At 38.7% G+C, this 144,179-nt stretch overlaps 4 protein-coding genes and 2 long non-coding RNA genes across 9 annotated transcripts in view; 2 read left to right on the top strand and 4 right to left on the bottom strand.

Moving 5' to 3' along the window:
- The window catches only part of LOC122697175, a 5,396-nt gene extending 934 nt beyond the window's left edge, over positions 1–4,462 (bottom strand). The window contains exons 1-3 of the long non-coding RNA XR_006342007.1: positions 4,411–4,462; positions 1,778–1,943; positions 1–650 (exon numbers count right to left, since the gene is read on the bottom strand). The exon at positions 1–650 is cut by the window's left edge and continues 934 nt beyond it. This is a non-coding gene — a long non-coding RNA (uncharacterized LOC122697175). The remainder of the gene's footprint in view (positions 651–1,777; positions 1,944–4,410) is intronic.
- An 11,627-nt stretch (positions 4,463–16,089) lies between these two features.
- Positions 16,090–20,490, bottom strand: C7H6orf141 (chromosome 7 C6orf141 homolog). The gene is made up of 2 exons (XM_043907694.1): positions 19,531–20,490; positions 16,090–16,496 (listed from the first exon to the last, which is right to left on the bottom strand). Exon 1 carries the CDS (start codon positions 20,379–20,381, stop codon positions 19,815–19,817), a length of 567 nt encoding a protein of 188 aa, XP_043763629.1. The 5' UTR covers positions 20,382–20,490; the 3' UTR covers positions 16,090–16,496; positions 19,531–19,814.
- Positions 20,491–33,410: 12,920 nt separating this feature from the next.
- On the bottom strand, positions 33,411–58,926 carry GLYATL3 (glycine-N-acyltransferase like 3). The gene is made up of 6 exons (XM_043907691.1): positions 58,841–58,926; positions 52,686–52,798; positions 43,247–43,354; positions 42,661–42,787; positions 38,988–39,111; positions 33,411–34,831 (listed from the first exon to the last, which is right to left on the bottom strand). The coding sequence occupies exons 2-6, from the start codon at positions 52,761–52,763 to the stop codon at positions 34,405–34,407; spliced, it is 864 nt and encodes a 287-aa protein (XP_043763626.1). The 5' UTR covers positions 52,764–52,798; positions 58,841–58,926; the 3' UTR covers positions 33,411–34,404.
- A 7,133-nt stretch (positions 58,927–66,059) lies between these two features.
- On the bottom strand, positions 66,060–82,288 carry CENPQ (centromere protein Q). Its single transcript, XM_043907690.1, has 10 exons — positions 82,189–82,288; positions 81,816–81,915; positions 77,484–77,620; positions 76,653–76,707; positions 75,471–75,597; positions 74,825–74,893; positions 70,870–70,999; positions 67,857–67,976; positions 67,624–67,698; positions 66,060–66,574 (listed from the first exon to the last, which is right to left on the bottom strand). Exons 3-10 carry the CDS (start codon positions 77,580–77,582, stop codon positions 66,443–66,445), a joined length of 807 nt encoding a protein of 268 aa, XP_043763625.1. The 5' UTR covers positions 77,583–77,620; positions 81,816–81,915; positions 82,189–82,288; the 3' UTR covers positions 66,060–66,442.
- A 70-nt stretch (positions 82,289–82,358) lies between these two features.
- MMUT (methylmalonyl-CoA mutase) lies at positions 82,359–116,040 on the top strand. 4 transcript variants are annotated; one of them, XM_043907688.1, is made up of 13 exons: positions 82,359–82,561; positions 88,709–89,133; positions 89,970–90,337; positions 93,510–93,667; positions 94,145–94,316; positions 95,544–95,792; positions 100,776–100,887; positions 101,553–101,668; positions 103,592–103,707; positions 106,048–106,179; positions 107,556–107,703; positions 110,432–110,599; positions 115,571–116,040. In XM_043907688.1, exons 2-13 carry the CDS (start codon positions 88,749–88,751, stop codon positions 115,697–115,699), a joined length of 2,253 nt encoding a protein of 750 aa, XP_043763623.1. In that variant the 5' UTR covers positions 82,359–82,561; positions 88,709–88,748; the 3' UTR covers positions 115,700–116,040. The 4 variants fall into 4 exon arrangements, with proteins under 4 accessions (XP_043763623.1, XP_043763624.1, XP_043763621.1 ...); XM_043907689.1 differs by having other exon boundaries at positions 82,376–82,537; XM_043907686.1 differs by having other exon boundaries at positions 82,383–82,537; positions 88,655–89,133.
- Positions 116,041–132,549: 16,509 nt separating this feature from the next.
- Positions 132,550–144,179, top strand: part of LOC122697754 — an 18,230-nt gene continuing 6,600 nt past the window's right edge. The window contains exons 1-2 of the long non-coding RNA XR_006342169.1: positions 132,550–132,648; positions 143,177–143,182. This is a non-coding gene — a long non-coding RNA (uncharacterized LOC122697754). The remainder of the gene's footprint in view (positions 132,649–143,176; positions 143,183–144,179) is intronic.

Here is a 144,179-nt window from a genome sequence, read left to right as displayed (position 1 = left end):
TCTTTATTACAAGGAATTTTCTTCTCTCGTGGTGACACTTGGAAAGCTATAAGAAGATTCATCTTGACCACCTTACAGAACTTTAGAATGGGCAAGAAGGCTCTAGAAGACAAGTTATAGAGGAAAGGCAGCATCTCATAAGGAACTTTGAGCCTCACAAAGGTGTGTAGAATTAAAAAAACATATTTTATTTATTATGAGAAAGAAGTCAACAAAAGGTATACTTTTAATTATTTTGACACAATTTCAGATTTGTAAAAAAAAAAAATCCCAAGAATATACAAATAATTCCCAATATCTTTCTAGTCTTCTCCAAAATTCCCTAATGCCATCCTGTTACATTTGTTATTTTTTTCTCTCCCTCTTTTTCTGAATTGTTTGAGATATTCTGCAGAAATGCTGTCCCTTTATTCTTAAATATTTTCATGTATTTTCTCAAAATAAGCAGACATTCCCTTCTATTTCCAAAGTCCCATTTTCCAGAATCACAAAATTAACATCAACATGGAATCATTAACTAATCTGAAGAATTTATTCAGATTTTGTCACTAATGTAAACAAATCATGGCTCACACATGGCATTCAGTCATTGCGTCTTCTGCCGTCTTTAATCTGGAACAGTCTATCAGATACAGGTATGTTTCTGATCCCTTTAAACAATGTAGAGATAATTTCAGGTTACTTTTATCAATATGAGGGGATAAACAAACCAAAAACTCATTTTCATGTCGAGTTTTCTCATTTCCTTAAGAAATTGAGCTTATTCCTTATTCAAAATGAGTCCATTTGAATATTATCATCACTGTTGCCAAGTTGAATATGGAGAGAAATTATCAAAGGTAGATGACCCTTAGGTGAACGCAGAGAAGAAACAGAAGCCTCGGGGACCCAGGTGCTAAATTAGCAGCCCCTGTGCATTTAGCAGAAGCTCTTGGCAGTTCGGAGAAAGTACATTCAGAAAAACCACTATTTCTTTTCGAGTGCTAGGCTCCTAACAGACATTAATTTCTCAGGGCTATGTATACACAGCCGCCCATATGCCCTTCTGTTTGTATATGAAGAAGAAAACACATTCTCTATAAGGATTCCCCCTTCAGCTTTACATTTAAGGTAGCTGCTGATGTTAAAAGTGAATCTTAGCAACTAGAATGCACTTCACTTGAAAATAAATACACATCTGCTGATACATGTTTAATACTATGAACAGCTTTCAGTGATACTGACAAAAATAGAACCCAGTAGCAGAAGAGGCTAAAGCAAGGAATTGCTCTAGATGAAGTTCTTTAAAATATGATCATTTTAACCATCTAGATATCCTATTTTAAACTTTTAAAATTGAATGCAGCCTAGAAGGTCGAAATATTTCCCAATATAATCTGCATTAAAACTCTCCTACACACACATGCACACACACTGAAATGCCCCTCACCTGGCCCATTCTAACTTCTTTGAGTCAAATGCAGCTTTCCTTTGACATACATTTTTAGTTTTCCTTGTGGCAATCTTTTTTTTTTTTTTTTTTTGTGGCAATCTTTTAACCAAATTCTGGGTATTTTTCGAGGTCCAGTGTAGTCTCACCTCTCCTTGTAGGCCATGGTCACCAATAATCCCTTTTCTCTATGAAATCCTTCATCTGATAGTCTATCCCAATCAGTCTGGAATTGGTTTAATACTCTGTATGTGAATACAGTTTTCTCCTACCACCCAAAAGTAGACCGTTCCCACTAAGTCTTTCATAAGCCAGAATGGCATAAAAAAAAAAAAAAGAAGCAAATACCTTGAGATTCATCTTGATAAGGGATGCACAGAACATATAGAGATAAAGCACAGATGCTCATAGACACAGTTCAAAGCTATGGCGGCTTGATGCTGAGTGTAGTTCCTCGGGAAGACGCTTGGTGGCGCCACTCAATCCAAGTTCCAGCTGCCTTTTCAAGGGTTTGCTGCAAAAACCAAAATCAACAAAACAACAGGAACCCCACTTAAGGATTTTGCTTTTTTTTGGTAAAAGCAAAAACCATCTTCGGATTTCTTTTGGTTTACGAAACAAATACTAATGTAGATCTTTTGTGAAAGTGAAGTGGCGTAAAGCAAACTTTTGAGAATCGGCCACCTGTTTTCCAAATCCGATTAATGAGTTCTCTTGCAGGAAAGCCCCTTGAGGTCAAAACACTATGAACGCTTCTGTGGCTAACATCATTGTGTCCGTGTTGCTTGGAAAACAGTTTGACCACCAAGACACCCCATTCCTAAGACTCTTAACCTTGACAGATCCAGTGTGAAACTCATTGTCAGTCCTCCAACTGCCGTACCTGTGTCCTTATTCACTTTTACTTCCTCTAAGGTGCCCCTGACTGTTTTCAAGAGACCACGAAAAAGTACTTATTAGAGAATCACCATTTCAAAAATATACACTTTCTGAAACATTGAGTATTAACCTGCTTGGTTAAGAGATCTGATAAGTCTCGCATCACAGAATCCTGCATCAAGTATTCTATGTTGTAGGGATGGTGAATTACACCAGTAAACAGTTTATTATATGGTTTTAGCAGATTCTTACCATCTTGACCATCTTTGATCTGTCCTACTAGTTATGCATGGAATGTGCATAAGCCATTAATGAGCAAGGAGCACTCAGAGGAATCCACTCAGGAAAGTGAATTTTAACAGAAGAGGACTGTCAGTTATCACTAAATAAAACCTTAATATTTATTCTGAGCCATGTCAATGCACAATAGTTCTGCAATCCAATTTTTTACACTTACAGATTAAGTTGCTATCTTCTAGAATGTATGAAAAGAAGAGCTTTGTCAGTTAGTTCTCCTTTTCAATAATACCATGGACAATCAACCATATTATTTGACTTTGGAATTTATACTCTTAACATAAAAATGCAGCTTTGCTCTAAACACAAATGCTAGAGAACACTGGGTTGGACAACAATGAGGACTAATTTTAAGTATGACCTTTGTATCTCTGCTATTTATTAAGTCATTTGGCAGGGGTTGGGAATCCCTTTGTGAATCTGACCAAATATATAAAGCATGTCTCTCAGAAAATGAATACACTGATAAACACTAAATTTAACAAACAGTGAACTTTTTAAGGGTTAGGGAATACTGGACTTAGGTGATATTTCTCTGAGACCTGTGGACAGTCAGCCTGTTGCAAATTTTAAAAAGAATTATTCTGATCCTTCAAGGGAACGACAGTCATAAATGTGTTGTTGTTGTTCAATCACTAAGTCGTGTCCGACTCTTTGTGACCCCATGGACTGCAGCACACCAGGCTTCCCGGCCATTCTCTGTTCCAGAATTTGCTCAAACTCATGTCCATTGAGTCGGTGATGCCATCCAACCATCTCGTCCTCTGTTGTCCCCTTTTCCTCCTGCCTTCAATCTTTCCGAGCATCAGGGTCTTTTCCAATGAGTCAGCTCTTAGAACATCTGGTGGCCAAAGTATTGGAGCTTCCGCTTTAGCATCAGTCCTTCCAATGAATATTCAGGACTGATTTCCTTTAGGATTGACTGGTTTGATCTCCTTGCAATCCAAGAGACTCTCAAGAGTCTTTTCCAGCATAATTTGAAAGCATCAATTCTTTAGCACTCAGCCTTTTTTTATGGTCCAGTTCTCACATCTGTACATGACTACTGGAAAAGGCTTAGCTCTGACTAGACAGACCTTAGTATACTATATTGAACCAAAATAGTTTGACTTGGAATCATCTGGGATTTTGCAAGCAAAACACTTAGATTTATAACTCTGCCCATAAAGCCAATATCATTTTTATGTCTTACCTAAACTCTAAGTACATATATCTATGACCAGAGGTGCAACATGCTAAATACTTTGGATACACAGAATTTATTGTAAGTCATAGCAATATTTGTTATATGTTAACTAAATTCTGATAAATGAAATCCTGTTGTCTAGTCCAGTCTGCCACTGTTAATTGAGATAAAATCTAAGTCTATAGGAGATGCTATTTCTATAACACTTATAGAAATAATGGTGTCCTTCTCATTATCCCAAGCATTACATTTGTATATTTAATTTACTTTGTTGTTTTTTACTCTCTGAGCTTTTCAGTATGTTTCCTGTTTTGGGGTTCCTCCTAAAAACATATAAGACTATACTCAGGAATAAAGATGAATTATTTTCCTTTATAAGGATGACTTTCCTCCATCACCATCATAAACTTGACAAAAATGATTCAAGAAGCTTAACTGATGCCTTTTTGGTCAGACAGCAGGAGATAATGACATTTTCTTCAGGGGTCACTTTAGCATATTATTTATTATGTGATTTAGTTAATAGCATCTTGAGGAAAAATACTTCTTTCAGAGAAGAAAGATAACTGGACTCAAGTTAATGATGACAGATTTGTACACTACAAAAAACATTACTTACTACATTTTTGCATCCTCAAATATTTTCCACTTCTTTTCATATCACTCTCTGAAAAAAACAAGATATATGGAAGATCTCAGATATGCTTTCTGGTGGAATTAATATTCTTTTTTCTTTGCAGTCATGAAAAATATGTTTCAATTGACAAACTCGAGAGATCACTTAATCTTGTTTTAAAGAAACAGTGCCAGGAATATTCTAATCACTTAATTAAAAACTTATTCCCAATCTTCCTAAATGAGAAATAGACTTTCCCAGTTTTTAGAATTATTTTTTATTAGTATCTGAGATGTGCTTTATCCTAAAATTCTGCATAGCAGTCTCAAAAAATTTCCACTCAATTGAGGGAAGAATGCAAGGCTTTATTCTTTAAATTCACATGAGCTTGTGATGATTACCCAGATAAAATTATTTCATCATTAATTATTCCTTTTCCTCTTTCAGAAGAAAGTTACATCTACTGATTATTTCAATGATGATACTTTGGTGGTATTTGTTAATAATCTGTTTGCAACAGGTACAGAGAGCATGGTTTCCACCCTGTGCTGGAGGATTCTGTTTATGTCACAATATCCTGAGATCCAGAGTAAGCCTCCTAAGATTCAAGGCATTGCCTGAAGTAGAGGAAGCAGAAATCCGTTGGACTGGACAATGCAGAATTCTAGAGCCATACCTTTAACTGGTACCCTTGAGGAGAGTTTGTACCTTTAGTCTCCTTGTGATATAAGAAAGCAGATTTGCTCTCTAAACATCCTGAGATGATCTGAAGGGTCCCCAGAGGATACTAGGAATAGAGGGCTGGGGGTGGGAGCAATGTGGGGTAAAGATGATTCAGAACTCAGAGTACTTGGGTTTGACTTTCATATTTAAAGAAAGTGGAGAGACTGTTTCAACACCCGCTCCCACCACGGACTCTAACCATTCTCTCTTTTATCCAGAAAAGGTCCATGATGAGATTGCCAAAGTCACGCGGTCCACCCAGCCTCGAAGGGCACACGGAACTCAAATGCCATACACAGACGCTGTCATTCACGAAGTACAGAGATTTGCTGATATCCTGTCCGCACGAGGCTTCCCCCGAGCAACCACCACAAATACTATATTTAAAAACTACTATATTCCAAAGGTAAGGGTTTAAGAAGGGGGATGAGGGGAGAGAGAAAGAACATCAGAATGCTGTTGGAAATCACAGAAGTGCTGAGATGAACTGTCAGGCAATCTCTGCCCTCACTCTGGTCCCTCCATCCTTCCTTCTTCTTCCCTCCCTCCCAGCCTCCCCTCACCCCAGCCATTCAACCAGAGGCAACGGAATGTCTACGTACACAGTAGGTGATATTTGCTCGGTGTGAATTCATAATGTATTATTAATTTTTATGTCATAGCTGAGGAAGTTGGGGTGGCTTATTTTTGAGGATTTGTTTTGATGGGCTTGTTAAATTTAGTTTGTCCACTGACATAGTCCCTGGAGATAAAAGATCAAGCCTTCTGGAACCCCCAAGCCCACCAGGAAGGCTCACAGTCACCAAATGAGGATTTTTAAACTCCCATCACTTGAAGTTATCAAAAGTTAAATAACATGCTGTTGTCACACAGCAGATGGATGGCTAAGTCAGAATTTGTTCCTAGTTCTGAATCCAAGGTTTGTGTTTTTCAGCAGGTACCAGATGAAAATTTGTTTGAGTATATGACTACCCTGCACTCAATCTCAAGTGCCATCTCCCCCTTCTCTATTTCCTGTTCCTTCTAGACTACACTGCTTCTCTAAAATTGCCAACCGAGGCCACCTTTTTAGGAAGGAATTTCATCTCTGTCACTAATAACACTTTTATCTCTAGGGCACTGAGGTCATCTTTTTGCTGACCTCTGTACTTTGAGATCAAACACAGTGGGAAAACCCAGACACCTTTAACCCTGAGCATTTGCTTGACTCTACTGGGAAGTTTATCAAGACGGAAGCTTTCATACCCTTTTCAGTAGGTAAGGCATCTTACTTGACAAAGGTGATTCAAAAAATCTGAAGAGATTTGGCCCTGTCTCAAGGCCAGGGCTAAGGTTCTGTACTTTGCCATGTGGCACTAAACTTCAGAAAAATGGAAGAGTCCTCCCCTAGCTTTCAATGCGCTGTAGGACATTGGGCATTGGAATGACATTTTCTCAAGGAATCCTGGAAGATTCCTTGTGGCTGAGGCTAGGGCAGAGGCTTGGGAATGTGAACAGAAAGTTGAGCAGGGTAACTATGAACAAATCCACTTCGCTCCATCTATAAAAAGCCTTGCTTTAATTGTGCAAATACTAGTGTTTCTTTTAGAATTTCTTTTTTTTTTTTTTTCAGTATAGTTGATTTACAAAGTTGTGTTCGTTTTAAGTGTACAGAAGTATGATTCAGTTAAATATATACATATATCTATTCTTTTTCAGACACTTGTCCCTTATAGGTTATTACAACATTTGAGTATAGTTTGTTGTGCTATACTGCTATATGAACTTATTCCAGTTTTTAAACATCTTGACATTCCCCCAATAACTCATATTTTAAAAATAGTACTAGCCAAACTCTCTTCTTCAAGGGCTCCAGCATGATCTAGTCACACATGCAGCCTCAGCCTGAGACTCGTGACCCCGTGTCTGGAGTTCTAGTCAGAGTCCTGTTCCTTCCCACCCTCCAATGCGTCACCACAGCTGACTCATCTCCCCGTGTGCTGGCTCAGTTCTCTCCGTGTGTACCAGAATTTAGATACAAAGATCTCACACGAGGTGAGCCCTCCTTTAGCTCACTTTCCTATGCGGTCTCATCACATACTCGGTTTTACCTGTCATAACATGTTTCACATTGAAACCCTAAAATTGTCTCCCTCAGGGGCGCCCAGTTAATTTTCTATTTCCGATGTTTCAGCTAGGAGACAGAGCCTATAAAACTCACAAGGGGTTGACTGACTCACACATTCTGAAGGAGAAGAAATCACACACGGATGGTTTCCCTCTTTGTCCACACCAGTATTGCAGATTTCTGATCTGTCTTATAACCCTTCACTACCATCCACCTCTCTAGGTCCCCAGATGTGGGCTGGGGAGTCACTGGCCGAGATGGAACTTTTGCTTTTCTTCATGAGTCTCCTGCAGAAGTTCACCTTCCAGCCGCCCCTGGGGTCTCCCATCTGGACTTGGACCTAACCCGGGATACTGGTGTCATCATCCAACCAATGCCTCACAAGATGGGTGCTCTGCCCCGAGCCTAGGGTCTGCATGCCAGCTCCCATCCCAGTTCTGGGTGTTATCTTGTGGTCCTCCACACTGACTGCACTGTTCTGCGTCTTGATAGCCGTGTACTCTGCCAAGTCCTTCAGCATTGCTTCAGCAGGCAGTCACAGAATCCCAGAGGCCTCTAGTGTTAAGTCAGATTGGGTTCCTCTGTTAATCTCTGTAGCAAAAACCTCCTGACTGCCATTGCCCAAGACACTACACATCAACACAACATTTGACAAATAGAACCTTTACTTAGTGTCCTAACATTTTCCCCTTCAGTCCAAGAAACTGTCCTTTTCCTCCAAGGCATATGAGACATCTATGTATTACTAGCTCTAATTGCTTGGGGCAGGAGAGGGGGCTGCTGTATAATGCTTTGTTTAGAATGCTCATGAATATCTTAAAAACTGCAGCAAAGAAAATTCAACTCTTAAGCGAGGGTCTCATTAAACATAAGATATTGGCTTCATTCATTGGTTCAATCAATATAGGATGATTAATAACAGATAATTGCTTATGAGTATGACCAATTTGCTGAGGTCAGAAAATGAGGCTCCTGCTTCTGACATAACTGGAACTTGAAGACCACCCCCCTTCTCTATGTTCAGTGCTCTGAGTCCCAGTAAAGTCATACCCAAGGGACCTATGAGCAGAATAAAGAAATCATTGTTGGTTCCTGTGAGACACAAAGCATCTTTAGCCTTTACAAATCAAATGGATGTCCCTAATATCAACATAAACAATTCTCCCCTGCTCTCATCTGATTCCTGTCAAAGGTAAAATTGCACTGGGCAGGGTTAAACAGTAAAGGAAGGCTTTATTTAAGGCTATTGCAATAGGGGAGAGAGGCCAGAATTCAGTCTGAGCTCAATAAAACTGAAACAAGGGAAGGAAAGGTTTTTAAGTGCTAATGTGAGCTATTGGATTCAAGGGATTAGATCTGACAGACAGAATGCCTGAAGAACTATGGATGGAGGTTCTTAACATTGTACAGGAGGCAGTGATCAAAATCATCCCCAAGAAAAAGGAGTGCAAAAAGGCAAATGGTTGCCTGAGGAGGCCTTACAAGTAGCTGAGAAAAGAAGAGAAGCAAAAGGCAAAGGAGAAAAGGAAAGATATACCATCTGAATGCAGAGTTCCAAAGAATAGCAAGGAGAGATAAGAAAGCCTTCCTAAGTGATCAATGCAAAGAAATAGAGGAAAACAATAGAATGGGAAAGACCAGAGACTTCTTCAAGAAAATTAGAGACATCAAGGGAACATTTCATGCAAAGATGGGCACAATAAAGGAAAAAAACAGTATGGACCTAACAGAAGCAGATGATATTAAGAAGAGGTAGCAAGAATACACAGAACTATACAAAAAAAGATTTTAATGACCCAGATAACCACAATGGTGTGATCACTCACCTAGAGCCAATCTTCCTGGAGTGCAAAGTCAAGTGGGCCTTAGAAAGCATCACTATGAACAAAGCTAGTTGAGGTGATCGTATTCCAGCTGAGCTATTTCAAATACTAAAATATGATACCATTAAAGTGCTGCACTCAATATGCCAGCAAATTTGGAAAAAACTCAGCAGTGGCCACAGGACTGGAAGAGGTCAGTTTCCATTCCAATCCCAAAGAAAGGCAATGCCAAAGAATGTTCAAGCTACTGCACAATTGCACTCATCTCACACACTAGCCAAGTAATGCTCAAAAGTCTCCAAGCTAGGCTTCAACAGTATTTGAACATGAACTTCCAGATGTTCAAACTGGATTCAGAAAAGGCAGAGGAACCAGAAATCAAATTGTCAACATCTATTGGATCATCGAAAAAGCACAAGAATTCCAGAAAAACATCTACTTCTGCTTCATTGACTATGCTAAAGCCTTTGACTGTGTGAATCATAACAAACTGTGGAAAATTCTTCAAGAGATGGGAATACCAGACCACTTTACCTACCTCCTGAGAAGTCTATATGCAAGTCAAGAACCTACAGTTAGAACCGGACATGAACAACAGACTGGTTACAAATTGGAAAAGGAGTACGTCAAAGCTGTATACTGTCACCTTGCTTATTTAACTTATATGCAGAGTACATCATGTGAAATGCTGGGCTGGATGAAGCACAAGCTGGAATCAAGACTGCCGGGAGAAATATCAATAACTTCAGATATGCAGATGACACCACCCTTACAGCAGAATGCAAAGAGGAACTAAAGAACCTCCTGAAAGTGAAAGAGGAGAGTGAAAAAGTTGGCTTAAAATTCAACATTCAAAAAATTAAGACCATGGTATCCGGTCCCATCACTTCATGGCAAATAGATGGGGAAACAATGGAAACAGTGACAGACTTTATTTTCTTGGGCCCCAAAATCACTGCAGATGGTGACTGCAGCCATGAAATTAAAAGACGCTTGCTCCTTGCAAGAAAAGCTATGACCAAACTAGACAGCATATTAAAAAGCAGAGACATTACTTTGCTGACAAAGGTTCATCTATGGTTTCTCCAGGTAAAGCTATGGTTTCTCCAGTAGAGTTGGGCCATAAAGAAGGCTGACCACCAAAGAATTGATGCTTTTGAACTGTGGTGTTCTCTCAAGAGAAAACTCTTGAGAGTCTCTTGAACTGCAAGGAGATCAAACCAGTCAATTCTAAAGGAAATCAGTCCTGAATATTCATTGGAAGGACTGATGCTGAAGCTGAAACTCCAATACTTTGGCCACCTGATACAAAGAGCTGACTCATTGGAAAAGATCCTGATGCTAGAAGACTAAAGGCAGAAGGGGACGACAGAAGATGAGATGGTTGGATGGCATCACGGACTCAATGAATGTGAGTTTGAGCAAGATCCAGGGGTTGGTGATGGACAGGGAAGCCTGACATGCTGCAATCCATGGGGTCGCAAAGAATCAGACACAAATGAGTGACGGAACTAAACTGTGAGCTAGCGGAAACTGGAGTGTGGAGGGCGGTCAATGGGATGTGTCCTGCACACTGAATTATTCTTTCATTTGCAAATATTTTTCCTTGATTCTAGATCTGTGCTTGCTCATTTTTATCAACAGAAGTTAGGCTCCTACTCACCCTCAGAGCCTGGGAGGTAGGGACACTAAGTTCCTCAAAGGTTACATTTCCACGGGATGCCTCTCATGTTCTTGAGACATCCCTGTATTGTAAAACTAGCAAGAGATTTTCAAAAATATTTACATCTTAAAGGGGCAGAGAAATAATTTATAATTAAAAGTACTCTCAAGTAAATTCTCTAAGGAAAAGGGAGGTCAAGGTCTAGAGTCAGAAACTAGCCTGCTTAAGGTTAACCGTCCATGGGATTTTCTAGGCAAGAGTACCGGCGTGGACTGCCATTTCCTTCTCCAGGGGATCTTCCCGACCCAGGGATCAAACCCGGGTTTCCTGCATTGCAGACAGACGCTTTACCATCCGAGCCACTAGGGAAGCCCTAATCAAGCAGAGAAAAGTACTAAGGCCTTGGTCATCCCCAATCCAGCATTCTCCACAAGCCCTTTGTAGAATGAGTCAGATGGGGGACTTCCCTGGTGGTCCAGTGGTTAAGAATTCACCTGCCAATGCAGGGGACACGGGTTTGATCCCTGGTCTGGGAAGATCTCCCGTGCTGCAGGGCAACTAAGCCCATGTACCACAACTACTGGGCCCGTGTCCTAGAGCCTGAGCTCCAACACAAGAGAAGTCACCACAGTGAGCAGCCCACGCGCCACAACTAGACAGCAGCCTCCACCCGCCACAACTAGAGAAAGCCCGTGTGCAGCTACAAAGACCCAGAGCAGCCAAAAATAAAATAAATAATAATTTTAAAAGAAAGAATGAGTCAGACTGGGGAATATTCAGGTACCCTGGCTTCCCAGTGGAACTAAATGATTAAAAAAAAAAAAAATGGGGCTTGCTAATTTTAATTTGTTTAAGCATATTCAAGAGACAGCTGCATTTTCTGAATTGCCCATAATACATAATTGGTGTTCCATAATATACAGTTAATTCTAAATCTAAAGTCAAAATTAATTCATGGACTGCTTTCTTTTACACAGAGATCAACAGAAATAGCTGTGATTCAAAATCAGGAAATCTGAGTTCTAATTCCAATCCTTTCAGTTGTTGATTTTTATGACTTTATGACTAGATATAGGCAGTGGCATACTTAGTGAATGTGACACCAGAAGCAGATGATTTTTAACATTAATATGAGAAAATAATATTCAATAGTAATCATACAGTAAATAATTTTGATCCTTTGGTGAGTCTGATATAATTATTATATGTGAATAACTGTCAAGCAACTAATACACTTTAGTAAAACTGTCTAGTTTTTACATGGAGTAGAAATGTCTACAAAAGAAACAGAAACTACTAAATTATACCATTCATGGAATGTTTCCTTTTCTTGATTCACTCTTAAAGAAAATCAATAAATAATAAACTTCATATTAATTATCCAAATCCAATAAAACTGTTCATGAGTGAACTAAATTTGCACTCATTAAACAAAAAAATATTACATTTCACTGTTTCCCTATCTAGAATTTTATACATACGTCACAGATAATATCAGAACTGAAGTAACTTGAGTTCTCTTTCTTAATCACTACAACTCCTGTCTTACAAATTTATGCTGCATCTACTGTTGAAATACAGGAATATATAGGGGTTGGAGACAAAGTGTATTCCAAGTGAGTAAGATTCTGAAGTCTTAGGAACTTACTCTCTAAATGAATGCATGTTGCTGATTCTGTATGTGTATGAAAGAGACTGTGTGTGTGTGTGTGTGTGTGTGTCTGTGTGTTTCTGTGTGTGTGTGTGTGGTTGAGAGAGACAGAGAGGGAGAAAGAGATTAATTAGGGGGACAACACTGAGAGTTCTTATATTATCTTCCACACAGAAAAAAACAGTAAAGGAAAATAAAAATATGCTCACTGGAGGCTTACCTCTGAACTGTTACACTTCAAACAGAAATCACAGGAATTTTTTTACATTTTAGATTAGCAATAGTTTTCTTCAGAGACAAGTATTTTATCTTTTTATTTATTTTAAGCCCATAGTGATGATAAAAAAGCCGACAGGCTTTTAGTCCAGTGTTGGTCATTATTTTTAAATCTCTGAATCGGATGTACTGCTTACTATACTGCTTACAATGAGCAGGGGCAATCCCTGCTCATTGCCTGAAGAGAATCCGTCACTGAATACAGATCACAGAACCTCCTTTCTTCTACTCCTATATTTTAAGATTATTTCACTTGTTAGGTTTGTACATTTTCCCATCCAGTTGGGATGCTGGGATGGAAAGATTGTAAAGCCTGAGCCCACATAACCTCTGGAATCTTGGCCAATATTGAGGCTGGCTTGGGAAGTCCATAGACTGGCGCAGGGCTTCTCTCTGAAATATGGACATCAGTGGTCAGGGAATCCTTACACATGGTGGCTGCATTCACAAGGCCTCCCTTAAAGTCCTTTGATTTAAAAATTATCTGGTGCCCTGTATACCTCCTTGTCTCTCTCCCAAGTAAGCTGAATTCAGGGTATTCATTTGTACCTACTTTTTCATGGACCCAGCAGGCTTTCAAAATAAGCTCAAGGTCACAAAATATTTTAGAAGTGAGACATGTGCCTAAGGATTATCCAACAAGCATGCAAATCAGCTTTAACACTCAGGGTTCTGAGCCTGGGGCAGGTTTGTCCAACAATAAATCAGCCTTAGGATTAGGTTTGTGCACTTAACAGCCTCAGTGATCAATGGATTGTGCCCTCTGCCTACATGGACGCTGTGCAGTTCTTACTTTACTCTCAGTAAGATGGCAGTAACCCATTATACAGCATTTTGGGTGTCAACAGTCAGGGCTGCACTACGCCAAAGTATAGTTCACTCCATAAAGAAACTCCTTGCAATGCTGCATTCGAAGAATTATAATGTGATTTCCTCCAAAAAAAGAATTCTGTGACTGGACCTTCCAGAACTCTGTAACTGGATCTTCTAGTTTCTGTCTTCAAGATGAGTGATGAACAATATAAATGGGTAATAGTCAGATCACATGTGATAATAAATTAAAATTTTTTTAAAAAGACAGAAAAACAGTCTTAGTAAACACCACTGGTTTGAGAGACTGACCGCAAGTCCTCTGAAACAAAACGTGTGTTTTTAAGCAGAGGTTAGTTGGGCTCTGAAGTTATGAATCTGGGTCCTGACTCCCCTGCAGAAACTAAGAGTTGGGGCCCTCATCTTTCCTAGATTATATTTCAAAGGAATTGCTGCTGGTCCTTGAGACAAGACAGTCCAGTTCCTGGGTTGTAAAACTGGCAAGAGGTCAGGAGATTTACATCTCAAAGGGGCAGAGAAAGAAATTTACAATTGCGAGTTTTCTCAAGTAATGCTGAAACGCAGCAAGATCCTATGGTCTTCCTGCCAACAACCTCCACCTGCCTTTTGTCTGTGGAAAAACTTTAACCAAAGAACAGGTTTAATCAGAGAACTGAGAAAACACAGAAGCAAAGAAAAGCAGGACAAAACAATAATAGTTTCGCTATTAATACTAAGCAAAGTTAAGGACTTTTCAAGTCCTTGCTTTTCAAGGGTTATAGATAACATTCTGAGCCATATCCTGTGAGCGGTGTTGCAGATACTGAAATCCCCACCACGCAGAAGCTAACTACATGATGACCAGACTGTAGCCATGACTTAAGCTGCCACAGTTCCAAGTACTGGCCTCCAGGAAACAAACTGACTCTGGAACTGAAGATTAACTGTACTTAATCACGATGACACGAGTCAGACCACTGATGACCAATTTCAAGATGACTGTCAGAGCAGATGATGCTGTTTCTGCATGTCGCCACCACCCTCTGTCTGCAAAAGCTCTAGCCCGCTGGAGTTGTCAGTGGGCCAGCATCTAAAATAAGGCAAACTGTCCTTTCCACCAACCTTGCTTCAGAATGGGCGTTTGAGTGGCCAGCAGCTTGATCCCACTTTCAGTTACAATGATCTAAGGAAAAGGCGCTCAGAAGCTATAGTCAGGGAAAAAACTGAAGTATAGCTTGAGCTGAGAATAAAGTTAACATCATCTTGGTCACTATAAAAGTTTCCCTCTACCGTGCCTGCCTTCACTCCCCTGCCCAATACAGGTGATATTAGCCGACTCCCTTTCTATAACCAAGCTCTGAATGAACAGCCTCTGTTTGTCCTATTTTTCAAGGCTGCAGCCTTTGGAAAGTACTCACTGGATCTTAGAAATCTTAAGTTTGAATTTAAATTAATTCCTTGCTTTGAAACTAACCAAGTCTTTTTTGTTAACTATTAGCTACATTGTGCCTAATAACTGATTATAATTCCTTACTCTTTCCAAAGTAAACTGGATTGTTTCTTTCCTTATCTTCATCTACAGAAACAAAGTTATAAAGATTTCCCCTCCCTAATTAAAGAGCAAAGTACTGACCACAGTCATAAGAAGTCAGGGTGTTCAAGAGTAGCAGTCTTTGTTTTCTTATCTGAATCAGTTGATTCAAATTCAGGCTCCACCTTCCCCCCACCCCTTCCCAATTCATTACCAGTGGCTGGCAAGTCCTGACTCAGCCTGTAAGTGTGGTAATTGGGCTTTCTTTAAAGACTTCCTGCCCACTTCCCTTAGGGAGATTTTTAAGTATTGTTTCACATTATTAGACAATAAAAGAATCACATTTCTGAAATAGTTTGAGCTCCAATAACCAATCAGTCTTTCATTAGGAAAACCTTAGACTAATAAGGCTTAAAAAAAAAAGACGACAAAACTTTTTAGAGATCGCTTTGTCAATTCACACAGCAATACATATTTCACTCTTTTCTAATCTCTAGATGTTTTCATAATTCTCCAAAGTGTTATTTCCACAACATTGTTAACAATTACTGAGGAATATAGAAAAAATATTTTTTTTTTTCATTTTCGTAAGTGACAGAGTAGGATACAGCAGTAAATATAGTATCTATGTCAATACCTGTCAAGCTTTAATGTGAATCACCCAGGGATCTTGACAAAATGAGAAATCTGATTCAAGACTTAAGAGTGGGGCCTAGAATTCTGCATTTCTTAAAAACCCATTCTTCATGATGCCCAAGTTGCTGGTTCACAGACTACACCTTGAATAGCATCCTAGTATGCATTACTTTATATGAAGACATTACTCAGATTTTATATATTGTTAATGCTCAGAAAAGTTGTATGTATATATGCACATATATACATACAATTAAAAATCAAATAAATAAAACCAGACTGGAAACATGCCAAATATTAAAAGAGATCTGGGGTCACGGGTGAGTTTTTGTTTTATTTCATTTTTCCTTTTCCTCACAAACTAACATTTCCTTAAATTTTCTTGCAATGAATATAACTTTTTCTGTTGACGGAGAGCTTTTTCTCTTTATCCTTTCTCTGTTTTTTTTGTTTTTTTTTTTCAGCAAAAAGGCACATCAAGTGCTAGTGATGACCAACAAGAATAAGATCAGCAACTCTCAAAGTTGACGGAGGCTGTGGACAAAGGTTAAAAGAGGCTGACACTTGCCTGATCCACGGCAGTTATGTGGCTGTCATATGTGTCTTTGGCCACCTGAGTGGTCAGCTGGCTTCCAAAGTCGCTGCTGTGATTCATCCACATAAGACAGTTGTATATGACCACATATTTGGTGAGGTGGAGGTAAGACCAAAGATCCAAGAGCCAGTCATTCTCAGAGACCTGGCTTTAAATCAAGTTGGCATTGAGGATGCCCAAGCTTCCATTTGGGTTTACTCCCAGGACACTGTTAACCGAAAGATTCCTCAGCTTCCATCCATGACAGGGTTCTCTGCTCAGGGATCAGGAACACCTGTGAAGCAAACCCAACAGGACTTCAACTTATTACTTTCTACATCAGGGAGACAGCTTTTAAAAGAAAATCTATAAGCATATTGTAGGCAGTTGGCAGGGAGGTTGATAAGTGCTTTAAAAATAATCTTGACTTAAAGGATGTTGTGAAAGAACAGCATGTATACTATCTACGGTGAAACAGGTCACCAGCCCAGGTGGGATGCATGAGACAAGTGCTCGGGCCTGGTGCACTGGGAAGACCCAGAGGAATCGGGTGGAGAGGGAGGGGGGGAGGGGGGATCGGGATGGGGAATACGTGTAAATCTATTGCTGATTCATGTCAATGTATGACAAAACCCACTGAAAAAATAAATTAATTAAAAAATAATAATAATAATAATCTTGACTTAAAGGAAAGAAAATTAACCCAAACATTTGGATTAAAGGAATTTGACTGACTAGAATAAATACATTTTTGAAAGAAAGGAGATGAAATGAAAATTCTCTTATTCTGCTTTTCTGAGATGACAAGGGTGTCAGATTTCAAATCCCAGAGGGCAGCTAGACTAACCTGACAGGTCTTAAAGAAGGTACTCCAAGCTCATAGCTACCAGAGAATCAAGCAGTCTGTGAATCCTCTTCAAAGGCTGTCAAGCGCAGGGCCTCTTAGACTTAGGGTCAATCTTATCACAAGCTGGGGAGAAGGGGGGCTATTACTAAGGAATTTAAGGAATGTATTTACTGATCTATTAAATGTTGGGAAAAGCCAGAAATAAGCCTCTTCTTTCAAGAATGCAGAAAAAAGCCCATAAAACCCACTTGTTTAGGATCTATAAGTTTTTTTGTGTTGTGTGCCTTCTGACACTTTTTATTAAATAAAAGCCTAAAGTGAACTAAACAATAAGACAAACAATAATAAACATTAACCTTGAACATTTGCTATATGCCAAGCACTGTTCAAAATATTTTTCATCTAACTTAACCCTAGGAAAAAACCCTGTAAGGTTGATACTATTTATTATTCTTATTTAACAATTAAGGACCCGGAGGCACAGAGAGGTGAAGCACTTGCCCCAATGCACAGGGTTAGTTAGAGGTGGAGTGGTTTCAAACCCAAGTAGTTCAGCTCCTGAGTTTGCTTCATAGAGAAGGCAATGGAAAGATACTACTGTTTTGGGTCAACTTTAAAGAGGCTTTTCGAGAATTCCCTGGAGATCCAGTGGTTAGGACTCAGCATTTTCACTGCTGAGGGCGCAGGTTTGATCCCAGATTGGAGAACTAAGATCCTGCATGCCAAGCAGACAAAAAACAAAAAGCAACTTTTCTTGTCTATATTCAAAGCTCAACCATGTGGGGCACATGTTGACTCTCAACAACTTATTAAGTCAGATCTGAAATTTGTTTGCTATGTTAAACCTCACATTGGAGCCAGGCAGGGTTGTTAGGTAAAAAGATAATTCATTTCATGGAGTCTATATTACCTTTTTGACCTACCAAGCAATTTCAAGCACAGATGAGCTCTCAAGATACTTAATTCCACTCAAGTGAAGGTCACACTGGCCTGAGAACTGCTAGGGGTGAGTCTCCAGCCTACAGGCCTGGCCAGACTCAAGAACACCAAGGTGATCTTAACATTTCTCATAAACATGAGACAGAAAACCCAGGCTGCCCTCACTCATCTCTGACTCCCTAGAACTAAGTCCTAAAGGCCATCCCCAAACTTTTACAAGAGAGATGAGCAGATCATATTATCTACTTAGTAAGCATATGCAGTAACTAGCTGTGTGACCACTTGACCTCGAGGTCTAGGTTGGCTCATCTGTAAAATAGAGACGTATCTTACCTGTCTTGTCTGGCAAGAGGTGGGTCAGACCACATCTGAGGGTCTGTCAAGCTCTAAACTGAAAATAAGGGGCAAAGGAGGAGTCTGGGAGGGGGCCATGTTCAATAGTTCTACTCCTCAAGAGTCAGAGTCCCCATTTGTTTCATTAATTCCTGCAGTAACCGGATACTCCTTCAGTTCATCAGATCACCTCTAGAGAGGGTGCTTTGCTCCTCACACACCTTCAAACCAGGCCCCACTACTAGAGAGTTAATAAAGGTGGTGTTTAACAAAAAATTTTTAAAAATAATAATAATAAAAAATGAGTTGTTTCAATAGCAGCAAAAGAAATTTTTTTCCCCAACAGCATCAAGAGAGATGTATTTTTGATTCGGTCTCGACTACAAAATCTTAATAAGAAACTCTGAATAAGATACAGTCATTTTATGGCAAACTATACACTTCTATCTACCTTTATTTGCAGTATTTCAAACATTAAAATAACTAAAATTTTCACATTAATGGCATTTTTACTGAACTAAATTAGATACTTTGGGGTAAAGTCCTTTTAAATGGCATTTCACTTTCAAAGTTTTGCCTTCTGTTTTCCCCCCTTCTTTTCCTAGCGCCTGTTTACTTCTCAACCCTTGTGTTAGTCGCTCAGTCGTGGTGGACTCTTTGCGACCCCATGAACTGCCGCCCTCCTCTGTCCATCGAATTCTCCAGGCAAGAATACTAGAGTGGGTTGCCATTTCCTTCTCCAAGGGATCTTCCCGACCCAGGGACCGACCTCTGGTCTCCTGCATAGAGCAAGTCCTAACACTTAAATGTGAAAAAAAGAAAACAAGAAGAAAGATGTGCGAATCAGAAGAGTAACAAAAAGATTTTGTTTACTGACTGCTTTGTTTTACATTTTATTCTTTCATTTCTTTTTACTTTCTATTCCAGTTTTAAAACAAGCCTCTCTCCCCAGATATTCCCACCTCCACCCCTTGGCAGAGAGCCGACCTCAAACTTCCCTTCTGCTTTCAGGTCTCATAGAGAAATGGGGCGGAGGGAGAAAAGTGACCAAGTGAGAGGAATTGCAAAATAAGAATTAACAATAGAGTTTCTTATTTCAAAATTCCCGCGTTCTACAAATCTGAAAAAAAATATTTCTTTCCCTCTTCTAAGGTCGCCAGACCGTCACAGTATTTAAGCCACAGTATTTAAGGAGGTATTTGTTGCTTACAGTTCTTCAGTCTGCATTGGGTGCCCTGTGCCTTCCGGGAGAGCACGGCCAGACTCTGAAAATGTTCTTGCTGTTTTGTTAATCGCAGGTTGGGGCTTCCGGAAGCGCATTTTCTCGATAAGCGCTGTTCCACCGTCCCCGAACATTCCCCGGGCTCCTCTAGCCCACTGAATCTTCTCCGGGTATCCGGTCGGTGAAACGATCCTCTCTGCGTGGACACGGGTGTTCCTCTTTGTGCCGAGAGCGCGGGCTTCTCCAGGGATCCTGGCGCCCCGCAACGCGCCTCACTCCCTGTTGGTGCGGAAAGTGACCGCGGTCATGGAGCGCTCCTCTGTCCGCGTGGTCAGGCTGCCCTTCGCCCAAGCGACCTCCAGGACTTCTTGTGTCACCTCATAATCCAAGACGCGCACGAGCAGGGGTTTGGGAGCTCGAGAGGGAGCGTCTACACGGCTGCCAGAAATTCGAAGTTTCCGTGGAAAGAGAGGAGAAGAGCGGTTGGGTGCCTGGTCTTGTCCTTCCGCCTTGAAAAGGTCCTCCTCATCGGCCACCTCTTCCCGCGCGGCGTCCCCCTGAGTCCCCAACCACCTCTCCGGGTGCAAAAGAAAGAGCACTTTATCTCGGACCCAGGAATCACAGTCCGCGTTCTCCCCCTTCCCGCGGTCCTCGCGGGCGCCGCCCTGCCTGCGGCTCCATTCCGCCGCCGAGGGGTTCGGGGCGCCTGGGGCCGAGGGAGTCCCGCGCCCCTCCTCGCGCGCAAACAGCCGGGAGCGTTGCTCGCTGCGGAGCGAGTCTGCGAGATCTGGAGCCCCGCGGGGGCCCGGGGCCCCCATCCCAGTATGAGGGCCATTCATTCGGTGGTTCTTCCACGGAATTTTGCAGCGAACGCCAGCGGAGCTCGGGAAAGCGCGGGCCCGACGGCCGTGGGCGTGGCCTCGCGCGCCCCGCCTCCCGGGGCTCGGACTGGCCCCGGCCGCTACGGGGTTCCGCCCACGCTCTCCGGTATTCCGGCCCTTTAAAGGCGAAAAGCCTCCGCTCCCAAACACCGCCCCCAATCCCGCCCCTTCCACACCCCGCACAGCCTCCCCTCCCCCGCCTCGGATCGCACGTCTTCTTACCTGTGATCCTAGCCCTGCAGCAGTGGTCTCATTTCCGAGTCTCTCCGCTCTTTCTTCTCCGCTCTATACTAATTTCCAGCCCATCTCCAGATACGGTAGACACTTGGACTGCACACAGTTCCCCACTTCTTCTTCGAAATGCCAAGCATAAAGTATGCCTTCTTTTCAAGGACTCTCCTTGGAGTGAAGGAAGAAGGAAGTAAACAAAAAACAAAAAACACTAATTTAATCAGGTTCTTCTGATAAAAGTTTCCGTGACTCCGAACCCACCCCACCACGTTGCCAGGCTTATCCAATGTAGCTAGAAATGTGGAACCCTTTGAGAAATGGCTTTTGGCCATATTTGTTGTTCTTCCATTGGAATGCAGGAATCAGTAGGACAGTGGTTACACTGGTCTTCATTTTGGTTATGATCTTGCTTGTTCCAGGAAGGGGCGTTAGTGCCTTTGATCAAATGGAAATAAAACCAAACCGCTGAAAGAACTTCAGGATTTAAAATTTTGTGTTCATTTTTAAAGTTGCACATTTCACTACTCCTCTACCTTCTCCCCGCCCCCCCCGCCCCGCAACACACACACACTTCTCTTTAACCCCTAAAATTAAAATACATGTATATGAATCTCTGGGTAGACTTTCAGAATCTACCTATTACTGGGCCCTCTGAATTGTGATGCTAGAGAAGACTCTTGAGAGTCGCTTGAACAGCAAGGAGATCAAAACCAGACAATCCAAAAGGAAATCAAGTCTGAATATTCATTAGAAGGACTGATGCTGAAGCTTCAGTATTTGTCACCTGATGTGAAGAGTGGATTCATTGAAAAAGACCCTGATGCTGGGAAAGATTGAAGGCAGGAGGAGGAGGGGGGTGCAGAGAATGAGATGGTTAGATAGCATCACTGAATCAATGAACATGAATCTGAGCAAACTCTGAGAGATAATGAGGGACAGGGGAGCCTGGCTTGGTGCAATCCATGGGGACACAAAGAGTCTGACACGACTTAGCCACTGAACAGCCGTAACAAGGTCCTCTGACACGCTTAACTTTGCTAAGACTAATGGGGAAAGCTAGCTAACAGAAAACAAAACTTAGTTTCTGATTTCCAGTTCAAACTTTGTTTCCAAGTCCTTGCTTTATCCGAAAGTGCTCAGTTTTCCTGTCTGCTTTAGAAAAATGACTACAATGGTGGAAATACCTACCTGTATTTGAAGGACCAAGTAGTATGGTGAAAGAGATATTTTGGAAAGAGAGGACCTTCTGAGATCTGCCAAGTCATTAAAAAAAAAGAAAATGTACAAAGAAGTAAGAAAACCTGGGTCATACCTGGCTGATTTGATGCCTGACCTGGGGCCAGTTACTGCTAAATTGCAATTAACTAAAGTTTTTGAGTGTTTTAGGCACTCTATATATTTAAACTCATTTATTCTTCACAACAAACTAAGGAAGTCGCACTATTACCATAGTTTCCTTGAGAACTTTGAAGAACAGAGAGGTTAAAAATCAAGTACCAATAAACAGTGGAGTCAGGATTCTCACAAATTTAAAGGCTTGATCCCATTTTATTAATAAATTACTTTCCTGTTTTCAACCTGTGACTTCATGTTCTTTTCTGTTCATCTGCTTAATCAGCCATCACTGAACTTATACTAAATGTCAGACACTATTCTAGGTGACGGGGACATGGAGGAAACAATTGCTTGCCCTCTTGGAGTTTTTATTCTTTACATGAGTTACATACATTGAATCCTCTGTCCAAAAATAGGAGATACTTATTAAGTTAACTTTAATGTATGTGAAAATCAACTGCAGGTTAATGCCGTCCCTACTCTCAAGGATTCTATTTGGGGAAGGGCTTAGAATGTGGACTCTTACCAAAACCCTCAACAAGCCTCATGCTGGTGGTCCATGACAACATTATGAGAAACATTACCAAAGATAATACTCTAGACCAGAGATAAACTCTAGGACTTTTTTTACTTTTTTGCTTTCAGGTGGCAATAAGAACACTGTGTTTTCCTTCCTTGCAGGAGTATTGGGAGAATTCGAAGAAGATGTCTATATTCTGAGGGAAGTATAATGTAAACCACAAGATTTGTAGATTTCAAATTTTCTATAGCCGATGGGGATTGGATGAGGGATTACAGTGGGGATGGGGAACAGGGAAAATCTATTTGCTGAGGAGTGAAGCTGACTCACCCACCACGTAACACCTGAATTTCCAGATGTCAAGAAGTTGTGTATTAATGCATAAAAGAATATTAAGAAGAAATGTCAAATAAATTAAACCTCAGTGAGAGAATGTCTAAAAAGAATATAAAACAAAGAAATAGGCTGCTTGCCTTCAGGAGAATCGTGTCTGCTGTGCTTTAATATCTCAAAGTACATAAAAGCCTGATAAGGGGTGCTGGCAAACTGAACCCATTTACTTCCCTTCTGAATGGCCACCAGATGCAAAGAGCCAACTCATTCGAAAAGTCCCTGGTGCTGGGAAAGATTGAGGGCTGGGAGAGAAGGGGGCAACAGAGGATGAAATGGTCAGATGGCATCGCTGACCCTATGAACGTGAGATTGAGCAAACTCGTGGAGATAGTGAAGGACTGGGAAGCCTGGCGTGTCACGGTCCAAGGGGTCGCAAAGAGTCAGACGTGACTTAGCAACCAAACAACAAGAAACTCTAATTTAAGGGAAATAGACTATGTCCTAAAGATATTAGGAGCTGACAGATTTGTTGGGAAAGTGAGAATACCAGACTTTAAAATGGGTAGAGATCAAAATTGTTGCCGAGGGAATAGGGAGTTGGTACAATAGGAACAGATTTCTTTGCTGGACTGTATGAACTCCAACTCTCATCCCTGCCCCCATGGCACTTACTGAGGAGTCAGCTTCCCACTCAGAAATATCCACCTGGCTGAGTTTATGCAACCTGCCTATCCCATGGCAATGTGGGACCATAAAAGAAAAGATGCAGAGAAGCCCTGGGCTTCTGTAATGCAAAAGCAAACAACTGGATTTACCACATAACAAAACTATACCATGGAGATAGGTCAGCATTCCAGAAAAGAAGACAGGGTGTTGTTAAGAAGTTTATAAAAATTTTGCTAATTATAATTAGCTATTATAACTATATATTTTTATGTAATTATAACTATATAACATATAAATTATAACTATAATTTATATCTAACTGCTATAAACAGACTTTGGGTATGGGAATGACAGATAGGGAGGGTATTCTGAATAAAACATTATGAGCAATGGTGCGATGGTGAATATGGAGGCAAATGTAGAGAATAGTTTTGTCTTTGACATTTCTCTTCTCTCAAATCTAAAATACTTTCCATGATTTCATCCATTCCCATGGCTTCAGTTGCAACCTGTACTCTGATGATTTGCCAATTTATATCTCTATTATAGACCATGATGCTTATTTTCAGACTCGAAGTAGTAGATTGCATTATTGTCTAAAATTATTTACTTCCTCATCTTGGAAGAGAGTCATACCCGCCAGCTTGTGTACCATGTGACTTGCAATACTCCTTATGGGAATAGACTCCTCCACCCCGCCAATGTTGATGTTACTTTGGCCATGTGACTTGCTTCAGCTTAAACAGGTGTGACATTGGAGGCATCTGAGCAGAAAGGAAGAGTCGCTGCAAGATTGACCCAGGGCATTTCCCCATCATAGCTGCCATCTTGGCTGTGATCTGGGAATGAACAAAGTACACGGCACAGATCTGGGTAGTCTCAAACAGAACTGCAGCAGTTAATACATATTCTAAGCAAGAAACAAACTTTTGTTATGGTAAACCAATAAAATCTGAGGGTTGTTTCTTATCACAGCCTAACCTAGTGAAAAATTATTCTCTTCTATTTTTTATTTGACACTTCTTTTCATTGTCACTTGACAACTAAAATATTGCTTGCCATATCAGTAAACAAAGGATATTGCAGCCATCAAACCATCACTTTAGAGTCACCTGGATGGTAAGCCCAAAGGGCGTTCAGGATACATACAAAGGAGCTGCCCATCGCCAAGCTCATCTAGCAGCCAGCTGCTACAGCCACACCAGACTGTGCAGCCGAGAAAATTCAGGATGAGAAAATACAAGCTACTGGCCCTAGATAGCTGAGGAGCATATCAAAGGAATGACTGAAGTGAGCCCAGACTCTTACATCTTCTCAAACGTAGAAAAGCACTAAATTCCTTAACTTGAGATATTCAGGTATCTTTTATTAACAGTAATTTTTTGATGTTTCAACTACCTGGTTATGTTGCCAAAAACTCCTATATGTCCTGGCTTCCCCCTTCCTCTTCAGGGCAGTCTTTCAATGTATTTGAGATGATATCTCCCAGACTTGAAGTTCTGAGAATGTCCACTGATAAAACATGACTCTCATCTTTTAGGTTCTGTGTTGTTGTTGTTGTTGTTTTCAGCCAACTCACTCTAAACCCCAAATGTCTAAACTCAAACTCATCATTTATTCTCTTAAATCAGTCTCCTCTTTCAAGTGTTCCTTATCTCAAGGATTAATTTGACTGACAATTCTAATATCTTCCCTTTCCCTAAGAGGCTACACCCACTGCACATGTCTAATATTTAACCGAGTGTTGTTTTATGTGTATGTGTGGATGTGTCTGTCCTCCATCTCCAATCCTCACAGCTTCTAAAATAAAGTCAGACTCTTAGGCATGACATAAAACATCTTCATAATCCTACTCCAGCCTGTCACTGTTTACAGTTGAATAAATAAATAAAAGAAGAAACAAGACACCTAAATGAACACAGAGTAAGATTTGAGACCAACGTGAGGTTATTGTGTATAAATAAAACCCAGTCTGATTACAGATGGACCTTGAAAACTATGAGCCTTTTAGAGGAGAGTCCAACCATATTTCCTTTGACAACTAATATTCTCATGGCTTGGACAACTCAGACTGTGCAAAGAAAATCTGCTCTGGACTGTCAGGAGACTTTGATGGGCCATGTTATCTTGAGCAAGTCTCCCAATGTTGCCAAGCCTATGTTCTCATCTGCAAGATGTTAGTTATACCTGTCCTGTGTGCTTCCCAGGGTTGTCGTGGAGAACAGATGAGACCATTCTTCTAGGAGCACTTGGAAAACTATGAAACTTGCAAAATATTTTAAATTTATTTTTAAAAAGTAATTATTGACTTTTTTAGAACTGGGAACCCAAAGCATGCTTTTGTTTTCATTTGTTTGTTTATTTGCCTGTTTTGCTATTTTTGATCACCCTGTGTGACTTAACAGGATCTTATTTCCCTGACCAGGGGTTGAACCCAGGCCCTTGGCAGTGAAAGTGTTGAATACTAATCACTCCACCACCAGGGAACTCTTCAAACTGCTTTTTAATGAAGTCCTAAAGGAAAGATTCAGAAGTCTAAAGTCAGAGAATAATTACCAGACTTATAATTTTAGAATAAAAGAGATAATGTTACTAGCTGTAAACTGAAGGGGAAAAGAGGAAGAGAGGGAATATGGCAATTTTGGGGATATCAAGCAGCTTTGCCCAGAGGTGTGAAATAAAATGGAAACTGAAGGCAATTAAAAAAAAAAAAATCTTTTTTTTTTTTTTTTGTATTTTGTATTACCAAAAATTGTGTTCCTAGGAGAAAAGAGACTTAGTTTACCTAACATGTGGCCCTGAGACTAACTTGCTATATATGCATGATGTGTTTTGATTGAAACATTTAAGCACATTGTCTTTTCACTCCATAGAGAGGTGAAGGAAAGTGAAAGTCGCTCAATAGTTTCCAACTCTTTGCGACCCCGTAGACTATACAGTCCATGGAATTCTCCAGGCCAGGATACTGGAAGTGGGCCGTTCCCTTCTCCAGGGGATCTTCTCAACCCAGGGATCGAACCCAGGTCTCCCATACTGCAGGTGGAATCTTTACCAGCTGAGTTATCAGGGAAGCCCAATAGAGAGGTGGTGACCCTTAAAAGATGTCTGCCTGGCACTTTGCAAGGACAAAGAATGCTAGGTGTGCCAGTTAGCTGCAGGAGATGATGCATGTAGCATTCTGAGTAGTAGTTGCTTAAAGGGGATTTTTAAACTATAACTCATTGTCAGCTGCCTACATTATCCAAAGTTTTAAAGTATATTCATCATCGTCCTCTCCTGTCAGAGATTAGGATCTATGACCAGGCTCTATCATTGAGTGTGAACAAGCAACTTATTAAACAGGAAATTGTGTCATTAGTAATTGAATTGGCATTTTATGATGCTATTAAAGAACCAGTGTTCTATACCCTACATTCATCTTGAGGGTAAACAAAATTTGATCTGTTCAACAGGGCACGTATGCTCAGTTGCTAAGTTGTGTCTGACTCTGCGATCCCACAGACTGTAACCCACCAGACTCCTCTGTCCATGGGATTCTCCAGGCAAGAATACTGGAGTGGGTTGCCATTTCTTCCTCCAGGTGATTTTCCCGGCCCCAGGGATCTCTTGTGTCTCTGGCACTGGTAGGTGGATTCTTTACTACCAAGCCACCTATGGTAGCCGGTAGTATTATTCCAGAGATAATTCAATTTTGACTCAATATTGGGTGAATTAATATTTATGAAATATTCCAAATAAAATAATTACTTAGATTAGTAAAATAAAAGTCATGATTTAATGTATCCAATCATGATTCATTTATAATCGAACATTTTTAATGGGGCAAGGCAATTGTTATTTTATTAACCAATGTACATGTAATCAGGTAAGGGGTATAACAGTTGTAGAAATCCTCAGTGATATTTTACACCTGGAGAGATTTCATTCCCCAAATATCTGTCTGTTATAATGTGCTACGTTATATCAAGAATGGATAGAAAATAATGAGTCTTTCATTTACCAAGTCTGAAACGAGTTGACCTGGAATATCCAGGAACTCAAAGAAACTGTTAGTAATAATCCCTCATTATCTCTTATTCATACCTCGTAATTCACCCCTCCAGGGCAAGGCTTGGGTAGAATGGTATAATAAGTTGAGCTGATCAACTCAACTCAAATTCAATTTTTGACTCAATATGGGTGAATTAATGAGTTTCTTTTCTCTACTACCCCTTCTTTCTCAACTCTTTTATTAAGGACAACCATGTCATTTTCAATGCCATACATTCATTAAGAAAGGCATAGAATGTAGCCCTCCTTCAGTTTAAAACTTCTGATATGTACCCTTTCCTCCTTTCTTCTGATCACACTTGTTGTCTCTTTTATCTCTCCTCTGCCCTTTCTCCTCCTATTTTTTTTTTTTTTGTTTGTTTCTTTTTTTAAGCAGTTCCTTCCTTCCTTTCTATTGTGATATAGGGCAGAATTTGAGAGTGACTGATGGAGCTAAACTCCCTAGATATAATTCCTATACCTGCCATCTATTAGCTGAATAAATTAGTCTTGAGGATTTCATTTTTTCTTGCTCAAGGTATTCTTTCTTTTTCTCCTTTCCATTTTCCTGTTCTTCAGCTTTTTTCTCTAAGAGTTCTAGTCTCCTTGAAAGATATGTACAAAGATCTGACAATCAGGGGTGATCATTGAGTATGGTTACTTGTTGGCCTTTCAGTCAACAGAATCAAAAAAACGATTGTATCTTAGATCTCAGTTTTATGGGGGCTTCCCTGGTGACTCAGATGGTAAAGAATCTGCCTGCAATACAGGAGACGTGGGGTTCAATCCCTGCCTTGGGAAGATCTCTTGGAGAAGGGAATGACACCTCACTCCAGTATTCTTGCCTGGAGAATTCCACGGACAGAGGAACCTGGTGAGCTGCAGTGCATGGGTTGAAAAGAGTCAGATATGACTGTGCAACTAACGCACACACATACCCAGTTTCATACATTGTTCAAAAGTCAAAGCAATATGAAAGGGATATATTCCAGAAGTCATTCCCATCTTTAACTCCACTACATGTGTTCAGTCACGCAGTACTGTTTGACTCTGCAATGCCTTACTCCATTGTTTACAAGTCATTTAAAAATTAGTTTCTGATTTAATTTTCCTGTATTTTTGTTAGCAAAAGTAAGAAAAATTCACAGAAATCTATTAGATATACACTAATTTCCTCATTCTTTCTTATAGACTCTTGTACACGTAGTTTTCTTTTTCCATTTAAAAACATATCATGGAAATTACCTCAGGTTATATCACAAAGAACTTCCTTATGGTTATAAACACTTCATTGTGTAGATGTCTCATAATTCATTCAAATCGACTTTGAAGGATGGAAATTTAGGTTGTCTCTAAAAGCTTGTATTACAAAGAATAATATGGGAGTGAATAACCCAGTGCAAACATTGGCTTTAGATTTGTGGAGGGATCCTCAGTCTAAATTTCTGGAAGTTGAATTGTGGAAATGCACATGTGTTTTATTAGATGTTACTGAATTCCCCTCAGTGGAGTTATAGCTTTCCTACTCCTACTATCAAATTTGTGTTATCAATATTTTTTATTTTTGCCAATCTGAAAGGTAGGAAGAGATATCACATGATAGTTTAATTGCATTTTTCATTTATGTAAAGTTAAGCATCTTTTTCGTATAGTCAAGGCTATGGTTTTTCCAGTAGTTTTGTATGGATGTGAGAGCTGGACCATAAAGAAATCTGAGCACTGAAGAACTGATGCTTTTGAACTGTGGTGCTGGAGAAGACTCTTGAGAGTCCCTCGGACTGCAAGGAGATCAAACCAGTTAATCCTAAAGAAAATCAAGCCTGAATATTCATTGGAAGGACTGGTGCTAAAGCTGAAGCTCCATTCCTTTGGCTGCCTGATGCGAAGAGCCAACTCATTGGAAAAGACCCTGATACTGGGAAAGATTGGGGACATGAAGAGAAGGGAGCAACAGAGGATGAGATCATCGACTCAATGGCCATGAGTTTAAGCAAATTCTGGGAGACAGTGAAGGACAGGGAAGCCTGGTGTGCTGCAGTTCATGGAGTCACAAAGAGTCGGACATGACTGAGCAACTGAACAACAAAGCATTAGGACTGTTTTGTTTTTCTGTAAATTCATCCTGCCTTTTGCTCATTTTTCTGTTGGGTTTCAGTACATTTTCCTCTCACTGTTAAGGGCTCCTTATATTTTACTGAAAATAATTTTCTATTTGTAATATAAATTGCAATTAGTTTCTCCTAGTTTGTAATTTGTATTTTGACACTAGATTTAGTCTTTTGCCATTGAGGTATTACACACATGCACACATACATATGTATTTTATTTATCCAACTTAATAGTTTTATTACTTCTAAATTTGGAAAGATTTTTCTTGTATCTGAATGATAAAGGAAACAACCAATGTTTTCTTCTAGTATTTATATGACTTATTTATTTATTTGTATCTTGGATCAATTTAGAATTCATTCTTGTATAGATATGAAGAATGAGTACAATTTTATTTTACTTTTTTTCAGATTGCTATCCATTTGTCTCACTGCCACTTATTTAAAATTCCATCTTTATCCAAGTGACTTGAGATGTCACTTTGATCTTATTTTAAGCTTTCCTATGCATTTGTTATTTCTGGGCATTCCCGCTCCCACCCCAACACATTGTTGTGCATAATCATGTACCATTACTACACTTTACATGAGTTTTATAGTATGTTTTAATATTAGTGGGGTTAATCTCCCCTTTTAACCTATTTTTTTTTCAAAATCTGTATTGTTATTTTTGCATATTTATTTTCCATGTTCCTAGTCCCAGGAATCTGCTGGAAGGAAATAGTCCAAAATGTAAAAAAATTCTAATGAAACAGAAACAAGTGCTAGCTCTTTGAGAAATAATCTAGAACTAAAATCTGACATCTAGTGTTTCGTGCAGTAACTGCATGGTACTAACTAACGTCCGACAGTCCTATTGCATTATAAATAATGCCTTTTAACAGTTTTCAGTTGAGTATTGTATACTCAAGCAGCGTTGGAAATGCGTAGATCTGTTAGAGGGAGAGAAAGCTCCACCTCAATTAGTAAGAAGGGTAACTCAATGTAAGCTATTCTTGTTTGTAACTTTTAAAATCACAAGAGCCTGAATAAGGAGGGGGTGAGCAAAAGTTCATTCAAGAGGTGAACCAACTTAGAACAGGGCTGGGAACATACATGCTACCAGCACTGCTGAGGTTGGAGGGGCTAAAGAAAAAAAGGAGAAGCTGGGAGTGGCTTCTGTCTCCTTTTCCTCTCATTGCCAGTTACAGTAAGATCAGAAAAAGCAAAGTGCTGTCAGCAATTGGGTTTTATAGTTGGAGCCAATATTTCTACCAGAGATTGAAAAACATGGGTGATTAGAAACCTGGGGGAAAGGAAGCTAGCTAGCTAGACTGCATTTTTCTTTCTTTTTTTTTTTAGGACTGGCCGCTCAGTTGATAAAGAATCCTGCAATACAGGGGACCTGGTTTCGATCCCTGGGCTGGGGAAGGGAATGGCTACCCACTCCAGTATTCTGGCCTGGAGAATCCCCATGGACAGAGGAGCCTGGCAGGCTACAGTCCATGGGGTAGCGAAGAGTCAGACGAGACTAAGCATAGTACAGCACAAAATAATTCTAATGCTAACATCCCAGCTAGAAGGGAGAAATCACCTTTGAAGGTGGTGTGGTGTGATTCCATCAGTTGTGTTTTACTTTCAGTTTTAATTTTTCCCTGCTCCTAGTGAGACCAAACAAACTGACACGTGGGAGTTTGTAGGAGAAAGGCTTACTGCAGGGCTATGCAAGGTGGTTCACACCTTAAGAAGGTCCCAGCTCCTCAAAGTGTTTCAGCAAAGCACTTTGAAAAGTCAGGTGAAGTGGGGTGGGTTGCAGGGTCAGCTCCTGCACAGTTCTCCGATTGGCTGATGGCGAGGGAACAGGGTGGTGTCACATGGGTTAACATCAGTCCTTAGGCTCCAGGAGGCCTGGAGCTATGTGTTCACAGTTGTCCAGTAGTTAACATCTTCCATTTGGTGAGGGAGGGGGAGTGGTTTTGTATCTGCAAAACAACTCAGGAAATGTACAGCAAGTACTATTATCTAGGTACTTCAGAGAGGAGCTAAAGGCCTGTTCCCCTCCCCCCAAAGGTCCCATAGGGTCCTGCTTGGTTACATTACAGTTTACTGCAATTAGGGAAAACTAGGTATTATCACAGACAACTGAAAGACAGGTAATTTATAGCTCTTTCATGTTTTTGTCAAAATTTCAATCACCAAACAAAAATTCATGACAGAATTGCAAAGTGAGTAGAAACAAAGCTTGTGTTGTTGGATGGATTCTGTTCTAGAGGATGTGTAAATGTCCTCCAAACTGCCCTGTCTTATCCTGCTCCCAAACTTTGAGCAGACTGAATTCTCTGTTTCTCCTCTGTATTTCTTCTCAGTGGGTCTGGTGCAGAGAGAACTCTTACCCTCACTCAATGCAAAGACAATTGCAAAACCCAGTCAGCATCCACCTTGAGCAGACAAGCACACATCTCACGGTAGCTGAGGATGTTGTCTCTACTGAGTCCCCAAAGAGTTCCAAGCTGCTCGAGAGGCCAATAATAATTGAAAGTACAGGCCTCATGGGACTTCCCTGGTGGTCCAATGGTTAAGACTCCGTGCTTCCAAAGCAGGGGGCACAGGTTTAATCCCTGGTTGGAAAACTAGATCTCACATGCTGCTACTAAAACCTGTCATGGCCACAAAAAAAAAAAAAACAAAAATGTACAGGCTTCAGAATCTGACAAACCAGGCTCTGCTCATGACTTAAAATCTGCATAACTCTTGATGAGTCATTAAACCCCTGAGGCAGACTCCCCGTGATAAAATAAACACACACATATATTTATTACACATAAGTATATATAAAATTTGGCACAATTATCAGCATGCAGTTAAGTGCTAAGGAAACAGGAGGCACATTATCATTAGGAAGAAAGAAGGCACAAGGCTGTAATAATGAGACCATGTACCAGGTGGGAGTAACCCTCTGCTCATCAGTGCAATAGATACTGCATGTCCCTGGGGTGGAAATTAGACCACATTCTCCTGAGAGACCTACGGACTCCAGTTCCTTAGAACTCTTCCCTACGGCCCCAAGGATAAGTCTCTAGGTAACCACTGGCTCAGGATGACCTAAGCATATATTCACTCCTGAGGAATCGTTTTCATTATACCTGAAGCTCTCCTTCAGCCAGTTTACTTTTCTCAGAAAAAAAGTCAAAGTGAAGTCACTCAGTCGTGTCTGACTGTGATCCCATGGACGGTAGCCTACCAGGCTCCTTCGTCCGTGGGATTTTCCAGGCAAGAGTACTGGACTGGGCTGCCATTTCCTTCTCCATTACTTTTCTCAGAATAAACACCTAAAATTTAGATTTCCTCTTATCTTTGTAGTTGAGATTTTTGTGACCTCCACACAATAAGAAACCATATAAGCCATATATTTTCTATATGGCTGAGTCAACTTTATCCAGACTAGACAAATCCAACCATTGTTTGTGTCAGCTTTTATTGCAGATAGAAGAACACAGCTTGTGATGTTTATCTCTTCCTTTACTGTCCTTGAAAGATACACAGACAGAAGCAATTGGAACCCAAATTAAAAAAAAAAATACTGACAAGAATAAAAGATGAAGGAGATGTTGATTTTATTATTTAATCATTTAAATTTCTTTTACATTTCCTAAAAAGATACATGGTCTAATGAAAAGAAAACAGTTTGAAATCAACATAACACCATTCTGGCTCAACCTCTAGCACTGGTTATCTTTATAATCTTGAAGAAGTCATTTATTTTCTTTGGTACACAAATATTCATAATTAATGAGAATAAACTAGTTTACTATCTTACCACAATTCTCTGAGTATGTACGGATGCATACAGAAGTAAGAAAGAAGTGAAAATATATGTATATGTATGTTTATATTTGCATGTCAAATGCACACCTACATAAATAGGCCTCTTAGTTTTCCATGAGAAATCTGATTATGAACAAGTGGGCTGGAATAGGTGATAGGCAGTGTCCAGTTTCATGCTGAGAGCATCTGCTTCTAGTTTTTAAAATGCTCGTGTGTTCATTCCTCCATCCAAGGCAACTGAGAAATGGAAACTTGTTAGAATTACAAATTTTCAGGCCTGACCTCAGACCCATCCTCAAACACTGAATGAGGGGCTGTGGGGAGAGACTCAGCTATTTTTGTTGCAACCTGCCCTCCAGATGATTCTGAAGTGCACTAAAATGTGAGAACCACTACATTCAAACATTCCCAGGGAAGAACTATAGGCTAGAGAAGAGACAGGAATTAAAGGGGGGGAGGGGGGAAGGCAGGATAGTCTACAGAGAACCTGAGTCACAGGTGGTAGGAAGAGATTTGGGGAGACAGAACAGTGGCAGGCACAGGAGAGTGTTATTTATGGTTGTAGGATGCCGGTGTGGTTGTAGAAAAGCGGGCATAAGCCCAAGGGCAATAATAATGCAGTATCCAGGTAGGCCCACGTTAGTCATTTGTTCTCATGCAGTCATTTCTGCTCCTGTGCTAAGACTGCTGGCTTTAGAACCTTCTTCCTGCAGTGGATCCTAAAGGAAGATAGTTATCCTGTTTCTAGTCACAGCTGTTTCTGACGCCTATCGTCACTACCGTAGAAATCTGAGACAGGGAGAGTTAGGGCTTCCCAGCCTAAGCCTGTTTGTCTTCTGGTCTTTTTCAACAATTTAAAGTCCCCCTGATTCTAGTTTTAATTTTTCCCTCATTGGCAGCTAAGGAGTGTGTGTATATTCAGAAAAAGGAAGAGAACTCCTGGAATTCCAATGGGCTAGGGGTGAACTTGCCCAGAGAAAGATGGAGGTGTGAGAATCAGCCTATGGAACCGACAAGGCAAGAAGTCACCATGGATGCTCTTCGCGAGGTTAATGGATGTCGTGTTGTCATCCACGATGTTGCCTTGACAGGGGAATCCCCGGCTTTGCAACTTTCTGGCCAACGTGAGGATCACCAGCCGATTATAACCTTTCCTGCGATGCTCAGGCATGGTGTAGCCATGGCACATGGTGGCAAACTGGTCCATCATAGACCAAGACACGGGGTTCCCCTTGTCATCACGGACACACACACTGGGGAAGCAGGAGATGAGGTTGGTGATGTATCGGCGACACTGTTCATTGCCGCCCCGAGACCAAGTCTGGTTGAGTAAGTCAACATCAGCAACACTCAGGTAGGTTAGTCGTAGGGAAGAACTCATTCTTGAAGAAAATGAGACGGGAAGAAATATGAACTCGGGATCACATGACCACAAACAAGTATTTCTCCCTCTTTTATTCACTTCAAACCTTGGGGGATCCTGGTTCTCCCACCAGGGATCAAACCTGGCCCCAGCAGTGAAAGTACCCTGTCCCAACCACTGGACCTCCAGGGAATTCCCCAACTACCTCTCTTTTTACATTGATTCAAACTGAGAAAGCATCCTGGAGATAGTGCCTTGCAAATACTAGAATATTTTCAATAAATAAGAATCCATCACTTACCACTTACAAACATCTTTTAGGATTTCATTTCTAACAGGACGAAACACTCATTATATTGAGTCTAAGTCTTTCCTTCAAATTTTATGCCCACTTGTTATTGTCCTCAGAATAGTTGAAGGGAAGGGTTTCATTTTTCTGGAGAATAAACCTCAGACTTGTTCTTATTAAGTCCTGAGTCTGCTGACACCCTCTCTGAGGCCTTGAACAAGTCCAGATTCTTGGGCCCCTAACCTTTTTATTGGTAACAATAAATGTTTTAGGATAAGACTCCTATATTTATGCAACCATGTCCAGAAAAGAAATATAAACTGCTTAATGTTCTAGGCATTTGTAGATGCTTAAGAAATGCTAGCTCTTTCAGACCTTTCCCTAAACATTCTGGAAAAACGTTTCAAAATCCATGAGTGTTAAGATTAAAAAAAACAAAAAGGACAAAAATTGTTGCAGTTTCTAAGAACTGAGACAGGTTACTTAGTTGCAAGTCTCTGGGGGGCTGGTTGTGTTTTGAGTTTTCTTTCATGCTTGAAGTTATCAATATCCTAAGACCATCCCCAGTTAAGAGGTCACTGATATTACTCTCACTATGTCCTTTTTTAAAATGACTTAACTGCTCCAGGTCTTAGTTTCAGCATTTTGGATCTTTTAGTTGTAGCAGGTGAGATCTAGTTCCCTGAGCAGGGATTGAACCTGGGCTCCCTGAACTGGGAGTGTGAGGTCTTAGCCACTTGACCACCAGGGAGGTCCTGTACTAGGCCTTTCTTTATGAAGTACAAGTTTATGTTTTCTTTAATTAGTGGTTATGCACTGTTAGCTCATATTTCAGGTATTCTGTGAGACCTGGAACTGGGCCATTCGCCTAACCACTAAGCAGGGGGAAAGAATATAAATAAATGCAAGCAATAACTGGCTTAATAGGATTTTTTCATTTAATTCTTGAAAATAAACTTTAGAACAAAGTCAAAGAAGCTTCAGGTAGTTATGTCACTACAAATAAAAACACTAAACCATGTGTTTCAGGAGGGACATTCGAGACAATGACCTTGTATGTGAAGGGCGGGTATCCAAAATAAAGTGTACAGATTTGGGTAATGATTTAGGTTTTAAAGACAAATCGTCTAACTTCCTATGCAGAAAGGAGCAACTCAAGTGAAAATTTGATTTAAAAAAATCTGACGGGGGATTGAGGAAAATTTTAAATAACATTTCAGGGATATGACAGCAAACAGACTTCTTGTTCAGTAGCTCAGTCATGAGCAGCTCTTTGCAACCCCATGGACTGCAGCATGTCAGGCCTCCTTGTCCTTCACTATCTCCTGGAATTTGCTCAAATTCATGTCTATTGAATTGGACAGACTATGGGAAACTCTAAAGGACCAATAGCCTGATTTTTTTTCAACCAAAAGTAACATAAGAAATAAAAAGAGATGAAAGGGATACCTATCTGTCAAAAGAAACTTAAGAGAGATATTAACCAGTTGCATATAATAACCAGGTGCTTATTCAAAACAAATAAAGTGCTAAAAGTTTTATGATAATTGGGGAAATGTGACTACTAACAGGTCATTTTATATTTAGGAAATAGTGTTCACAAAATTTTAAGGAAAGAGCCAACAAAGCAGGCTTAAGGCCACTGTTTTTAGAGAACCTGCTTGCCAGGTTGGCCTTTGGCTAGGTGTCTGGTACTTTTGGATTACTGGAGGAGTCCTGCCATTCCCAGAACTGGTTAAGAGTGGTTAGCTTGGCCTGTTTGTACAGTCAATGTAATTTATGCTGAACACCTGTTTTCCTCCTGGGAGTCTAGGAAATCTGTGCATGCCTTGCAGAGGGCACCTCCAATAAAAAAATCTTATCTGTGTTGTCACAACTCATTGCTGGGAATCAAATGCATACTGTCTGACTCTGCTCAGGGAAGCCTCTGGGAAGCTTGTGCCTGGTTTCCTTTGGACTTTGCCAAAGCACCTTTTTCCCCTGTGCTGATTTTGCTTTGTATCTTTTCACTATAATAAGCTATAGCCGCAACTAAATATATTGAGTCCTGTGAGTCCTCTTAGCCAATCACTGAACTTGTAGGTGGTCTGGGGGACCCCTGACACAGAGGTGATGTTACTATAGCACTTTAATTAAAAAATTTCTTGGGAATTCCCTGAGTGAATTCAATGTGTTCACTTTTGGGGCCAGGGTTCGATGCCTGATGGGGGAGCTATTAATAAGATCCCACAAGCCATGCTATGCTATGCTTAGTCGCTCAGTCATGTCCAATTCTTTGTGACCCCATGGAGTGTAGCCCACCAGGCTCCTCTGTCGATGGGGATTCTCCAGGCAAGAATGCTGGAATGGGTTGCCATGCCCTCCTCCAGGGGATCTTCCCAACCCAGGGCTCGAACTGGGGTCTCCTGCATTGCAGGCAGATTCTTGACCATCTGAACCACCAGGGATTAATAAGATCCCACAAGCTGTGAGGCCTGGCCAAAAAAAAAAATAATAATAATTCTTTTGGAGATATAATATTTAAGTATAAAGGAATAATATCTAAGATATTTCCTTTAGAATAAATCAGGGGGTGGAAAAGACAGAGGTCTGGATAAAAGATTCCTAACATATAAATCTAGTACTTTTTGTATATTTTTAAAAATATACATGTATATTTAATGAGCACAAGCTTGGTTATATTTTTTTAATTCAATTAATAGGAAAATGTATTGTTGAAAAGGTTACAGTTGGAATTGAATGAAGAACAAACAAAATTGAGAACTGCATTATTTTGTGATTGAAAGAGGCAGATGTTTAAGGGTTTTTTTAAGTATATTGGTTTTGGAGGTTAATTACACTAGTTTCCCAACTCTTGTGTTTGAAAATTTTCATAACTGAAAAAGTAACAATAAAATCCAGTTGCTTTATGTGACTTAAAGTTTCCCTTCTTTTCTAGGTTTAGTCTTGTTTTGCTCAATAATTACTTCAACATACACCACAGAAGTGAAGAAAAGTAACATTCACTGAAGTGGGTACTTTTCAGGTATCAGGTTTCATTTGCTTACAAGAAACACGCCAAGAAGATATTATAGGTTCATTTTTACAAAGAACTGATTGAGGCTCAGAAAGATAACCTGGAGAAGAAACTGGCAACTCTCTCCACTGTTCTTGCCTGGAGAATCCTATGGACAGAGGAGCCTGGCAGCCTAGAGTCCATGGGGTCGCAAAGAATCAGACACACTGCCTGACTAACACACACACACACACATACACACACACACAGAAAGATAAGGCAAGATGGAAAGTAACTAGTGAATGACAGATCAGGGACCACGAAGTAAAAGAATGCAGATATAAACCAACACATGTTCTGAAGGGCTGGATTCTGAAATTAGATTTGATTGTTTCTGGCTCTACAGTTTGCGCCTGTGTGTTATTTCAATTCTGTTCAAAAAGGGAATAATAATGGTACTGCTTTATAGGGTTGTAGAAAGGATTCAAGAGACAACGTATTTAAAACTTTAGTGCCTGGCATAAAAGACACTTAAGCCAGTTAAACGCCTTCATCCCTGAAACAACAAAAAACAATTATAACCACCTTGGGTGCAGACAGCAGAAGTTATTTAGAATTATTTGGAGGAGGATGATGCCCAAGAAATGATTTTTTCTGTGTATTCTGTGAAAAAACTGTCCATAGTTAATTACTATGGACAGAGACACAGATTTGATTTTGCAGGAAATTATGAGCAAAAGGAAAAGAGTAAACACACACACACATTTAGATTCAGTCACCTAAATCCAACATTCCAGAATATTCCTAAATGGTATTAAGTACTCCGGGTACTGCAGTTTGTACATCCATAGCATAAGTGCTCCCCCAGAAGGAGAAACTTGGTTTACATACAAGGAACTGGTGTCTGCAGTTGAAACCGTAGATAAGCAAACGGCCTTGAAGGAAGCTAGCTTTACATCCACCTGCTTTGAGTCGGCAATAGCCTTGGAAACATCATATAATTCACTCTGCAGCCCTGTATGTGGAAACACAAAATGAAAAAAAAATGTGGACGCTTTATCTGAAAATGCCAAAAGGAAATTTGTTATAGTATTTCTATACTTGGTATAATCAATACCACCAGTTTCCCACCTTGTATTATCCTAACCACCTTGTATTCTTATATGTATTATCAGAGCTACTCCTTTGATTTTCAAGTCTTGTATGATATTTTCAAATATCCATGTTGATCATGATCTTCCATGGGAATTTCCAATGGGACTATCCCTTAAAATTTGCAGTGTCTTATGGGAACTTTTATTTTCCTGACTTCTAAGATTGCTCTTAAGTCCCTGAGGGTAAGGGATGTTTTCTAGCTCTAGAAGTATGAAAGAGCTTCAATTTATTTGGCAGGGCAATCTCACTTTAAAGACTGTCTTTCAGTCTCCTGCCTAAATGCCCATCATGGCAATGTCAATATATAAACTTGGACTGGTGAGGTTTATTCTGAACTTAACTTACCCAGAACTCACTCGTTTGTCATAGCTATACTGTATTCTCTATAAACCCTTATTCAGTTCTTGTTGTATGTAAAGCTGGGCACAGCTCCAGAGTGGTACACAAGAATGCCATTGTCTCTGTTCTGATGGTAATTACAGCATGGCACATGGGGCTTGTTTACTTAGAACTGACTGTCTGCTTCTCCAAATGCTGATCTGCTCTGTCCTTTCCATTCTGGCTGCTGATGGCTTGAATCCTCTGGAAACTGACTTTCCCACTTCCTTTCATATCTAATTGCTTGTTTCCTTCTCCTAGGAAATCACTTCATCTTGAAGAAAACATTAATGGCAGGTCCTGGTGAACACAGACTGTGCTCTGAGCCTTGGCTTCTCCATCAGGGAGTTAAGTCTAAGAAAAGATAAGCAAGTCTTCAAGTTAATGCTATTAAAATTATAGATGCTGTGGCTAGCACTCCATATTAAAACACTGAATTACATCTAAGTGGCAGTGAGCGGTGCTGACTCAAGGTGTGGATGTTAGTTCCAACAGAATTTATTTCTCCTAAGTTAGACTGAGTCAATTCTTTCTAAAAGTCATCCTAACATTAAAACATAACCTTTTAGACTTATAAGATGTAACAGGTAACAAAAACTGCATAAAAAGGATAGCTTAATTAGTAATAATTGCATACATTTTAACTACTTCTAAAGCCACAGATAGAATTTGACGAGCTCCCTTGTATGGTATCAGTCTCCCAATCTTTTAATCACAATTCCTTCTCTCTCCTCCAAAAATAATCATTATAATAATTTTTAAGATAACCATTTTCTTGTTTTCTTTACAGTTTTATTATCCAAGCCTGCATCCTTAAACACTGTAGTTTGATTTTGCCCACTTTTTGTCCTGTGAGTCTTTTCATCAACAGATCTTTCGATTCCCACTAAACTCCTCTCTCCCCCCTTTAAAAACTTCTTTTGTCAGCGAATCCTGCTGGTTAAGGCCTCTAATCACCAAACCACAGGATTTGTTGTTTAGATTTTGCCGATCATCTCTCCATGGTGCTGTGGATCACGTCCTTCTATCTGTTGACAGGGTATCATTTTTAACAAATGATTTTCTCCTTTCTCAAGAAAGAAGGAACCTCCGCTTCTCATCTGCTATTGTTCACTCCACCTCCTTAGAAGGGGAAGGGTTGCTAACCGAATAAGCCAGAACTTGAGGACATTTTTTTGGTTCATAGTTACCAGGGAGCAGGCCTTTGAAACTTTCAGGCTGGTCCTCCTGTAGACAAGCTGTCTCATCCATGCAGCTAGCAGTGAGCAGCGAGCAGGGTCTGTCTGGACAATTGTGCATATTTTTGTTTCTTGCCCTTGGATATGGCAATGGCAAGGAGTTTGGCTCCTCTGAGTCTGTTAGAGGATTAACCCTGATTTAACATTGTTTATGGATGGTTCTTAGATTAAAAATGACAAAGGCATTCCCATGCAGGGTGTGTTCTTGCTCTAAACACACAGTACTGAAGCAGCTTCACTGCCTAAATCCTGATCTATCCACCAGCCCAACTAGCAGGCTAGTTCTGACCTAGCCTGCACTGCGGCAGAAAGTAAAAGGCTGTTTATGTCTAGCTGATAGGCTTTAGGGAGGCTCATGATTTAGAGATGTTATAGAAATGCCACCTTTTCAGGTTCTCTGAATAAGAATAGTAAAGACCTTGATGACTTCTTAGAAGCTATTCAGTGTCCTAGAGAGATTATAGTTCTTACCACGGAAACCTACAGTTGAGACCACATCAGAAGTCAAGAGCCTGTACTACTCTACATGGTAAATGAGGGGGTTTACCATTCCAGCTATACTAGGTGCTATAATTCACATCTCTCCCCACCAAACCCTCAGGAAAGATGACTATCAGTTAAAATGTGTATAACTCACAACTAATAGCTCAGCTTCTGAAAAAAAGTATTGGCAATTAGAGGGATGGTCTCTCCATAATGATGAATTCAGAGGATTTGAGGATATTAACCAATAATACCAAAATCCATCCAGTTACTGCCATGACTTTTCACATTAAGGAGGAGATATACTCATTTCCACATTAAAGTAATCCTGGTGAGATTTTTCTGAATTGTTAGTTAGATAAGCAAGTGGTTGAATTATGCCTCACTTCTAACCAGCATACCAGGGGTAAATCTGTAAATGTGTGAGAGAGCTTAGAACTGCCTCTATAAAGTCTTTTTGAGCATTTGCAAGGGGATTTTTTTTAAAAATATATATAACATCCCAAGTTTTTAGGTTATGAATTTACATAAATCATTATAGGTGGACAGAAACTTTTCTTGTAGAGGGCTCCAGCTATTTCTGGCTGATAAAAATTACCAGAATTTACATATCTAACATGGGGGTTCCTACCTTCTTGTCAAATGATCAAGGAACTTATTTCACTGGAAGAGCTATACACAGTAACTTCATTGCCTATGTCAACTCCCAATCATTATAAAAAGTTGAGAGAGCAAGTGATACACTGAAGCCAAAGCTATCCATCCCAATAATCAAAAGTCATAATCTGTTTCTTGGCCTGAAGTTCTTCCAGAAGCATTGATGGCTATGTAGTTATCTCCTTGGAGCCCACATATACTCTTTCCTTATAAAATCATTTCAGTTTATCCTATGTAGACCAGATGATTATCTTTTTCAACAATCATTTGCTTTAGAAAGAACAAAGGCTTACCTATTGGCTTAGACTTAAATTAGATTTACTTTAAAGGATTATGATAGGAGAGGGTTAGGAGTAGTAAGGAGAAATATCCTGTGATATTTACTGATACCTTTTTTTGGAAAAAAAAAATCGCTTAAAAGCAGTCTCATTTAAATGCCTTCTGCCAACCGCAAAGGCCAAACCTCATTAGCAATAAAAAAAAGTATTGCTACAAGACTGTAATACATAAACTGTTAATATATAAAATGTATGTAAGTGTATTTGTACATATGTGTGCTTATATGTGTGAAAAGTGCATCATATTTATATATCTAATAGATATAATAAAAAGGAGAAAAAAAATGCCTGTCTCGTGTCTTGTACTTGACCCACCCTGTATTTGAAAAACTTGGTCCCAGTTGATAACACCATGTTCTTCCAACAGCTGTCGGTAAGCATTGACATCTTTATAGAACACAGCATAGGCATTAGTATAATGGTCCAGGTTGTCTGTCGCAGCCTAAGACAGAAGACATAATCACAAACACATAAAATACATCCTCTAGATACAGAACTCCAGTACCTTCCTAATGAGGTCAGGACACTACCTTTGATCAAGTGAGCCTCTCCTTTGTCTCAGAGGCATAATGGGGAGGAGGCTGTCTTTTTCAATCTTCTTTCATATTTATCCATATGACCAAAGTCAATGATCATAAGGAATCATCAACCCAGTGGGAAAACTAGTGTGTACAAGCATATGTGCTTTATGCTTCTAGGGATTGTCAAACACTAGAGAAAGCATCCTAGTGAACACATTTAGACTGGAGGTTTCCATATGTCTGATACGCCAAAGCCAGTCAAATTAGCAGCCAATGGTGAGGTGTATAGCTTGTTAAGCTATGATGGTTACAATTTCCCCTTTACTTCATCTTTTCATTCCAGTTGGCGCCAATTCTTTTTTTGCCTTTTAAAACTGTACCTCTTTCTGCCGCCGTGTGATGATGGCTTTGAAGTCAGGCCATGAATCCAATACCACTTCCTTTTGAAAGGGATTCCCACGATTTATGTTCATCACTGCTCCATAAACCTAAGGCAGAGAACCCAGAAGAATGGCTAGTCATATTATTAACCATTTCAGATGCTTATTACTCTTTTGATTTCTTGTACTACTGCAAACTTATGGCCATGAGGGGAAATGATAAATATATACACGTATATTCACAACCCACACACATACAGACTTCTCCCTTGTTATTTCATCAGTGCACATGAAAACCGTTAAAGCGTCTATGACAGTCTATGAAAATGCTCCCAAAACGTAGTGTTTTTTTAGCACAGTGGTGAGAGGTACCAAATCAATAGGCTTACCAGACAGGGACTTGGAACATAGGTCAGTAATACTTAATGAATCAGCGTCTGATATCTAGATTTAGAGCTCATATATCTTTTAAAAGTTCTATGGAGGCTTTCTGACTCTGCACCACTGCGTTGGTTGTGGCAGTGAGCCCTGACTCGAGTCAGCAATAAACTTCCCTTTTTTTGCGAGTTGCATTGTCTTGGAAGCCTTCTCTCTTCCTACTCGGGGATTTGGACATCGGGCATAACATTTGGGGACTCGTCCGGAATCCCTTGACCGGGGAAGCAGAACACTTTCAGGACAGAGGGGAAGGATAAATAATAGCACCGGTGCTCAGGCAGTTCAAGAAAGTCCAGTGTAAATCCGAGGCCCTGCTGAGAAGCAGGAAGGTATCTGGCGCAGGAGAAAGCTTTCTATAAAGGGGGAACGGATTGGACGTTCCAGCCGGCGAAAGACTGAGGCCAGCGAGCGCACTGGAAGGCAGCCGGCTCTGCGGGAGGGGGAGTTCCTCTCCTGATCCCGAGTCTGGTGAGCAGTGAACGCCATTCGGTAAGGTAAACCTTGTACCGGGGGGCAAGAAAATTCAGGGGGCCCAAAAACCCTGCGCTGTGTCGTCGGCCGACGTTTATCTGTCCGTGTGTTTGTCTTTGGCTCTCCGTGTTTGTGTGTGTGCTGGCATTGTCTCTGGTCTCCCTTTTCTGGAAGCCCAGGGAAAAGTCCTGTAACGCCTGGGTGTCTGTAGGTGGCAGGAGACATCTGTAAGTCCACCCCTTTTGCCCCCCTTTCCCGCCTCCTCCTCCTCCTTCTTTCAACCTGGCTTCCTTTCCTCCTTTTGAAATCTTTGAAGACATCTGAAGTTTTGTGTCTCTATAGAAGGTTTTCTGAGAGACTGTATTCTTGTATTTAAGGGAGTGTCTGATGAGGACTGCCAGGTTTATATGTGTGTGTTTTAACTCTGTTCTGTGTTGTGATTTGTGACGGCCATTTTGTTTTGTCTGGCCACCATTTAGACCTGCCGCCATTTTGTTAAAACTTGATTTTCTTTTCCTGTGCCATGAGACCACGGCTCTCAGGAACACTTATCTAGACCATCTCTAACTCCTGAGACTGAGAGAAAAAGGAAAAAAGCCTTTAAAAATGTTATTTATTTCAACTTTTTTTATAAACTAGTAAATTTTATATTGTAATATCTAATTCATAACCAAACTTAGAAAATGAAGCTAGATCTTGCACTGTGTCTGTCTAAATATGTTTTGGTATGTCTTTGTCTCTGGAAAATATTTTTTAGGTTAATTTGTAAATGAGCTCTATTTAATTGGCTTAAAAAAAAGGGGTAAGCACTTACAAATCAAATAATTCTAAATTAAACAATAAATTCCAGGTTTAGGTGAACTGGGAAATATTCAGTACTAAATACTTGATATTAATGTTTGTTTGTTGACCTATCTAATATAGACATGTCTTAGAGTAATTAACATCAAGTAGAATATTTTCGTTGTACCTAGGTTTAATATAAGTTAAATATTATACCTATTACAAGTTTGTCAACAAGGAAATTACCTCGAGTGAAAAAACTTCTAAAAAATGTAAATGAGGTATGAGTTTGCATATAAAGAATATTATATTAAGAATAATTATTAAGAATAATTATTATTAAGAATAACTATTAAGAATAATTATTCTTTAAGAATATCTGTCTACAATGGTCTCCCCAGATTGGCGTAACTTGAATTTCTAAGGGTTGTGCTAAACTAAGTATTGGAAGTCTATTAAATAATTAGGTCATTTCCAAATGAAATAAGATTTTGAAACATTTACTACTAAACACTGATTTCCTTTTACAGAAAAACTAAAGAGATTTGGGACTATAAATGAATAATGTTCGATGCCATCCTAAAATGTTTTAAGAAAGCAAGAGTTTTAGAAATTATCACTGGTATTTATGCTCACCAATCTATAAAATGCTAATATAAAAGTTAGCTCTTGATTGCTAAAGGAAAGCAGGAAGTGTGCTTTCAGTAAAGTATGAAAAAAATACTAAAAAGAGTTATGCATGATCAGGATTTTCTAAAATTGGATTACAATTAGTTAGATAAGTGAATTTTGTTAGGAATGACATGGTTGTAAGAAAACTGCTTAGAGCCAATTAGGTCCAAGATAGCTGAGCTGACTTTCACTAGACCTTGAGCCTTGGTATTTACGCCCATTGTGACATATCAACAAGCTAAATGATACACCCATCAACATTGACTAAATCTGACCAAATGTTCTAAAGCTTTTAATTGACCTTTTCGATAAAACTTCCTAAATCGAATTCTTTTGAAGTTCCTTTGACATCTAGCTAACTTTGGGGTGTTTCAGAGGGCCCCTGAAACATCCCAAAGAGGGATATTAAACTGTTTATTTGGTTGGTTATATTACATGAAAAAGATTATCAAATGAGTAATAAATCCACTCATGTTATAATGTATGAAAAATTACTAATACAGATATCCTAGAAAGTATATGGAGTTCTTAACATTTTGATACGTCTTGGTATTCTAATGAAAAACCTGATGACTTCACAAAAGTTAACAAAGGACTGAATGAACCAGCGAATATGCTTATAACTTATGGTTTCTATCTGAGAAATTACAGGTTTAAATCGTGTGTTTTCCGGGAATAGGAAAAACCTTCCTCTCAAACTAGTTATAAAAATAATTTGGTAAAATTACATGTTATAAACAAAACAATTATATTTTCTCTCTATCTGACTCCTCCAGAAATTTGAAACTCTTAGGTTTCCAGTAAGTTTATCAAATGAGCTAAGAAGGTTATCTCACTAACAGGTACAAAAATCTCAAGGAATTTTCGAGACCTTAAAAAGAAAAGAGTTCACCTAGATTTGTTAGGCAAAATCTGTGATAAGCCTTTGGTGTGAGTTTCCCAGTCCTGTTTTATATTAAAAGTTCAGTCTGAGATCCAATAAGTGTTTCAGCAAAATAAAAAGTCTATGATCAATTATGGTTATATAAATCATCAGACCAAAATTAGTGAAAAGAGACCTATTTTGCAAGCAAACTAGCCTTAATTTGGTTGTACTTGATAAAAATGAGGGTAACTTTAGGGAGAAAAAGATATTTCAAAAAAATGTTAAATCCCAGTTTGTTAATGGAGGTCTGCATGTAGTAAGACTCATTTCTCAGATAGTTCTTTGCTGTTATGTGATATTAATGTGAAAGTTTGTTTCTGAAGCTTATCTCAGTAATCTATGTTTGGATGAAGATCAGATGCCTCATGACCTGCAACCAGGACTGGAAAAAGACATAATTTAAGAGACTGTCTCCAACCTGAATGGAAGGACTTTTCATCAGGTACTCTTAACTAGCTCATGCACAATGAAACTGAAGAGAAATTAACTCTTAGATTAATTCCCACTTCCAAAGGCCCCTACACTGGATTGGTCTATAGAGAAGACAGCTGACCTGATCTCACCTTAAAATGATGCTCAAACAAGAGAAACTACACTACACCAGGATGAGAAGACAGCAACATCAGAGGTAGACAGCTTGCCCAAGATGCTGGATCTGCTTCGTATGATCATTTATAATGTTTTCTTGACTTCTTAGACCTTTGCATATAAATCAAATGCTTTTCTATCATAGGCCTGATTCTATGCCAGTTTTAGAAATCAATCCAATTGTTGGGTTTGTGGCCAATTACCTGTGTCTAGTTCTGGGTTACCTTGGTAAATTTCTCCACTACAAGACTCTAACTGGTTGGCCCTGAGGAAATTTACTTAAAAAAAAAAATTATAGTCATATTCAGGTCACTGTGATACTACCAGACGAGATCCCCTCACTGGGCCAATTAATAATGCCTACTCTGACTCTGGCCATAAATTTGAGCCTTTTTCTATTCCTCAAGCTCAATCAGAGCAACAAAGAAGTTTCAACAAAGGAAAAAGAAATCTTCCACAATTATAAGATGGATTTCTATAGATAACACCAGGCTATGGTAATTTAGGTTTAAAGTCTCCTCTGTGTTGAAAACAATTATATCATGCTAAGGATAATCAGTCTAGTAACACTAGAAAACTGGGCTATGTGCCTTATAGATGGTGGTGCCAATGTATAATTTCCCTGAAAGATAAAGATTTGTACAGAGTAGACTAAGTCAGATGACCTGGGATATACTGGGCTACATCTAATGGAAGCTCTTAAGTCTTACTTGTGACTTTACTAGTACTGCTGGCTATGTTCTTTGTATTTCACCTGTTTTACAAAATTGCTATTTCTTACAGTGCCAAATGTGTGACTGAGGCCTCTGATAAAATAATATATAGTTCCCTATGAGATCAATGATGATGGCAGTGTAACTCTAGATATGAGAAAAAGCAACAAGAGGGAATGTTTTCCTGGACCAAGAGGCTAGTAAGACAGGTGGTCCAGAGAATTTTGGATACTGTTTTATGGTCTAGTCCAGTAACAGCACATTGAGTGGCCTGTCAACAAAATCTTTGCCAAACCTGAGAATGGACATTCTCAGCACCTTGGGATAAAATGGTCATGAAATGCCCCCCTCAAAATCATGGTCAAGTTTATGAGCAAAAAGGGGCTCTGCCAACTGAAGATTGACACTTGCCATCTACATCTACAGAGATTATATCATGGCCACTGCAACTGCTGACTTTCAACGGCCCTGAAAGGAGTTCAGGGTGAAGATCAAGAATGAGGCGCTCCATGCTCTGGGAAAAACTGGCAGAACAGGCCTTCAGATAGTTAGATCTTTTCAGGAGATTTTATGAGTCCCAATTCTTGCATCTTCTCATACATAGAGAAACACTGACATCATTAATGGTGCCATCTGCTTTGGCTATTAAGGAAAAATTTTACAATTAAAAGTCAAAATAGAGTACTCAGCTGTGGTTCAGACATCCTGAGAAATAACCAGGTGTTACTATGGGTGTAATTTCAGATTAGACATTGTATTGCTAAACACCTGAGTTTTCTGAGTCATGTCAGGCTTAGATGCCACCATTCTCAAAACAATGTCTGCTGGAAGCTAGTAACTTCTACCTTACTTTTTATAAAACTAGGCAACTGGCCACCTGGCTACAAGTCTCCCTGAAGTGCCAGGTCCAGACTGGGTTTCAGGCCTATTCTTCTAAAAGAAAGAGATTTATTTTGTCTATTAAAACTCCAGTTATCCCTCCTCTAGCTACTACTAACTGGGTATGTTACAACAAAATGGCAGACCAAGGGATTGAGATTTTAATCATACAAGGCTCAAATCTAGGACTTGGAACTCAGGAATACTTCCAATTCAGTGTCTCTTCTCCAGGCTGAGGCAGTCCTATGCCCCATTTTGACAAGAGATTATCACAGTCATAGTTGCCCTGTTCCCTAAATTAAAGCTGAGCAGGACTCTGTGGGGTGGCGACTCTGGAGTACAGACCTGCTGTACTGTAAAATATAGGCTTTATTCGGCCTCCTTGACCTTCCCTGAGTTCCATGGGGTGGATTCAAGCAGTTGCTAATCAGGGAAGAGAAAAAATACAGAAACAGAGGGAAAACAATCAAATGGTGGTACAGCCTTGAGACGGTCCTGGTTCTTACTCAGGGAAATATGCATAACAATGTCTTTTGAGTTCTTCTACAGAACTGGAGCCCCCACCCAGGTGAAAAATGGTAACTTCAGACTAAACACAAGATTCCTAGAACGCAGCTCTGTTGCTTGACCACCAGCCAATCACCCCAAATGTTGCCTCCTGTTTCTGGGGACCAGTGATGACCATCCTGTTAGGTCTCCTGTTTGGCCCCTGTCTATTTTATCTCTGAGAGGCGCCAACAGTTTCAAACTAAGTTGCTGTTATTACAAGAGTAAAAGCTGGTCTCAGTATAAAACACCCCAACTTAGGTCAGGTATAGAGAGACTTCTGCTCTGCTAGGCAGGCCTACGCCCAGGCACAGCAGGAAGAAGTTACAGAAGAAAGAGACCTCCGCCCCAATTCCCAAAAAGCATCTTGAGTATGAAGTCTCTCAAGGGAGAGTTGTTAGGGAAAACACACTGCCTGTCCGTCCACCTAATGTTACTCAGATCTCAATATTCGACTGCCCCCACAGATGATATAGAAGACCCATGATTGGGCCTTCCACAGAAACAACAAGACAGGGGGGAATGTGAGGCTGCGCCATGATAGGCAGCCTAGATTAAGAGTAGGCCTGGTTTTCCAGGGTAACATGATTATCAGGCCACCTGGAGCCAGCCAATCAATATGCGCCCAGTAAGGAAAAGGGAACCTATCAGGGGAAAGCTGAAAAGCCCGCGAACGCCCAAGTTTCCGTGAAGGTTTGAGCCAATAAGATTACTTTGCAAACATGTAACCAATCCACTTAAGCCAGCTACCAACTGCTTATGCACACCTTATAAATTGGGTAACAGCTCGGGCTCAGCGCTTTCTGACCCTGCACCACTGCGTTGGTTGCAGCAGTGAGCCCTGACTCGAGTCAGCAATAAACTTCCCTTTTTTGTGAAATAAATAAATAAATAAATAAAAGTTCTATGGATAATTTTGATGTGCAGCTGCTTTTGAAGTTTACTACACTATCTGAACATCATATGTGAAGTACAACCACTCTTTCAACCCTGAATTACAATTAAATATCACTTGAGACTGAGATACTGTCCCCCAGAAAAAAAACCAAAAGCATATCCTGCATTTCAGATTTGATAGAGCAGGTCTGTTTAAGCGTTCCCTGAGGGTTGTAACTATGTCTTATTCACTGTTCTATCCATGGAGTCTGACAGAGATGACCAAAGGCTTATTGACTAAATAATGCTGAAGTATCTTAGAATTCCGTTCTGTGACTTTTCACACTTTCTTCTCCACTAAGAATCAAAGATGTCTGTCCCACAAAGCAACTTTCCTATGTTACCTGTGTGCTTCTAGAGAAGATAAAGTTGTGGTGGTAAGGAGGAGAGCTAAGCTATAGGCCAGTGTTGACAGCAGCATCTTTATAATACTGTAGACAGAAACTGGAAACAATATCTAGCCACAGTGGAATAAGTAAATAAATTGTGGCATATTCCTACCATGGATTACAAAAGAGCAACATGGTATTGAGCTTGTCCAGCCAGAGAAGCTAAGTTCAAAAAGATACTTACTGTGTGATCCAATTTATACTACATTCAAAGACAGGGAGAATTAAATGATGACTTTAGAAGTTAATAGTGGTTGCTATGGGAGACCAGGGAAAGATATTGACAGGAAAAGAGTATGGAGTGGGGGAAGAATGGTGTTTGATGTACTGTTCTTTCTTGAATGGAGTAGAAATTACATAGATATTCACTTTGAGAAAATTCACTGAGCTGTATCCTGTTTTGCGCACTTTCTAGTGTTATGTGGGTATGTGCCAATTTGCTTCCGTCCTATCTGACTCTTTGTGACCCTATGGACATGGCTCTCCAGGTTCCTCTGTCCATGGGATTCTTCAGGCAAGAATACCGGAGTGGGTTACCATGCCTTCCTCCAGGGGATCATCCCAACCCAGGGGCTCTTATGTCTCCTGCATTGGCAGGCAGTTTCTTTACCACTAGCACCACCTGTCAAGCCCTTTCTAGTGTTATACTTCAAAGAAAAAAGTTAAATTATAAGGGCTTCAGAGCCTACATTTTATCTCCTTTATCACTATCTTAGTTCAAATCACTCACCTCATCTCAATGCCTAGAAGATGATCCAACTCTCTTCTGTCTTACCCAAACTGAGACCTCACTCAAATTTTTGCATAGACTGTATCTTTCCAAATGTAGTCTAATCCTAATGTGCAACATGGATCATACTTAGTGAAAATCCACAAACGAAAGTAACCTGGAAAGGTCATGCTTGTTCTCTTCATGATTAAAGTCTGGAATTCATGATCTTACGTGTATGGAGTAATACATTTATTAAAATAGTTTCACATGAGGAAAGCATAATCCTTATTCAAGAATGGAACTTAAACATGATTGAAATGTTCACACAGTTAGAAGAAAAAAAAAACTTCTTTACAATATTCAGATTCTGAAAAAATAACTAGCTTGTAAAGATCAGAACCAACTGAAAGCTTTGGCATGGGTTGAAACCACAGGGGGAGGGAGATGGCAGTGGAATTATAAAATATGCAGCTATAAATTCCAGTGGATGGAGGAAGAGGAAACAACTGAGACTATGGTTTCTTTATCTTTTTTATTCACAAAAGGACTTAGTGTTTCCTGAAAGGGTATTTTGAAACAGTGGTCAGAGAACAAACCCAGGCATTATATAACAATGAAATCATTAAAGGAGGATAAAGAGATTTAGGGATAAAAAGACTCAGGGTAGGAAAAATAAGAAATTAGGAGCAAAGAGCTAAGCAGCTATGAAAGAGGAGATTTCTCAGAAAGGCATCTATGCCTATACGGTTCATTTCCTTAATTCTTACTTCAGATGTTGTTGTGAGAGGCAGGCATTTCCAAAAAACACTCAATTTGAAATGTGATAATTTAGATTTAAATCTGAATTCTAGCACCTGGAAATGGGGAAGTTATTCAGTAATATTATCTATAAAATTGTAATATAAATATCTGCCTATTCAGAGGTTTTAATATTACAGAGGAATTAATTTTAGAGAGGGATTGATTAGGTGTTTTTGAAGCTCAAATGAGATAATGTGAAAGATATTTAAAAAAAATTATACATACCATTCAGGTCAAGTCAACTAATCTGAATTTAGAAGTTTTTAAAAAATAAAAATTTAACAAGTAAGAAATTACCCTTCTGCTATTTAATAAAATTTAGAACTGAAATTTACTTCATAAATAGTCCAGTCCAGCACAGCCTGAATTTTCCTAGAAGGTATCTAGCAAGACTGTCAAAAATATAACTTACTGCATTGTATCCCCAATCCATTGAATCAACCTCTAGCAGGAGGGGACTGGGAAACTGTATGTTTACTAAGTACTCACATCTTACCATCAAGAAAAGTTGGGAAACAGCTATAAGTCTGATGTTATTTCACAGATTAATAAAACAAAGAAGATAGAACTATTCAATGTTTCATACCTTAAGTGATTCAGGAAAGTGACTCTTCAGCATTTTTTCCAGGATCAGTAATTTGGTAGAACAGTTAAGAACCGGCATGTTCTCTGGAGAGTGGAGAGCTAGTAATTCCACCCCTAATTAAAAACATGAAAGGATGTATTTAATTTTTGTCTGTTAGTATTTAAATCTACCCAGAAAGATCCTTGAAGTTTTTCTTTGTCTTTTTGGTTCATTTGTTTGTTTGTTTCTTTAAACTGGGCTTCATTCACTTTTTCTCATGTAAAATGATATGGTGGCTACAACTAGAGCCAGGGTCTTCTGCAGAGAAACTCTGGTGTGGGTCTTAAGATGGTTGGTGAATTCCTAATATGAAGACTTGGTGAATACCATCTCTTTCAGGAGTGAGCTAGTTGTAGGTCTTGGAAATGGCATCAAAAGTTATTTAGTGGTGTTGGAGAAGAGTCGAGAGTCCCTTGGACTGCAAGGAGATCCAACCAGTCCATCCTAAAGGAGATCAGTCCTAGGTGTTCATTGGAAGGACTGATGCTGACGCTGAAACTCCAATACTTTGACCACCTCATGCGAAGAGCTGACTCATTGGAAAAGACCCTGATGCTGGGAGGGATTGGGGGCAGGAGGAGAAGGGGACGACAGAGGATGAGATGGCTGGATGGTATCACCGACTCGATGGACATGTGTTTGAGTAAACTCCAGGAGGTGGTGATGGACAGGGAGGCCTGGTGTGCTGCGATTCATGGGGTCACAAAGAGTCGGACACGACTGAGTGACTGAACTGAACTCCTTGCTTTCACTGTCAAGGACATGGGTTCAATCTTTGGTCAGGTAAATATGTTTCAGCAAGTGCATCCAAAAAAAAAAATGGCCTTGGGAAAGTTGCCCATGGAGGCAGTACAGCCCCTGGCAGAGGTACAGAAAGTCACCAATTCAAGCTATTGTCAGTAATTTCTTAGACACAGGGGCTGGGATGATGCTAGTGCCACTGGGGACAGGGATGTGGTACTCCAGGACAAAGCCACAGCAGCCAGCCGCCTTGCAAGGGTTGCTATGGGGCTTGTCAGTCTCCCCAGTAGCCTCACTGCATAGGGATGAGGGTGTAATTCTTTTCTTTTTTTTTTTTTAATTGGAGTGTAATTGCTTTACGATATTGTGTTAGTTTCTGCCGTATAATGAAGGGAATCAGCTATATGTATACATTATCCCCTCCCTCTTGGACCTCCCTCCCACCCCCTCAATCCCACCCATTTAAGTCGTCACACAGCACGGAGCTGAGCTCCTTCTGCCCTACTGAAGGTTCCCAGTAGCTAGCTATTTACGTACGGTAGTGTATATATGTTGGGCTTCCCTGGTAGCTCAGCTGGTAAAGAATCCGCCTGCAATGCAGGAGACCCCAGTTCTATTCCTGGGTCAGGAATATCCCCTGGAGAAGGGATAGGCTACCCACCCCAGTATTCTTGGGCTTCCCTGGTGGCTCAGACTGTAAAGCATTTGCCTGCAATGCGGGAGACCTGGGTTCAATCCCTGGGTTGGGAAGATCCTCTGGAGGAGGGCATGGCAACCCACTCCAGTATTCTTGCCTGGAGAATCCCCGTGGACAGAGGAGCCTGGTGGCCTACAGTCCATGGGGTCGCACAGAGTCGGACACGAATGAGTGACTAAGCACAGCACAGGGTATATATGTCAATCCTAGTCTTCCGCATCATCTCACCCTTCCCTTCCCCTCACTGTGTCCCCATGTCTGTTTTCTACCTTTGGGTCTCTAGTCCTGCCCTGCAAACAGGTTCATCTTGTACCACCAATCTTTTTTAAGATTAATTCTGAATGCCATCTTCCTCTGAAGAGGGAAGAAAGAGAGAGAGAAGGAGGCCCTGGGATGTGTCAATCAGAATCACTGGAAATGGAAAGTTCACAAAACTGGATCCTGGGGAGATGTGAGTGTCTACACTGGGTTAAGTCTTCTGTTACACATGTTCACTGTACTCTGAATTCTTCCTTCAGGACAGGCCAACAGTTGTAACTTTATATTTATTTGTGTTTTCTTTGGTATAAGCCTGTCTTAAGGAGCCTATGAGCTGCATGAAGAAAGACCCATGTCTGCTCTGTGCTCCGCTGTATCCCCAGCACCTACCACAGGGCCTGGCACACAGTAAGGTCGCTGAAAGTAGTTGTTGAATGCATGATATGAAGCTCAGAGGAAGAGTCTTAGGTTAAGTAGGGAAACTTCTTTTCACAATGTGGGGCAAAGACCAGAGAAAAACTTGAGTGGGTCAGGTGGTTAAGAGGAGAGAAATACCTAGCTTAAAGATGAATCAGATGTGAGCAAAGGCGGAGGCTCATTTTAGTCCGATAAAATTAAGGGATGTAAAGGGCCTAAATGTAACGTACACAACTCCATGCATTCTTATCTAATTGCATTTTGTAGATTTTGGGGGCTCTGTCCCATGGCATTTTGTTTCCAAGAAAACTTCCCCCGCCGCCCCCCACCCCCCATATTTCCAATCAGGTCTTGACTGAATTAGAGAAAAAAAAAAGTTTTTTTTTTCCCTCTATCCAGTGTGATAGAGTTTATCCAATTTACTCTTTTTCCCTACCCTGAGCAGCCAGGCACTTGGATGCAAAGATAACTAAACGTTGAGAACCTAGGCTTCTGCTGGATTATTTCTTTACAATACATTTTTCAGACAGAGAAAGCTACTTGACTTCTCTATGTGGCATCTCTGTGTGGCTGAGATACTCAGAATGTATGACTGTAGATTTATTTAAAATCCATCATCATAAATCTCTGTCATATAGTTTATGTGAGTCTGAACTTCTAAGAAGCATGTTTCTTATGATCAGGCCCCCTGGGCTCCAGTCCACTGAAGGGTATGTCTGAGGTGTTTGCATTCCCAGCAAGAGTCGGAAGAGATATGAAGGACTGTTAGCCCTGAAAAGAGGAAGTTTTCAGAGTTGAGGATGAACAGATAAGGAAGTATAGCAACTATCTCCTCATCCTGTATCTGCTTGACTCTTCACTCATTCACCTCATCTCTAAATGCAATCTTAACTTCTTAGTAAACCCTTAGGTTAAACACATTCACTAATTCTAATTCAAAGTCTTTTGAGAGAAAATGAAATGAAATGATTTTAAAGAGAAGTTGATCATGTTTCTCTTCCTAGGTTTGATGTTCAGAGATCTTTTTGTATACAATTATGTAGTAAGGTTGCTAGTGCAAAGAAGAGGAATTCTAAATACTTGTAGCTGATTTGCTTATTAATTGCTTGGTTTGTTCCCCGAAGGGTTCAAAACCACTTATACACACAGGAAAAATACATAAAAAATTAAACTAAAATAAAAATTCCTGCTACCGGAAACACAAAGATGCAAAAGAAATACGGAGTTACGAGTGAAGTAGGCAGGCAAGGCATATAGAGTACAATCTTGCATGTAGGGTTGGTCCTCTTTATTCATGGGTTTCATATTTGTGAATTCACCTACTTGTTAAAAGTTATTTGTAACTTCAAATGAGTACTGACAGTGATCCTGAAGTCATTTGTGGACATGGATAGGGCAGTGAAAAATTGGAGCCTCCCAATGCCCACATCTTCAGCCAGTTGAAGCTGAAGAACCTGACTTCTTGTTCAAGCTCCCCTACTGCAAACAAGTCCTTTACACGTCTAGTTAGTGCTGTGTTTTTTTTTTTTTTTTTTGTTTTTTGGTTTGTCTTAGTTGGGATTTAGTTCCCACACCATTGATGGAACCTGCAACTCCCTATTGGAAGTGTGGAATCTTAACCACTGGACCACCAGGGAAGTCCCAGTGCCATGTTCTTTTGCATTTTTGCTTTTTGTTGGCTATTTCACTGTTGAAAATGGCCCCCAAGCATAGTGCTTAAGTGCTGTTTAGTGTTCCTACGTGCAAAAAGGCTGTCATGTACCTTCCTAGAGAAAATACATATATTGGATAAGTTTCTTTTAGGCATGGGTTATAATGCTCTTGATTGTAAGTTCAGTGATAATCAACAAGATACATTAAGTAATGTGCCTTTAAATGAAAATACACATATAACAAAGTTATGTATTGATCTGCCGATAAAAACCTTGTGACCAGAGGCTTGCAGGAATCTAATCTTGAATTTTCCTTAGGATCAGTGGTTCAAAAATAATTAGGACAGTGTTCACAGGTGACTTTTTGAACCTTATCAAGAACAATGAAAATCAACTATACTTGCAGGTAAGGGTCCATATTTTACTCTAAGCTTTCTAGCAGCTAACACAAAGAGAAATAAACATGATTCAGACTGCCCATAAAATTATCCTTATACTTTTTACCAGAGCATTTGCTCAAATTTCACTTAGTCATTTCTAACTTAAGTCCAGTTCTCTAACTTCTATATAATCAAAACCTACCTTGCTCTGGCTTCAGTTTATCTTTCTAGGCTAACCAGCTCTTTTGACTCACAAATTTTGCAGGGTCACAGATTGGTGACATTAAAATCAGAGAGACAGTTCTATGGGTTCACACAAAGAGGACACTGTAATTAATATACAACACTAGACAATATCCTTTAGTGAAAAAGTGGTAAATTTCATAAGGATCTTTCTTTATTAAAGATGAAGATAAATTTTAAAGCTAACAAAAAAGAAAACAAATTCTCAGAGAGTAAGAATGAAAAATAGTCTCATAAAATATTTTTTATTTGGAATCCCATTAGAAAGTCATAATGACAACTATTAACTCTGAAAAGTGTAAGATCAGAATGTTATATGGGCAGGAGGAGGAGGGGATGACAGAGGATGAGATGGTTGGATGGCATCACCAACTCAGTGGACATGGGTTTGGGTGGACTCCAGGAGTTGGTGACGGACAGGGAGGCCTGGCGTGCTGCAGTTCACGGGTCAGGCACGACTGAGTGACTGAACTGAACTGAACTGAACATGACTCAATTATAAATTCCCTATGATAAGCCAATGTTCTTTAAAAAATTATTTTATTGAAGTATAGTCCATTTACAATGTGCTAAATTCTGCTGTATAGCAAAGTGATTTCTTATATATATATATGTACACTATTTTTCGTTATGGTTTATCACAGGATATTGAACATAGTTTCCTGTGCTATATACACATATATGATATGTGTATACGATATGTGTATACGTGTATGTGTATATATGATTCTATATATGATAGCTTGCATCCACTCATCCCCAACTCCCAATCCATCCCTCCCCACCGCCACCTCTTGGAAATCACGTCTGTTCTCTATGTCTGTGAGTTTGTTTCTAAATAAACACCTGTTCTTGAATAGGAAAGTAAAGGTTTGTACCTCCTTTAGCCAAAATTTTATCACTAGCAGAGTCACTGTCTCAAGGAAAATAATTATACTCAACATAAGTTTTAGGAACTGAGGTTTCTTGAGGCATTTGGGTGCCCATCAGGACACAGCAAGCAGCTAAAATATGTTATTAATATTAATCAGACAAGAAAGGCACGGCACGCTCCTAGAATTCATTCTTATAAATAAATAAAACATAAGGTCTCTGTTTTTATGATGTGATATGCCATTTATGGGCTTCCCTGGTGGCTCAGACGGTAAAGAATCCACCTGCAATGCGGGAGACTGGGTTTCATCCCTGGGTTGGGAAGATCTCCTGGAGAAGGCAATGGGAACCCACTCCAGTATTCTTGCCTGGAGAAGCCTATGGACAGAGGATCCTGGGGTGCTACAGTCCACGGGGTCACAAAGAGTCGGACATGACTGAGTGGCTAGCGCAGCATACCACGTTATAATACAATAGTGAATGTTTGTTAAGGAGGAAATAAAGAACTTCTTACAGTACTTGTAATCTAATAGCACTGATTATTTTTCAGATGATAGTTTTCCTGTTTAGAGAGATTCTTGTCTGTTCCTCTAGTGTGCCCATGTCACGATGCAAATAATTTTATATTTTGTAAGGCTTATTTTCTCCATATCAAAACTTAAGAGAGCAAAGAAACAAAAGCACCCCCAAACCCCAAAACAACAGCAAGAAATTACCTTTTCCTATAAACCTAAATATAGTTTGGTCTTCCTATACAACATTGAATTTCATCTCTCCTCTTTCTATGTCTCCCATTTCTGCTTGTAATTATAAACAATGACTTGATATTTGTTGTTCTAATGAATAAATGCTTACCTAATGTTGAGAGTTCAGTCTGGAACTGAGGTCTTAAACTGCGTGGCAGTGCAGTGTCTTCTTCTGTGTCCAAGGCTGGTTAATTCTTCAACCTTACTTCCCTTCTATGCAGAAAGAGGAGGGCAGGAGAAAGACAGGCTATCCACAACAAGAGGAAGGGAGGAGTTTATGACGTCAGGTGAAAAAAATCACCATGAGTATTTTCATTCCTCCTCTTTCTAATACATTTAGTATTATGGTGTAAAAGGCACTGAAAACTCATCTTGATTTAGAGATGGATGTTTTCTAAACCTATCTTTCTGACAGGATACAATGGAAAAGAATAAAAAGGAATGGGACCCAGACAAATAGGAAGACAGTACAGAGTGCTTATGTATTTTTGTCTATTCTGAAGAAAATGATTTTGCTGCTCTAAACTTCCAAGTCTGAAAGAGAGTGATCTCTAAGGAGGCCCCTCACGGAACAGAGTATTTTTTGAGAATTTAAATTCCTTTACCTTGGTCTTTCAAATGAAAATTCATTCAGAATTTACTCGGCTCCACTGGCTGCAATTGCAAGCACCATGGGCGTCTCAGCACACAATGCCTGAGCCTTAGGATAATAAATAGTACGAATGTCTCAGCGGTATAGAGACAGAACTTCAGTTTGAATGTGGTCACTTGGGAGGATACTGTTTACCATGTTTAAGTCTGACAAAGTCAAGATCAAACCTAGAGATGTTAGGGCATTCTTTATTTGAAGATGTTGGTTTAAGTAATACAGTGGGTAGTTGGTAGTTGAAAGTGACTGGAAGAAATTGTTTCAGAGGACAATTACTGGATAAGTAAGAGCATTTTTGACCCTGTAAGAGCATTTTTGATCCTGGTATACTGATAACTTTTTAAGAATGGTGTTACCCAGGGCAACCTATACCCATGCATGGTCCTAAGGGGCCTGTATAAATCTAATCTTTCCTGTACATTATTTAAGGAAAATGGATTTTAAAAAATGAACAGAAGTTGTTATTTATAGAACAGAAACTATTTTAGGTATAAGGTATAGTATCAGAGAAAACCTTAAAAAGTCAGGGGCCAAGTTATTTATGGACTCGGAGGGACATATACATTTCTTCCCAGGTTTAGAGTACATGTTCCAGAAAAGAAACTTCTATTATTTTTACAAAATTCTTTGCTCTTTATTTAACATCTGAACTAACTAGAATAGTAGCTTTTTGCCATATAAGAAATAGCTAAAAAGGAAAAATATATCTTTTCCAGGAAAACTGCATTGGATGAAGATAATTAAACTTGAAACAGATTCATCAAGTTAACCTAAACTTTTTTTTTTACTTTATTTCTGTACAGTCATTAGCAAGTAGAACATCAAAGACAAATTTTAATGCAGGTTATCTGAAGCAGAAGCTAAGTGATGAAATCAGAAAGAAGAATGGGTAGAACAAGACAAAAAAAAAATCAAAATGAAACATTGATCATAAAATCCCACAAAATGGGAGAATTTGGGTAAATATACATATTTATATATATATATATTTGGGTGTAAAGAAAATTTTTTTCAAATACATTTAATTCTACAGTGGAATGATAGGTTACCAAATATCCATTACCAAATGAAAATTTTTAAAATTAATTTAATTGGAGGATAATTACAATATTGTAATGGTTTTTGCCATACATTGACATGAATCAGTCATGGGTACACATGTGTCCCCCCATCCTGAAACACCGACCTGCCTCTCTCCCCTAACCTAAACTTTTGACTCTTGAAATTAAAAGGAAAAAAGGAAAAAAAGGGAAAAAAAAGGTTTCTAATGTAAGATAAATTTAAGATTTTCTTCTAGAAATCCAACTGAACAAATTCATAATACATATTATCAAATATTTGTACATTTTTCTCTTAGGATTCACTCATTAGCTTCAGAACTACCTTCTATTTGTAGCTTATCAGCAAATTCCTAAGAAGTCAAAATTATAATTTTTTTTCACATTCTAGCTCAATCACTTACTATTCGAGTGATCTCAGTTACTTAGGTTCCTTTGCCTCAGATTATGCAGGATGTGAATAACACTGATTACTATGGGGTTTGATCCCCATAATTAGGATTAAATATTGGTATAAATACATGTATACATGTAATGGGCTTACAACAGTGCCTGGCATGTAGCACAGATCAATAAATATCAGCCACTTTATCACTGTTATTTTTGTTATATAGCTTTCGTTCCATTTGAAACTCTACCTTAATTTTAAGGAACTCTTTAGGAGTGGACATGATTAAAACTGATTTTAAGGCACATTTGTTTCTATTAGTTAAGAAAAAGTTCATTAAAAAAAAAAGTATGACAGTTTTATTGTTTTTTTTTTTTTTTGGCCTTGCCACACAGCTTGTGGTAGTTTAAACCCCTGAGACCTGGGATGGAATTCGGGCCCTTGACTGTGAAAGCACCAAGTCTTAACCACTGGACTACCAAGGAATTCCCACTTTGTTGTATTTGGAAAATGTCCCTCCTTTATGTTCCTCTTTGTCCAATTTTAACAAATATGACCAGTGTTTGGATATGGCTTCTACAAGCAGCAACCACTTTAATGAAAGTGGTTGTGTGGCGGTGAATGGCAAGAAATACATTCAAGGACAGCAGCTCTTTTTGATGTTTTCATTAAGTTTTATTGGGGTATAGGTGCTTTGCAATGTTGTGTTAGTTTTTCCGGTATGATAAACTGAATCAGTCAGCTATATATATACATATATCCCCTCTCTTTTGCATTTCCTTCCCATTTCAGTCACCACAGAGCACACCACAAAGTTCACTGCATCACTATTTACAATAGCCAGAGCATGGAAGCAACCTAAATATCCATCAACAGAAGAATGGATAAAGATGTCATACATATATACAGTGGACTATCACTCAGCCACGAAAAGGAACGAAATTGGGTCATTTGTAAAGATGTGGATGGACCCAGAGACTGTCCTACAGAGTGAAGTTAGAAAGAAAGGGCAGCAACTCTTAACAAGAAAACTAGTTAGGACAGAAAAATACATCAGTCACTTTAAAAAGAATAAAGTGCACATGGGAAACATGAATTTCTGTTTTTGCTTTCCTTCTTTCTTCATTAAAGCTGAATATTTCTTGACAGTGAATGAAATCTGAGAGGATGTAGGAGGCTTCTGTTTGGGAACTATGCCAATCTAAACGACTCAAATATTAATTCTGACAGGTGCACCTGCATTTATTTTCAGTAAACAATGCCAAGATATTCTATCCAACCAAATTAAAGAGAGTAAATCCTTTAATTTTAGGTCACTGAGCAGGTGTCTCATATTTAGGCAAAACCTGTTTGTTAAACATGCCCAACTGAAAGTTGTGACAATGGGAGAATTAATACAAAATAATGACTTTAAAAGACTGACAGTAAGCTGTGTTTCTGTTAACGTATCTGTACAGGTTGCACTCCCCCCGCCCCCTGCCTGATGACACCATTTGCCCTCCTTCCTTCAGCAGCATTACTGGGTACCCATTTTCCTGTATGTTCAGCAACTTTCCCTTTCAGTCTTTTTCAGTCTTTTCCAATTCAATAGTTGAAAAAGTTTTGTCTTCACTTGCATTTACATGACTTTTAAGGTTGAAAATCTTTCAAGTATTGATACTTATTGACTACTTATTTCCTTTGAGAATTGCCCATTTTCCTATTGGTATTTAATCTGTTACTGGATTTTAGAGCTTTATGAATAAAAATATTATTTGTTTTATATATGTTGCAGATATTTTTCAGTCTGTACTGTGCCTTTGGCTCATTTTTTAAAAAAAATTTTATCTTAAAAAGTTCAAAGTCTTATGTAGTGATCTACTGATTCTTTTTTCTTTATGGTTTTATCTTTGTTTATATGCATAATACAGGCATACCTCATAGATTCTGCAGGCTCAGTTCCAGATCACCACAATAAAGCAAATCTCACCACAAAGCAAGTCACACCAATTTTTTTACTTTACGGCAAATATAAGTTCCATTTACATTATACTGTAAGTCTATTAACTGTAAAAAACAATGTAGACACCTTAATTAAAAAATAATGGTGTTCAGAAAATGGCATCAATATTGCTTGATCCAGGATGACCACAAACATTTGTAAAAAATGCAGTATCTGCGAAATGCAATAAAGTACTACAAGAGGAGTAGATCTGTAGGGGTTTAGACACACTAACATCAATAACTCACTCATAAATCCTTTTTAGTTTCTATTTTTTCATTTATTTATTTTGAATCTATTCTGTCATAAAGTGGGAGTATTTACCACCACCACCCCTCCACACCCTGGGCTTTCCAGATGGTGCTGGTGGTGAAGAATCCCTGCCTGTCCGCCCCCCCACCCCAGTCAATGCAGATGTAAAGAAACATGGGTTTGATCCCTGGGTCGGGAAGATCCCCTGAAGTAGGGTATGGCAACCATGCCAGTATTCTTGCCTGAAGAATCCTTCGACAGAGGAGTCTGATGGGCTAGAGTCCATATCTTGCACAATCAGACACAACGGAAGTGACTTAGTATGTATGCACCCATGCTCCAGCCCTCTCCCCAGTGGAGTTAGCTAGTTTCTTCAAGATCATTTACTGAATAATATATTTTCTCTACATTTTATTTGATATGCTAGCTTTATCATAGGCTGCATTTTTATAACATATATCCTTTGTTCCAAAATATCTTTTAGAATTTGAAGTTTCTGCCATCGGTACTTATCACTGAAGAGAACATGTATCATAGTTGGCATGGCCTTTGTATGTGGGAATTTAGACAGATAAGAATATTTCAAGAGGATAACCATCTGCATTACTGGGACCTTGTATAGTTGGAATTTCAATTTTATTTGGGTCTGTTATTAACTCTTAAATTCTTCACAAAGAGTACACCAAAATTCAGCATTTGAAGAAAATATTGTATATTTTGCCTACTGCCAGAAGATACTGTATATATCTCAAAATTAGGCCATGTACTTTTTTAAGCTAGGCATGCATGCATGCTAAGTCACTTCAGTCGTGTCTGACTCTGTGTGACCCTATGGACAGCAGCCCACCAGGCTCCTCTGTCCACAGGATTCTCTAGGCAAGAATACTGGAGTGAGTTGCCATTTCCTTCTCCATTTCTAAGCTATAAGAGGGTAGTATGACCAGTTTATGTGTGATAAAGAACTGTCACTTAGCAACAGTGGTGAACTGAAATTCCTGCTGACTTTCAATCACCTGTTGAACAGATGTTCTGACAGAACAGTAGACTTAGTAACTCCTTTATCCTACCAAAAACGATGATAAACATCACGACTAATGACAAAAATCAGTGCGTTGGGGCTCTCCTAGCATTCAAGGAACACAAGACTATAAACTTCCAAGTGACGGTTTTTTAAGTTTTAAGACATTTTGTAAAAGCTTTTTCTTTTAGTTGCTTTTCCTAGCACACAGTAGACAGTTCAAAGCATATACAATCATGTTCTCTTTAAATGCTGTACTACAGGTTTCCTTTCTCAAAGAACTTCCTTCCCTTAAACTCTATGAATGTCCTTCTTGACCATTATTTCCTAACAGGATGTTGCTTCTGACCCTTTTGCTGAACTGCCCAACCCCAATGACCACAGTGAGCACTAAACCCGACTTGTTTAACCCAAGCTGTGCTCCTGGTGGTCTCAGCCTGGAGGACATCACCAGAATTATTGCACCTTCTAAATGAACTGACTAAACATCCTAGGTTAGACAGAAAAGTAATTAAATTAGTTATTTTACAAATACTTAAAAGCAACCCAGACAGATACCCTGTGATTGGTTAAAAATGATTTTTAATATATTTAAGTGATAATATCTTCACATGTATATGCTTATTATCATAATGAGGAAAGGTTTAGAAAGAAGGGATTTTTTTTTTTTTTTTGGCTTGGTATTGGGGTCCAGTCCCAGCAGGATCCAGGAGAACCCTCAGGATGAACGGTGTCGGCGAATGAGAGAGAGAGAGACAAAGCTCGGGGCTGAGTCTGAAGTTTATTTTTGCACTGCCCCTTTATACCCTTAAGAACATCTTTTGGGGGAAGTGCATATTGCTTACACACAGGTCATCTCAAAACATTATAGCAACTTGACCTTCAACAGAAACGGGATGTCACCCACATACTTTTCATTCACAAGAGTCTTTCTTATCATTTGGCCTTCAGGCCTGCTAACATTTTATGGCTTGCACCTGGTGTGACTTAAGCAACTTCAGTAGCCGACCCTGTTTTTCTTGTGATTAATCTATTTTCTTTCTAATAGGCGTCATCTCTATGGGAACTAGATAGGATTACATTTTTACAGAATAGAAATGCGAAGGACTGCAGAAACAACAGATATGGCACAAAACAGGCTCTTAGTCTAAAAGTTAACCACCTGCAAGAAGTCGCCAGCTAATCTCTATCTAAACTATTTTCTATCAGGCACATTTGTGGCTATCATATTTGTGGAGCTTTTCTCACCCCACAAAGGGGCCTATGCTTAATAGTTTCTTTTGTTAATGTACTGTGCTTAGGATGTTTAGGACAATCATGCGCATTTTTGCAATGAGAGCACACATTTATCAAACAAGCCAGAATGCCAGCAAAAGGGTTTGAATTGAAGCATTTCCTTCATCCCTGGCCCCTTCATAGGGTACCAGCGTCCAGGAGATTTATTAATTAGGGTTTTAAGTTGGTCTTTATTCAGTGAAAGAGGAGCAGGAGAGCTCTTGGCAGGCAACACAAGAATCCGCAGCAGGGCAAACAAGAACAGCAGATAAGGGGGGAGGATATAGGGTGGGGTAGAGACCGAGGACAACCTGGAGGGTCCCTTATATCCTGGACGGCCTTGCCTGTCAGGTTTTTTCCTCATGACCTCATCATGGGCAGGATCTCCCATAATGGCTCCCGGCAGCTTGGCATTTGTTTTAAGGGAGTAAATGAGCTTGGGTTTCTTTTTAACAATTTTATGAAATAAAGGTATGCTCTGATGAGAGTAGAAAATAAATATTCAACATTTATTCACTAATCTAAACAAAGAAACAAAACGTTCATGCTGCCTTTAAAGTTAAAGACACCTGGCAAATCTTAATGAAGCCACAAAAAGTCTAGGGTGTTGTGTAAAAGAGCAAAGGCATTTGGGGATGTAGCGAGTTCCACAGGACCAGACAGAAAATGCAAGTCATCAGCTAAAGAACAATAAGGATAGCAAACGCTTATGTTTATGTTTTTATGTGCTAGGCACTATAAACTATTTACATATATTAAATCATAGTATCACACTTGCTTTGCATTAAACGATAAACAAGCTCTATCCAGCCATTATAAACCATCAGATTGTGGCTATTCTCACTATGGTTATGGGCACATAACTGGAGATACAGTAACATAAATGTGAGTTCCTAGGCTTGTGAACTGATAAAAACAGTCTTTAAGGCCTACATTAGATGCTTATGGTAGATCTATAGAGGTTAATTTTAAAGTGCGTATCTGAAGAAGCCTCAGCCTTTGCAATATCACATAGATCAACATTTTTACAAATTCATAAACATTAAATTAATATGGGACAATCTACAAAAAAACAAAACAAAACAACTCTTTAAGAGGCATCCAGTCTTTTATAGACTTCTTCAACGAAGGTGAACATGTGCTTCATCTGGGATGAATTATGGAGAACTTCCAAGTCCTTCAGAAGACCGTTCTGATTTGGAATTAGCATCAGAATTTCTCTCTGTGGGCATGATAGAATAATTCATTTTTTTAAATTTTATTTTTTATTGATATAGAATTGACATGAACATTATACTAGCTTCAGGAATACAACATATGATTTGATATTTGTATACACTGCAAAATGATCACCACAGTAAGTCTAGTTAACATCTATCACCAAACATGTTACAGAATTTTTTTTCCTTGTGATGAGAACTTTCAGATCTATTTTCTTAGCAACTTAGCAAAACTTAGCAAAAGTACAATACAGTATTAACTCTAGTCACCAGCTTATACATTACATCCCCCATGACTTATTTATGAGTGTGTACCTTTTGACTTTACCCACGTAATTAGTTTTTAACTTTTCACCATGAAAAATGTTATATGTAGTGATATGTTATTTAGAGAGAATGAAATAATCACTCAAATGCGATTATCTATCAACTAATTGCCATTCTTCTTTTAAATCTATATTATTCTGTTTCCTCTCTGCCCAATTCCATTCCTCTCACCCTACGTAGATTTTAGACTGGAAAATTTTTGTTAAAAATTTTTTTGAGAAAACATACAGACTTTCTACCAGGGTAAACAGTGAGACTACAGTATCTACTGGGGACCTGTGAAAAAAGATAAGTCACCAGTGTGCAGCCTACTACGAACAGGACGTAGTATACTATTTTAGGAAAAGTTACATGTCATTATTAGAAGCATGAACAAAGCAACTGTTAGAATTTACTTCCAGAAACCTATTCTACAGCCATGACTATACAACTGTGTAATAATGCATATACAAAGGTGTACATAGCATTACCTGTACTAGAAAAATTATTTATTTCCAAACTCTCCACAAATTATCTTATGGCACATCTATATAATGGAATATTATACAGCGACTGACAAGCATGAGATGTTCAAACTATGCCATCATATGAGAAAAATAATTTTCCCTTACAGTTTACATCATAGGTTTCATTTGTTTAAAAGAAGCAGCAGCATGTAATGTTTTTACATATATGAAATTTATAACTGGTGATGCAGTTAATATGGTAAATTGTAAGTACTTACCTGAAGGATGGGTGCTCTGAGACTCTTTTGAGAAAGTTCAGGAAGAGAGAGCACCCCACTATCTATTTGAAACATCTAAAGTAGAAAAAGAAAGCTATAGATTATTTTGTAAAGCTAGATTGTTTCAAAAAGTTGACTTCTCTTATTACACTCAAAAGCTGTCTGGGTAAAATCTAATAATGAAAAATTATATCCAGATTCTAGTAATAACTTTTTTTTTTTGGAACAATTACCTGTTTTATCTTCTTTTCTTCTTCTTCCACCTCACTTGTCAGAACATGAACTTTGTTCTTTAGGCTGTGAATATCCCCAGTCATTGACTCTATAGTCGCTACCATTTTATCTGTTTCTTCCTGCATCAGAAAAAGAAAGCTAATGTTTTAAATTAAATATACTATTAAGTGAAACCCAAACATTTTAAAAAACATCTTACATATTGAAACACTTCTGGAAGAAACTGGTAATTTTCATTTTTCTTTCAAAAAAGTCTCCCTAGAGATTGATTTACCAATGGAACAAAGATGTACAGGAACCTTTCCTCAAAAATTTACCAAAGCTGCTGGTATCAGAGATCCTGGAAGACCTATGTGAATTTAGCAGAACCTAATGATTCACAGCAGCAGGTATAGCCGCATTCCTTAAGCAGTAAGTAATAGCAGAGAAATTCTAATTTAGGAACATTTGAGTGCTATTTTCATTTGCCAAAAGAAAAAGTGCTGAACATTAGGGCAAAGATAATAACAGAAAATGAGTGGCAGTTTCTCACATAAAAAGAACATAAAATGTATGGAGGAAAACAAAAGAGAAAATAAATGAAATAAATACGGTAATACCAGGGGTGTAACGACTGTAGGTCACACATAGAGTTAGCTAGCTTCTGGGTTTCTAAATGGTATTAAGTATTGCATTGCTTTCAAATCTAGTCCTAGCAATAGCAAAGGACAGCGCGGCCTCTGGGGATCAGGGAACAAGTAAATAAGCCACACAGAAGCCACACGAAAGTAATGAAGTAGTAACTCTGAAATCCTGATGAGCAATATGGTTGGTATTTACATTTAACATCATTTTCCAAATACTGAAAGCAGAATTGTTACTGTCAATTATAGTAATCTTCCTTAACAAATATATTATGGCTTCTAGAAACCATTAGAAAAGGTACCTGGGGAGGTCTGCAGCTGCTCATGGGCTGTTTTTGATTGGTTCAAGAGCTATGAATGATTTTTACATTTCTAAAGGATGTTAAAAAAACAAAAAAGACTGTGCAATGAAAACTAATGCGACTCATAAAGAGCAAGATGTTTATCATCTAGCCCTTACAGAAAGAGTGTGCTGATTCCTGAGTACCCAAAACTCTAGGTCTGTGAGCTCCATTTACTAGGCCAAACAAGGTCACAGGATCTGATACAAAACATGGAGAACAATGTATTATATAACTTAAATTTGTATTATATAATTGAAAGTAGAACTTAAATGTCCTTACCAAAAAAAAAAGTGAGGTGACAGATGCATTAATTAACAAGATGGGGGGAAATCCTTTCACAATGTACATACACATTAAATCACCATGAGGTACACTTTAGATATCATACCATTTTGCTACTTATATCTCAAATAAAGCTGAAATTAAAAAAAAAAGCCATATTATGCTGCCCAACTGTTCATTAAGAGGGGAAGCTAGTGACAGTACTGATAATATACTCTTGCAAAGTAACATTGGAATGAAAGTTAAATATAATCTCACACAATGAAGAAAGTGAGAAAACCACTAAAAAACACCACTGTATAAATTTATAGGAGTCATGTACGGATGTGAGAGCTGGACAATAAAGAAGCCAGAGCTTATGAACTGTGGTGTTAGAGAAGACTCTTGAGAGTCCCTTGGAAAGCAAGGAGATGAAACCAGTCAATCTTAAAGGAAATCAACTCTGAATACTCTTTGGAAGGACTGATGCTGAAACTGAAGCTCCAGTATTTGGCCATGCAAACAGCTGACTCACTGGAAAAGACTGTGGTGCTGGGAAAGACTGAAGGCAGAAGGAGAGGAAGGTAACGTGCATGAGATGGTTGGATGGTATCACTCGGCAAATACCGGCAGATGGTGAGGGACAGGGAAGTCTGGCGTGCTATAGTCCATGAGGTCTCCAAGAGTCGGACATGACTTGGTGACTGAACAACAACAACGTAAATTTACAATACATGTAAATTTACAAAATATATTAAGTTTACAATATATAAAGTAAAGATTTATAAATCTGTAATTTACAGATCTACAAGTAGATCTGCTGCTTACAAATAAACCCTTCCAATTTTATTCTCAATCACATGGAAAAGCTGGAATGACCTATTTGTGAATGCTGACTTATTAGAACTCACTGGGGATGCATCCCCTGTTTAAACTATCACCACCTTGTATTACTTTACACCACCTTGTATTACTTTACAAAGTTGACCTGCTGACAAAGACCAGATCTACAAACTACTTCAAAACAGCAAATGGATATATGGTCCAATCTGTTTTAGCTTTAATAATTAATTAATAAGCCCCTTAAGATTGCTTTTCTTAATTGCTAAAGTATCCACTAATTAAAAGCCTGCTGTTTATCCTAACAGCAAATATTATCTCCCACTACCTTCCACAGGATAAAGATCAAAAATCACATGCCCTAAAGTTGGACTAATGGGACTGCATCACAACTGTGAGCACTTTGTCTAAAGTTCAGCTGAAAGTGCCAATATTTCTCTTTTTCACGTTTGTAAAACAAGAAATATAGCGCAGGCCTCTTTAAGTCATTAAGGGCTATAACTGTAAAGTGCTTAGAACAGTGACTAGAATGTAGAAGGCTCCTGTTACATGTTATCTATAATGATTATAAAAATGATGATGATGATTGTGTTCTTCTTGTCAATAAAGTAGCATTGAAGGACAGAAAAACTAATGTTTTGAAATTCTACAGCATTTAGTGATGAATTCCTATAACTTGCTAATCAAAAATAAGAAGATAGTTCATTATATTTAAAGTCTGATTAAAAAAATAAGGCTGCTACTTAATTACAAATATATTAGAAATAGTCTTAACTTTACAGGACCAAAATCGAAAGGTTTTGCTTTGATTAAAAAAAAAGTTAATAAAAAACCTGGTCCGAGATGTAGTAATAGTTATTAGAAGAATAACATAATTTTAAAAACTTTTAATTAAATCTCTTCCCCTTTCCCCTAATAATGAATTCCCTTTTCAAACTTCATACCTGCAAAGATGCTAGACCTTCCTCATTAGCTCTGTGCTGTGCCCTTTCCATTTTCAGTAGACTTGACACACGAGATAAATCTTGCAGCTTTTTGGGAGGGACTTTCAGGGTTTCACACAGTTGCAGCAATCTTTGGAACAGAATAAAAACATAACTGCTTATTTTTGAGTACCATTAGTATTGTTTTTGTTTTGAAATACCGCAGTCCCCTTTTTCTTTCCCTCATATTTCTAAAGGCTGTAATATTCTTTTACTAACAGTGGCTAATCTTAGCGGTTAGCCTCCCCCCCACCAAAAGCCCTGATGAGTCCTCATTAAGTCTTTCGATTGATTAAGATTTACCACAAATCATGGGGTACCTAAGCTGCTTTATAAAAGGGAAAGTTTCTATTTTACACATTTAACAATTGATTATTTATACATAGTTTAAAATAAACTAAAAATTTCCTTGTATCTTCTGAATGTGTTTCCTGGACTATTACAGTACATAAGTCTATCATTTAATGTGAATTTCTGGTAAGAGATGGAACCCTATTCTGTTAGTCTTAACTATGACTCTGAACTTTAAATCTCAGTTGTTTCACAGAATGTGACCAATAAAAGAGAATGCCTGTATGTTGCTCTAAGTTAATGATTTTTTCCTAACTTAATGACTTTAAAGAACACTTAGTTCCATGGAGTTTAACAGAAACAAAACAGGGATTAGAGTGCTTCGTTAAAAAGTAACGAAAAAAAAAATCCCCTTCAAATCTGGTGAAGTCACCAAACAAACTGACCTGTGACTAATCTCACTTCCAGCAGACAGCAATACAGCTTTCCCAGGTTTGATTCTTGAGTTCCACGAGGAAGAAATCAAGAGGCAAAATCTAAATTTGGTTCCTTCTGTCTAATAACAGTGTATCTGGATCCTAAAAAAATCCTACTACTTGAGATTTGCAGGCAATTAGAAGAACAGTGGAACCCAAGATTTGTCTTCCCGGGATCTTACTCAAAATATTAATTTTTATAAAGAAAAAAGTCGGTTGTTTAAACTCTATCAATCATACTTTCCATTAAACTGTCAGGATAAACTTCAGCTATTCGCCCATAAGCACAAAACTGTCTGAATTTTTGGTTTAAGTAAAATAAAGATTCCCTTTATAAAGTTTTTTTTCTAAAACTTTATCAAACCTGTTCTGCAGAAAGGTCATTCACTGTTCCAAATGTTCTAAATTTGTAAGTTATTCTACAAAATCTTATTAAACTAAAAATATAACCAGTGTTTATCATGTTACAATATACCTATCATAATACTATGTCAACAACATCTAAGCACCATTTACAACATCTATATATCTATAAGTCAGATCTATATACTTTTAAGTATACTTATAAGATAAACTATAAATATATCTATAAGCCAGAATTCCCCAAAATATGTTCCTCTAGAAAGTGTAGTGGCTAATTTTTATTGACTAGCAACTCTATTGTTTCATGACAAGGAAAAGCATATATGATTCAATCTATATCAATCATAACAGCTCTTGCCACAGAATCAATACGAGAGGCAAATCACCCAAGCCAATCAGAATCCATCACCCAGAATATTCTAACCGAAGCTAAGAGGCTAAGAGCTTTCTTTTGCCTCTTTCTTCACAAGGCTTAAAAGATAAACAGGAAGCTATCTATATATACAGTTCTAATCTATTGAGGACAACTTGTCTAAAAGAATGAAGACAACATGCAGACAGAAGCAGAGACAAGACTAATTATAAAATATAGAGTTCCTTTGGTAAAGACTAACTTGGAAGATGCTGGGTTGGGAAGATCCTCTGGAGAAGGAAATGGCAACCCACTCCAGTATTCTTGTCTGGGAAACCCCACGGACAGAGAAGCCTGGTGGGCTACAGTGCATAGGGTCTCAAGAGCTGGACATGAGTTAGAGACTAAACCTCTACCACCAGGTTAAACAAAATGAAAGAATTTACTGTAGGATTTTAATATGTTAGTATACCAGGAAACATAACCTTTATCACTTTTATTCACAAAGTATCTCTAAGCACAAGTGTCCCAGCTATACTTGGAGAGATGCTGTGCTGAGTCGCTCAGTCGTGTCTGACTCTGTGACCCCATGGACCGTAGCCCGCCAGGCTCCTCTGTCCATGGGGATTCTCCAGGCAAGATTACTGGAGTGGGTTGTCATGCCCTCCTCCAGGGGATCTTCTCAACCCAGCGCTCGAACTGGGGTCTCCTGCATTGCAGGTAGATTCTTTACCAGCTGAGCTACCAGGGAAGCCCAGAGAAATGTTGCTAGAGAAAAATTTGTTCAGATTCTAATTAGAATCAATTTGCTAAGGCTACGCTCTGTCACATCAGTAGAGGGGAAAGTATCTTGAGTATTGCTACTTTGGGAACTAACGAGCACGCGATGTGAAAGCAAAAATGAGGAGACAATAAGCAGTCTTTGAAATACGTATCCCCACGGCTGCTGTATTGTGAAAAAACAGGTTATCTGTTGAACAGAATTGAATCCTTTCTGATGATCCAGTGTGATCGCTGTGAAGAATAGCTATTACATACTAAAATATTCTCATTTATACACTCCAAACATGGCTCCCTGCCCCACCATTAAAAAGATCATAAATAGCTACACTTTATTTATTTTTCCTACATTTTTATTATATATTAGTTTAACTACTAAATTTTTAGTCAGTCCTTCTTCTTTACTAACAGGCTGTCATTCCTGTAAACAGTTTACTAGTTCACTACTAGTTGTCTTTCTTTAATCTCTTCAACCTGTCTCCACAAACTCTCACACCCATCCACTCCATCCCGTCTTACCCTTTCTATTTTCTTACTATTAATATCATTGAGAATTCTATTTAAAAAAGCAGTATTTGTGCTCACACTTCCCAAGAATAAAGTGCTAGGTCACAAACATTTCCAGGCAAACCTGAGGAAACTAAGATGCAGAACATTCTTCTACAAAAAGAAAGCTGGAAGTAGGTGCTTTGGATTTTCAGGTTCTTTATAAATTCTCTTAAGCTTAACTTACTTCAGAATTCCATGCAGCAGCAGCTTAGGGCAGATGGTAGGAAAAAAGAAGTCACTGAAAATTATTGGCAGTGGTGACTTTAAAGACACTTGGAGGACTTCCCTGGTGGCTTGGTGGTAAAGAATCTGCCTGACAGTGCAGGAGACGCAGGTTTGACCCTGATGGGGAAGATCCCACACGCCTCGGGGCAACTCAGCTCCTGTGCCACAACTATTGAGATTGTGCTCTACAGGCTCGGAGCTGCAACTACTAAAGCCTGTGTGCCCCAGAGCTTGTGCTCTGCAACAAGAGAAGCTACCATAACGAGAAGCCCATGGACTGCAGCTAGAGAGTAGCCCCCACTTGCCACGGCTAGAGAAAAGCCCACACAGCAACGAAGACCCAGCACAGCACAGCCATAAATAAATAAATACAATTATTTGAAAACAAAACAAAACAAAAAACACTTGAAAAGAAGCCTCCATCTGTGACCTGCCAGAAATAAAGAGCAGTAGTATCCTGGAAAATTATACTTGTTACAAATAATGTTATATAATATGAAGCAACACACAAAAGGGTAAGTATCAAATGAGAGTGGTGAGCTGTTAACTTGCAATTGTTTAAAATGAAGCTGAACAGAGTTACAGTTGACAATTTTTTTTCAAACTTCAACACAGAAAACTGAACTTTGCAAGTAGGTGCTTTTGATTTTCAGATTCTTTAGGAACTTTCTTAAATTTATTTCAAAATCCCATGCAGCAGCAGCTTAGGGTAGAATACATATTCCCAAACCATTCATCTTAAAACAACAAAAACAAGAGAACGAAAACCCAAAATTAAAAACTTACATATTCCATAAATATCTGTTCTGGTAACACAAGAACAGACTGGATATTTACCAATTATGTTTCAACTGTTTGTTTAATTGCATAACTATATTACCTTTTCTTTAGGAAATTCAGATGATATTGAATTTGTTCTTTTTCTCTAACACTGTTACTCAGAATTGCTCTAGAAAAGAAAAAATAGGGATTGAATAAATATTGGGATTGAATAAATATTAGTTTGAAACATTACTAATATAATCTGTTATTTTTTCTAATTTCTTTCAGTACCCCTTCTTACTAACCAGGCAGAATCAATCATTTTATTTTGCATCAAGGACATTTAAAGCAGAGGAATAATCTAAATTCTTTTTTATCACATTATATCATTGTAACTAATTTATATGCCTCTTCTCATAGATTTCAGCACCTTGATGGCAGAGTCCTATCTCTGTATTCCTTCTAGCACTGGCAGCTTCCATGTAAAGTATCAATTTGAGCAAACTTCTTCCTAAAGTATCCCTCTTAACAGAAAAAAGTTATAAGTTTACAGAGAGCAGATTAGGGCATGTAGATTGCATTTTTATTTCACTGATAAAATTCCAAGTTTCTGACATTTATAAAGGCTTTTTTTTTTTTTAACTAAAGGCTAAAGAGAAAAACACTGTATCACCATAAAATAGACAATAATATTTAAAAGGATACTGTCTGTAGGAACATAAGTAGAAATGAAAATAGTGAGGTGGAAAAAATTTCATACTCACATTACTACCGATTCCATCATAGTTTGCAAATGTTCTCTGCTACTCTTCGAAAGAGGCTGCCAGGTTTTTCTCTTGCTGGATGCGATCTTTACCTGTTTTAGAGTAGTATGCTTTGTCTGTCTTGTCACTGGTCAAAGAAAAGACTGTGGTTAATCTAGAAATGTGTATATTTTTATTTATAAAGTGACTCAAGGACAAATTTATCTAAAAAGGGCCAATGGAATTATGAGAACCACAATACTATAAAGCTGTATTAGCTGTTCCTTTTTTTATTGCACAGTCATAAAATGCCAGGTGTTGAATATGAATATATTATTGTGTTAACTTAAATACTATTAACTGATATTGCAGACACAAACCCAAGACAATTTTAAATGAAGAACCAAGCTGCAATGATTAGGATTCAGCATAAAAGTCTGGTTCTCAGAAATGACCTGAATTAAAGGACTTATTGAGAAGACTAGGAGAATGAATTCTGCCATATGTTGGATGGCAACTGGAACAAAGGCAATTAACCAAACCAAGAATAGATACTGAGTGTCTGGTAGGTTACTGACATTGTTCTACTTATAACAAACAAAGGAGATACACTATTGGTTTACATGAAGATTCATTTTGGAGAGAAGGGAGATTAAATACTTATGGTTGCAGGTATGCAAAGCATTACAAAAGAAAAAGCACTGTGCATTACGTAAGTATAAAACCAGAGGACCTAACCTGTTCCTGGGTGAGGAGCTAGAAAATTCTTCCATGATGAAGTGATCTTTAAGTAAAGATGATCACTCCAAACAAATTCACTCTAGACAAACTTAGCTCCAATCTAACCTAAACAGGGGTAGCAGAACAGGATATTTGTCTCAAAGAGATATCAGTAGGTGTGTCTCTACATCACAAATCAGAATAAGTCAGACTGTTGTATACTTTGAACTTCTCTAGTTCCTTTCAATTTAGAAACTCATACTGTATTTTGATAGTGGTGGTAAATAAAATTTCAGCTGGCCTAGGTATCTGACTAACCAGCACTACTAATCAGCATTTTTGTATTCTTGCAAAAATGAGAATGCTACCATTTATTACTATGTTTTGCTTATGCAGAATTCATAAACATGATGCTGAGAACTTTTTCATAAATAGATACAGCTTGAGAAAGATATGGTGAAACAAAACATAGAAAAGAAATACCTTCAGAAGACAGATGTTTTGGATGATTTTTATTTTTTTTCACTGTGTTTCTAACCTAGAGAGAAAAACACAGAAACATGCACACACAATTAAGCACTAGATAAAAATATACTGCTTTTGCAATAGATTTGTCATGTATGTTGGAGTGAATTCATATACCTTCTGGAAAGATGAAAAAAGTATATTGCTACTTCTACAGAAAAAGGTGTGTATTTATCACAAGTGGAGGATACACTAAAGCAACTCCCGAACAACAGTGATGATGTATAACAGATTTTCATATGGTGCTAAAGAATGTTTTAAAGAAATCATTACTCATTTTGCCTGTGAAATAGTGTTAAATACTTTTCCTGCAAAACAAAAAATATAGGCATTGCCTAATACAGAGAAAAAAATGCTGATTATTTCTTTTATAAGAGAGGCACAAAATTATGGCAGGAAGAAGCTAATTCCTCTCCAACTAATTTTTCTCTATGTAAATAAAAATCTCCACCAACTGACAGATTCTCTTGTCTTTTAATATATGAATGCCATAGAATCTATACACTTTATTACCACTATTCCTATTTGAACACCTTAGCAATGTCCCATAGCATCTTCCCCAAAGAATTTTCTGATTAATATTTTAGAAAAGAAGTAAAAAATCTTTACCTGCAACTTTTTATAAATCATGTTGCAGCAGCTCCCCATAACCATATATATGGAATATAAATTACTATAATTTGTAGTAAAGCTGACCTTTAGTCTTCACATACTCCTTTGTACAGAACAGATGATATTTTTACCAGAGTCCTGAATGATAAACTCTTTGAATGAGTCCTGAATGATTACCTTATTCTCTGATATTTCTGCTTCTTCATCAATTTTTCTTTTTGGATTTCTTTTTAACTGTTGAGACTTTTTCTTGGAAGCATTTGCTTTGCTAGACATCTTGATTTAAAGGGAACAATTGTAACAGTGTTTCAAATCTGTAAAGATGAAAAGGACACAGAAAAATGCTTAAGACTTGTTTTATTACAAATATTTTGTTAAAAAGACTACTTATAAATGTTCCAAATTTGCCTTTGAACAATCAGAACGATAGTTTGGGGATAGTATTGTGTGTTTTTAAATCATTTAAACATATTTTAAAATAAATAATGTTGGTTCTCATTAAAGATGTCTAATTCAATTTCATTAAAAAATTTCTGACATTTGCATGGCCTTAAAAAGTCATATAAGACCACTTTCACATTTCTTACTTTATACTCCCCCATACAGTAATGTTATCTCCATGCTAAAATCCAAGAAAAGGGAAATATAAAGTGCTGAATTGTTTTTTTTCTGGTTACAGATAACGTCAACTCGGAGTAACATTCAGGTCTTATTTTAGGTTTAATGGATTCATGATTCAATGTGACTCAGCACACACAGAGACAGATTTACGCCAAGGATGGGAGGAGATAACTTTTAGGATTATACCATGAGTCTACACCGTGGAAATTCATGTGGCAAATTCCTTCTTAAGAATTTAAGATATAATTCTTGCTAGGTTGCAAGAATTATAACAAAGGTTCTTCACACCAAACTCATCTCTGCTAAAAGAAACAGAGGAATAAAATATTCATTTCTGCATTAGACCATAAGGAGTAGACAGTTTAGAGTTAGGTACCCGTTAGGTACAGTATGTGGACATGCACACACTGCCCCCTCAAATATGTGTGGTGTGTACATTACATACACACACACACAAGTAGATATATAGATAAATCAGTCACATTTCTTTTCTAAAAATTCAAAGTTAATTATGTTAATACAGTAATATATGCAGATTTAGAGACAGACAAAAGTATGTACTCTGGATAAATCTATTCCCTCAAATTTTAAAAGGAAAAGTTCAAACTTTCCCCTCACCCCCAAAATGGTGGGAAAGAATCAACTGAGAGATCATGAACCATACTTAGGGACTACATGTCAAATCAGTTGCAAAACACACTTGTTGTTCAGTTGCTCAGTTGTGTCCGACTCTTTGCAAGCACATGGACTGCAGAATGCCAGGCTTCCCTGTCCTTCACCATCTCCCGGAGCTTGCTCAAACTCACGTCCACTGAGTCGGTGATGCCATCTAAGCATCTCGTCCTCTGTCGTGCCCTTCTCCTGCCTTCAATCTTTCCCAGTATCAGGGTCTTTTCCAATGAGTCAGCTCTTTGCATCAAGTGACCAAAGTATTGGAGCTTCAGCCTCAGCATCAGTCCCTCCAATGAACAATCAGCATTGATTTCCTTTAGGATTGACTGCTTTGATCTCCCTGCAGTCCAAGGGACTCTCAAGAGTCTTCTACAACACCGCAGTTCAAAAGCATCAACACTTCAGCACTCAGCCTTCTTTATGGTCCAACTCTCACATTCACAAAACACAGTGGAAGCTAAAATACACTTTACTCTGCTCTTGAACAATGTGGTACCTTATACTACACCAGTCTCCTCTGCTTCATTCTTGAAATGTCTAATTCTCTTAACTGAACACTCATGCCCTTTACTTCCCCTAATTAGAAACCAACCATATGAGAGCTTTGCTTGTGGACCTCTCCTGGAAGGGCTGCCATGTACAGGAGTTCAGGTTGTTCACTGGAGAAAAGCATCCAGGTGAAGGAACCACTGAGGACTAAGATTTACTCCTCACTCCATTCAGGAGACTAAAAATGGTACAAATTCCTTCTTACTCCTGTTATTGAGAGGTTAAGTCTATGTCCCCTTGTCTTAAATCTCATAGACTCTGTAGCAGTTTAAGTGGTAGAATATCATAGAAATGATTCTGTACCAGTTTCCTGGCCAAATATGAACAGACTAGTAGCTGCCACTACCCCTTGCTTGGAATATTTGCTCTTGAAACTTAGCTAACACTGTGATGAAAGTCAACATGGAGAGGAACTGAGGACCTCGCCAAAAGCTCCAGCTGAACTTCCAACCAAGAGCTAGCATCAACTGGCCAGTCTCGTGCATGTACCTGAGCCAACAGGCTGCAGCTGATCCTGCATGGAAAAGTCATCAGTCAACCCCACTAGCTGTTTCCAATTCCAAATTCAGGAAGAAAATAATGCACTAGTTCTAGCTGAGCTTCACTCTCCTGTCTGTGCCCACCCTCCTCTCAGATTGTGAGCCATCTGCTTCTGAAAACCTTCCTAACCACTTTCCCTCATTGCTCTCTATAAGTCTGTGGGCTCTTAAGGTCTCTCTCATTTGGCACTTATTTAGTTTGGTTTTGTTAATCATTTTTCTTGATATTCTTTGTTCAATAACATGTAATTTAGTGCTACTCCAAATTTGATTCACATACTGTTACAGTCTTTTTAAGTACAGAATAAAAATATTCACTTAGAAACTTTTATAGCAATTTGAAAACAATTTTAACTATGTTGCTGCTGCTGCTGCTAAGTCGCTTCAGTCATGTCCGACTCTGTGCGACCCCATAGACGGCAGCCCACCAGTATCCTCTGTCCCTGGGATTAAGTATGTTAGGTCTGGTCAAAAAACTAACTGGCTTTATTTTTTTAAAGTTTAATTTTTCTGGTAATTCATTTAAAAAGAGACTTTTTAAGATAAGTTTTAGAGAAATTAAGCAGAATTTAAATATAAAATTTGAATATATCCACCCCACCTTCCCTACTATCAACATCCCTTACCACAGCAGTGTATTTACTACAATCCATGAACCTACAATGACACATCATATCACCCAAAATTTATGGCTTACACTGGGGTTCTTCCTTGTATGTTTCATGGACTTGACTAGTAATTTTTTTTATTGTATTTTACAAAAGTAGCAGTTGTGGTGACTGATTAAAAATTAAAGTAATAATAACAAAAAAAATTGGTCCTTTACCACAGACCATCTGAAAAGCTCTATTTTCATTGATACATACTTGAAGCAATAAGCAATAAGCAAAGAAACTAAAGAGCTTCCTGATGAGGATAAAAGAGGGGAGTGAAAAAGCTGGTTTGAAACTCAACATAAAAAAACTAAGATCATGGCTTCCAGTCCCATCATTTAATGGCAAACAGAGGGGAAAGAAATGGCAGCAGTGACTGATTTTATTTTCCTGGGCTCCAAAATCACTGAGGATGATGTCTCCAGCCACGGCATTAAAAGATGCTTGCTCCTTGGAAGAAAAGCTATGAAAAACCTACAGAGCCTATTGAAAAGCAGAGACATCTGCTGACAAAGGTCCGTACAGTCAAGCTATGGTTTTTCTGGTAGTCACATATGGATGTGAGAGTTGGACTATAAAAAAGGTTGAGCACTAAAGAATTGATGCTTTTGAACTGTGGTGTTGGAGAAGACTTTTGAGAGTCCCTTGAACTGCAAGGAGATCAAACCAGTCAATGCTAAAGAAAATTAACCCTAATACTCACTGGAAAGACTGATGCTGAAGCTAAAGCTCCAGTACTTTGGCCACCTGATGTGAAGAGCTGATTGATTGGAAAAGACCCTGATGCTGGGCAAGACTGAAGGCAAAAGAAGGGGAAGGCAGAGGATGAGATGGTTGGATAGCATCACTGACTCAAGAGACACGAATTTGAGCAAACTCCAGGAGACAGTGAAGGACAGGGGAGCCTGGTGTGCTGCAGTCCATGGGGTATCAAAGAATCGGATGGACACGATTTAGTGACTGAATAGCAACCACAAGTAGTAGTAGGCAGAGACAGATATGAAAACAGTTCCCGTGTACAGTCAATTATATACAGTGCAACAAATGTTAGACGAGTGCATATCTCAAACTGGTGTGTGCATGGGGGGATATACGGTACTCAGAGAAAAAAGCAGTACACGAATTACGTTTTGAAATATTTAGCCAGAAGAAAGGGAAGTAAAGTATCTGAGAGGAAAAAAGGCCCACTGGCAGGACAGCTCAAAAGAAGTCAGTCTGCTCAGGGAAAATTCAGAGAGGCTTTGACATGTGCAGAAACAATGGGCAGAAGAAAGACTCGAACTGTAGTTTGCGGCCAGACTACATACTGCAGTAAAGAATGTATTCTTTACCCTGTAGGAAACAGGGAAGCATTCTAGGTTGTCTTTTTTTTTTTTTTTGTCAGCTTGCTGAAACTCGCGGAAATCACCAATCTAAATCTCTATGTGGGTACAACAGGTGAACGCGACGTCTGCCAAAACTTACGCAATGCTTACTTTTTGCAACTGATGCCTCGGGGTAGCGACGCTGCCAACCGCAGTTTCCTTAAGGCTCCAAGGCACTCACCACTAACGCTGCACTTCGCTCCACGACTGACTGCGGGAAAGAGTAAGGAAGCAGGACGAAGATGAGGATGATTCGGGGAAGGGAGGGAGGAAACATGCGTGGCTTCACTCCCTCTTTGCGAATCAAACAGTACTTTGTTTATCCCTGGCTGCAAAAGGCAAACCTGTTCGGATCTCCCACCCTTTTGGAAAGCCATCTGAAACTCCTCAAACACAAGCCGCCAAATTTGCCACAAACGTGTTGGCCGCAAAACTCATCCCCCAAACTGGAGCCACCGGCGAGCGAAGCGCTTTCACTACTCACAAAAACTGATCATTGAATCCTTTCAGGAGCTGCGCTCAGAGCATTCCGCGCCCAAACCACCCAAAGCTGCAGAGGCCCGGAAGTGAGCACATAGAAACCGGAAAACGCCAATGGGGGTGACGGTCATCTATCCACGCCCCCTAACGTCATCAGGAGCGCGCCCACGAGAGCGTGACGGGATTGGTTGGAACGAGGGCGGTCGGCCGACGCCCCCATCCCATCCCATCCCCGTTGGCCTTTGCGCTTGCTTGGTCCCGGGCCCTGCTTTGGCGACTTCTGACTTGCAGAGCTCGGGGTGCTGAGGTCCAGCCGTATTCTTCCAAGGTCTCGGTCCGAGCCAGGCCGACCCGTGAGTAAGACCGTGCACCTTGAGGCACGTCTGCCTTTCAGATCCCTCCATTCTTCAGACTCCTCCCCACCCTTAGTTCTCCCCGGAGAAAGTTGTCCTTTCTCACTTCCCAACTCCCAACCTCCTCCTTCTTTACTGCTGAGAAGGGATCCCACTCTCCTCTACCCGCTTCTTAGGTTTAGATGCCCCACTGGCCTCTCTTTTTCAGTCAGGTCCGTGGAAGTTCGGAGGTACTGCAGAAAAGAAGGTGCTTTTAATTTCCCAGAGGCCATATTGCCATCTTCCCTGGCTACCCAGAAACCCCGAAGTTCCTCTGGGCAGAGAGCGATTGTAGGATTCCAGAGGAATATGCTCTCTCCAGAGCTGCCTCCTTCGAGGCCGCGGTGATTGTGAGGGTTTTTTGTGAGAGGTGGCGGAATTGGAAGTTTCTTTCTGAGTACAGATGAAGGTGATGGTGAGAGATGGAAAGACAGGTCTAAATTTACATGGAAGTGTAAACTGCTAACTTGTTCTCGTTTTTATCTGGAAAGAGAGCAATCTTTTATACGCACAAAACTCTGAGTAATATATTTGTGTATGTGTGTCAAATTTTAAATCACTTGATGATTTTTCTCCCAGTATTTTAATGACTTATTTATGCTGATACTAAATTTAATTTGCATGCTCTGTGTTGTCCTCTCTACCTGAATTGGCCAGACATTGGAGGCGGCTAGCTTTTAAAGTGGAATCATGTGTAAACAAATTTGAAAGTGATTTGATTCAGAGCTGTATGTAGGTGTTTTACCCATATTTTTTAAGGGTGTGGCAGATGTTGCTTCATCGTTGCTCTTTCACACATTTTAATCACCCGTAACTTATTATATTTGCTTTGCATGTTATTTCTTTGGTTGCTGCAAGTGTCTGTTGATGGATCTTTTGAGAAAAGTTCAGAAATCCTGTTTCCATCAGCCGAAGTTGTGTTCTTTTCTAAAAATGATGTCTATTTCCAGTCTTTACCAATTTGCCATGTGATTTTCAGGAAGTCACCTACATAGGGCTCTTTCCTATCATTTATCCAGGTTTAGGAAAGCCCTACCTGCATTTTGCAAAGCCCTACCTGCAATATTGTAAAGAGCAGTATTGTGTAGCAACCTGGAATGTTAGGTCCATGAATCAAGGCAAATTGGAAGTGGTCAAACAGGAGATGGCAAGAGTGAACATCGACATTTCAGGAATCAGTGAACTAAAATGGACTGGAATGGGTGAGTTTAACTCAGATGACTGTTACATCTACTACTGTGGGCAAGAATCCCTTAGAAGAAATGGAGTAGCTGTCATCGTCAACAAAAGAGTCTGAAATGCAGTACTTGGATGCAGTCTCAAAAATGACAGAATGATCTCTGTTTGTTTGCAAGTCTAACCATTCAATATCACAGTGATCCAAGTCTATGCCCTGACCAGTAATGCTGAAGAAGCTGAAGCTGAACGGTTCTATGAAGACCTACAAGACCTTCTAGAACTAACACCCAAAAAAGATGTCCTTTTCATTACAGGGGACTGGAATGCAAAAGTAGGAAGTCAAGAAATAACTGGAGTAATGGGCAAATTTGGCCTTGGAGTACAGAATGAAGCAGGGCAAAGGCTAACAGAGTTTTGCCAAGAGAACACACTGGTCATAGCAAACACCCTCTTCCAACAACACAAAGGAAAACTACACATGGACATCTCCAGATGGTCAACACTGAAATCAGATTGATTATATTCTTTGTAGCCAAAGATGGAGAAACTCTATACAGTCAGCAAAAACAAGACCAGGAGCTGACTGTGGCTCAAATCATGAACTCCTTATTGCCAAATTCAAACTTAAATTGAAGAAAGTAGGGAAAACCACTAGATCATTCAGGTATGACCTAAATCAAATCCCTTACAGTGGAAGTGACAAATAGATTCAAGGGATTAGATCTGATAAACAGAGTGCCTGAAGGACTAAGGATGGAGGTTCAGAGTTTCGTGACATCCCCAAGAAAAAGAAATGCAAAAAGGCAAAACGGTTGTCTGAGGAGGCCTTACAAACAGCTATGAAAAGAAGAGAAGCTAAAGGCAAAGGAGAAAAGATATACCCGTTTGAATGCAGAGGTCCAAAGAATAGCTAGGAGAGATAAGAAAGCCTTCCTCAAGTGATCAGTGCAAAGAAATAGAGGAAAACAATAGAGTGGGAAAGACTAGAGATCTCTTCAAGAAAATTAGAGATACCTAGGGAACTTTTCATGTAAAGATGAGCACAATAAAGGGCAGAAATGGTATGGACCTAACAGAAGCAGAAGATATTAAGAAAAGGTGGCAAGAATACACAGAAGAACTATACAAAAAAGATTTTAATGACCCAGATAACCACAATGGTGTGATCACTCACCTAGAGCCAGACATCCTGGAATGTGAAGTCAAGTGGCCCTTATGAAGCATCACTATGAACAAAGCTAGTGGAGGTGATGGAATTCCGGTTGAGCTATTTCAAATCCTAAAAGATGATGCTGTAAAAGTGCTGCACTCAATATGCCAGCAAATTTGGAAAACACAGTAGTGGCCACAGGACTGGAAAAGGTCGGTTTTCATTCCAATCCCAAAGAAAGGCAATGCCAAAGAATGCTCAAACTACCACGCAGTTGCATTCATCTTGCACGCATGCAAAGTAATGCTCAAAATTCTCCAAGCCAGGCTTCAACAGTATATGAACTGTGAACTTCCAGATGTTCAAGCTGGATTGAGAAAAGGAAGAGGAGCCAGATATCAAATTGCCAACATCCTCTGGATCATCGAAAAAGTAAGAGATTTCCAAAAAAACATCTACCTCTGCTTTATTGACTATGCCAAAGCCTTTGACTCTGTGGATCACAACAAACGGTGGAAAATTCTTCAAGAGATGGGAATACCAGATCACCTTACCTGCCTCCTAAGAAATCTGTATGCAGGTCAGGAAGCAACAGTTAAAACTGGACATGGAATAACAGACTGGTTCCAAATCAGGAAAGGAGTATGTCGAGGCTGTGTATTGTCACCCTGTTTATTTAACTTATATGCAGAGTACATCATGAGAAATGCTGGGCTGGATGAAGCACAATCTGGAATCAAGATTGCCAGGAGAAATATCAATAACCTCAGATATGCAGATGACACCACCCTTATGCCAGAAAGTGAAGAAGAACTAAAGAGCCTCTTGATGAAAGTGAAAGAGGAGAGTGAGAAAGTTGGCTTAAAGTTCAACATTCAGAAAACTAAGATCATGACATCTGGTCCCATCACTTCATGGCAAATAGATGGGGAAACAGCAGAAACAGTGACAAACTTTATTTTTTGGGGCTCCAAAATCACTGCAGATGGTGACCGCAGTGAAATGAAATTAGGAGACGCTTACTCCTTGGAAGAAAAGTTGTGACCAACCTAGACAGCATATTAAAAAGCAGAGATGTTACTTTGCCAAAGGTCCATCTAGTCAAAGCTATGGGTTTTCCATTAGTCATGTATGGATGTGAGAGTTGGACTATAAAGAAAGCTGAGCGTCAAAGCGTCGAAGAATTGATGCTTTTGAACTGTGGTGTTGGAGAAGACTCGAGAGTCCCTTGGACTGCAAGGAAATCCAACCAGTCCATCCTAAAGCAAATCAGTCCTGAATATTCATTGGAAGGACTGATGCTGAAGCTGATGCAAAGAACTGACTCATTTGAAAAGACTGTGATGCTGGGAACGATTGAAGGCGGAAGGAAAAGGAGACGACAGAGGATGAGATGGCTGGATGGCATCACTGACTCAATGGACATAAGTTTGGGTCAACTCCGGGAGTTGGTCATGGACAGGGAGGCCTGCCATGCTGCAGTCCATGGGGTCACAAAGAGTCAGACATGACTAAGTGACTGAACTGAACTGAGCTGAACACATACATATGGAATTTAGAAAGATGCTAACAATAACCCTATATGCGAGGCAGAAAAAGAGACATAGAAGTATAGAACAGTCTTTTGGACTCTGTGGGAGAAGGCTAGGGTGGGATGATTTGAGAGAATAGCATTGAAACATGTGTATTATCATATGTGAAACAGATTGCCAGTCCAGGTTCGATGCATGAGACAGGTGCTCAGGGCTGGTGCACTGGAATGACCCAGAGGGATGGGATGGGGAGGGAGGTGGGAGAGGGGTTTAGGATGGGGAACACATGTAAACCCATGGCTGACTCAAATCAATGTATGGTAAAATCCACTACAATATTGTAATTAGCCTCCAACTAAAATAAGTAAATTTTAAAAATTAAAAAAATTTAACTTATGTATATTATGTATAATATACATATAGGTAAGTGCATATATCATAATTGTAAAATTTGATGAATTTCCACAAACTGAACACATCTGTGTAATAGGAATTCTGATCAAGACCATCACCCTAGAGCTCCTTTCTTCCTTTCTCAACTAGTCACCACACATAACCACTCTTCTGACATCAAAGATTAGTTTTGCCTAATTCCTAAACATATTTTTACAGCTACATAAAATTCTATAAGTTTTAAATACTGAAGTTACTTATTTCTTCATTGATGATGTTTCTAAGTTTTCCTAAGTATAAGTAAAAGTACTAGGGAATGTGGATTTTATCTAGTAATTTTTCCAGGAGTAGTGATCATGGAATGGCATGGTCATTTCAGAGATTGTTTGTGCATGTTTCCAGTTTGCTTTTTTAAATAGTTAAACTCAGCTAATACTCCCACCAATTGGATTCCCTTTTGTTTTATAATTCCGTAACAAATGTTGGGTATTCTTATTTTGTTTTGTTTAAAATTCACTAAATTGATAGATGAGAAGTGGTATGGAAAACAGAATTTTGAACTCACTTGTTTTATTTATTGTAGGGAATGATGAATATATTAATAAAATTTTCCACTCAAAATCCTTTTAAATACTAGGCTCTACATGTTGAGACTGTGTGACTCTGATAAGCATTAAATAATTCAGAACTTTCAGTACTGCTTTTCTGTGTGGAATTTTGATAAGCTACTTTATTTCTGTATTTCTTTGGACTTTAATTTCTACATCTGTAAAATGATGAAATTGGACTTAGTTACATAGTATAAGACTCTGGGTAATTATCAGGAATATATAGCTTTGATATTAGATCAGTTTATAGAAGAGAATTTATATACATGAAATTTTATATACATATATTTTGCATAAACAAAACATAAACAAGTATATTTTATATGAACATAAAAAGCAGTGTTTCTAATCTATTGAAGTGTGGGAGATGATAGATTTATAAAGAGGGAAACAGAGCTCTTTGGTATAGAATGCTGAAGAGGCCATTTAATCCAGTTTGTAGTTTCAGGGACAGACTGTGCATGTATTAGTTAAATGCTCTGCTTTCCAGGATTAAATAGTAGCTCTTTGCCTCAGTTTCCTCATATATGAAATGGGGATAATATTAGTATCAATGCCTATTTCTTAGTGGTGTTTTGAGGATTAAAATTGCTGCTCTACATAAAGTCCTTAAACAGTACCTGTCACATAGAAAGCCCTGCATACCAGAGGTTATGCCTTAGCCAAAATAGTGCCTACTAGGTCAATGGAAGAGCAAGGGCAAGTCATGGAACTTTGATACACGGAAGGCACTGTAGGTAATCCAGAATTTCTAGAATACAAAATGTGTAGATGTCAAAGGCAGAGGTAATTCTGAGAGATAAGCAGGGATCAGGGCGAAGGGGGCTTAAATGCCTGTTTTATTCACCACTTTTTCCCTCCAGCGTCCAGTACAATGCCTGTCATAATATAGATGTTAAATAAAAACCTGAGTGAAAAATTTATTAGGAGGCTATGCCGCATCCTCTACATGATGCATAGCCTTTGAAAAATCTTCAAAGAAGTGTGACATGATCATCTCTGCATTGGTGTCAGTGTGCAGAATGGATGAGAGGGGCTAAGACTGGTCAGCACAACCAACTAAGAGGCTCTTGAGGAAGAGGACTGGACTAGAACAATGATAGTAGTTGTCGACATGAGGGACCAGAGTTATAAAATATTACGTGTAGGGAACAGAAAAGGAGAAGAGATGAAATCATACTTATTTACTCTTTTTTCTCTTTTCCTTTCTCACCAGTAAGCTCCTGTTTTGCCAGTTTCTTGAATACATGCACTGTGCTGCTTTTTCTAGGTCAGTTCTTGTTCTTGTTTGGCGTGCTCCGTGTTCCATCATGTTGAGGGCTAAGACTCGGCTCTTTTTGCTTTCACCTCATCGCCTGAGGCAGCTGAAAGGGTCATCAGGCTCCAGGCTTACCTGGCAACGACTTCTGCATCAGCAACAGCCCCTTCATCCAGAATGGGCTGCCCTGGCTAAAAAGCAGCTGAAAGGCAAAAACCCAGAAGAACTAATATGGCACACCCCAGAGGGGATCTCCATAAAGCCCTTATATTCCAGCCGGGATACTAAGGACCTCCCTGAAGAACTTCCAGGAATGAAGCCATTCACACGTGGACCGTATCCCACCATGTATACTTTCAGGCCCTGGACCATCCGCCAGTATGCCGGTTTCAGTACTGTGGAAGAGAGCAATAAGTTCTATAAGGACAATATTAAGGGTGAGATTTTAATGTGAGACATAGTGTTTATGATCAAACATAACACTTCCTCATCTTGGCTTTTTGAAGGGAGGCTAGTTAATCTCTATAGAGCTAATAGTCACTTTATAATCTAGTAGTCAAGGCTATACTCTCAAAAAAAAAAATGTTTTTCAGCTTACATGGTCAAAAAACTAGATAACCCAGAATAAAGTGCTCAATTCTTGAAATAAAATAATACCTAAATGCACATTGTATAAAAGGAATTAGGTGAAGTTATATGAAGAAAATTCTGAGACGTTGGCTTTGCCTTTGAAAAACTTTTAATTAAAACTGTCAGGATAAGAATGGGAGGGGAAAATGTTTCATGAGATGATCAAAGAAAGGAATAAACAAATAATGTGGTACAAATTTTAGTTTTTTGCATGGTTTTTGTAATTCTATTTCCCATTAAATTTGAATGGCCAAGACAAGAGCAAAAATAAATGAGCATACAAGTACTAAATTATGTTAACTGTATATAAACAGCCATATCTTCCCATGAATCTTAAAAATATTTCTATCAAAAATTGTTAAGATAAAAAAATCCTCAGATGGACATGAGATCAATATGTTTTATTCCTTCTATTCTTTATTATAGTGAAGTCTGGAATTCACTTTGTGTGTTTTTTAGTACATGGGAAACAGCAGATTCTTAGGAACTAAAGTAACTTTATGTAAGTTTGTTTTGAGCATAAAGATTGTCTATTATCAAAGTATACTGTGATGAGAGGAATCAGTACTTTTAGTAGTGTTAAAATCAGTTTACTTTGATGCCAGACTGTTTAATCTTACCTAATTTTTCTTTATATATTTAGCTGGTCAACAAGGATTATCAGTTGCCTTTGATCTGGCAACTCATCGTGGCTATGATTCAGACAACCCTCGAGTTCGTGGTGATGTTGGAATGGCTGGAGTTGCTATTGACACTGTGGAAGATACCAAAATTCTTTTTGATGGAATTCCTTTAGAAAAAATGTCAGTTTCCATGACCATGAATGGAGCAGTTATTCCAGTTCTTGCAACTTTTATAGTAACTGGAGAAGAGCAAGGCGTACCTAAAGAGAAACTTACTGGTACAATCCAAAATGATATACTAAAGGAATTTATGGTCAGAAATACTTATATTTTTCCTCCAGAACCATCCATGAAAATTATTGCTGACATCTTCCAATATACAGCAAAGGTATCCTTTGTTATTAGAGGTTTTACTGTAGTTTTTAGAATGTAGGAATTTTTATAAAATGCCATAACCTAATTTGAATTTGGTAATTGAGTCTGAGTAGTAGTTATAGTATAGTCAGGATTGGGATTTGTGTTTGTATATATATTGTTGGCTTTTATTTTTTAGTCTTTAATATACTAGTTTTATGGTCTCTCATTACCTATAGGAGTCTGAACAGTAGGCCTTTATTGTATTTTCTTTATTGTTAAAATTTTTATTCTCTGATAATTGTTAGAATCAGGGAGGGCTCATTATTTACACTTCTTTATTTCTCTCCAGATTTCAGAATCAATTGAATAGACACTGGTGTCAGATAGATGGGAATCAAAATAGCAACTTTGTTTCTGCAAGAAAACTGGATTAGAAGATATCACTTGTATCTGCAACCACAATAAGATCCCTAATATTTCACCCCTGAAGTAGGTTCATTTTCCCCAGAGTGGTAGGAAAAGAAGGTTCTTATAGTACTTCTATATTAGCAGCAAACCTTCCACAGGGAAACAGAGCTTCTTCAGTTCCTCTAAGTAATTCATTTATACTTTCCCCTGTCATTCACACTTTACCTTTTGCTGGCAAAGCTCTTTTCTTATCTACCTTAAAATTAGACCATTATTTCACAGTAAAGAGCAAATCATTCTGTCATCAAATCTTTTTTTTTTTATCTCTTTACCTCTTATAATTGCTATTCTCTCGTACCCTTGCTAGCATTGCCTACTCTCCTCATTTGATATTTAGCCTTTACACTTTTCCATTTTATTTTTTTCCATAGATTCCATCTGCCTATGTGAATTGTATAGAATTATACATGCCTATCACCTTTTTCAATTCTACAAACATGCATAGGAGGATTTAGTTGAGCAGTAAATGACAAACACACACACAAATAGCAGTGTCTTTAAGTAAAGATACTAAGAGAAGTTCTCTTTCATAAGAGAAGTTGGAAGGTAGGCTGTCAAGGTCTTGGTTATATGGAAGCTCCACAGCCATAGGATTACAGTCTCCTTTCATTTGGCTTTCTCCTCTATTTTTAGCGTGCCAACTCATGGTTAAGGAAGTAGGGAGGCGGACTTTGTTTGGGGAGAGGGACTCCACCCCTCTGGTTAAAGGTGAACTTCCAGAAGGAAGGAACCAAACTTCCACTTCCATCTCAGTGGACACACAGAGAGGAGATTGGAAATGTAGAACACATTGGCTCTCTGAATGCATGGTTCACAAGAGGAGAGTGGAGAGTAGTTCTTGGGGTAGATAGTAGCAATCTGCCATTATGGTCTTGGACTTTAAACCTTGTGAAAGACTCTAATGTCACCTACAAGTTCAAAATTGCTTTATATAATTCTTTATGTAAGTGATAAATGTGCTAGTTTCAGATATTGATGAAATATGTTATATTGAAGTACTTTGTAAACTTTTTTTTTTCCTTCATAAGCCAAAAGCTCCTTATTGGCTAAATTAATCAGAAAATCTGGATTATGGGCCTCAAATACCCTAAGCACTATTCTTCCTGTTCATGACTGCTCTGCTAACCCATGCGTGGTTATGTTATTCCTTTAAAAAAGTTTGCTTGTGGCAAAACACATATAACGTAAAATTTACCATCTGAGTCATTTCCAAATAAACCATTCAGTGGCTCTAAGTCCATTCACTTTGTTGTGTAACCATCACCATCATCCATCTCCAGGATTGTTTTCATCTTGCAAAAGTGAATCTCCGTGTCTGTTAATAATTACTTTCCATTCTCCCTCCCTTTGGCCCCTGGCAAACACCATTCTACTTTCTGTTTGTACTTATAAGTAGAGTATTTATCTTTTTGTGTCAGGCTTGTTTCACTTAGCATAATGTCCTCCAGGTTCATCTACATTGTAGCTTGTGTCAGAAATTGCTTCCTTTTTAAGACTGAATAATATTCCGGTATTCTAGCATTTCTGTTACTCTTAGAGAAATTCTCTTAAACTGCTCTCAGTAGGGAAGCACCTGTTTGTTTCCTTGCTGCTTTCTTTGTAACTCTAAATGTGCTCAAGTAGTCTGTCAATGTCATGTAATTCAGTCCCCTTATTACTTTTGTGATGAATGTTTTTCAAGAGCTGTTGGTTAGTTATAAAAGGTATTTATTTGCAAGTGTAAAATACAGATAATCCATACCATACCAACAACTAACTTTTTTTGAATAATACTTTATATATAGGCATAATACTAAGTGGTTTTGGTGAGTCATTTCTTTTAATCCCACAACTCCATGAGGAAGGTAGAATTGTGATATCTATTTTAAACTTTAGGAAGCCAAAGGATAACAAGGTTGAGAAACCAAGTCCTACAGTCCTCTGGCTAGTTAAGTGATATGACTGGAATTTGAGCACTCTGACTTGAGTTCACATTCTGAACCCACTAAAATGAATATCTGTGACTTATTATTTACTATTTATTTTTTATTAATTCTTGGAAGGATAATAGTTTTTTTTTTTTGGTTCTGCAGGTTCTGTGTGATATGTACCCTACCTAACATGACATTTTAGGGGAATAGTGGATTAGTGATTGTGGTAGAAGGAACCTGTCTGAGATATCCTAAGCATTAAATGTCATAGTAAATCAAACTGAAATCTTTGAATTTTAAGTCATGCGTTTTTCATGTTTAGTTTTCATATACAGTACTAGCACTGAATCATTTTCTTTTTTTCCTCCACTGTGTACTTATTCATCTTCAAATAAGATAATTAATAACTAGTTAACAATAATTAAATTTATGCATCTTCAGCAGATATGCCCAAAGACTTGAGGTCTTAGGACCTCTTATGAGGTCAGAGGCATCAGTTTCTAAAGATGTCATCATTCAGTTCTTGGGCCAAAGGTTACATTCCTAATCTCAGCCAACTAATTTCAATGTTTAACTTTTGGTGCTGATCAATTGTTGATGATTCCTTTTCACTAGGAAATAAAACAGGTACATGTAGTCCTTTGTGGTTCATTGGATGAGCCATTTAAACTGAAAAATGAATATAACTAAACATTAAATATTTTCAGTTAATGTTATATCTGAATTGAACATCATTTTAAAGTAGTATTGTCTCATAGAAAATAAATTTTATGGAACCTTTTTTATATTTTTATTTAAAGTTGTGTTTTTTATTATTTTGTATAGCACATGCCAAAATTTAATTCAATTTCAATTAGTGGATACCATATGCAGGAAGCAGGGGCTGATGCCATTCTGGAACTGGCCTATACTATAGCAGATGGGTTGGAGTACTGTAGAACTGGACTCCAAGCTGGCCTGACCATTGATGAATTTGCACCAAGGTGAGTAAATTAAACTCAAATATTACCTCAACATTAAAAAGTTTATAGGACTATTTTATGAGTGTATAGCAAAATATATTGATAAAATGAATTTGTGTATACAAATATACCAGATTCTTTTAGGGAATAAGCAAGTACTCTTTATAATTATTAATAAAATTCAGAGTTAAGTTTGACCATACTTCTTTGTAAATTAGAGGAATTTTATTCTCTGCTATTCTGAAAATAATTAACTGACACATTTTGAAAAATAATTTTAAAATGTAAATATAATTTTCAAGACAGATTTGTTTCTGTTCTTTTAAAAGACAGGTCCTCTATTATAGGTTTAAGGTTATTGAAGTACATATGCTTTGATTTTAATTCAAATTAAGTTATTTGAAATTAAAATCTGAGCTTTTGTGTGCGTGTGTGTGATGCAATTTGTTTTATTTTCCATTTTATAATCAGATTTTGGACTTAACATTACTATTTTAGGTTGTCTTTCTTCTGGGGAATTGGAATGAACTTTTATATGGAAATAGCAAAAATGAGAGCTGGGAGAAGACTCTGGGCTCACTTAATAGAGAAAATGTTTCAGCCTAAAAACTCTAAATCTCTTCTCCTAAGAGCACATTGTCAGACATCAGGATGGTCACTTACTGAGCAAGTATGTATGAATTTTAAGAAGTCATTTGTTTTCTTCTAAGCAACTTGGCCTAGGCAAGAAATGTATTTAAGAACTTTTCTGCTAATATTTGAAAATCACAATTGTTCTGAAGCATAATGCATATTTAATGTTTGTTTTTACACAAATTATAATAAAATTTGCTCCCTCTAGTGGTTAACAATATAAAATAATTTAAATCTTGTATGGAGTTTACTTGTATGGCTGTGTGTGTTACTTTTTTGAGTAAAAAATAAGTGATGATGAGGAAGAAGTACAGTTATAATTTAATATCATCTTAAGTAACTTTAATGATTAAAATTCTTATCACAAAACTTCCTCATTAAAGTTGGTGTTATGCATACTTTTTATGTATGTGTTACATGTTTAAGTAAGCATCCAGCAAATAAACCACTTAAAAACTCTTGTCACTTGGATAATCTATTTTAATTTCATTTAATTAAAAAATTATATAGTGGTGATCTTTTTAACATGCATTTTCTTAATGTATTGAATTATTTTGATATATTAACAATAAGTTATAACTTTAAAGTTACATTGCTTTTATACATTTAAAAGCAAATAAAAACTAGAAGTATCCATATTAAATATGACTTCAGGTACTTATAAATGGAAAAATACAATTTCAGTGTTGGAAGGAACTTCAATAATCATTTTTGTCTTAATCCCCTCATTTTTACAGCTAAGTAAACTAAAATTCAGAAAGGTTTAGTGACTTGCCCAGATCACAGTTAGGAACAGAATAAACTCGAAATCATATTTCCTGTCTTATAGTCCATTCTTTATCTGTTTTATTAACAAATCATTGCCAGTTTTGGCCACCTCATTAGAGTAGATACTTAAAGGTATACAGTAATTAGGAAATAGTTAATTATGAGATGAAGGATATTAATAATCTAAGTAGACAATGTATTACACTCCTGATGCTCATATAGAAGATTATTTAGGTGATAAAAAATAAGCACAACAAATATTTAATATTTCAAATGATTATAAGAGGCAATGTTTTATTGCTCCAGCATGGACTAGGCACTTGGACTCTTAATTCTAAGTCTAGTTTGTTTCCTAATTTGTTTAAATTTATTTGATATTCTGAAGACTAAGGCAGATTTTGGCAAAGAAAGTATGCATCAGGCACTCCTACTCATATCATCATTTACAGCTGCAGTATATCAATTGGCTTGTTTTGCTTTTTACTAAACGTTTTAGGATCCTTACAATAACATCATTCGTACCACAGTAGAAGCAATGGCAGCAGTGTTTGGAGGTACCCAGTCTTTGCACACAAATTCTTTTGATGAAGCCCTGGGTTTGCCAACTGTGAAAAGTGCTCGAATTGCCAGGAACACACAAATCATTATTCAAGAAGAATCTGGGATTCCCAAAGTGGCTGATCCTTGGGGCGGTTCATATATGATGGAATCTCTCACAAATGATATTTATGATGCTGCCTTGAAGGTGAGTTTCTCCTGTTTGAAACTTTGCTTTCAAGATTTACAGATTTATGAAGATTTATAGATTTTTGATTTATAAATGAAATCATTTATAGATTTGTATTAGGATTTATAAAGTGAGAAAAAAGGGGAATTTTAGATTTGACTTTATTTAAAACATTTAATTTAAAAATATATTTTTATTTATTTTATTCAAAGAGTTAAAAAAACAACTAATGTTAAAAGGCTATAATAAAATAAGCAATCCTTTGTCCTCCACTTACTTGTTTTCATGCTTCCTTGAGTCAGCTACATTTTTTGTTTGTTTTTGTTTCCATATTTTAAAATTACATGTGTATACTGTTCGTCCTAACTCAGTTAGGTTTAGACCTTATCTATTGCTTTGCCAGTATGGTGGTGTGGTATTTTAGCTGGATCTTGCCCCTTCTTTGCCATACCATAATACTCATGTGTTATAATTATATATCAGTGTAAAACCTTCCTAAAGCCCTCTAAATTCTCATTTGGTTTAGACTGGTTTCTCTCTGGACCATTACTATCCTTGGACTTCCCTTTGTTATTACTCTGGGAATTCTTTTCACTTCTGCTATGTTGAATCTGTATCTTGAATCCTGTCTCTTTGTTGATTATCCCTTGTTGTTCTGAAGCACATCTTATGAGAACCTCCTAAAAGTGGTACATGAGAAATGAACTGTTTGAAAGTTTGGATGCTTGAAAATGTCTTTATTCTACTTTCATATTTGATAGTCTGGTTTGGAATTTTTCATTTGGGAGTTTGCAAGCAAATTTGTAAGCATTCACCTACTTTTTATTCCAGCTTCCAATATTTCTGTTCAGAAATCTGATGCCATTCTTACTCAGGCTCTTTCTTTTTGAAAGTTTTAGGATCTCTTCTTTATTTTTATATTGATTGATCTTTGGTATGTGTATTTTTCCCTACATTGTCCTTGACCTTTGGTGGACATTTTTTCACCTGGCCGCTTTTTCATGTTTCCATGGCTCTGGGAAATTGTCATATACTATTTCTTTGGTAATTCCTTTCCTGTCATTCTTCTGTGGTTTCTCTTTTTTAGAACTTTAGAAATCATGTTCTGACATTCTTATAATGCATCTTTGAGGTGTTTTTTTTTCTGTTTTTTTGAAGGAAGACTCCTCAGCTTTATCTTTCTACTTAAATACTTTAAAATTCATATACCATGTTTTTAATTTCTAAAAGGTCACTTTTACATTCCAGTTTTTCTGCTTGCATGTCATACCATTTGTTTCATTAATACAGAATCTCTTCTTTTCTGAGGACAGTTATATCTTCTGAAGTTTTCTTGTATATCCCATGTTGTCAGTGTTTCCTCTGTGGACCTTTTTGTTTGCAGTTTTACTCAGAATGCAGGGTTTTGTTTCATGTACATCTTATCCTTGCCTCTTCTGGCACTTGATGTTTCATAGTCCATTGCTTCTCTAGTCTAGTAAGTTTTGGTTTTCCTGACAGAAAGGGAAAAGGTAGTTACAAACTCTCAAGTGGTTTCCGTCTTTTTGGCTTTCTAAAAGATTCTCGGCTTCTGGTTGAATCTAGTATAGGTTTCTCTTTCTTAAATTTGTCAGGGGAAAGCCAGTTTGACCTTGTTTCTTTCTGAGAAGTCATATCCCATTCCACTATCCATCTTCCACTATCTCATGTATATATGAGGTGTGATTGAGGGTTTAGATGTTTCTTGATGTCAATAAAGATAGAGTTATATCATTACTCTATTCCTCTAATAAAAAATCACATGGCATTTTGAAATTGGTTTTTAGAGTCTTTATTTATCTAACCATGGAAACTATTTATATAACTAAAATTAAAGACTACACAATTAGTGTTTTCTTTAGTTGGCTTCTAAAACGAGTGAGAGGTGTTGTGTTTTCCAAAGTGTACTTGTTAGTTCTTTTGTTGTCTTTTTGTTTTGTTTTTTTCTTGATTTTTCAAGTTAATTAATTTATTTTAATTGGAGGGTAATTACAATATTGTGATGATTTTTGCCATACATTGACATGAATCAGCCACGGGTGTACAAGTGTCCCCCATCCCGATCCCCCCTCCCACTTCCCTCCCCATCCCGAGCCCCCCCTCCCACCTCCCTCCCCATCCCATCCCTCTGGGTTGTCCCAATGCGCCGGCTTTGAGTGCCCTGTTTCATGTATCGAACTTGGTCTATGGGTTTGGTGTGACTTTGGGCAGCCTGTATATTAATGCTCAGGGCTATGTTCCTGTGTTGCTGGAGAATTAGCGTGGTATGTCTTGCTCTGGAATTGTTGGCTCTTGGGTGGAGTTTGGTTTCGGTGTAGTTGGTCTTTTGGGTGAGTTCTTGTCTATTAGTGTTCCCTGGAGTCAGGGGTTCTCTAATGTTCTCAAGTTTTGGATTTAAGCCTCCTGCCTCTGGCTTTTAGTCTTATTCTTACAGTAGCCTCAAGATTTCCCCATCCATATAGCACATGGTAAAACATCCTAGATGATAAAACATCTACGTTAATGGTGAAAAGATTCTCCACAGTGAGGGACACCCAGAGAGGTTCACAGAGTTACATGGAGAAGAGAAGAGGGAGGAGGGAGATAGAAGTGACCAGGAGGAGAAAGGGGGAGTCAAAAGGGGAGAGAGCAAGCTAGCCAGTAATCAGTTCCCTAAGTGTTCTCCACGGCCCGGAACATCCAGAGAGATTCACAGAACTGAGAAGAGAAGAGAAGGGGGAGGGAGGAGAGACCTGGGGAACAAAAAGTAGAGTTAAAAGGGGAGAGAGCAATCAAGCCAGTAATCACACCCCTAAGTGAAAGTGGGTACTGAAGATTAGATTCTTAAAGGTACAAAATTGATAACAAATACCAAAAAGCAAAGATTAAAAATCTAGAGTAGAGGTTAGATTCTCAAAAATACATATTAAAAATACAAAACAAAACCAATCATAAAAATTATAAAAAATATATATATGAAATTTGCTTTAAAAATAGGGTCTTTTTATTTTTTTGCAAGGTCATTGTAGGTTATAAAAATGAAAATTAAAGGAGTAATAAGTAATTTTAAAAATTAAAAAGTGATCATAGTAAAAATATATCTAGGAATTTCTCTGGAGCTGTTGTGAGCAGTGAGGGGTCAGTTCAGTTTCAGATAGCTCTTTGTTCCAGCGTGTACTTCTTCTCAGGGTCTATAGGCCCCTTCCAATGCTTAGTCAATGTTAACCTCAGGATTTTAATCTGCTGCACCTGTCACTTCCAGAGCGGTTCCCTCTTGTTTATTTTGGCTTCCTCTGTTTGCAAGTCTCTTCAGTGTCTGAATCCCGTCCTGACACAAGGGGGCGAAGGTGGTCACTTTCAGGCTCGCTTGTTCAGTTGTGTTGTGGGGAGGGAGGGACACTGCAAACAAATATGGCTGAAGTGTGTGGGGAGCGCTTGCTGTGTAGGAACACACTGGGTTTGCTCCAGCTCAAGGCAGCATGTGCTTCCCAGGTCTAAGCCGCTCGGGTTCTCCAATACTCTGCAAGTGCATAGACGCGGTTGGGCATGCGTTTTGTGCCCTTCCCAGGTCTGAGCAGCTCAGGGGACCAGGCGCTTGGCCAGCGCACTGTTCCCAGTGGGCCAGTGTGTCTTAATCACCTCCCTGGTCTTGGCCGCTTGGTTTCCTGGGTGCGCCACGAGAGCGTTGTCTGAGGTGTGCTGTGTATCTCCTCTGGGGAGCTGATCTCAGGCTGCGACCCTCCTGGCAGATGTCAGCCTCCAGGGTCCCAGGAAGACGTGGTTAGCAGCTGGGAGCCTGCTCACAGTTTGGTGGAGGATGCCGGTCTCTGGGGCTGAGATCGCAGCAGCCCCTTGCCTTCTGGTTCAGGCTGTCGGGTGCCTCTCTGCGTGCCTCTCTGCCTCTGGCGGGGGTAGGGGTCTGTATGCAGCCAACTAGCTCTCCTTTGGTATTTGCTCAATCCTTTGTTGTGTGAGCAGGCCAGTCTGCACGTTAGAGCCTTTCGCAGTAAAGTTCTCTCTTTTTTTCTCTCTCTGGAGATCCCACAGTTTGGGTTGCCATCTCACGTTAGCTCCCTCGAATTGTCCTCAGGGCATTCATTCCCGGTCCTTAGCCTAAGCACCCATTATGCAGCCCATGCCTCCCTGTCCAGCGCCCCCTTGCTGGTGGCAGATGCAAGTGTCTGGGCTACTTCTCCACTGGCAGTTGCAGTTAGGCGCATATTCTGTGGGTTTTTTTTTTTTTTTTTTCCTCTCCCAGTTATGTTGCCCTCTGAGATTCCAAAACTCCCCACAGACCTGCTTGTGAGAGAGTTTCCTACTGTTTGGAAACTTCTCCTTCATGCTACCTCCTCAGGACGGGTCTCCGTTCCTAACTCTTGTCTTACTTTTTGTCCTTTATATTTTGTCCTACCTCCTTTTGAAGAGAATGGGCTCCCTTTCTGGATGCCTGGTGTCCTCCGCCAGCATTCAGAAGTTGTTTTGTGAAAGTTGCTCAGCATTCAAATGATCTTTTGATGAATTTGTTGGGGAGAAAGTGGCCTCCCCATTCTATTCCTCCGCCATCTTGGGTCCTCTCCCCACTTCTGTTGTCTTTTTAAATGATTTTTAAACACAGAATGTCCTTTTTAATTGATGTAATTTGTATATTTGCAGTGTGTTAGTTTAAAGTGTACAATGTAAGAATTTAATATTTGTATATATTGTTAAAGAATTATCTGAATAAGTTTGGTTAACATCCATTACTACACATAGTTTTTCTTGTGATGAGAACTTTAAAGATCTACTCTCTCAGCAACTTTCAAATCTATCACACAGTATTGTTAGCGCTGCAGAATTTCTAATCAGTGCTCTTGTTAACTTACTTCTTTTCTCAAGAAACATTTACCACTAAAATAATTTATAATTTTATTAACTTTAGTATTTACATAGCATAACATGTTTGTACTATTTATTAAAATATTTTCATATTCTCTTCTAGTTTTATTAATGTATTTTTCTTATTAGCTCATTAATGAAATTGAAGAGATGGGCGGAATGGCCAAAGCTGTAGCAGAGGGAATACCTAAGCTTCGAATTGAAGAATGTGCTGCCCGAAGACAAGCTAGAATAGATTCTGGTAAGACAAAGTAGAAAAGCTTTTATGTGAAATGCAGTATTTAAAAAGAAATATTAATTTCTATTTGAAGATAGCATGTATAGTTAATAGAACAAAAGTTATGAATAAGTGAAACTTGGATAAAATGTTTCTCATGAATCTATATGTATCTATCTCTGTTTGTATTTTTGCATGCCTGGATACACATGGGAAAACATGTATAAAGTATATTTGGAGGCATTATAAAGCAGAGTTTGTAATTCTAGTTTATCGTTTATAAATTTTAAAGTTTTTTTGGTTTGTTTAAAAATGGTTGGCTGTAAGGGAATTAAACTACTAGAAAAGCTCTTGCACATTTATCTTCTACCTTATAAATCTTAGATGGTAGCTGCTACTACTGCCTTAATTTTGTAGTGTTAGAAGAGAGTTTATCAGAAGCTCTGGGAAAGTTTGGGAGAATAAGAAAAATCCTCCCTTACAGATATTCTGATATATACTCGTCTTTTCCCCTTCTACCCTTATTCCATATTGGTATTCGCTGATCTTTATTGATGTCTATTAAGAGTTAAGAATACTACTTAAAAATATCAAACTTATAAGAAAAGTATGTGATGATCAGAGCATTACTGTTAGACAATTATTTGTGAATAGAATCTACATATTATTTTCCTCTGGGAAATTGACAGGTTCTGAAGTAATTGTTGGAGTAAATAAGTACCAGTTGGAAAAAGAAGAATCTGTGGATGTTTTGGCAATAGATAATACTTCAGTGCGTAATAAGCAGATTGAAAAACTTAAGAAGGTAATAACAGGTATCATATTTTGAATTTTTTTTTTTTTTTTTGGTATGCTGGGCACTGTCCACGCCCTCACATGTCCTGCTCTATTGTTACAACCACCATGTGAGGTGTGTATTATTTCCCAACATTTTAGAGATAAAGAAACTGAAGATAAGGGAGATTGAGAAACTTGCCCAGGATAAATAATTAGGCAAATCTAAGTTTGTTGATATTAAACATTCACCTTTTTAATCATAATATCTGCCTCTGTGAAACTTGTGAAAGTGAAGTCTCTCAGTCGTGTCCGACTCTTTGCGACCCCTTGGACTGTAGCCCACCAGGCTCCTCCGTCCATGGGATTCTCCAGGCAAGAATGCTGGAGTGGGTTACCACTTCCTTCTCCAGGGGATCTTCCCGACCCAGGGATCGAACCCGAGTCTCCCGCATTGGAGGCAGACGCTTTAACCTCTGAGCCACCAGGGAAGCCCTTCTTATTAAAAACTGCTCCATAATAATAATAAATCAATAATTTATTGATTTGAAGTAAGGCTTAGATGGTTATGCAGCTCAAAGTTAAAAACAAGATTAAGTTCAGAGTCCATATTTGAACCCAGGTCTTCTCACTGTAATTTATTTTTGTGTTCCTGATACTACTATGAAAGAATTATTTGCTTTCAATTTTTTTTTAATTCAAATATATATGAATAGTGTTTCAGTAAGATATAATTTAGAATGAAAGATGTTTGTTTTGATTGGAACTAGAGTACTGGTATAATTTTTTATTTCCAGTTTCTTACTGAGATGAACCAAAATATACGAAGTACTAAAATAGATAAAACATATTAATTCTTATTGTTGTAACCTCTATGTTTCTATTGTATGGAGCTACTTTGTCTCATAATCTCTGGCTTTAGTAATTACTGCTATTTCTAAGGCAGGAAAGTTGAAGTTCCTTAATGATTTTCTCTGTTTACTATCCTTGTGATTAAGATAGCACTTTCCCCCCCCCTCAGTTCAAGTATTCTTTTAAGAATCTAATAGACTTTGTCCGGTTAGACTATACGCAGAACATTCATCTTCCGTTTGTTTTTTCTATTAGAGTTAATGGCAGATGTTTAATATTATTTCTTTTTACACCCTCATTCAGGAGTTAATTGTTCCTCCCCTACATTTTTGCCTTTTTTTTTTCTAAAGAGTGTTATTTAGGATGTAGCATTCTATTTCCAGTGACCACAAAAATCTCAATATTTATTATATTTGGAAAACTCCTTGTTTCCTCTCTTGTACTTAAATTTTCTTAAACTCACAACTTGAGGGCATGCAGTTACCATAAATGATAATATAACATTTTTAGATAACAGTGAGAAATTCAGTAATGATAATGGATTTGGTTTGTTCTTTGCCTTTAATATAAATTTTCTAATCCACCTCTGCTTATAAATATGATAAAATTTTAGTGGCATCTTAAGCAGTATCATATTTTAGACTCATACAGATGTGAAAACTTGTAAAAAGTTGAATTTTAGGTAACTTTGTTTAGGCATGTGGTTGGGTCCAGAGCTAATAAACTATTATATAACTAAGATATTTCTAAGTTTGATCTCTTAGGTACTTGGGAGGGTCAGCACTATTATTTATTATTGCCCTGATTGTTTCTGAATTATCAGTGTTATATAGAATTTGCCATTACTTTAGGAAGTTCTTAAACGTTGAGGGAGTGAATAAATGAAATGAATACCAAATGTAGGATACATGTTGTCTCTCTTTTTTTTTTATTTTGCTTTTGAAGTTAGGATTTTGAAACAGTTTCCATATGATACATGTGTGTGTGTATGTATGTGTATATGTGTGTGTGTGTGTGTGTGTATGTGTGTGTAGGTATAATCTGATCTCTGTTTTATTTTCTAATCACACAAACTGTCCCCTTCCCTACCTGTTTCTGTAAGGTCAAATCCACTAGGGATCAGGCTTTGGCTGAACGGTGTCTCGATGCTCTGACTGCCTGTGCTGCCAGTGGAGATGGGAATATTCTCGCTCTTGCTGTAGATGCAACTCGAGCAAGGTAAAGGATATGTAAGTTTGAAGTTTTCCAAATACTAAAAGTTGACCAGTTTAGCTTTTCAGAATCAGTCTTAAATAAGAGATTGACTCTATAAACCATGTGAACATAAAAGAAAATAATTGGAAACCAAAATAAAATTAATTCTTTTTTTTTCTTAAATATCTGTGTTTTAAAAACATTCATCCACTTTGCATGCAGTATATTAATAGCTATATTTCCCTGTGGCTCAGGACATTTGAAGCTCTTGTAATAAATCAATGTCACTGATTTACAGGTTCAAATTTGATGTTCTTTCAAGTATAGGAAAACATTAGTATGCTCACAATAAGCAAACCTGCCCTTTGTCAAAGGTGGACAGTATCTCTCTCTTCCTGAGCTGTGTACTATGTGGACATCTTTGAAAAGTTAGTCTAGAATAAAGGCAGTTAGTCCTTTGCCTTACAGAACATGCAGAAAAGCAAGTGACCCTGCAAAATCTTTTCTCCCAATATGATGATGTCACTAAAGAAACTGGTTTTGCTTTTATTGTTTATTGCTTAATATAATTAATATAATTAATGAACTCTTAAGTTGTTTCAGCTGCTTAAGGGATAGAATGAATAGAATGTAACTTTTTTGTTTGTTTTTCAGTTTTAATTTCTTAAAAGAAATAAGATGACTTCTCTGCTTAAAATCCTTCAATGGTCTCCCATTCCTTTTATTTTATTTTATTTTTTTATTATTATTATTTTTTTTTTCCAGTGGGTTTGTCATACATTGATATGAATCAGCCATGGATTTACATGTATTCCCAATCCCGATCCCCCCTCCCACCTCCCTCTCCACCCGATTCCTCTGGGTCTTCCCAGTGCACCAGGCCGGAGCACTTGTCTCATGCATCCCACCTGGGCTGGTGATCTGTTTCACCATAGATAGTATACATGCTGTTCTTTTGAAATATCCCACCCTCACCTTCTCCCACAGAGTTCAAAAGTCTGTTCTGTATTTCTGTGTCTCTTTTTCTGTTTTGCATATAGGGTTATCGTTATCACCTTTCTAAATTCCATATATATGTGTTAGTATGCTGTAATGTTCTTTATCTTTCTGGCTTACTTCACTCTGTATAATGGGCTCCAGCTTCATCCATCTCATTAGAACTGATTCAAATGAATTCTTTTTAATGGCTGAGTAATATTCCATGGTGTATATGTACCACAGCTTCCTTATCCATTCATCTGCTGATGGGCATCTAGGTTGCTTCCATGTCCTGGCTATTATAAACAGTGCTGCGATGAACATTGGGGTGCATGTGGAGAAAAGGGAACCCTCTTACACTGTTGGTGGGAATGCCAACTAGTACAGCCGCTATGGAAAACAGTGTGGAGATTTCTTAAAAAACTGGAAATAGAACTGCCATATGACCCACCAATCCCACTTCTGGGCATACACACTGAGGAATCCCATTCCTTTTAAATTAAACCCTAATCTTACTATGGCTCGTAAGACGGCTGAATGTAACTCTTGCCTGCTTCTCTGACCTTGTCTTATCCTGCTTCCTTTATTAGTGTCCCCAATTTCCTTCTTTCTGTTTTTAGCACATAACATATATTTTCCTACTTCTCAGAGTCATTGCATTTAGCATTTCCTTTTTCAAACACTTTTCCTTCTTAAGTTCCCTTGAGTTTCTCTTTCTCATCATTTAGATCTTAGTTCAAAAGCTGTATCTTCATGTCTTCAACTGCTTTAAAACAGCTTTCTCAAGCACCTCATTCTATTTTGCCTATTTTAATGACTTTATAGTACTTACTACCATATGAAATTATCTTATTTATTTGTTTGTTAGTGTACTGTGTGTATACTCAGACTGGGTGATATGCTCTGCAAGAGTATGTTTTTGTTTTTGGTTGTATTTATCACTATATCTTTAGCACTTACCAGTGCTTGCCCCATATTAGGTACTCAGTACATGTTGAATGAATTAATAAAAATGAAATATGCTATTAATAAAAGATTTACTTTTTGTCAAAGAAAAACTCACTGGGAATATTGCTCTTTGCCCATTTATATTGCTAAGTAGTGAATTGCTCAGTAACGTTTAGATACTTGTCTATTAGTAGTTTTTAGGTCATTTGGTCATTTTTCAGTTGACAAATGTTGAAAAGAGATCACATTGTATAAAGGTATCCAGAGTATTTTTTTTCGTAAGTATTCTGAGGAAAGATGCAGTCATGAATGCAGTAAAGAGCATTCAGATTTAGGTTTTTGACAGTGGTAATAAAATATGTCTAAGTATATTGAATATTAAGATAAATATTATACCCCAAATAGTGATGATGTCAGAACCTCCATTTAATATTTTAGATGTACAGTTGGAGAAATCACAGATGCCATGAAAAAGGTATTTGGTGAACATAAAGCTAATGATCGTATGGTGAGTGGAGCGTATCGCCAGGAATTTGGAGAAAGTAAAGAGATATCATTTGCTATCAAAAGGTAATGTGTGAGATTTCTTGAACCAGAATGCCATCTTTTCTGTTAACACGGTTCTCATGTATCTACTGTGGGCTTAATTTTCTCACATACCACTGGAAAATATTGATATTTGACTTATACTTTTTTCCTTAATCTGTAGCTTTACTAAAATAATATTTTGAACTTTGACCACAGTCCCCTTTAGGAGTTTCTCATTTAAAGCAAATGTTTGTTTAATTAATGTTGATATTGCTTCACATCCTCCAGGGACTTAGATTTCAATCTCCTGAAGATGGTACACTTTTATATTTGCTTAGCTTTTATTTACATTGTTTAATCCCTCAAATAATTATAAAATATTTGCTTTTCCTATTTGAAAGTAAATATTTGGTTGCCATCTATGAATAAGTTAAAATCAGTCATTACTGAACTGACAGTAAGTAACACAGTCCAACATGAGCTGGAAATATGAATTACTATAAACTGACCATGTTTCTGTAGTGTGAGGAGTAGCTTCCTGATGATTGGTTTTCTCAGCCTCTGTAATAAATTTTCCACAATTATGTCACTACTCATATATGAGATAAATATCAGAACAGCCAAGGTGAAAGTCATCAAAATGGCACGTGTTTTTTTCTTTTAACAAAAGTAAATTTGTTTCTTAGTGCTTTTTAATCTGGGGCGTACATTTATTGACTTAAGCAAGCAACTATTTTGATAATACATTATCATAAGATATCACATTGAGGCCACTTGGAGGAGTTCACACTTGTGAATGGTAAGTGAGATATGGACAGTCCAAAACAGTTAGTGAGTCAAGAATATGTACAAATAATTCTGAAGGCATTTTTTAGTTAATATTTTACTATTTCTGCATTACTCTGGAGACTGTCTTAAGAAGTTGTAAAGTTGTTGTTTTCTCATCTTGCTTCACTGTGATGTTCTCAGTGTTACAGACTTACAGTCTTTCAAATTCTCTTCTAGGGTGGGAGATGGTAAACATTCAGGCTTTAATTGAGTTCTTGATGTAAAACAAAGGTATTAATAAAATATGAATAAACAGATTAGGTGTTTTTATATGAACTTGAAAGATTTGCTGCAGGTAAATTATAGTTTTATCTTACCTTTGGGCAATTAATGTATAACTGTTATATTTTATTTAATTTTTGGTATCTAATGCCTTTATTCTCACTTTTATTTGCTAGCCCCTTAAATATAACTCTTCTATAACATCATAATCTTGAAGGTCTGTGATGCTATTTCTTTACTGACTTCCTGTCCTGAAGGTTTCTTTCTAGAAGTGATACTCACACCTGCTAACACTAAACTGTCTTTTCTTTTCTTTTTTTTTTTTTAGGACTCTTAAGCCTTAAAATATATTTTAAAATGTTCCTTAGGGTTGAGAAGTTCATGGAACGTGAAGGTCGCAGACCTCGTCTTCTTGTGGCAAAAATGGGACAAGATGGACATGACAGAGGAGCAAAGGTTATTGCTACAGGATTTGCTGACCTTGGTTTCGATGTGGATATTGGTCCTCTTTTTCAGGTATTGAAAACTGTTGGGAGGAATTTCAAGTGCTGTTGTTACCTGCTGCAGATAGGTCAACTGAAATGAAGACTAAAGAGTATTCCCTGAATTTTTATTGGGAAAGAAGTAAACCTTACTCTTGAGGCCCAGCCTTTATTGAGTCTTCCATTAGTTTTCCTGTTTGGGATTTTAAGATGTTGCTCACAAAAGCTAGAAAAAATTCTTACGATAAAGAGTTAGCCCAGACTTCTGGGTATGTGTCCTTAAACTGTATTGGTAGATAAATATGTAAATTGTTTAGAGTCTGACACATTTAATGTGAGTTTTGTTAAGAATCTTAAATATATTTCATATTAAATAAATTGTATACAATGTATTTAGTTTGCTTTCAGTCTTCTAAGTTCAATACTTTTCCATTCTATTTTCTTACTCACACTTTGCTATCCCTTTGCTGTAGTTTATTTGTTTGCTTATTTTAAATAGTGACCAAATATAATGCAAATATTTAGTGGTTAGCTTTTGGGAAATGTTTTTTCATAAAACAAAAGAATTTTAAAAAATTGTTGTCAGCCGTTGGAACCTAAAGAAATTTTACAAATAACTGAAAGTTCATTTCCCCATCAAATACCATCTCTAAAAATATAATTTGTCTTTTAGTACCATCAGCTTTGTTACCATAATTCTGCATCATTTTAAAAAATAATTATAAAAAATATTTATCGTTATCTGTAGCTGAAGGTACAATCATGTGGTACTTTGATGACTGATTAAATAAAAATATTAGATTTGATATTTTAAAAATTGCAACATTTGATAATTTCCAGTTTGACTTATATAAACATAAGGCATGGAACTGAATTATTCAAATGGAGTTTTAATCTGATAAATCTTGGTAGCATGGATGATATGAATAACAAATCATGCTTAAATTAAATGCCTTATTTTTAAGAAATCAATAGCAAGAATATGCACATTTTTAAAAGGTTTTAATTTCATGTTAATATTTTTCACAGACTCAACGTTTTACCAATATGTTATATGACTTTCCTTGGGATCTTCTTAAATGTGGTTCCATTAATGAATATCAGTTTGGTTCAGTCGCTCAGCCGTGTCCGACTCTTTGTGACCCGATGAACCGCAGTACTCCAGGCCTCCCTGTCCACCAGCTCCTGGAGTTTACTCAAACTCATGTCCATTGAGTCAGTGATGCCATCCAACCATCTCGTCCTCTGTCGTCCTTCTCCTCCTGCCTTCAATCTTTCCCAGCATCAGGGTTTTTTCAAATGAGTCAGCTCTTCCCATCAGGTGGCCAAAGTATGGGAGTTTCAGCTTCAGCATTAGTCTTTCCAATGAATACCCAGGACTGATCTCCTTTAGGATGGACTGGTTGGATCTCCTTGCAGTCCAAGGGACTCTCAAGAGTCTTCTCCAACACCACAGTTCAAAAGCATCAGTTCTTGGGCCTCAGCTTTCTTTATAGTCCAACTTTCACATCCGTACATGACTACTGGAAGAAGGAATTAATGAATATAGAATCCTTTGTTTTTGCACTAAAATTTTGAGTCTTAAAATCTTGCCAAACTCCAAGAAAATTCACAAATTTTTATAGTATTTTTTCTGCTTATAATTTTGCAGTGGTTTCTCAGATGGTCTTATCCTTCCTAGTTGTCTTGATTTACATTGTATGTACCATGAGAGACATGTAGGTACTTTTTTTTATATGAAATGATTTAAATTCATGTACATTATCAAAGCAATGTCATGGACTCATAACAAAGGAGATGTGATCTTTGTTAATTCATAATTGAATGTTTGAAAACATCCTTTATAATTTTATATCCCAGTAGTAAACTAAGATAATAAATGAGAGACATGGCCTCACCTGAACCATCCCTTCTCTTGTTTATACACTTCCCTGGATGCTATAGCCCCTTAACTAGTTTCTTCAATTCTCCTGTTATTTTGCTCCATGAAGTGAAAGTGAGATTGTTATTCGCTCAGATGTGTCTGACTCTTTTTGACCCCATGGACTGTAGCTTGCCAAGCTCTCCTCTGTCCATGGAATTCTCCAGGCAAAAATACTAGAGTGAGTAGCCATTCCCTTCTCCAGGAGATCTTCCTGACCCAGGGATTGAACGTGTGTCTCTTGCATTGCAGGCAGATTCTTTTACTATCTGAGCCACCAGGGAAGCCCTGGTTTGCTCCATATATTACCGTTAATTTCATATTTCCATGGAAGAACAAGGTCCTGGTGCTCCATAGCCCACCATCTTGTGTCTTGTCATTCAATTTTTAATCCAAAGGTTCACTTTTTATGTTGCATTTTAAGTTCAATCTTTAATTCTTTTTTTTTTTCAATCTTTAATTCTTTCTAGATCCTATCACATGTTACCTCTCAGTTAATGTTGGTAATGAAGACAACAGATGTATTTTTTAAAAAATTATAATGAAGAGATAATATATTTTGCCTATATCCCCACTTTATCTTAAAGATTTTGTGGGGAACTTCATCTTGATATAACTTAAATTTAATTGATAGATGGTAGAGCTAGAAGCAGACATAGCACTGGTGTTTATTGCAACAATTGGATGAGGTGGTATTTGAGAATGGTGAAATATGAAGTTATATTCACATCAAGATTTTTAATGAGAAAAATTTTGGAATGTCGACTGAAGTAGTTACAACACTTTAGAAACACTTGTTGGGGTTAATGCTGACTTGCGTCTTCACTCTGTAACTGTTCAGACTCCCCGGGAGGTGGCCCAGCAGGCTGTGGATGCAGACGTGCACACCGTGGGCGTGAGCACCCTCGCCGCCGGGCACAAGACCCTAGTTCCTGAGCTCATCAAGGAACTCAACGCCCTTGGACGGCCAGATATTCTTGTCATGTGTGGGGGAGTGATACCTCCACAGGTATTTCCATCTCCTACATTTTCTAGTCCTGTACTGGGACTGCTGAGTAACAGTAGTTTGTATGTAATTATTTAATTTACTGTATGCTTTCTCTAAAAATGTGTTGCAGAGTTCGAGCCAAATTAGAACCAAATTATTTCCTAGTGCTTCTACTAAGTAAATTCTACAAAAGTGGTCAGTGTTATTTTCTGTTTAGACTATATTATAATTCAGTATGCATGCATGCGTGCTAAGTTGCTTCAGTCATGTCCAACTCTTTGCGACCCCATGGACTGTAGTCCATCCTCTGTCTACGGGATTCTCTAGGCAAGAACATTGGAGTGGTTGCCATTACCTCCTCCAGGGTATCTTCCCGACCCAGGGATTGAACTTGTGTCTCTTAGGTCTACCTGCATTGGCAGGTGGGTTCTTCACCACTAGCATCACCTGGGAAGCCCTCAGTATGCATAATTTAATAATATATAATGCTTCTATGAGAGAGTTGCCTCTCTCCAAATTAGTCACTTAGATAGAGATCTGTCTTCTTCATATTCAGGAAGCACTGATGGAAAAGGAAAGGCTAAAAGTAATAAAATCTCACAACTGGAATAGAGAAGAATGGTGAACACACAGTGAGGCTATCAGTGCTCCCCAGGGAAAATGTGAACATCCCTCATCCTGGCAGTGAAGTCAGTCCTTTAGCTGATCAGTCCGTAGCACTTGCTTCTGTTGTTTCAGAGTTGCTAGCTTGTTCATTTCCTCCATATCCCCATCCCTGAATGCTGCCCTAACTTAGCACTGTATCAATTACATGGCCCTATAAAACCCCCTTTTTAATGAAGCTAATTCAATTGGAATATTGTTTTCTGAGAGCCAAAGACACCTAATTCAGACATAAATGGAATCAGCCTGTCCTGAAAATTATGGCTGAATGGAGATGTGGATTCTAGAACAAGAATGAGAATCCTCTTAGGAAAAGATAAATGGATGCTAGGTAACAATTAATTTATTAAGGAGACAGGGACGCTGTCCATATACAACCTTGTGCTGTGTGTGCTTAGTCGCTTAGTCATGTCCGACTCTTTGTGACCCACGGACTGTAGCCCGCCAGACTCCTCTGTCCATGGGGATTCTCCAGGCAAGAATACTGGAGTGAGTTGCCATGCCCTCCTTTTGGGGATCTTCCCAACCCAGGGATTGAACCCAGGTCTCCCGCATTGCAGGTAGATTCTTCACCATCTGAGTCACCCGGGAAGCCTGTGAATACTGGAGTGGGTAGCCTATCCCTTTTCCAGGGGATCGTCCCAACCCAGATATATGACCTTACCAATCAGTTAAAATAGTTAAGGTATAACCTGGGTCTATTTCCAATCCAGTTTTTAATAATATCAAATTGTGTTTTTACTGAGAATGGAAAAAATATTGAGTTACAAGAACTGTATATGAGATTGCTCCTAAGCATATGACCGTACGTACTACAAAGGCCCCACTGCTATATAGCAGGAACCTGTCAGTGAAATGTGACTTGGTGCCCATGTCTACAGTTTTTCTCCTTCTGCTACAATTAAGAATATAAAATAATGATTGTATACACTACTTAAGAATTGAGAAAATACATACGTATGAGCTTGTGAGGTTGGTTATAATGTGGGACTGGCAACCAAGCTGTGTATTACTTCTTTCTAACAAAGCAATACTTAATGTGGTATAGTCAACACAAAAGTGGTTTCGTTCCCTTGTGGCTCAGATGGTAAAGAATCCGCCTGCAGTGCAGGAGACCCAGGTTTAGTGCCTGGATGGGGAAGATCCCTTGGAGAAGAGAATGCCTACCCACTCTAGTATTCTTGCCTTGAGAATTCCGTGGACAGACGAGCCTCGTGGCTCATCAGATACGACTGAGTGACTATTTAATTTTTATTTATTAGTCAACACAAAGCTGTTTTTGTTAGCACATTTGCCTCTTATTTTGATAAGTATAGTTTATTATTTGAGAATATAAAGGGCTTTAATTCTTTATTACTGTCTGACTATGGAACACTTATATCTGTATTGTGGTTTTAGAGCCCATAATATTAATACCTAAGCTCTTAGGCATTATATTAAAATGTAAGACCCAAAATAATTAGGCAGTACAAAGTAGTGGCATTTTTCAATTGATGCCAGCCAGGATGGTAGGGAGTTTGGGGGAGAATGGATATATGTATATGCGTGGCTGAGTCCCTTTGCTATTCATCTGAAAGTACCACAACATTCTTTTTGGTTATACTCCAATACTAAATGTTCTTGGTGTTAAAAAAAAAACAAATTGAGAAGAAATGCAGGCCTGTATACAAGGGGCTGACATTTCCAAGACGTATATATCATAGAAGTCCCTGGATATTTAAATTACCTAGAACATCTGTGGGTGTTTGCTGTGCTTTTTCCTCATGAGTTTAAAGATGAAGGATCATTTTTTATAATGACACACTTGTGTGTTAATATGGGCATCTTTTTTAATATAATGATATCAGTTAACACCCATGCATTTTTCTCATTACTTGTTTTCAGTAAATATATAAAATGATGCTATTATTCAGCTGAAAGTCTCTTAGCTTTTAAATTAGAGAGCACTAATGTATGGCTGTTAATCAAAATGATTTAACCATTGCCATTGTGGAGCTTATAGCAATAATATATGTAAAGTGCCACTACAGAATTATGGTATTACAAGAATATTACAAGGAAATAATAGAGACAGAAAAGAAGTATTTGGGGGATAATTAGCACGACCATGTAATTTATCATCTCATGTGATCAGTTTTGAGAATAAAAAATGGATACTACTTAAAAGGGTGCTGCAAAAACAAGCAATTCAATTAAAAACTGGGCAGAAGATCTGAATAGACATTTTTTCAAAGATGACAAATGGTCAACAGGTACATGAAAAGATACTCAACATTACTAATTATCAAGGATGTGCAAATCAAAACCACATTGAGATATCACCTCATATCTGTTAGAATAGCTGTCATCGAAAAGACAAGAATTAACAGGTGTTGTTGAGGATATGTAGAAAAGAGAACTCTTATGCACTGTTGGTGGGAATGTAAATTGGTGCAACCACTGTGGTGAACAGTACAGAGAATTTTCAAAAAGTTAAAAATAGAGCTATATATGATCCAGCAATTCTAATGCTGGATATTTATCTGAAGAAAACAAAAACACTAGCCTGAAAAGATATATTTGCCCCCTCCCATGTTCATAGCAGCATTATTTACGATATTCAAGACATGGAAATAATCTAAATGTCCATCATGGACATGGATGGATAAAGAAAATGTGACACACACATCCACAGAGGAATATTATTCAGCCATAAAAAAAAATCCTTATTTTATGACAACATGGGTGGACCCTGAGGGCTTTATGCTAAGTGAAAAAAGTCAGACAGAGAGATGCAAATATGGCATGATCTTACTTATATGTGAAAGAACAGATTGGTGGTTGCTAGAGGCAGCGGGTAGAGGGAAGGTGAAATGAGCAAAGGGGGCCAAAAGATACAGGCTTTCAGTTATAAAACAAATGAGTTCTGGGAATATATGTACAGTGTGGTGACCATGGTTACTAGTACTGCACTGCATATTTGAAAGTTACTAAGAGAGTAGCAAGTAACTTTGTAACTGAGGAGTAACTTAGAGACCAAGGACTGAGGACGTTGTTGTTGTCTGGGTGCTAGGCAGTGTCCGATTCTTTTGCTACCCCTTGGCTGTAGACTTCCAGGCTCCTCTGTCCATGAGATCTCAGGCAGGAATACTGGAGTGGGTTGCCATTTCCTTCTCCAGGAGACCTTCCCAACCTAGGGATTGAACCCACATCTCCTGCATTGGCAGAGGGATTCTTGACCACTGAGCCACCAGGGAAATCCTCAAGTACTAAGTAACTAAGAGAGTTACCAAGAGCTCAGTGTTACATGGTTTTCAGTAAATCTTAAAAGTTCTAAACTCATATGTGCACACACAAAATTTTTTTACTTATTTATGGTAATAGATGTTAACTATATCTACCATGGTGATCATCTTACAATGTATACACATATTAAATCATTAGGTTGTACACCTGAAACTAATGTCAGTTATACCTTAAAAAAAAAAAAAAAAAAGACTCATGGAAAGAAAAGGTATTGCAATAGTAAGCACAAGCCAGGATGTCCTGGAAATATGATCACCCTAGTGAATGAGGATTAGGGCTTTAAAGCATGTCCTAAACTTGATATAGCTCCAAATACGCTGATGTTAAAACAATCTAAAGCCTGGAACAATATTTGTGCCTGGGAATCTTTTTTCACTCAAACTTTGTGTTTAAAACAAACTAACAAACGGCAGCAACAACAACAGAGAATTTTTTTCAAATGAGTTAACATGAGTTTGAGCAAACTCCAGGAGATAGTGAAGGATAGGGAAGCCTGTCCTGCTGCAGTCCACGGGGTCACACAGAGTCGGACACAGCTGAGTGACTGAGCAACAACAACAATTTTCATTTATAGAAAATCTAATTCCAGCATGAAGCCAGATTCAAAGTACTGCCGTTCACTAGCGGCAGACAAAGCACCTTGGAGGAAATAAATAGCCTGTAAATCTGAACCTATAATGTGATACTAAATTTAACACAAATCATGGCAAATAGTAAAAATTTAGGTGAGGTAATACGGTTGAGGGTCCAGAAGTTCTCAGCTGGTGGACCATACAGCTTCCCACCACAAACAATACACTGAGGTATTTGGGAAATGGGCAGAATGTCTTTTATTCTTTTAATGTCCTGGAGTGTAAGGGTTAGGGTTGGGGCAGACCCAGTCATGGAGGATTTTTTTAGCCCCAAATGCCAGTAGTGTACCAGATGAGAAAGTTTGCGGCACTGAGGATAAAGAAGAAAGGACAGCATTCATTGTCCTTTTGTTTCACTTTCTTGAAATAGAAATACTGTCTCTTCTATTAATAAAATAAATTCTTTCAACAGGATTATGAATTTCTGTTTGAAGTTGGTGTTTCCAATGTATTTGGTCCTGGGACTCGAATTCCAAAGGCTGCCGTTCAAGTGCTTGATGATATTGAGAAGTGTTTGGAAAAGAAGCAACAGTCTATGTAACATCCTGTTTGGGGGTTAGCTTTTTTCTAATCTATTCTTTCAGTAATAATCAAAGAGGCCATGTCTTCAAATTATTCAACACCTAATATGTGCTTTCCTGAAAGCTTTACATTAAAATACCTGACTTATAAGAATGCTGTCATGCTATGTGTGTGTGTGTACAGTTTTACTTTAATGTTAAAAATTAAAATTATCCTTAAAAACTCTCTATAATACATGCTAAGTACTTTGTCAGAAACTCGAGAGAAAGGTATTATTTTTAACAATCGTTATATTTCTTTGAAATATTTCTTATAAATCGTTTACTTTCTGTTTTAAGAATTAAACAATGCCTAAAGCAATTTGACTAGTTCTATTTTTTCAGTTCAGTTCAGTCACTCAGTTCAGTCCGACTCTTTGTGACCCCATGGACTGCAGAACACCAGGCCTTCCTGTCCATTACCAACTCCCAGAGTTCACCCAACTCATGTTCATTGAGTTGGTGATGCCATCCAGCCATCTCATCCTCTTTCGTCCCCTTCTCCTCCTGCCCTCAATCTTTCCCAGCATTAAGGTCTTTTCCAATGAATCAGCTCTTCCCATCAGGTGGCCAAAGTATTGGAGTTTCAGCTTCAGCATCAGTCCTTCCAATGAACACCCAGGACTGATCTCCTTTAGGATGGACTGGTTGGATCTCCTTGCAGTCCAGGGGACTCTCAAGGGTCTTCTCCAACACCACAGTACAAAAGCATCAATTCTTGGGCACTCAGCTTTTTTTATAGTCCAACTCTCACATCCATACATGACTACTGGAAAAACCATAGCCTTGACTAGTCCTATTCTTTAATTTGGTTTTAATTGATTTAAACACCAGAAGATATAATCCATATGTAAATAAAATAATTATACCTATCTTGGAAAAAATAGTAGGAGTGTTTATGAAGGGACTATATTGTGGTTGTGGTCCTCAGTCAAATTCTACCAGAATTACTTTGATACAGGTATTAAGTCAGACCCGAAGTTGGAATGGGGAGACAGGAAAGAAATAGCAGAAATTCTTCAGGTGACTTTGCTTTCATCTTAGACATGAACATGACCCCCCTGTTATTTCTGGGCTTGGCTTAAGACCCAGGAGAGTGGATCTTCATGAGTAGTCCCTAAAATGAAAGTTCTTAGGCTCTTACTTAGCATGGCTTCCTCCAGAATGATGATATGAGCTAGGAGTGTAGAAGGGCTATTGTGTATGTATCTGAAAAGACAGTGATTTGATTCAGTCTGAGTCTGGAGACTTGAGAACCAAGGGAGCCCATGATGTAAATCCCAGTCCAAGGGCCAGAGAAGATGCAATGTCTCAGCTCAAATTAGTGAGATGGGAAAAAAGTGGTGAATTCCTTCTTTCTCTACCTTTTGTTTTTGTTCAGGCCCTCAACAGATTTCATGGTGCTCACTCACATTGGGGAAGGCAGTCTACTTTGCCAAGTCCACTAATTCAAATGCTAATCTTATCTAGAAACACACAGACACACCTAGAAATAATGTTTAATCTGGGTACCCCATTAAGTTGACATGTAAAATTAACTATCACAGAGCCCTTTAACACTGCCGATGGAGATGCGCAATTATGTAGCTACTATGGAGGAGGAAATGGCAAATCACTGCAGTATTTTTGCCTGGAGAATCCCATGGACAGAGGAGCCTATTGGGCTACAGTCGATGGGGTTGCTAAGAGTTGGACATGACTTAGCAGCTAACCACCACCATCGAAGATGACAGCGCTCAAAAAAATTTAACAGAATTACCATATCGCCCAGCAATTCTACTTTGGATATATATCCAAAAGAATTCAAAGGGACTAAGATACTTGTACATTAATATTGTGTATTAATGTTCATGGCGGCATTATTTACAGTAGCCAATAGGTGGAAGCAACCCAAGTGACCAGTGACAGATGAATGAATAAGCAAATGTAATAAATACATATAATAGAATACTATTCAGCCTTAAAAAGGAAATTCTGACACATAACAGATGAATCTTGAAAACATTATGCTAAATGAAATACTTCAGTGACAAAAGGACAAATATTGAATGATTTCACTATGTATGCATGCATGCTAAATCATTTCAGTCGTGTCCAAATCTTTGTGACTGTATGGACTGTAGCCTGCCAGGCTCCGCTGTCTGTGGGATTCTCCAGGCAAGAACACTGGAGTGGGTTGCCCTGCCCTCCTCCAGGGGATCTTCCTGACCCAGGGACTGAACCTGTGTCTCATATCTCCTGCATTGGCAGGCAGGTTCTTTACCACTAGCATCACCTGGGAAGTCCAATTTCACTTATATGAGCTGTTATACCTAGAATAGTCAAATGCATAGAGCCAGGAAGTAGAATGGTGTTTGCTAGGGCCTGGAGAGAGCAGGAAATGGGGAATTAATGTTTAATGGGTTCAGTTAGGAAAGATAAAAAAGTTCCAGAAATGAATTGTGGTGATAATTGCACAATATAAATGTATTTAAAGCCACAGAAATATATGCTTAAAAGTGGTTAACATGATAAACTTTATACTGTGTATGTGTACTGCGTGCTAAGTCGCTTCAGTCATGTCCAACTCTTTGTGACCCGATGGACTGTAGCCCACCAGGCTCCTCTGTCCATGGGATTCTCCACGCATGGAGAATACCAGTATTCTAGGAATACTAGAGTGGGTTGCCATGCCCTCCTCCAAAAGATCTTCTCAGCCCAGGGGTCAAACCCACATTGACAGGTGGGATCTTTACCACTAGTGCCTCCTGGGAAGTACTTATGTTGTATATGTTTACCACCATTAAAAATACTTAGGACAGCCCTGGTATATGGCATGTTTTATAAATGTTAGGGTTATTATTTTAAAAGGAATGAATGCTAAGCATGAAACTGGGAAGGTAGGCAGGGGTTGATCTCACACAGAGGCTTGTACAGTTAAGGGATTCAGACTTTATCCTGAAGATAAAGATAATCATATAAGGATTTTTACCAGGGAAATAATCTGATGAGATTTGAGTTTTAGCATAGCAGCTGTGTGAAAGATGCCTTTTAATGGAGGCAAGACTGGAGATAAGAATTAAGAGACTGTTGCAATAATATACTAGAGAAATTCTAAGTATCTAAGCTTATCTGCTTAGGTGCTGTTCAGAGATGGAAAAGATGGAGAGGCTATGATCTTATACTGGAAGACTGAATTGACAGAATCTGTCTTTTATCTAAAAAAAAAAGGAGGCTCTCGATCCTTAGGTATTTGCTGTGTGGAATTTGCTGTTCCATCACTCATTTTAGTTGTTCTTTTGTGGACCCTTTTTAAAATGTGCAGTGATTTCACGACTGGATACATAGCCCTAATGTCAACATTATGAAAAGGTTGAATTACAGGATTTGTTTTCTGATTTTTTTGGTCAATATCAGAGCTTTAGAAGCTTTTCTTTCTTTGGACGTGTGTCGGGCTTTAGAATGATGTTGAAATCCTTTCCCTGCAATTTAATGGAAATTTGTGTTTTATAAATATTATAGTAGTAATATCAGAAGTGGAGGAGAGGTTTGAAGAGGCATACTTTCTGAGCAAAACCTGCATGGAAGCAGGAGAGATAAAGTAACATGAAAAAAGGATGAATTCCCCCTCTGATTTCTGTTTCAGAGAGTGGGGAGTTTTGTAACGGAGGTAGTGGGGAGGGTTGATAACAGTTCTAGATCTATATTCACAGACAAGACTATGTCAGATGTAACCACCACCCTCCACCAGTATCTGTAAATTCCCATCCACTTTATGCTATTCAACAATCCTTTTTTAAAAACAGATCCTGGTGGTTGGTGGTTTAGTTGGTAAGTCATATTCAACTCTTTGTGATCCCATGAACTGTTGCCCACCAGACTCCTCTCCACGGGATTTCCCAGGCAAGAATACTGGAGTGGGTTGCCTTTTCCTTCTGTAGAGAATTTTCCCAACCCAGGGATTGAACCCGTGTCTCCTGCATTGCAGGTGGATTCTTTACTGACTGAGCCACCAGGGAAGTCTATGTTAAGGCATAAATGTGCTAGCATAGGCCATGTTTGTTCTACCAGAAGTATTTTTATTTTAAATAAGGGGAAAAAACTTACCAAAGTGATGAATATCTAAATAAACTTATTTTTATTCAATAGACACTCAGTAAAAATGATGAAGATGATGATAACAATGATGACAGCAACTAATGTTATTTCTACCAATTGATAAATCCTGACCCATTTCCAACAATTATGGACCGTGCTTTAGACCATTTGACAAAGATTGATTTTTATAACTAGCCTGAAATTGAGAGATAATATATATATACACATTTGTTACTAAGATACTCTTGTCTAATTTGTGCTTATTATAAAAAAATGTTTTCAGCATTCAAAAGTGTTTTCAAAGAAGATTATTTTGGTTTTCCTGATTAAATGTTGTTTTCTGACTCTCAGATCCTCCTTTCTATTTTATTTTTTCAACTGTGCCTGTAGGTGTCTCCCTAAGTTCAGGATTATTCTATCTCTCTGAAACAATATTTGAAATGATGCCCATTCTGGCAACCCATAGGTGCTATAAACACTCTCAGAAAATCTCTTTGATAATCTATTTAGATACACCTAATGTCATCCTTGGTGACTGAGATCTGTGATAAAACTAAATGTTGGTGATCGTTCATGAACTGTGCTGCATTTGTGCTAACATGATTAGTTCATTAGTAGAAGCTAGAATATGACCTTGAATATGAGATTATTATTGAATTCTATTCAGTAAATCCATCCCTAATTCACACTGACTCATTTTAACTTACTAATTCTTCATGACCTGTTTCCTCCCTCTGCATTCAAACCTCTTATTGTTATATTGACCTTCTGTTACTATTTACCATGAGATTGGAGAGTGATGATAATAAGAGAATTCACACACAACACAGTATACAGATTCCTTTAAAAAAGAGAAATGCAGAATTTAATAACTTCTCTCAGGATTATTCAAATATCCTTTTGATTCTGAGATCATGGACAAAATATCAATTTAGATAAATGCCGTAAATTTATGTAATGTATGCTTCTATTGGCCAATTGTCAAGTTCTAATGTGGTATTACTTTTAGAAAATAAAAATGTGCAAGATTTCCATGAAATAATCAAGCACTAAAATAGCCTCAAGCTTGTAGTAGAGTAACAGTGATGATATTCTCAGATTTTCTGGTCTATCTTTACTTCAAACAGTCTGTCCTATTAGTCTCCTTTAGTTTTCTCATTCTCATTAGACCATATGGTCATCAGAACAATGCTAGTGACAATTTTCTGTCAGATTAAGTGGTTACTTGGACAATAAGTTTTGAAGGACACTAAGCAGATGGCTCTCTTTGCCTATAACGTGCTTTGGTTCAAGGCATCAATACCTCTAAAAATATTCTTCAAAATTGCCAATACATCTGATAAAAGCCTACTATTCATTTTATCATGACCGCACCCCCCTATTGCCTTGTGGCTTCTTCTTCGTCTTTGGATGTAGGGTATCTTTTTTGGTAGGTTCCAGCAGGTTTTTGTTGTTGTTGATGGTTGTTTAGCAGTTAGTTGTGATTTTGGTGTTTTTGTAAGGAGTCAGCTCACATCTTTCTACTCTGCCATCTTGTGGTCAATCCTCAAAAGTCTAATATTCAGTTGAACATTATATTTGTTTCTGAAAGCGTTGACTGAGAAGACCACTGCTAATTCTGCATGGGTTGTGGCACTACCCAACTCCAGAGAGAGGCTTTTACTTTGTAGTCTTGAGTTTTCATAGCCCTGCATACTTGGTATTGCTGTTTTCCACCTTGAAGGGGCGATAATGGCAGAGCCCATGTCAAATGTTTGTCTTAAGGATTAAATGAGATAATGCATGTAACCTGCTTTGAACTGTGCAGCTTATAGTGAAAGACCAATGAATGTTTTCTATAGTAATTATTATACTTTATGCTAGCCTCACTTCTAGCCCTTGGAAATAAAAATAATGTGTACATATGTTGTGGCACTTCTTAAGGAGCTGGTGGCCAGTTTGCAGGAGATAAACTCATAGGAAGATTGTAACTGCATGGTGTCAAGGAGGTCTCAACGTCATTTGTGTGAGAACACAAAATTTCTGACTCTCATCAAAGTCACTATTCAGTTGGACAATTAATTTGTAGACCAAGAGAAGAAATAATCAACTAGTATGATTTCAAAGATACCACCCCCAAATACACTTTCTTGCATGCTTAGTAGTGCTAGAAATGCCTATAAAAGTAGGCCACATCCTTAATTCCAGTAGGAACTGAGAATAACTGTAAATAATTCTGGGAGACGTGCTGACAATTCATAGTAGATGTTTTCACACACATGCATTTTGATCTGGGAGAGATTATAAAGAAACTAAGAGGTAAAATGGGTATTTATGTGAATAGTAGAATGGGGGGTGGGCAGAGAAGAAAGGAAAATTGAGGCACATCTTTTTCTTTTTTTTTTTCTTCAAATTCAATCTTGGTCTCCACCAGAGAACAAACTCAGGCTTGGAGCAGAGAAAGCGCAGAGTCTTAATCACTGGACCACCAGGGAATTCCCAAGCCACATTCTTGCAACTGAATCCCCTAAACAATGGGAAATTGGCAAAAAAGTTTGTTTTTTTTTTCCGGTTACCTGTGTATAACTTATACTCTCATCCACTCTACTATCCCACTATTCCCAGTGGGTTTGCTGAGGCCAAATTTGATTCAAGAACAAGGAGACCCCAACATATGTCCAAAAGGACACTTTGCTAAAGAGAATGTCAACAAGAACTGTGTGCTCCATAGAGAACCAAGGATGGAAAGAAATTATGTATGTTTGAGAATGCTGTATGTACATCTCCTCTATATAGACACATTTCTTCTGTCAAACTCTATTTGCATTAAATAGTTTGAGTATTTTTAACATGTATGTGTGCATGCATATGTGTGTGTGTGTGTGTGTGTGTGTGTGTGTGTGTGTGCGTGCACACCCAAGGGTGAAAAAACCTCTTTTACTTCTTATCTTTGCTGAGGGGCCACTAAATGGTACTGAAGGCGTGCAGGTGATGTGGAAGCAAATTAATTAATTGTGGGTACTGATGGGTATAAAGCTTTCTATTTTTAATTTTTTAAAAAAATTTAATAGTACACATTTATTGAGCAGCTTGGGTGTGCCTGCAGCCTCTCCAGGGTCCCTGGGAAATGAATGATGATAAGACAACAGAATCTAAGTACCCTTGGCCTGTGTGCCCCAGGACGTTAGGTCAGGGCCGTTTGGTCCCCGCTGGACCCCTAACAAGGTGCAGGGCACACAGTAGGGCTCTCCAAGTGGTCCCGGAAAAAGCACGGGAAGCGAAGTGCCGCGCCCCGCCAGGCGGGAACAGACCCGGCGTGGCCACGGCGTCTCAGGGCTTCCGGGATCCCCCCCTGCGGCGCGGGAGGCCTGGAGGAGGCTCCAAGACAGGCTGTACCCACGTCCTGGCGTTGCCCCCGGGGCCGTCGCAGCTCAAAAGACTGATTGCGGTGAGTTAGCCGGGTTGGGGTCTCTGCCACTAGCCCCGAAGCTCTCTCACCCCGCCCCTGCGCCTTCAACACTTTTGGCTCCGATTTCTGGCACCTTCCAGGTTCTACCTGCAGGTCTCCCCTCTTCTCCATCTTTGGTTCCCCGCGGCCTTTTGCAACCTTTAGCACCATACCCTGGACTCGCCTTCCCATTTCTGGGCGCTCCGTCCCAAGTGGGTCGGCGGGGGCTTCTGAATCCTTGTAGCCTATCCCCCGAACCTGGAGCATCCCTCCCTGTGTTGCCCAAACCTTTCCAGATTCCTGGACAGCAATACGGTAGAAATGAGTATTTTCCACAAGACTCTTGTACAAGCACAGGATTTTATTAGAAGAGAGAGCCTGTGCACAAGGGAGAAGAAAGCAGGGGGAAGGAAAGTGCCAGGTCCTTGGGGCAAGATGCTTTTATAACACATGGAAGGGTTTGTCTCACAGTCACTGGTAATTTCCAGAAATCGTCATACTTCTTTGATCAGCCTCAAGGGGCTCCAGGGTGGCTATCAGGAGTGGAGAGTGCTTCTGTGGGGGGAAAGAAATGCAGGAGAATTTTCTGCAAGAAAGCACAGGAAGAGATAAGGTGAACATCTGTAGTGGAGCTTTTTGTCTTGGGGCAACTAGGTATACTCATTAGTGTAACAGAGGTAAAGTTAATCTTTTAAGCCTATTTTTTTCCCTCCTCTGGGACTCAGGCCCCCCAGGGTCTTTATTCTTTAGCTTGCAAGGCCTATTTTGCCCATGATCTTTCCTGGTGCTTTCCCAAAATATCTGTGCTCTTGTATTCCTTTCTCAAATGTAGTCAGCGACTCCACCAGAGCCTGGGAAAGCACTCCCCAACCTCACTCTGGGCACTTGGGCTGGGAAGGGGTGGCATCAGGGCAGAGGTCACCCTCTGGGGTCCTCTATTTCTAAGATTCAGATTCCAATATGAAAATACATTTCTTTTTTCTTTTTGTTCTGTTGACCAAGAGGCTTCTCTAGGTGTGTGGCATTTAAAAAAAAAAAATATTTACTTTTTTTTTGACCTGTAGTTGGCAGACAATGTTGTGTTAGTTTCTGGTATACAGTAAACTGATTTGATATATATATATGTACATATATTCTTTTTCAGATTTTTTTCCATTATAGGTTACTGAAAGAAAGCGAAAGTGAAAGTCAGTCAGTTGTGTCTGACTTTTTGCGACCCCATGGACTACAGTCCATGGAATTCTCTAGGCCAGAATATTGGAGTGGTAACCTTTTCCTTCTCTAGGGGATTTTCCCAACCCAGTGATCAAATCCAGGTCTTCCACATTGCAGGCGGATTCTTTACCATCTGAACCTCAAGGGAAGCCCAAGAAAACTGGAGTGGGTAGCCTATCCCTTTTCCAGCAGATCTTCCCGACCCAGGAATCAAACCAGGGTCTCCTGCATTGCAGGCAGATTCTTTACCAACTGAGCTGTCAGGGAAGCCCTTATAGGTTACTATAAGATATTGAATATAGTTCCCTGTGTTACACAGTAGGTCCTTAATTGCTTATTTACTTTATATATAGTAGTGCTTGTGCTTCGTCCCTCAGTCGTGTCCGATCATTCGTGACCTTATGAACAGTAGCCCACCAGGCTCCTTTGTCCTTGGGATTCTTCAGGCAAGAATACTGGAGTGGGTTGCCATTTCCTTCTCCAATATATAGTAGTATGTATATGTTAATCCCAAATTCCTAATTTATCCATCCCCTCATCCCCTTTGGTAATCACGTTTGTTTTCTATATCTGTTAGTCTATTTCTGTTTTGTAAATAAGTTCATTTGTATGATTTTTTTAGATTCCACATGTAAGTGATATCATATGATATTTGTATTTCTGTGTCTGACTTACTGCACTTCATATGGTCATCTTTAGGTCCATCCATGTTGCTGGAAATGGCATTATTTCATTCCTTTCTTAATGACTGAGTAATATTCCATTCAGTTCAGTTCAGTCGCTCAGTTGTGTCTGACTCTTTGCAGCCCCATAAACCACAGCACGCCAGGCCTCCCTGTTCATCACCAACTGCCAGAGTCTTCTCAAACCCATGTCCATTGAGTCGGTGATGCCATCCAACCATCTCATCCACTGTCGTCCCCTTCTCCTCCTGCCCTCAATCTTTCCCAGCATCAGGGTCTTTTCCAATGAGTCAGCTCTTCCTATCAGGTGGCCGAAGTATTTGAGTTTCAACTTCAACATCAGTCCCTCCAATGAATACCCAGGACTGATCTCCCTTAGGATGGACTGATTGGATCTCCTTGCAGTCCAAGGGACTCTCAAGAGTCTTCTCCAACACCACAGTTCAAAAGCATCAGTTCTTTGGTGCTCAGCTTTCTTTATAGTCCAGCTCTCACATCCATACATGACTACTGGAAAAACCATAGCCTTGACTAGACAGACCTTTGTTGACAAAGTAACATCTCTGCTTTTTGATGTGCTGTCTAGGTTGGTTTCCTTCCAAGGAGTAAGCCTCTTTTAATTTCATGGCTGCAGTCATCATCTGCAGTGATTTTGGAGCCTCAAAAAATAAAGTCAGCCACTGTTTCTACTGTTTCCCCATCTATTTGCCATGAAGTGATGGGACCAGATGCCATGATCTTAGTTTTCTGAATATTCCATTATATATACACACACACACTCACATACATACCCTTTTGAGGCTTTTATGATTGTGTACCCAGGAAGTAGATTCTCCGGTCAGCCTCAGTTAATCATGTCCAGCTGTGGAAAGAACATGGACTTGGGCATTAGATTGACCCAGGTTCTAGTTTATTGTCTTTCCAGATGTTGGGTGGTAGGTCACTTCATCTACTTGTCTTGCTGAGCCTCAGTTTTCTGTATACTTTAATGCCCATTTTGAATGTTTTGTATATGAACACAGGTCTCAAAGTAAACAGTGAAGAATGTTAGTTTCACTTTCTTCAGGGAGAGGGAGAAAACTCAATGTGGTTGTCCAAGAAGACAGTGGGCACAATTTTTCATTCATTAAGACTGGAAGGAAAAAAAAACCAGATTTTCTACTTCACCTTGACTACTAAAGATATCAAAGAACACTGGTACATAAAATATGATATTTATTTAGTCTGTTTACAAGGTGTGGATTTGTGATATATAGAAATCTACAGCAACTAAACTGAAGTAGGTTCTAAAATTGGATTTGTCGCCTTGTCAATTTAGAAACAACATTATGAATATAAGTGACAAAGTTTGAAGGAAAGGCAACAACATGCCACTATGCTAGCTTTCACAAAACCTAATTTTCCACGCAATCTCTAGTGCATTAAAAAATGAAATGTAACATCAGTGTTGAAGGGTGTCTCCAGATGGCCTTTTATTAGCTTCTGAGAAGGCTGCTTTTATTCTCCATGAACTGTACACATTGCTCAACAATTCTCACGTTTATATACAATAAGCTATCACTGTTCACAAAATACTAAATGCCAGTTGGAGGGCTGGTCCCTGAAATATTTTTTGAAAGGTCGTGTGCAAGGCAGAGTTTGCACGATCCCAAATCTGGATTTGCTCTATTTATTTGAAGGTCAGACAATGTTGGTTTGCAATCTTGAAAACTTGGTAGATGAAATCTGAAATTGGCTCTTATACACAGAGGGCAAAGAGAGAATGCAGAAAGAGGTAGATCACTTCAGATTGGTAGGTAGCAGTTTTAATAAGTAAAGGAACTTACAAATGAGATTTGTCTTGGAAGAATGCAAGATAAGTAGATCTTCACACGCATCCATCAGTCTTCCAAATTTATAGAGGCCTTGATTGGGTTCAGTCGTGTATTCAGTCCAGATGGTCTCAACAACACAGTGCTCTTTCAAGAAATGTCCTTGAAAAATCTCCTGAGCACATTGCAACAGCTTAAGAGAAGTTCCTTTGTGAGGGCAAGTCAATTTTTAAAGAATACTGAAGGTAGAGAAAATGTTTAACTTCACTTTATTTTAGTTTATAGAAAATCTGTGCTGTTTTCATGAGCTTCCCAGCTCTTTTTCTTAGCACTTTGCAGCACCTCTCCATGTTTCTAATTGTATCACTTTCATAAGGATCTGCTTAGAGCAAATATATTTAGGGTTTCCTAGCGGTACAGATTTAAGGAAAAAACAAAATAAAACTAGAAAGATGTTGAAAAGTTAGGGCTAAATAACTATATTTTAGGTCACATTTTGGATAGAACCTAGATCTTGACAATGTGTTTATTTACATGGTTATTAAGGATTTGACAGCCAGGTCCATAAGCACTTGATCTCAGTAGGAGAAATTGAGGGTCACAAAGAACAAAATATGTAGTGAAATGGAGGCCAAGGACTCTTCTCTCCAAAGGGGTCTACATGAACCATGGGATGTGTCTCTCTCCACTCATACTCGTATCAAATGTGCATGGGTCTTTAAGAATATGGCACCCTGGCCGATATCCATCCTGGCTGGTTGGTGTTCATGTCAAATGATCTGGGAACAAAAATTCACTTTGTAGGAAGAAAATGAATTCTCATTAACAGTGAACATCTCATATGGAGGGAGAAGAGAGCTAAATAAAAGACTGTGGTGTCTTACTCTGTAAAATCTGCCTACTTTCTTTTATCTTCCCTCAAATGTTCATGAGATATTGAGCTTCATGTTTCTATCAGAGCATTTACTAATTGGTGCTGCATTAGACTCTGCTCTCAGATCACAGAGACTAAGTCTAATTCACATTGATTTTCTCCACAGTCTAACTTTACACGAAGAGTAAGTGCCCAATAAATACGCAGAATTAAACTTCTCAGTTGATCTTGCATTCATGATCCCTGTCTGAAAATTTACCCTTTCATTGGCTACTCATTTTTTCGTGTCTGCTCATTCCCTCTTCTCCTAGACTATCTGCTAATTTTCGGTGGTGATGTACCTACATGATCCTGATTTCCCTGACTCAGTCTCTGACTTTTATATCTTCATTCCAATTCCATATGATCCCCATGATTTATAACTTTGTATACTAGTAGACTTATAAGGTTGAAGGAGGCTTAATTTGTACTATATTACTAACCTTTTTCCATACTGAGATTCAGTTTCCTCCTTAAAAATATGGAAAGGGTAATTTAATCTATTTTGCAGGGTCATGTGATGATTAAATGAGGTAATTTATTCAAAAGGGTTTTGTGAACTGTCAGTCACCAAAATGGTATTATTGTTAACAGTCAGTTGTAAACTCCTTGAGAATGAAATGCTCCTGGTCTCGTGTGACAGATTGTGTTGACTGCTCATGTGTATTGTGAGCTTCTTCCCGTTTCCTTGCTGGCAGAATCCTTCTCCTGCTGTCGAGGCTGAAAATGCCTAAATATTCCCTTCTAGTCTCTAAGACCTGAATGGAGATCAGCTCCATGGTTCCTGGGCAATATTTAACTCTCTGATTGCAAGAAATGCATGGAAACAAAATTTCCGGTTTTCTGCCTGGAGCTCTGATGGTTATCTTGTCACTCCAAGGAGAAATGCCAAAAATGAGAGCCAGTAATTTAAGGGTGGCAGAGTGGAAAACTGTATAGAACACGGGTCTCTTATTATATTGACGAGTGACCACACCGACCCTGGAACTGCCTGGCCTCCAGGACTTTTGTTATGGGGAAAAATAACTGTTCTGACCTATTAAACCAGTTTTAGCTGCGTATTCTGTTTCTTGCACCCAACACATTCCACCCAAGGTATATTTCTCTTGTATCTTTGATAGTGCCAAGACCAAGTTTAGGTTATTTTTCAAAAACTTTTTAATTGAGGTATAATTGATGTATAATGTTATATGAATTTCAAGTGTATAACATTGTGATTCACAATTTTTGAAGGTTATATTCCATTTACAGTTATTATAAAATATTGGCGATAAACCTCGTACTGTACAATATATCCTTGGTGGCTTATTTTATTTTTTAAAAAATATTTATTTGGCTGCAACGGGTCTTAGTGCAGCACTTGGGATCTAGTTTCTGCCCTAGGGATTAAATCCACACCCCTGTCTTAGCCACCGGACCACCAGGGAAGTCTCGGTGGCTTATTTTAAACATAATAATTTGTACTTCTGAATTCTCTATCCTGTATTGCCCCTCCTGCTCCCCAATGGTAACCACTAGTTTGTTCTCTATATCTGTGCAAGTTTAGGTTCTTAAATACTTCCTGTTTGATTATAATTATATTTCTCTTTATCACATGCTTTTGCATAATGGATACTTGTGTTCCCAGGCTCCTTGCAAAGGCAAAGAAATTGCACCCCAGGAAAACAAAGATTGTTCAGATTATACAACCCTGTCATTAGCAGGACTCCACAGCCCGGAGGCTTGAAATAAACTAGACTTAAATTGAAAGCAGACACGCTGTAGGCAAGATACAAAGATTCAGTGGAAATGGAAGCCATGATTGAGGACAGTGCTTCCAGCTGTGACTCTGCAGACTGGAAACACAGAGCTTCACAGCTTCTTGCTTAAACAGCCGCACGCTTGCTTCGTTATGGTGATGGCTGTTTCTTCTTCTCTTCCCCCTCCTCCCCCTTCTCATTCCTGGGGTGAGATGTTTGTCATTTAATGGGCTGTGTCACAATTTAAATTCAGAAAGACTGGCCATAAACATGCTCAGGAATGCTCAAAAATCGTGTCCACGCTTTCTAAGGGAGCGACCCTTAGAAAATCCCAAGGCAATCACGGAATATCTGTGCCACCTAAAATAATCCGTCCAAAATTGGTTGTCGGGCTATGACCGTAATATAAATGGCATCAGATGCATTTTACCAGTTGGATAGTTTTCATTGTTAAAGCTTTGCTTTCTAATTCTACCCCAGCCAGCTATTAACTCCCAGCATGAAGAGAAAATATTGCTGGTATGACTGACAAATGCCCTTATCAAATGATTGTATTGGGCTGGTTGTGCTGCTGACAAGAAGGCTGGCTGGTCATTAGTGGCTACAATAGTGTTATGACCCATGAAATTGCTTGGTAGTGGACTGATGTCCATAAGGACTGACCAAAGCGAGGTTCTGTTTTCCACCACAGCTGCAGACCTTTGGAGCCTCCTTTTAGATGTTACGACACAGCCCCCTTACACTGAGAGCTCCCTGGAGTGACAGATGGAATTTCAGTCATCCAAGGGCCCAGCCTTCCTTCTCTCATAACTGATATTGCTGCCAACTTCGTCTGGTGTGGAGACTCATAATGATCAGAGCCAGCCGTGCTGTTCAATTAGGCAGAAAGGGGACACAGATGAGAACAGAAAGGCACAAAACCAGGGAACGCAGATGAGAGTGAGAAAATTCAAACCAATGGTGGGAACCATGTCTGGGAAAAAACTCCCCGAGTCTAAAAATGTCCACAGCAGAGAAGTCCAGTGCCCACAGCTAGGTGATGCGCGAGCTCTTGAGAATGCCCGCGCATGGTGAACTTGGACGTGGATAATGGCAAGACTGACACTAAGGACACTGAGGATTATTGGTAGTGGGTCTCTAGCAGCGTTAGCCTCTCAGGCACCTCTGGACGTCTCAGTTCATCTGCATCACGTGAAGAGACAACAGGTTGATTGCTGTCTCAACGGTTGTTGTCTCCATCAGAAGAGGTGCAATATCATAAAAGGCCAGAAGAGGTCAGCATTCAGGAAGCTATAGGAGGATCTGGCTATTTGGAGAAGCCAGAAGCTATTTGGAGAAGCCATAGGCAATTCAAAAGTGATGGAATCTCTGACTCAGAAAGGAAAGGTTTGGCTTTCTCAGGGACTTGAGCACACAGTAGGTTTTTGGTGAGTATCGCATGATAGCACTGCATAGCTCCAGTAGTTTCAAGGCCCAAGACTGGAGCTATTTATTGTCTTTACAATTGCCTACCTCCAGCTACTCCTATTTCTTCCCAAAATGTATACTCTTTTCCCTCCTTATCTTTCTGCTATTAATGTTTAGCACTTTATACAGTATTATATCTGTCTAATACATGAACACATGTATAAAGAGACACATACATGTCTATATATCACACAGTTGGATTTGTTTCTGACAGTGTTTATTCTGAAATTTTTAACTAATACTGTCATGTAATTAAATACTTTTGAAAACATAGCTGTTAATGACTGCTTGCTATTCTATTGACTGTATGTAAGTAATTCATGTAACTGTTTCTGTAACTGTTGAGTTTTTATGTTGTTTAGTGTGGGTTCTACTTGACCTCAGTGGCATTCTCCTTAGGGAAAGGCAAGCTGACACACCTGTGCTTTGAGGACAGGAAATCAAGGAAACAGCTTATTATAGTAGAACTTGCTCAGGATCCATGCTCAGCAGATCTAGATTTCCATCTGAGGTCTATCCTCTCTTAGACAATCATTTAACTTCTTTTAACTCAGATGGTAAAGAATCTGCCTGCAATGCAGGAGGCCCAGGTTTGATCCCTGGGTCAGGAAGATCCCGTGGAGAAGGGAAAGGCTGCCCACTCCAGTTTTCTGGCCTGGAGAATTCCATGGACAGAGGAGCCTGGTGGGCTACAGTTCACGAAGTTGCAAAGAATCGGACATGGCTGAGTGACTAACACTTTTCTCACATATAAAAATAGGATTAATAATATGTGCCTTCTGAGGTTATTATTAGGTTATATGGTTAAACTGTGAAAATGAATTAAACATTGGGAGAGCAATAGCACTTAGAAATGGCTAAAAATATGTATGTATTTTAGGAATTATAAAGGCTTTTCCTTTCCTAAGCAAAAATCATTAGGAGAGGAGGAAAACGAAGCAGCAATAATACCGGTACCAGTCAGGATTCTTGGTTACCGAAAAATAGACACCAATTCTGCCTAAATGGGATTTACTGAGATCCACAGATCACTGAATTTAAGGGAGGGCGGAAGAAATAGACTAAGAAAGTGGACCAAAATTTGAAGCTATGTCAAAACCAAAATTTCATCCTGCACATAGGAGCATCCTTCGTTCTGTTGTCACTGGACTGACCTCCAGGATATCAATAACCTCAGATATGCAGATGACACCACCCTTATGGCAGAAAGTGAAAAAGAACTAAAGAGCCTTTTGATGAAAGTGAAAGAGGAGAGTGAAAAAGCTGGCTTAAAACTCAGCATTCCAAAAACTGAGATCATGGCATCTGGTCCCATCACTTCATGGCAAATAGGATAAAAAGTAGAAGCAGTGACAGATTTTATTTTCTTGGGCTCCAAAATCTTTGGGATTGGTGACTACAGTCGTGAGATTAAAAGATGTTTGCTCCTTGGGAGGAAAGCTATGACAAACCTGGACAATACATTAAAAAACAAAGACATCGCTTTGCTGATGAAGATCTGCATAGACAAAGCTGTGGTTGTTCAAAGTTATATGTGGATGTGAGAGTTGAACTATAAAGAAAGCTGAGTGCTGAAGAATTGATGCTTTCAAATTGTGGTGCTGGAGAGTCCCTTGGACTGCATGGAGATCAAACCAGTCAGTTCTAAAGGAAGTCAGCCCTGAGTATTCACTGAAAGGACTGATGCTGAAGCTGAAGCTCCAATACTTTGGCCACATGATGGGAAGAGCTGACTCACTGGAAAAGACCCGATGCTGGGAAAGATAGAAGAGAAAAGGAGAAGGGGCGGCAGAGGATGAGATGGTTGGATGGCATCACCAACTCAATGGGCATGAGTTTGAGCAAACTCCGCGAGATAGTGGAGGACAGAGGAGCCCAGAGGGCTGCAGTCCATGGGGTTGCAAAGAGTTAGACCCTGCTTAACCACTGAACGACATATGCAATATCATGTTATTTGAAAATGGGACAGTTTTGCTTGTTTTTTTTCCAATCTAGTTCCCCTTCATTTAATTTTTCATGCCTACTTACCATGACTACAATCTCAGTATGATGTTGAATAGAAGTGACCAGAGTGCACATCATCTTATTCCTGATCCTTAGGGGAAAAGTATTCAGTCTTTCACTGTTAAGTCAGTTTTTCCATGATGCCATTTATCAGCTTGATACAGTTTCCTTCCATTCCTAGTTTGTAGAGTTGTTGTTGTTGTTTTTATGAGGTGGTACTGGATTTTGTGAAATGCATCTATTATGCAACTGTTGGGATGACCATGTGGCTTTTGTCCTTTATTGTACTGATATGGTGTATTACACTGATTGATTTTCAGATGTTAGGCTAGTTGGTCATGGTGTACAATTCTTTTCATATATTGTAGATTCTGTTTTCCAGTGTCTTATTGAGGTCTTAATTTCTTCTGAAGTTTTTTGTATTAATTTCTCAAAGTTCAAAAATTCAATTGGTACTTGTACTGCCTAAGGTTATGTCTGACACCCATGCCCAACTTTCAGAGGGCTGGGAAGGACAGTTTTTTCCTTTTTTTCAGATAATGAGAGATGGAATCCCACCTCTACTTTGAGATCCCCCTCAAACAGAGAAAAAATTTGCATATTAGATATCTCCAAAATGACAAATGTTCATTTTAACATTCCATAAAACAACCACATTTTGGAAGTCATTATTTTGTGTTGTGTATTCACATTTATAAGTGTATACGGAATTATACTCTGAAAGGGCAAAGACTTTTGATTTCATAAGGTGAACTGAATCACACCCTGTCTTGCATTTTCTCTTTGACGTGCAGCCTCTTCTGTGCCTCTGGGCTAACGATGTAGGCACGAAGAAGGTTTACAGACTAAATTATGGGATGCCAATGGTAGCACTGAGGGCTACTTTTGGTGGCATGAATATATTTCTAGTGCTAAAGAGCTTCTCTTTCTACTTTTATTTTCAAAGCCATTGCCTGCTGCTGGGTGAGGATAGTTACAATCCATCTCAGGAAAGTCAGAGGTCGCCCTTTTATCCCCAATGAGTTTCCATGCTTCTGTATTAATTCTTCCCCTTTATAGTATCTTTCCGCTCTCGATCCACATACCCACGTGGAGTGGTGAAGGGAGTGTGGAGACCCTCGCTATCTCCAGTGAGGGATTTGGAAGGCAAGTCAGAGGGAGGTACAAACCTAAGCTCTTCCAGCACAAGGGGAAATCAGAAATCGAGGTGTCAGTGCATACTTGTGAATGGATTGCCTTAAGTGCCGTGATTTAACACAGTGAAGCCTTCCCGGAGCAGTAGCAAGAAAGCTGGACATCTTATATTGTGCTGAGCAGAATTCGCTTTTGAGTTTTGGGTCACAAAACCCTGGCCCTGGAGCTAAGGAGCTCTCGTCTGTTACCTTTTAGTTTATACTCTACCGAGGGCAAGGCGCCACTGATAATTGGACACATTCATCTTTTGGTGACAGGATGATGCTATGTAACATCCAGCCTGACTCCTGGTGTGCTGTTCAGAGTGAATGAGCTCATTCTCTGATTACAGAGGAATGTAGGATAATCGTGTCTCATATTTTAAATCAAACCCTGCGTTTGTTTTTCTTGGAAATTTAAAATGATTGAATATATGTTTATTTAACAGAGGAAATGTGTCTGATTCTTGCTGGAAGAGCATTGAATGAGGATTCCATTACTAAGATGGAACAGGGGCATCTTGAATTGGTCCAGGAAGCTGGTAGTGAGAGCTGGGGGATGTTGATCAAAGCACCCTCAGAGGACAAATGCTGGCGTTTATGGGTACCATCACATTTTGACATGAAGAATAGGGAAGCAGGAGACTGACAAAAATCTCCTAAGGTCATTTGCAGTGTTTTTTTTTTTTTTTCTTTTCTTTTACAAAGAGAGCCATTTATGTTCAGGCCAATAGGAGGAGCCTGTTTATGGAATGGAATTTGAAAAAAGATAAAAGTGGTTTGTGAACTCTGTGAATCCACATTAGCTTATCAGGCATAACTCTTCAGTGATACTCTTTTCAGTTCAAATATTCCCGGGAAAGGAAACATGTGAAACCTTAGTTAGCTTTTCTCCACTTAACTTGAGACAGTTTCCCTTTTCCCTCCTCATTTATTTAAGAGACATTGTTTGACATCAGCTGCATAGGATTTCTTGGTGTGTGTGTGTGTGAGGGTACACAAAAAAAATGTAGAATTTTTCCTTTTTAGGGTATAAAGTCTAGTTACAAAATAACACATATGATAAATAACTTTCATATAACCACATGGTGACATATACCTTGAACAAAGTAAAGGTAAATTTTAGAAAGGAGAAAATTTCCTTTATTCTCATATGCATTTATTAATTTTAAAACTTCATTCAGTTGATATGTATGAAACCGTACTATGTACCAGGCTGTGGAAACTGGTGAGACAATGCTAGAACACTCTTAACACCTGTATGTGCTTTGCATGTCATCTCCCCTCACCCATGGGGGAAGAAAAAGAATGGTGAAACTGATTCAGTAAGAACGCAGGAAGCCTGAATATCAGGTATGGTGCAGAGGGACTGCTGCTCTGATTCTGTGAGAAAAAAATACACATACAAGTTACCATGTGCTACAGCCAAGGTTACTGGAGCGAAAGTGTTCTCTAGGTTACATATGTAAGCATTCCTGAGGTGACTGAAAATATTTTCAGAATGAAAACCCTGAAAAGGGAAAGAATGCATGTTTGTTAGCAGGTGGGCCTGGGTATTTCTCCCTGAGGGAGCCGGGGGTAGTGCAGTCTGGGGCGTAAGCATAGGAGTTCTCCAGATACACTCCGTGGTTGATCGTTTCCATACTTCAGAGCATTCGGTCTCCAGAGAGGAAAGACAGTGCCCCCTCAGGGTTGAGATGTCACTTTCAATCAATGTCAGGAGTGCTCGTTGGAGATGTTAAATTTGTAAGTCTGTCAAGGGATTGGATATTTATCTGAGCCTGCTGTTGCTGCCCACTGGTGGTGACACTCGTTTGCAAGTCAGGAACTTGAGTTTTATGTTGGGTTCTGCCTTTCATTAGCTGGTTCTGGACTCCCTGGGTCTTCCTTCATCACTAACTAGTTACAGATCCTTGGATAAATTTGGCAACTTTCTTTGGTTTACTTTTTGTGAAAAATATAATAAAAACGTATCACAGAGATGTTGTGAGGATTGAATGAGTAGTTTATTTAAGACAGTGTGGGGAACACACACACAAAAGATCTCAAGTGAGTCTACACAGTACCCCCTTAAGGTATGATTTTGGGGTAGGAAAAATATATGTGAACGTTTCTTATTATGAGACTTCTTACTAGTGAAGAATCCAAAATCTAATGATCTTCAGCCTGTGTGATATCACCCCCAAGGATGAAGCAGGTGCCATTGTGAAGTAAGATTTAATTGGATTATCTTCCTAAGAAGAACGTAGCAGTCAGTATTCACAGCACCAGAGTCTAGGCTGAGCAGTAAGAGACTGGGACATCTGTGGAAAGAATATTTGAATACAGAAATGGTGCATTTCATCATTTCATCATATATGATTTCAATTTATCTGTATTCTGTGTGTGCACTGTGGTGTCTTTGGAGCTTTCTGTATCTTGTAGCTGAATGAAAGTGTGAGATATCTGGAAGGATGAAAAAGTGCTAGGAAGGTAATCATTATTTCTTAAAAGAGCTAGAGAATGAGAGCAAATGTCAAGTCATAATTATTACACCTGATACTAACATGATATTGTACATGAACTGTATTTCAATATAAATAAATAAGTAAATAAAAGAAATTCAGGTTTGGTAATACCACTTGGGCTTCTCAGGTGGTGCTAGTGATGAAGAACCTGTCTGCCAAGACAGGTAGATATCAGAGACACAGGTTCGATCCCTGGGTGGGGAAGATCCCCTGGAGGAGGGCATGGCATCCCATTCCAGTATTCTTGCCTTGAGAATCCCATGGACAGAGGAGCCTGGCGGGCTGTAGTCCTTAGGGTTGCATAGACTCAGACACAACTGAAGTGACTTAGCATGCACAATACCACTTGATTGCTTTAAACCTTTCAGTAACGCCCCAAGGATTTGAAAATAAAATTTGCTTGCTCCTTGGAAGAAAAACTGTGACAAACCTAAACAGCGTATTAAAAAGTGGAGACATTACTTTGCCAACAAAGGTCTGTATAGTCAAAGCTAAGGTTTTTCCAGTAGGCATGTATGGATGTGAGAGTTGGACTATAAAGAAGGCTGAGCACTGAAAAATTGATGCTTTTGAATTGTGGTCTTGGAGAAGATCCTTGAGAGTCCCTTGAACTGCAAGGAGATCAAACCAGTCAGTCCTAAAGGAAATCAATCCTGAATATTCTTTGGAAGGACTGATGCTAAAGCTGAAGCTCCAGTACTTTGGCCACCTGATACAAAGAGCTGATTCTTTAGAAAAGACCCTAATGCTGGGAAAGGTTGAAGGCAAGAGGAGAAGGGGACTACAGAAGATGAGATTGTTGAGTGGCGTCACTGACTCAATGGACATGAGTTTGAGCAAGCTCTGGAAGATGTGATGGACAGGGAGGCCTGGTGTGCTGCAGTCCCTGGGGTCTCAAAGAGTCAGACACGACTGAGTGACTGAATAACAACAACTCCCAAAGGATTAACTCATTCATGTACCAATATTCTCATCTGTCGTCTACCCACTGCCTGACTGTATCCTCTTCATATCTCTTCTTTCTCTGCTCTGTAATTTATTGTTTAAAGTTGTTTAAAGTTTTTCATAGTTCACCACTGCATTTTCTCACTGTTTTGTTTTCATTCATATAACCCCGTCTCTCCAGCATGTATTTCCCTCCTCTCCTTCTCTCTACACCCACCCCTTTGCTTTGTTAAAACCTATAGAACTTGATCTCAGCTTCAGTAGATATTCAGGAAGCCCTTCCAGCACCCCAGTATCCTGAATTAGCAGTCACCTCCTACTGAACATAAAATACATGTGCATATCTCCATCAGCATACCTATCTCAAAATTTTATATTTGTTTGTTATGGTCTGTATTCTCCATAGACAATAGGTTCCTCTGAGAAGAAGCTATTTATTATCTTTGATACCCTGAGCCCAGCAGAGTGCTTGGAATATCAGTTTAGTTCGTGCTTTATTACTGTCTCACAAAAAAAGATTTCTTAGGAGAAATCACCTCTCTTTGTCTCATTCTGGTAGACCTTTTTGATCTTGTGTGTTTGCTTAGAAGCTCAGTCATATCTGACTCTTTATAACCCTATGGACTGTAGCCTGCCAGGTTCCTCTGTCCTTGGGATTCTCCAGGCAAGACTGCTGGAGTGGGATGCCATTTCTTCCTCCAGGGGATCTTCCTGACCCAGGTATAGAACTTGATAAATATCAAGCTCTACCAGACACGTTTATTTTGTGCTGCTTGTAAGGATTAAAGGCTTTGAAGATATAGATAAGAAATGAGAGATTTGGTAAAAAATAAAAGAAGTGAAAAGGTGTACTCTTTTGTGTAGACACATATCATAAGAATCCAAGATATTTGTTTTACTCTGGAATGTCTGTCCTGACATCAAGCCATTCACATTTGTTAAATACTATAGGTGGTACTTCTAATGTCACTGTCCATGCAATTCATGATGTAGGAAAAAATATCAAGTTCCATTCTTTGAATGGCACAGTTTTCTTTACCCTGTACTTGAAAAACATTCAGGGAATGAATAACCTTGATTCTCTCACTTTTCATCCCAACCTTCATAATTTATGACTTATTTTAAGGTCAAGGCAGGGGCTTCCCTGGCAGTCCAATAGTTAGACTCCAAGCTTCCACTGCAGGGGGCATGGTTTCAATACCTGGTTGGGGAACTAGGATTCTACATGGTGCACAGTGTGACCAAAAAATAAAATGAAGAGTCATAAATTAAAAAAAAATACAAACTTGAAGCCAGGCTTCCTCGTTTAGAATCCTAGGATGCTAATGTATCCGTTCAGTTCAGTTCAGTTGCTCAGTCATGTCCGACTCTTTGCTACCCCATGGACTGCAGCACACCAGGCTTCCCTGTTCATCACCAATTCTGGGAGCTTGCTCAGACTCATGTCCATTCAGTCGGTGGTGCCATCCTATCGTCTCATCCTCTGTAATCTCTTCCTCTTGCCTTCAGTTTTTCCAATGAGGGTCTTTTCCAATCAGGTTCTTTTCCAATGAGTCAGTTCTTCGAATTAGGTGGCCAAAGTATTGGAGTTTCAGCTTCAGCATCACTCCTTCCAGTGAATATTCAGAACTGATTTCCTTTAGAATTGACTGGCTTGATCTCCTTGCGGTCCAAGGGACTCTCAAGAGTCTTCCACAACACCACAGTGCAAAAGCATAGATTCTTTGACGCTCAGCTTTCTTTATGTTCCAGCTCTCACATCCATACATGACTACTGGAAAAACTGCATCTTTGACTAGATGGACCTTTGTTGGCAAAGTAATGTCTCTGCATTTTATATGCTATCTAGGTTGGTCATAGCTTTTCTTCCAAGGAGCAAGTGTCTTTTAATTTCCTGGCTGCAGTTACCATCTGCAGTGATTTTGGAGCCCCCAAAATGAAGTCTCTCACTGTTTCCGTTGTTTCTCCATCTATTTGCCATGAAGTGATGGGACTGGATGCCATGGTCTACGTTTTTTGAATGTTGAGTTTTAAGCCAATTTTTTCACTCTCCTCTTTCACTTTCATTAAGAAGTTCTTTAGTTCTTCTTGGTTTGTGCCATAAAGGTGGTGTCATCTGCATATCTGAGGTTATTGATATTTCTCCTGGCAATCTTGATTCCAGCTTGTGCTTCCTCCAGCCTGGCATTTCGCATGAGGTACTCTGCAAATAAGTTAAATAAGCAGGGTGATGATATATAGCCTTGACATACTCCTTTCCCAATTTGGAACTGGTCTGTTGTTCTATGTCCAGTTCTAACTTTTGCTTCTTGACCTGCATACAGATTTCTTAGGAGGCAGGTAAGGTGGTCTGGTATTCCTGTCTCTTTAAGAATTTTCAACAATTTGTTGTGATCCACACAGTCAAAGGTTTTGGCATAGTCAATAAAGTAGAAGTAGATGTTTTTCTGGAACTCTCACTTTTTTGATGATCCAAAGGATGTTGGCAATTTGATCTTCAATTCCTCTGTCTTTCTAAATCTAGTTTGAACATCTGGAAGTTCACAGTTCACGTACTGTTGAAGCCTGGCTTTGAGAATTTTGAGCATTACTTTGCTAGCATGTGAGATGAGTGCAGTTATGTGGTAGTTTGAACATTCTTTGTATACCCTTGCATAAATTATGAAATCTCCTTGTCTTGGTTTTCTCATCTGTAAAATGGGCATAATACAACATCTTTCACAATCCCTCATCCAGAAAAGAAGAGCCAACTTCCAATGAAAATCAGGTTCTATAGTCAGCCAAGACATGTTGGTTAAAGACAAAAAAAAAAAAAAAAATGTCAGGGCATATTTAGGACTTTCTGCTTAGATAGTAGGAAGCTGTGAATGGCAATATTGTTAGAGCTCTTTAATTCATAGCCACATTCTTGAGTAATATGGTAACTGGTATTATAAAATTTATTCTAAGTCCCAAAGAGAAAATCAACCACTTCATCTACGCTTTTGCATAACCTTAGCCTGACCTACTTTCTGAGTATATCCCAGCATTTACGTATGGGTGTATCTTCTTTGATTAAAGCTATCATAAAAGTCAGGCATAATGCCCCAGAGATAACACTAATGGAATAACTTTGAATTATTAAGAAACTCCAGAAAACCTGGGGGACTGCTTTACATCCATGATTTTTGCTAATGCATTGAAACAAAGGGCCTGTCTCTTGTGATCCATTAGAATCATTGTGAATCTCCTCTGATTGCTATTTCTTTCATGCACCACTGGGGTGCATTGCTGCCAAATGAAAGAGGATGTAAGATGAAAGAAACAGGTTTCTGTCCCTAAAAAATCACCTGGGACCTTCATTAAAAAATTGAGATACTAACCTTAATAAAATACAGGGGAACCAAGATGAATAAGCCTGGATATTACCTAAAAGTATCTGCCCTTAGGACAGCAATCTCTGTGACAGCTTTCTTTAGTGGTAATAATTCAGTTCCCACCTGGATATATCAGCCAGAGAGAACATTCTTGCTCATAAGATGCATATTTTCTGTACATATTTTCAACCCTTGATTATTGTGTATTTTATATTATCTTCTTTTGATTTGTTTTACATTAGTAACTTTAAACTTCCAGGTCTACATGGCTTATACCTTTCCCTTTATCTCTTCCGTTTAATAGATTTGAAATTTTAACACCAAGATGAGTTCGGGATCAAACAGATGTGCACCTGAATCTTGTGTTTTTAACTGAAGAACGTGGACTGTGCTACCTAATATCTTTAAGCGCAATTTCTTATCTGTAGAATCGGGCAGAGTGACAATTACGGAGTTGTTATAAGAGTTAAGCTTGATTACTACTTCCATGTGATTAAAGACATATACCTCTTCATTTAGAATTGGGTACCCAGAAGTATCTGACCCCTCTCTCTGACCTCAAGTTGCTCAGAGTTTACTGAGGGGAAGAGATGATAAGCGTTGATTGGTTTAATGCTGTGTGTTACTAGAGCTGTCCACGGTGCAAGGCTTTGTGTCCACGGGCTAGTTCATCAGCCTATCCACAACTGTTTAAACATAACTTTGAAAATTTCAAAAGTTCTATCTATATATCATAAATCTTAGAAAATAAGATAATCAGAAAGAGGGAAAAGAGAATCATGCTCTTCTCAAAGCATTATTTTGTATTTATTTTCAGACTTTTCTTCTGTGTGTTATATTTATATCGATATATTATACCTATTCCTAGGTACTATATATTTGTAAATAAATGGGTTCACATTAAATACTGCATTTTGGGAACTTGCTTTCCTCCTCAGCAATGGACTTGCTTTCCAGTGCCACAGTTTGTTTTTTTTTTTTAATTAAAAAATTGTTTATTTATTTATTTATTTTTGGCTATGCTGGGTCTTCATTGCTGTGTGGGCTTTTCTCTAGTTGTGAAAAACAGGGGCTGCTCTCCGGCTGTGGTGTGCAGGCTTCTCATTGCTGTGGCTTCTCTTGTTGCGGGGCGTGGGCTCTAGGGAGTGCGGGCTTCAGTAGTTGCAGCTCCTGGGATCTAGAGCACAGGCTCAGTAGTGGTGATGTATGGGTCTGGTTGCTCCGCAACATGTGGGATCTTCCTGGGTCAGGGATCCAGCCCGTGTTTCTGGTATTGGCAGGTGGATTCTTTACCACTGAGCCACCAGGGAAGCTCCCAGAGCCACAGTTTTTAAATGCCCTTTCTTTGGCATTTAAATGCTATCTTGTGGATAACTCTCATCCTCTGCTTCACGGTTTCCTCTTTCAAGGTTTCCCAGGGGGAATTCAGTGATCTCTCGACAAAGGTAATTGCTAGCAGGGCTTGGTTATAGCAGATCGTTGTGGCATTGTACTGGTGAAGTTTGATTCCCAGAGTTCTAAATGTTACTTTTAATCTCTGCTGTGTGGTTGGACCTTTGCTAAAAAGGATGAAATACTGGACCAGGTTGTTCTTCATCCTCCTTCCCCTTATCCTCTTCAGCACTGTAGCACTTAGAACACAGTGAAGAAAAATTTCAGCTCTACAGTTTTATAAAATCTAACCGACTTCACTGGCTTGTATTCAGAAACAAGGCTGAAATTTTCTTTTTCATGGTCTATGCAAAAAAGTTTGTTTTTTTTTTTACACAGAATATTAAGTAATAGATTCTTGAAAAGAAAATTATTTTCATATCTTCTGGTGCATTATTTAGTCACAAATATCATTTACATACATATATTTTGGACACGTCAGCTTCCCACTGCATGTGTCTACTTTTAAGAAATTCTCTCTTATTCCCATTCAGAGTGAGCTGGAGAAAGAAGTGACTAGATCTGTGCACCTTGGTGTCTAGGTCTTTGTTTTTCCCTTCACCTGTAGCTGTGGAAAAGTAAGGACTAGTTTTTACATGTTATCCGCACAGTTGGTTAGCAGGGTTGGTTCTGAAAATAGTAAGAGAAGTCCTTTAAATGGATAGTGTTTTGGGTTGTGCCTTTGCTTATTTACTTCAGGTTGGAAGAGAGCTTGAGGTACGAATCTACAGTGATTCAAGGGCAGAAACTAATAGGTTGGTCAAATGGTCTTGGAAAGAATAAGTTGTAAAATTGACAAGAGTGTGTGTCTGGGTGTGGGGTTTATAGTATGGGCACCGAGTGTGATGAGAACCATATCTCATATAAGAGTTTCCCAGAAGTCTTCAATTGATGAGAAGGTCTCAGAGGTGCATTGTCCAGACCCTCCAAGTTGATATACTCATGCCCCTGATTAAGGCGAGTGTCGGCTGCTGCTGTTCCTCAGAATTACCATGGGTGCGTGAATGCTAAGTCCCTTTAGTCGTCTCCAGCTCTTTGTGACTCTAGGCTCCTCTGTCCGTGGGATTCTCCAGGCAAGAATACTGGAGTGGGTTGCCATGCTCTCCTCCAGGGGATCTTCCTGACCCAGGGAATGCACCTGGGTCTCCTGCATTGCAGGCAGATTCTTTACCTTCTGAGCCACCAGGAAAACACCAGAATTATCATAGTTGATGACAAATGACTCATTTAAGAATAGTTTTCCTCTTCAGGGGCAACCCACTTCCAATTACTATTAATAATTATCAATAATAGAAAATGTAGTGGTAAAGCCTTACCCTTTACCTCAATTTAAGAAAACTTTGAAGGTCTCTGAATACAGAAATCCCTGTATAGTTGGCTGAGACCTCCATTTAAACTGTGCTGTTTCTTTCTTTAGAATTATCAAAGCAAAGAACCTACAGATAAAATGACTCAAATAGTTCCTAAGTTCATTCGATATTTTAATTGATTATATGAATATGTACAACTCTGCATTTGGGTAAGACTGACTTAATGGTTCAAAAGAGATGTGTCTACCTATAAATGGTTAGGTTTTTGTTTATGAAGTGAAACAGTTTCTAAGCATCGACTTTGCAGAACTGACAGAATTAGGGAAGTTTTAAAAAAGACTTAAAGGAGGTTGTTTGCAAACGCAGTTAAGATTTGCCAATTCCAATCCAGCTGAGAAATAGAG

The sequence above is a fragment of the Cervus elaphus genome, chromosome 7, assembly GCF_910594005.1.
Source record: "Cervus elaphus chromosome 7, mCerEla1.1, whole genome shotgun sequence".
In the NCBI taxonomy this organism is placed as follows: domain Eukaryota; kingdom Metazoa; phylum Chordata; class Mammalia; order Artiodactyla; family Cervidae; genus Cervus; species Cervus elaphus.
This window is presented reverse-complemented; position numbering and strand designations above follow the sequence as displayed.

What these genes read in the sequence shown, in the direction of transcription:
- GLYATL3 (XM_043907691.1), bottom strand. Translation starts at nt 52,763, where the DNA reads ATGCCGGTTCTTAACTGTTCTACCAAATTACTGATCCTGGAAAAAATG. An exon ending in ACTTTCCTGAATCACTTAAG is followed by an intron (nt 43,355 to 52,685) that starts GTATGAAACATT and finishes TCTCTGCCTTAG; the next exon opens with GTTTATGGAGCAGTGATGAA. An exon ending in CCAAGTTTTTCAAATACAGG is followed by an intron (nt 39,112 to 42,660) that starts GTGGGTCAAGTA and finishes TTCCACATACAG; the next exon opens with GGCTGCAGAGTGAATTATAT.
- CENPQ (XM_043907690.1), bottom strand. Translation starts at nt 77,582, where the DNA reads ATGTCTAGCAAAGCAAATGCTTCCAAGAAAAAGTCTCAACAGTTAAAA. An exon ending in AAAACATCTGTCTTCTGAAG is followed by an intron (nt 75,598 to 76,652) that starts GTATTTCTTTTC and finishes TTCTTTGACCAG; the next exon opens with TGACAAGACAGACAAAGCAT. An exon ending in TCAGAGCACCCATCCTTCAG is followed by an intron (nt 66,575 to 67,623) that starts GTAAGTACTTAC and finishes TCATGCCCACAG; the next exon opens with AGAGAAATTCTGATGCTAAT.
- C7H6orf141 (XM_043907694.1), bottom strand. Translation starts at nt 20,381, where the DNA reads ATGAATGGCCCTCATACTGGGATGGGGGCCCCGGGCCCCCGCGGGGCT.
- MMUT (XM_043907686.1), top strand. Translation starts at nt 88,686, where the DNA reads ATGCACTGTGCTGCTTTTTCTAGGTCAGTTCTTGTTCTTGTTTGGCGT. An exon ending in ATTGATGAATTTGCACCAAG is followed by an intron (nt 93,668 to 94,144) that starts GTGAGTAAATTA and finishes TTACTATTTTAG; the next exon opens with GTTGTCTTTCTTCTGGGGAA. An exon ending in TTTATGATGCTGCCTTGAAG is followed by an intron (nt 95,793 to 100,775) that starts GTGAGTTTCTCC and finishes TTTTCTTATTAG; the next exon opens with CTCATTAATGAAATTGAAGA.